This window comes from Lepisosteus oculatus, chromosome 14, assembly GCF_040954835.1.
Source record: "Lepisosteus oculatus isolate fLepOcu1 chromosome 14, fLepOcu1.hap2, whole genome shotgun sequence".
Lineage (NCBI taxonomy): Eukaryota > Metazoa > Chordata > Actinopteri > Semionotiformes > Lepisosteidae > Lepisosteus > Lepisosteus oculatus.
This window is the reverse complement of record NC_090709.1, coordinates 57920004-58063630: the sequence shown is the minus strand read 5'-3', so window position 1 is coordinate 58063630 and position 143627 is coordinate 57920004. Positions and strand designations below refer to the sequence as shown.

The 143627-nt window shown below is 45.4% G+C and overlaps 2 protein-coding genes, 4 long non-coding RNA genes and 11 other non-coding genes across 22 annotated transcripts; 8 read left to right on the top strand and 9 right to left on the bottom strand.

The window, feature by feature from the left end:
* Nucleotides 1-7144: 7144 nt before the first annotated feature.
* Nucleotides 7145-7217, top strand: trnaf-gaa (transfer RNA phenylalanine (anticodon GAA)). The gene has a single exon. It is a non-coding gene; the product is annotated as a tRNA-Phe (tRNA).
* Nucleotides 7218-7959: 742 nt separating this feature from the next.
* trnah-gug (transfer RNA histidin (anticodon GUG)) lies at nucleotides 7960-8031 on the bottom strand. The gene has a single exon. It is a non-coding gene; the product is annotated as a tRNA-His (tRNA).
* Nucleotides 8032-20568: 12537 nt separating this feature from the next.
* Nucleotides 20569-20656, bottom strand: trnay-gua (transfer RNA tyrosine (anticodon GUA)). Its single transcript is given in 2 exon segments — nucleotides 20569-20604; nucleotides 20620-20656. It is a non-coding gene; the product is annotated as a tRNA-Tyr (tRNA).
* A 23070-nt stretch (nucleotides 20657-43726) lies between these two features.
* trnak-uuu (transfer RNA lysine (anticodon UUU)) lies at nucleotides 43727-43799 on the bottom strand. Its single transcript has one exon. It is a non-coding gene; the product is annotated as a tRNA-Lys (tRNA).
* A 1305-nt stretch (nucleotides 43800-45104) lies between these two features.
* trnaa-cgc (transfer RNA alanine (anticodon CGC)) lies at nucleotides 45105-45176 on the bottom strand. The gene has a single exon. It is a non-coding gene; the product is annotated as a tRNA-Ala (tRNA).
* Nucleotides 45177-47494: 2318 nt separating this feature from the next.
* trnak-uuu (transfer RNA lysine (anticodon UUU)) lies at nucleotides 47495-47567 on the top strand. The gene has a single exon. It is a non-coding gene; the product is annotated as a tRNA-Lys (tRNA).
* Nucleotides 47568-65847: 18280 nt separating this feature from the next.
* On the top strand, nucleotides 65848-65929 carry trnal-aag (transfer RNA leucine (anticodon AAG)). The gene has a single exon. It is a non-coding gene; the product is annotated as a tRNA-Leu (tRNA).
* Nucleotides 65930-78298: 12369 nt separating this feature from the next.
* trnaf-gaa (transfer RNA phenylalanine (anticodon GAA)) lies at nucleotides 78299-78371 on the top strand. Its single transcript has one exon. It is a non-coding gene; the product is annotated as a tRNA-Phe (tRNA).
* A 109-nt stretch (nucleotides 78372-78480) lies between these two features.
* trnav-aac (transfer RNA valine (anticodon AAC)) lies at nucleotides 78481-78553 on the top strand. Its single transcript has one exon. It is a non-coding gene; the product is annotated as a tRNA-Val (tRNA).
* A 574-nt stretch (nucleotides 78554-79127) lies between these two features.
* Nucleotides 79128-79199, bottom strand: trnah-gug (transfer RNA histidin (anticodon GUG)). The gene has a single exon. It is a non-coding gene; the product is annotated as a tRNA-His (tRNA).
* Nucleotides 79200-80719: 1520 nt separating this feature from the next.
* On the bottom strand, nucleotides 80720-84723 carry LOC138242737 (uncharacterized). The gene is made up of 2 exons (XR_011191693.1): nucleotides 83588-84723; nucleotides 80720-81624 (listed from the first exon to the last, which is right to left on the bottom strand). It is a non-coding gene; the product is annotated as an uncharacterized lncRNA (long non-coding RNA).
* Nucleotides 84724-92177: 7454 nt separating this feature from the next.
* LOC138243750 (U7 small nuclear RNA) lies at nucleotides 92178-92235 on the top strand. The gene has a single exon (XR_011192368.1). It is a non-coding gene; the product is annotated as a U7 small nuclear RNA (small nuclear RNA).
* A 1063-nt stretch (nucleotides 92236-93298) lies between these two features.
* LOC138243004 (uncharacterized) lies at nucleotides 93299-94203 on the top strand. Its single transcript, XR_011191872.1, has 3 exons — nucleotides 93299-93368; nucleotides 93693-93751; nucleotides 93923-94203. It is a non-coding gene; the product is annotated as an uncharacterized lncRNA (long non-coding RNA).
* A 9446-nt stretch (nucleotides 94204-103649) lies between these two features.
* LOC138243120 (uncharacterized) lies at nucleotides 103650-122173 on the bottom strand. The gene is made up of 9 exons (XM_069198626.1): nucleotides 122107-122173; nucleotides 110280-110349; nucleotides 109032-109100; nucleotides 108486-108578; nucleotides 107758-108147; nucleotides 106591-106638; nucleotides 105952-105999; nucleotides 104447-104607; nucleotides 103650-104318 (listed from the first exon to the last, which is right to left on the bottom strand). The coding sequence occupies exons 2-9, from the start codon at nucleotides 110343-110345 to the stop codon at nucleotides 104291-104293; spliced, it is 903 nt and encodes a 300-aa protein (XP_069054727.1). The 5' UTR covers nucleotides 110346-110349; nucleotides 122107-122173; the 3' UTR covers nucleotides 103650-104290.
* A 284-nt stretch (nucleotides 122174-122457) lies between these two features.
* LOC138243121 (uncharacterized) lies at nucleotides 122458-132071 on the bottom strand. Of its 6 annotated transcripts, none has more exons than XR_011191985.1 (8): nucleotides 132000-132071; nucleotides 129664-129737; nucleotides 128733-128803; nucleotides 124062-124584; nucleotides 123533-123580; nucleotides 123150-123197; nucleotides 122781-122944; nucleotides 122458-122652 (listed from the first exon to the last, which is right to left on the bottom strand). XR_011191985.1 is itself a non-coding variant. In XM_069198627.1 (5 exons), exons 1-5 carry the CDS (start codon nucleotides 124712-124714, stop codon nucleotides 122551-122553), a joined length of 657 nt encoding a protein of 218 aa, XP_069054728.1. In that variant the 5' UTR covers nucleotides 124715-125156; the 3' UTR covers nucleotides 122458-122550. The 6 variants fall into 6 exon arrangements, 1 of the variants encoding a protein (XP_069054728.1); XR_011191983.1 differs by having other exon boundaries at nucleotides 123150-123205; nucleotides 123533-124215; nucleotides 124437-124584; XR_011191981.1 differs by having other exon boundaries at nucleotides 123150-123205; nucleotides 123533-124584.
* On the top strand, nucleotides 123724-125482 carry LOC138243122 (uncharacterized). The gene is made up of 4 exons (XR_011191986.1): nucleotides 123724-123808; nucleotides 124349-124598; nucleotides 124921-124979; nucleotides 125152-125482. It is a non-coding gene; the product is annotated as an uncharacterized lncRNA (long non-coding RNA).
* Nucleotides 132072-135225: 3154 nt separating the features above from the next.
* On the bottom strand, nucleotides 135226-138134 carry LOC138243250 (uncharacterized). Its single transcript, XR_011192070.1, has 4 exons — nucleotides 137213-138134; nucleotides 136766-136813; nucleotides 136210-136373; nucleotides 135226-136081 (listed from the first exon to the last, which is right to left on the bottom strand). It is a non-coding gene; the product is annotated as an uncharacterized lncRNA (long non-coding RNA).
* Between the last annotated feature and the right edge of the window lie 5493 nt (nucleotides 138135-143627).

Sequence of the window (143627 nt, the reverse complement as noted above, 5' to 3'; positions counted from 1 at the left end):
TTTTCCGTATACCATATTTTATGGAACCACTTCAGAGGGGTGTCAGCCAGTCAGATTCCAGGAATCGGTACTTTAAAGGAAAAATACACGCCGGTATTCCATTTCTCCCTAACGATTTTAAGCATCGAAGTATATAACTAGCATGTGAAATAGCGTGTGAAAAAGTGGTAGTTTTAAGCTTTTCTGCTAATATAATATGGAATCGCGTATCTAAAGAATGTAATAACGATATGATTATATTCGTGTACTGCGACAGGGCTGTGTAGGGCTGTTTCGCCTCTCTCTTCACGCAACTTCCCTTGTAACCTACTGGTCTACGTGCCCAACTATCAACTCACGGGTTGTGTGTTCAAATCAAGCTTGTGCAAACATTTCTTCAAAAAAATAGAATAGCGATATTATGGACAATCAATTGACCTTTATATTTCAAAAAATCACAACATGATCGATTCTAAGTCATTTTTGATAACAATGAATAGTCACCTTCTTCCCTTCTGACAATGGTCCCTGTTTCTGCTTCCTGCTTCTAGTGTGTGTGTGTGCAATAGAGTAAATTTTTATAGAGAAATGCAGGTTGGACAGTATGCGTTACAATATAAACATTTATATTGATTTAAATCGTGTTCTGATTTAAATCGCAAACGCGAGTTTAATTATATGTGTTTTTTAATCATAATCAGGCTAATGCAACATAAATTGATACAGTATCTTTGTCTTCTAAGTATCTTAATAAACTTTCAGCATACCTTTCTACCCGTCAAGATTTATATTTCTTGGGATTTTGGGATCAAACGTGGAAGGATTAGATTGTAATCGTTTTTATTTTTCAAATATGAGATTGTATTTCTGAATGTTATGTTACACCTACAGTAGTTCACTGCTTTAAATACATCGAATTAAGAAAGTTATGTGTAGCACTTTAGATATTTTTTTCTGAACCAGGGAAAATCTGATCATGTTTCTCTATAACAATAATAAAAAACTTTATTTTACATATCACCTTTAAAAGTGGCATCTCAAAGCAAAAAAGTAGATGGGAAAAACAGTTAAAAGGGACCAAAGTAAATACCAGACAAACGCAAACGCGTTTTTAATAGAAATGCTTTTATTCATTCAGCAGAGAGTGAGAGGGACATCCAGCAGGGAGAGACACACACACCGGTTTCCATTGACAAAATTGTTTTTTTTCCCAATTCCTCTTGTCTAACAGGAATTTTTTGTTGTGGACAGACTGTTAGACGAGAGGAAAAGAGCAACTCCTTCTACGAAGCATTTCGTTGATCCGATCACGAATTATTTTCCAGTCGCACAAAGTAAGGGTTGAGAAACTCCGATTCACCATGCTACTAATGGTTTCCCGGAGATTGCAAGGCAAGGCACTTTTGCCTCTGGACCCATCGAAATTTACAGACGTGGTCCACCCCCAGTAAATTTCAAAAGTCACAAGATTTCGAAACATGAGGGCGGCGTAGCGGTCGGCTCTTGCTTTCCCGTCTATGCCGATGCACTGCAAGTACAACCCCCCTTCCATCTCCTGAGTGATGGGTAGCAGTTGGACATCTGGGAGAATTATTCGTCCCACTGGCGTCTGTGAATTCCGCTGTGCTTCTTGGGGGGAGATAGACGGCGGGGACAGCATCAACCAATTCCCATGCGGTTGTGAACGGAGAGGCCGGGATGGAGTGTCCTGAGGCGGTGTGTGCTCTGCGGGGGGCAGAGCTTCCGCCAGGCATTGCAACCTGCGCGGCGGGGAGAGGCACTTTTCGGGAGACAGCTGCAACATACTGTCTCCTTCCTCTGCATTTTCAGGAGTGTCTCTAGCCTCCCAGTCCTCCCCAGTAATGCATCGTACTGCTCCCGCTGCTGCCGAAATGTCTCCACACAGATGCTGCTTCTACAGGTTGGCACCCTGGCCAGTGGCCGAGAGCAGAGACCCACGGCCTGTGGCAAAATAACATAATTCATGTAAGAAATAAAGTCACACAGTGCTCGTTTTTGCAATTTACTGCAGCATACCTTGCACATTTTGAATGGTTGGATCTGTAGTTCTACTCAGTTTGGTGAATTCTTGATAAACCAAACTGGTGCCCTCCCTCTAACTCACCATTCCTCCCTTATGGTAGTGTATGCAGAGAAACCCATGTATATAAACCCATAGGGTCAAATGCAATGGACTTCCCGAGTTAAAACACAGCCGCGTACTAAGTTAGTATGGTACATTCTGGACATCATCTCCCGCTCCAAGTTCAATTGCAGCAAAAAACATGTGGAACAAAGTTGGAGCTCAGCTCAACTTGTGCTTAATCCGGTTCCAAGGGCTCGGCATTGTTGTACTAATTAGCCCGAACTGGAGAGGACTGTACATCAGAACACTTCAGATTAGTAGAATAATATGTAGGCCACATTAATATACAATTACTTTTCTGTTTCTCATTTATATTCAAACTAAATTTCCTGACAAATCAGTTAGTTTTTAATTTAAGAATTGCATTTAGTCGACAATTCACCTGATGAGGCTACATAGTTATTAATGAGATACCCAATTATAATTAGTCATGAAACAAATGAGAACAGCAGCTGTGCATTTGAAATTAAACACTACTGTATTATTGCAGAATTAATTTTGTTTAACACTCCAGATGAATAAGCAGACATCATTACAGCTAAATCGTTACAAAAGACACCGACTAATAATCAGTAAAGTTAAGTTTTATTTTTAACAGAACTGGAAATTAAACTTATAAAAATACTTGAGCAAAAAAAAAACAACAACAATTGTTCCTCTGACCTTCTAAGCATTTTTTTAAGGCAATACATTTCTTTAGCAGGGTGTGCCTTGTGCTTACTTTTCAGAACTTTGATTTTCTCTCTCTCTCCTGTGTCAGTTCAGATTAAGCTCTTTAATCAGTTCCAACATCTTCCTTTCAAAGTGGGGAAGTGCTTGCTGGCATGTTGTTTTGCCAAGTCGTGCCTATCCTTTATGACGGTATCTTCTGACACCTGCGCACAATCCAACAACATTACAAGACCAGCACTATAACAGGAGTCATAAAAACACAAGAAGCCACATTGAACGAGCTTTCAGAATTGTAAAACAACGCTTTGCTTGTCTGTCATTTGGTTTGCATACCAGTCCATCAAGAGCTAGCACAACCCTGGCTGTTTCAACACAGTCATTGGATCACAGCCACAGGACAGAAAAGGGACTGTAAACCATCATAAATCACTTAAGATGCCGAGTTTTTTCCTTTAACATGCTTGGGTGCCACCTATTTCCTCCTCATCCCTGCTTTCCTCCGATAACCACAAATACGGAAACCCATCACTAAAATATTTAACAAATCTATCCAGTTGACTCCTCGATTTTATAGAACACATTAAAGCCTCACGCTACATTTATATAAATAATAGTTTAAGTTCTGTTCTCTTCACTCCCTAGCACCTTAAACTTCACAGCTACTACTAATGATTAACATTCAACATAATTAGTAAATGTCACTTTTGTAAATACACATATTAATCAGCTTCATTATGAATAAATGTGGTATGAGTGTTAAGCAATTTTAATTAAGTATTACAATGTTTTCAAGCAGATGCATAAATTCAGTACGTGGTAACTATTATTTCCACTATATTCTGGAGCCTTCTAATGCAATTCATCGTTACACCAAGTATGGTACTAAGTTGCTCAAGCCATATTAAGAGGTGGTTTAAAATAATTCACTAGTTTAGTCACTTCTAGAGGGCAACAACTATTACTCTGTGTTCGTTGCAATTGAGAACAGGTTTAGTACGGTGCTGGACTAAGCACAGCAGCAACGTTCGTTGCAATTGGACTTAAAGTGGAGCACAACTTCAGACCACAGCTGCGTACTAAACACGGGTTGAACGCCTGTTAGTACTTCACTTTCAGTTTGTTGCAATTAACCCCTAGACTTTGCACTACTAAGGTCTAAATCAAGCTCAAGCAGAGACAACCCATTAATGGCTTTCATAACTTCCATTAGTCTCCACCTCTGTCTTCCCCAACTCATTCTTGATCTTCCTAAACTAGGCGTTTAACTGAAATTCAGCCCAATGAGACTGTTTAGTCTGAGAAAAAAAAATATAATAAACGCTAATCCTGACAGCCTGAAAAGAAACAGATTCCTATAGCCTCAACTGAGCAAAAGAGTCAGTTTCTTTACCTCCTGAAGTATTATTTTTTTTAAAAAAAAACTCCAGCACTGGCTGGAGAGGCTGTGTGTCCGGGCTCAGCGGTTATATAGGACAGGACTCAGCGCGCAGCAGGTGTGACTCATTGCTCTGCGCTGCCCGTGCGGAATGCGCGTCTCCTCCCTCCACACGCCACCGCCTCGCTAAACCGCCTTCATACTCCCCAGCGGCAATAACATCTCCATTTATTAAATTTATTCTTCCATCTTAACCTAGAAAACTCCCGGGACGTTTCTGTGAACCGGTAAAGCTCTCTCTGTTGGTGGTCACACGTAGAAACAATGCACGAGCTGAAAGCAGGAAGTCAAGCACTCCTCACTCACTGTATATCTGGGTCCAGACTTCCGAAAACTCATAAAAGTTAATTTCCAGAACGCCATATTAAAGTCTCCCACCCGTTCGTTTCAAATACATCAATTAGATGATTTCGGGTTCTTTTCTGATGTATTTTAATAGTTTGGCACTGTGCCTTGTTAAATATGTTACAAGCAAAGTTTATCAACTTCATGCGAGGTTTTGCGTGGATACAAAAACATTATATGATATCTATAACACACGTGAAGAGTGAATCTGAATTAATCAGAATGCTTTGCTGCACCAGAATTGTTATTTACGTATTTTAAAAATACATCTGGTGCATCTGAAGACAGAATAAAACCCAGAACTGTAAAAGGACGACAGACCATTAAACTGTCTGGTGATATTGCTGCATGTATAATAGAACACGTTATTGTAAAAAATGTTTACATTCGTGAACGAGTATTTTTTTTAATTATACCAAATGTCCGTTAAATAATGAATTACGTTTATCAGACCATAAACACTATTATATGAAAAAAAAACATTTACTATACATGCATTTAACTTGCTTTTTTAAAAAACATGACAATACGGTAGATGAAAATTGTTGTTCAGCGCTTTTGTATTAAATATACTCTACCAGCCTTTTAAGTCATGTGTCAGAAATAAAGTGTATAAAATTCGCTAAATCAAACAAAACACAAGCGCTACGAAAAATAAAAAAATGTGTTTATCCTGCAATTTTATCTTGCTGAAACGTTTTTTTTTTCTGTGGCACTAACGGGCTAACGGTTAGGATTCCTGGTTTCCTGATTACATAGAAATGTGTCTCTCTTGTCTTACGGTGTCCAAATGACCAGTTCAGTGTAGAAAGGAGCAGCGTAAAACACCGGGGTAAAGTTAGCTTGAAGTTCGAAAACGATTTTGCCACGCCTGTAGCATTTACACGAAACCTCTTAGATTCGCGAGAATACTTCCTTTGTGCATAAAATACATTGTGAATGCTTTCTCAGCCTTTACTTTTTCGTTTATATTACAGTTTTTGGACCAAGCACGAATATTCTTTTGTCCATATCTTCGCAACGGAAGCACAGAACGCCTTCAAACCAAATGCATTTTAAAGACCACGACGTGGATATTTCCACAGCCTCTACATCAAAGTATCAGTGAGCTAATTATCTTTTTTTAAACCTCCGGTTTTTCATCGATGCGTAATTACGCACTAAGTGGAACCCGGGGGACCGCTGTATACACAAGTTCACAACGCGAGAAATACTGTTCAATACGGCTTCATGCGAAAAACCCGTATATGACCATAGGCAACAGAATAGCGCAGTCTCCAATTACTCGGACTGTAAGCACGGGAATAAAGCTTTGTCTGAATTCTGAAACCCTTCCTTTACGTCCTGTTTTCATTCAGGTAAGAGTCAACTATATGCACAATACTACTGACAGCAGGAAGATTAAAATATTCTTTACTCAGCAGCTTATTAAAAACAGCTCCCATTATGTTCAAACCGATTTTTTACACAGAACACTGACACAGCTTTGCGTTCTGAATCTCTTTTTCTCGTGTGTTTATTTAATGTGGCACAATGCACTGGGATAGGGGTATTCTGTTCACAAACCAATAGCATTTAAACCACAGCACCCACAATGCTGCAAGTAAGTGTTTTGCACACTAAGCAGAGAGCGATGTCTTCCTTGTTAGTATAGTGGCAAGTATCCCCACCTGTCACGCGGGAGACCAGGGTACATCAGGACATGCATTGAAGTGAAAGCAGGATGCGCTGCGACATCCACTGTGCAGATCCCGCCACACTAAGAGGTGAGTGGGTCTGTTCGATCACAGCGCTAGGCGAATCCCCAAACAGTGTGCGTGGCAACAAACGAAACGGGCCTGTGTCCGCCCGGTTTCGATCCGGAGAAATCGGGCCCAGTAGTGGCGGGATCTGTACAGTGCATGTCGAAGCGCTTCAATGTGCTTCCTGATGTCCTACCCCGAGAACAGAAAAGACAGCATCCACAACAACAACAGCTCAGGTCTCTACACGGGAGCTAAGCTGCCCCCATCTCCTCTGCTCTGCGGCTCCTGCGGAGCGGAGTCCTGCCTGGAGCCGTGTTTGCAGGCGGCGGCTCCCCGCGCCCTGTCTGTGCGTCGTGTCCAAGAGCTCCTGGGAGGAAGAGAGTGCCCTCCCACTCGGGGGCTTTTCCACGGTCTGTGTGAGGAGGGGCGGGTGTGTCCAGTAGCTTATCGAGCGGAAGCCTGGGGCGGCGGAGAGCTGTGATCGTGCAGACCTTGAGGTGTCACCTCTTTGTCTGCTTTCCCGCCCCCCCTCCGCCCAAGCTCTGCTCCAAAGTAGCCCGGCAACCCCTCACACCTGCACGTGTCACAACCTAAGGTGCGGTCATGAGACACCCATGGGGTGTCGTTCTGTTCTTGCTAATTGTTTCCTGCCCGTCGCAGGCAGGAGTCCATGCGAGGAAGATGCGCTGGACAGAGCTCAGAGGGCGCAGCTGGGTGGCTTTCCTTCTGAGTGACGTTCCTGCAACACTCTCCCGCTACTCTTGGTGCGCTCATGCCACAACACAGGAAGGCTGGAGCAGGTGGGTGGGGGCTTTGCGCACCGCCGAAATAGCTCAGTTGGGAGAGCGTTAGACTGAAGATCTAAAGGTCCCTGGTTCGATCCTGGGTTTCGGCATTTTGTTTCATCGCGCCCTTTGTTCCTCTCTCCAGCGCCCCCTGCCTAAAGTGACGCGTCCCTTTCTCAGCCCGAAACGCAAGCGAGACACCAGCAGCGGTCCCTGCAGGTTTCCGTAGTGTAGCGGCTATCACGTTCGCCTAACACGCGAAAGGTCCCCGGTTTGACACCTCGTTTTGCACGCTCCTGTACTTCACATAGGTCTTGAGCGACCGGTCATTTGTTCCCAATGTATTTCCGGTGCCTTCGTGCACTCTTGTACCAAACGCACGTTCCTTCTGTACGCGGAGCCGATCATTTGCAATTGGGCTGTGCCGACAGACCAGGACGAGCTCTGTCGGCTCAAAAGCAGCGCAGGACCTGCAAGAACAACAGAAAGATTAGCATCCAGCGGGGGCCTCTTAGTGAGCCCAAGAGCTCATCAAGAATCGGCTCCAGCAACAGGGCTGGGCGCATTGTTCCATTCTCCGCCCACTCTCGGTGTAAACAAGTCCCTCCTGGTCTCTGCTTGAAATGCACTTTCCTGCGTTTGCTTTGGTGTAACTGGCTTCCCCTGCATGGGTGAATGTGAAGAAGATCCTTAGTAAGTCATTAAAGAAAACCGAGAAGAGGTCGGAGTGGCCTCTGTCGTTCATCAACGATCCAGTCAGGCAGTACTCCTCTGTAAAGCGCCGTTCGTTCACATCGATTGGCTTTTTTTTGCCTTCATTCGTGCGAGTAGTAAAAGCAGACGCCCCTATTCTGCCGTGACCCGGATTCGAACCGGGGTTGTTGCGGCCACAACGCAAAGTACTGACCACTATACGATCACAGCGAGTTACCGAGACACACGCTGCAGGGCGGAAAGGGCTGTGCTCTCTTCGTGTGACATAATTCGGAAAAGTCCTGACGTTGCATTTCAACTGAGCCCCAGTATACATCGACCCTTCGACACTCTGAGTGACAACTCTCTTGCGTGTTTTCTCATATTTATGTAGTTTGCTTGCATGATGCCGGTGAAGTGGAAATCTAATAAGTAAATTGATTCTTAAAAATGTAGAGAGCTTTGAAAAAATATATTGGTGCTTTTAGATAATATATTTCAAGGATGTAACTGCTGTGCTACAGTGCGTGCAGAATTTTAGAAAACAGTTCGTGAACAAAGTACACTGTTTAGGTTAGTTTAGAAGACAATGTACCAAAACAATATATGCTGTCTGGGTCATTAGAATTAGCTGAAAGTAACTGATAAGCTTTGAATAACAAATCTAGTTTTTCTTCTCTCGCTCTATGATGTAATCTGTTTTCTCTTAGAGAAAGGGGAAGTTTTAGAAGGGACCAAGTGCTGAACTTTTTTACAGCGCAACGTCTTATAAAAGCCCTGTACTGCTTGTAACAAATTGAGTCTCTGGTTGCACTTTGCAGGGCTCCCAATATTGCAATATTGAAATAAAGACCTTACTCAGGTGAGAACTCTCTCTTGTGGCTTCCTTGATAGTTATATTTCCATGACAATTTGGGGGCTCGTCCGGGATCACAAACCTGAGCGCGAACGGCTGCTGAAACTCCATCCGGACCCGGACAATTTTAGCAAATTGGACGAACCTCGGAGGATAAACTGTTTATCCTTCCAGAGACGCGTCTGGAGAATTGGCAGCTGTCTGACGTCAGTAAGTGATCCTTTAAAATTAATAGTTATATTTCCATGACAAGAGAAAAACCATCAACACCCCTACCACCTCCACCAATCCTAACCTTGTTTTTACTACACCCTCTGACCTTTCCCTTTCACCCCTTTGTATCCTCAGCTCAACATATTTTAAAATTACAATAGACTGTATAGTATTTATGTTTAAAATTAAGGTAAATATGTCAAAATATCAAAATCCAACTGCACAGTGCTATTGTAAGAATGCTTGTCAAGTTCTCAAACAAACCTGCATTGTATTTTTAAAATATTTCAGCAGAGGATTCAACTGGAGTATAAATGAAGATTCGACGATAATTTGTTTTGAGTGAATATGGTTTTCTGGGGAGTTGCAATGTTGGGCATTATTGGACATTTCCCGGTGACCCTGACACGTGTTAAACACTCGCATTTCCTGCAAATATTAAAATGGTTAAGGTTTCGCTGAGAAATCCAATCGACAGAAGACAATGTTTATATTGCAAAAGAACCCCGTCCCTGGGTGGACTCGAACCACCAACCTTTCGGTTAACAGCCGAACGCGCTAACCGACTGGTAAGGTCATTTCTCGAATCGCAAGTTTTCGGTTAAAAAAAAATCTCTTCCCGTTTATTTTGCCAGCCTGTAATATTTCTTCTGCACTGATAACCAAGAATTGAATTTCATTTTTCGCAAGCTGTGTGAATTTCATCAAAAACAAGTTTTCCAGAAAGGAAATGAACACATGCATTTAACGAAATCAAGCCCTTTGTGATTGCCCGACATGATACGTTCTGTACTACAAGATAGGAAGAAAGACACGGCTGGGATTTGAATCTCGGTTCTTTTGTTTAATAGAGAAGCGCTTTAACCACCTAGGCTACAGTGACAGGGTACCCATCACCTTTTACAGCCGCTTGGACACACCGCTCTGAGACATCTGCGTTCAGTAAGCGCTGAACCTGCGCTCAGAGCAAATTGCCTCTTTTACATAGCAGCCCCGACACTGAGAAACGAAGAGAACTGGCTTTTATCTGCCATTTTCATGTCCAATGCGTTTGACATCTCCCAAGGGCGACAGAGTTCTTTTGCGACACTATTTCTTCTTCTTTTTTATTTCTGTACGCTTTGATAAAAAACGAGAAATCGTGCAACGGAAAAATATCTTTTTTTCATAGAGAAAACGTGCACCAGGAAATGTTGTGTTGAGAAGAAATGATTTAACATGATACGTGACCTAATTTATCGGAGCAATTGCTCGACCAGCAAGATCTGGAGAGGTTGGAGAGTCTGGTGGATGTGATAATTATACGGTGTTGTGGAAGAAAACAGTCTTTCTTTGAATTCTCAGTCAATCGGAATTTCAGTGCGAAACATAAACCCCTTGTCTGATTTAAAGAGATTATATTTTAAAACTCATAAAAAATCAGAAAACACATGTTTCTCACTTTGAAATTTTAGACGGAGCGGTGCATGACTAGTAGCGGCGCTGAGCACACTTTGGGGGAATTCAGGTCATGTGAAATACCAGCAGTTTAATAAATAACGCGTCTGATTTCGGATCATAAGATTGTAGGTTCGACTTCTACCTGGTTCGTGTAAATTTTATTCAAGCTCCTCAGTAATAGATGTATATTATGTAATGAACCGCACCTGAAAGCAAACGTTGGGTCTGTTTCCTTTGTTTTCCAGCATGAAATAGCAAATCGTTACAAAAAGCACCTGCTAATGTCCAATAGCGGGTTTTGTTTTCAAATTACAGTTTCAGGCTTCAGACACTTTTTAATAAAACAAAAGTGTCCGGAAACTCATTAACTTTCAGGTTTGCTTGAACCTGTATTAAAAAAAGTTATCTGAAACTTCCGGGATTCCATTATCTGATGTAGCTGTCTCTAAAGTTGGACGTGATGTTAAGCAGATGTGAACTGTGCCTTTTCTCTTAAAAAAAAAAAAAACAAAGTTATTTTTTCCCCTCCACTCCAATGCTGGAGACTGTAAGCCTGTGTGAGCTCCACACTGCGTGTCCTGTACTGCTCTATTTTGTTTTGATTATCTATGTGGTGTACAGATAGAACTCAACTGCATGGGGTGAATTCCGTGTTCAGGACCAGCAGAACCTGAAAAAGTAACAGCTGACCACGACATGATTTGAACACGCAGCCTTCTGATCTGGAGTCAGGCGCCACGAAGTCACGGTTGTCAGAGCTGTTGAATTTCCCAAAGGAGACAAATCAGCTTCACAAAAAAAATCTCCTGTGAAGAGCGCAGCTCTCCGAAGAGAGTCTCTTCTTCACAGACCACATTTTATTCTTCCTGCGCAGCTCTTGTGCAGGTGTTGTTCTCAATTACAGATCCAGGAACACTGATTTTTTTTCTATTTTTTTTTTTAATTAAGTACCCCATGGTGCAACGGTAGCACGTCTGACTCTAAATCCCCAAGTTCATTTTCAAAGTATATCGGAGTCAACTGATACTGATCAGGTTCTGCTGCTACTGAACCCGCAGTCTTCACCTTAAGGTTCAATTCCTCAAGCCTTTTGACCTTATATGTCCATCCCTTCTCGTCAAAACCCGTATTTTCACAGAGTACCCTTCAGAAATCGCAGTATAGAATGAAAAAACTCCAGTAGATCTCGGCCGCTGTTGGTGATTTTCCTTTAAAAATAAATGAATCTCTGGAAATTTTACGGAGTGTATCACTTTCACTGAGACCGAGAAGTGTTAAGCTGTACATGAGTCTTTGTGGTTCGGTTGTTAACCAAAAGGGTGGTGGTTTGAGCCCTCCCAGGGACACTATGAGCCTTTTAATGTACACACCCGTCTCACTTTATCTCCACGGCCGGTCTTGTGCCGCAATCAAATACAGAGCCCGTAGGAGGCAGCAAGCTCGCATATATAGCTCACTGTGTATATAATGAAGAAGCAGAGGTTAGTTTCTCATCTGCGCGTTACAGAGCCTTACGCAACTCGTACTGTACCAACAGCTAGGGTTTGATCCCTGCATGGGCTATTAGTTGAAAAGCCATTGTAAATGACGTGTAAGAGATTTATAGATACTGTAGATCAGTGGTTCTCAAACTGTGGTACGCGTACCGGCAGTGGTACGTGGAGTGCCACCAGGTGGTACGCCAAATGACCCTGGAACTGTGTAGTGTGCACTGAAAAATCGGGACGGGTTTTCATATTTTGTATTTTAATACGTGTCGAATACGCAGCCTACATACTACGATACAGTGCGTAATTCTATACCACTCTATAGGAATGCGTGCTACGGATGCAAGTGACCAATTGTATTTAAAAAAAGCTATTGTATCTCCAGCAAATAGGGAGAAAGGAGAATGTGCGTGATTTTGGAACAATGCCAACATTGTAAACACAGGAATGCATAGAAATACGTGCTACGAACGCAGGCAATCTTGTGAGCACACGAAAGCGTGATAACAGAAAAATATTTAAGAACTGTTCTAATTGGAGAAAAATACACCAAGCGTTTCTGTGTTTCGCTCCCATGCGCATGAAATAAAAACTTTAAATAAATACGGAAATAAAAACAGAAACGCGGAAAAATGCAAGCTTGCGGATTGCTAAAGCAGGTAAGCTATACTATTTTTGAAGAACCTTATTTACCGTTGGCAAAAGAGCTGACACGTATTATGTGTGGAGAAAAAGCTGCTAAACAGCTCGACCTGCTGCCCCCCTCCCCCTGAAAGACACAGTCATTCAAAGAATTATTGAAATGAAGGATTATATCAAAAGTACACTGATAGAGCGTGTTAAGATGAGCAGATGTTTTTCACTGCAATTAGATGAGTCTGTAGTCGATTTGGCCAATTTGCTCGTTTACGTTAGATACGAGTTTGAGGGCATGTCCCATGAAGACTTTCTGTTCTGTAAACCGCTACCAACAGGAACTACAGGAGAGCACATATTTCAGCTTCTGAATGAATTTTTCGAAGAGAATGGCCTCGACTTGATAAAATGCGTCTGAGTTTGTACAGACAGTGCTAGAGCAATGACAAGCTGACATAACGGTGCAGTTGCACGAATTAGAGAGGTTGCTCCAGAAATTAATGTATGCATTACAACATCCACCGCAAGACCTTTGCCGTCAAGAAAATGCCTGACGATTTAATATCTGTTAGACTCTGTTGTGAATTGTATCAAGGCTCGAAAAATTAATTCACATCTCCTTTGCTCAACTAAATAGGCTCACCCCTCTCAATGAAATGGTGCTTTTTTATTAGTTGTTGTTAATGTTTTTTTTCTGTAAAATACTTTGAGAAGCCACCTTTAAAGGCGCTATATCAAATAAAGTTCATTATTATAATATTTATTTCTGGGGTTCCTATGAGATGATGACTTGTAGGTGGTACTTGGATGCTTTGGTTGGATTAGGGGTGGTACTTGGTCCAAAAAGTTTGAGAACCACTGCTGTAGATACTTTATTGATCCCATGAGGGAAATTAATAAAGCTTACTCACATTAATAAAACTGAGGTCACTCCTTTTTATTTAACCCAGATTGTGAAGACAACTCCACCCTATCAAAGGTAATTGTTGCACAAAAGTTGGAAAGCACACTCTGAATCCATTTGTACTGTATATTTGATTTCCGCGATCCATTCAAGGCTGCTTGGTGCTTCGCAAGCAAGACATTTCAGGGAAGAAACTCAGTTTAGAGAACTACTGGTGCATTTTCACTCATTGAATTTGATCTTTGTACTCTCTTTTCATTCTCACCTATAATATTTCAAAATTACAGTTCGGATTTGTTGGAAAACTTCACAGGCATTATTAAGTTAGGACTGTATAATTGTATTTTAATATCTTGGTATATTTACCTTCATTTTAATATGGATGTAACCATAAATGTTGTACTTTTGTCGTACATTTTAACTGAGGACGCACGACGACTATTATACCTTGTGATACATGCAAGACATCTGTAAACGAAGATGTAATTACAGTCAAATTGGCAATTAACAGAAAACCACAATTGTATAATATTATTTCTCTATGTCGATGATCAGTTGAAGGATTTGAAGAAACTATATATTATTCCTCGATATCGATGATCAGTTGAAGGATTTGAAGAAACAGCAGCGATAGCAGGTGATTTTGGTTTTGAACCCATCTTTACACTTCAATAATCCATTTGTCTTTAAAAAAGAAAAGACAGGCATGTTTTGAGTCTCATAATGATCATCTTCTCGATCCAAAGAAACATATAAATTTGATTCCTTCTGTAGTATTGGGATTTTCTTACGAAGATCTCACGAAGTATTGCCATGATCTATATTTAGCGTTCGGTAGTGATAACACTGCTGATATTGATTGAGTAGAAATCTATGATGTATTGACAACTTTATCTGAAGCGAGAAGTCCTAGAACGCTGCCTATGAAGTGTTAGGATTCATACCAAGATATACTTTTTGTTTTCAACCCAAAATGCTGCTATTGCATTAATCATTATATGAACTATACCAGTTTTGGTAGCTTCTCTGCATGATTTTTCAAAACTGAAACTAATTACAAAATTATTTAAGATCAACCATGACAAAAAATTAAAAATCAGGACTAATATTAATATCAACTGATGTTACTACAGAAAAAAGATTTAACTGAAATATTAATAAGACTATTTGTGATTATGTCACTTCTCTGCTTCGGCAAGGTCAACATAAGACTCTGAAAGTAGTAAAGCAAAACTGAACTCAAAATCATATTAGGAATTCTGAGCGATATCTCCATACAGGTAATCCAACAGAACGTTGAAATATTTGAATATCATCTCTCTGTATATTGCGCTGCTTTTAACCTAGAGTAAAACTATTGGATTGAAGGAATGCTAACCGCTGGGTTAAAATGTAAAGTTGTTATTTGGAGAAATCTGTAAACTCGTGATCTTATATGTTTTAAAAGACAGCACAGGAAAAAACAGTGCTGATTATTTTCCGGAGACGGAGCACTGATGACCTATCTGAGCTAATCGATAAAACCCACCCAGTGGATACTCTAGCAGAACGTCAAAGAACATTCACCTTTGTATCCAAAGAAACCACAGGAACAATATCAGGTAGCACAATCAATTTCCCTTTTAAATCTTTCCTGTAAGGTATGCTATGTGAATTCATGAAGTTAATCCTCTGATCTCTTTTGAGCACGAACAAAGTATTTCTGATGGAGCGCTCTGTTCAAAGGTAAGCTATTACCCCTGCCAACGATTCGGCGTGAAGAATTAAAAGTTTCACAGACAAAAGCAGCTCACCACCACAGCCAATATTGAATGTACTGTACTTGCCGGTACACTATCATGTGCACTGACTCAAAAGTGATCTTGGCAGATGTTGTTCCCTACATAAAGCTGAACATGCCAAAGAGAATTTTTGTTGAGAAAACAAAATATTTTTTCTGCCTTGATGTTAAGCCTGTCTTTTAGAAAGTCTATCTCTAAACACCTCCTGCAGCCTAACAAAAAGCACTTTTACTGATCGTATTGCAGGTCTTAAAACACTAACATTTGGCAGCAGTGGGATTCGAACCCACGCCCCCAGAGAGACTGGAGCCTAAAATCCAGCGCCTTAGACCGCTCGGCCACACTACCTTCCTCCATGCCCATCTTCCTCACATTCCTGGCTTGGACTGGGGGGCTTCAGCTCTTGTCGTCCGATCTAATGATATCATGACATGTGGAAGTGACTGCAACTTCATCTTCCGAGATGCTTTCAATAGCACAAACGCTACTTTCACCGGCACAAACATAGCAATAACGAAAGAGGTGGGTTTCATCCTTTGTGCTGTTTGTAGGGGCGCAACTCTACGTCGATCTACTGACTTGAAGAGCAAAAATCAAAATCCTCTGCTATTACTGTTGCTTTTTTCATAGTTTCTTTAAATCCTTCATTTGAACATAGATTTTGAAGGATATTGCTGATAATACCACATAAATTGTGGTTTTCTTGTGATCGCCATTTTTTTTCAAATACCAGCCTTTTTTACAGTTCCTTGCGTGTTTCACAAGGTATAATAGCCCCCCTCGCATCCTCAGCTAACATATTTTAAAATTACAATAGATTATACAGCATGCATGTTTACATTTATATTAAAATTAAAGTAAATATACCAGAATACATACAGTGCTAACCCAATAATTCTTGTCAGGTTCTCCAACAAATCTGCGTTGTTATTTTAACATGTTTCAGCTGAGGGTGCAACAGGAGTATAAATGAATTTTCCCGCCAGCCGTTCAAAGACCAAATTCCATGAGTGAACATTATTTTCTCAGAAGCTGCCGGTATTGGACTTTGCCGGTGGTAATGAATTATGTCCACAACTGTTGTAGTAGTTCCTTCTTGAAATTCGACACGTGCAAAGCACTTGTAATATCATAGGTGTTAAAGTTCGCTGAGTCTATTCGAGTCATGGTGTGTATCCCTGCCTATCATTGGGAGACGGGTAGCTTTTTTACACTCAGATTCCAATCTTCAATGCTTTGTGTCAGAGCTTACATAACTTTCATTTTCTCACATTTTCTGACGACTGTTCCAAAGGTGCACCCTGTCAATTCTGAATACTTTTAAAAAATCTGCCTGCATGTTTGATTATTGTCATTTCATTTCGAAAAAGTTCAATATTGATCATAACTAAAGAAAATAATGATCACGAACAAAAAAGGGATAAAGATGCAAGTCGATCTTGAATCACAGCTGGGTGACACGGTCTTCTGTTCTGATATGGTTGTACGAGAAACAGGAGGAATCGCCAATCTCCTATAGAACATAAGTTGAATCAGGAGTGAGACATTTCGTATACTCGTGCATATGTCAACACCTGACCTACATCGTAAAACTAACATTAAGTTGTCAGAGACATTCATTTATATACAAACAAGAGACAGACCAAGTAATAATTCTACATTAGTTCAGGTGGGTAAACCTGAACTAACTAACTAATAAACCTATTAATAATTCTACATTAACGTGTCCTACACTGATCAGACTAATTGACATGGTCTGATTCAGAGCCTGTGCAGTTCGTGCTAATTACAACAAGGACAGTTCTGAACCCTCATCACCGAACTGAGCACAAGTTCAGCTGTTCTCCAGTTTTGTTACGCATGGTTTTTCATTGCAATTGAGTTCAGAGCTGGAGCTGAACTCCAGACAGTACAGTGTTTTGGGTAAGTTGTCGAAATTCGCATGAGGCTGCAGACAACTTACCTAAAGTGTGTTCTATAGCTTTCAGGTGGAGTTCATTTATATAAAAGAATGTAAGTGGTATAAACGAAACAAGCCAGACGGCAGTCCAACCTACAGTATAATTTTCTGATGGAAGTCCTGACACGTTATTCATTACGCCACTGACCCTGCTATTGTAGTGCTAAAATAAAACACGTTTTCTACATTTATGTCTGTTTAAAAATTACTATCTAAAAAAGACAAAGGGTTTGTGTGTCGCGCTAAAATTCCGCTTCATTTCGAATGCAAATAAAAACCATTTTGTTCCAAGAAATCATAAATTTGTCACATCCTTCATACTACTGATAAGTATACGAATAAATACTCGGAAGAAGCCGCTCAGGTATTAGAGAGATTTAAAATCGGATCGGAGGATTTAGAGTCCAGACTGCAAACCAACAGCTGACACAGGTCTTTTATAGAACCGTTTTGATTTCCTCTACTTTGTCCCCGTGACGTCACTGTCCTGCTCACAGCCGAGCCCGACACACGTCTGGTTTCTGTCGCTGGGCGCTCACCCTGCAGTCCATGCGGGTCCTGATACCCCAGTACAATGACGGGGACACTAAACTGTAATCAGGTGCCGTCCTTCAGCTGAGACGTAAAACCGAGGTCCTGAATCTCTGTGCTCATTCAGGAGAATGGTGGTGGTGGAGGGGAGTCCCCATTACCTGTAAAGCGCATTGAGTGGAGTATCCAGAACAGCGCTATATAAGTGTAAGCAATAATGATGATGATGATAATTATTATTATTATAATGTAAAATGCAATAAAAAAATCAAACTTTGATTCAAAATAGATTAATGTAAAAACTGATAAAGCTAATGCTTTTTTCAGGGCTATATCTACTTTTTTTTTAAAAAGCGAAGTCTGTCGCGATTGTGAGAGTTAGAGAATGTGTTCCAGCGGGTGCCTTCATATCATGAGCGTCAGTCTCGCCCGTAGCTGCGAGAAGGTTAAAAGCGCACAAGTGATCTGTAGACGATGTTCGGGGAAGAAATAATTCTGTTTTCAGCACAGGGAGTGAGAATGAGCTCAGCCCGGCTCCCAGCAGAATGCATTCTGGTTTGGTTACTGTTAGACTGTGCGTCTGAGGCTCTTTGGATCGCAACGTAAAAAAAACAATTGCTCACATCGTGTGACTTCCACGACAGGAAGGAAAGATATCACTTTAAAAAATCAGAACTGAAGATTTGGATCCTGGGCCTCAACTTCGAACCCCTCCAATCTGGCTTCCGTCAACTTCACAGCACAGAAACCGCCCTAGTCAAAGTCACCAACGATCTCCTAATAGCTTCTGATTCTGGTTCTCTTTCCATACTCATCCTTCTTGATCTCAGTGCTGCCTTTGACACTGTTGACCATAACACCTTGCTTTCTCGTCTTGAGACTGTGTTTGGAGTCTCTGACACTGCCCTCAAATGGTTTAAGTCTTACCTCACTGATCGCTGTCACTTTGTCTCTCTCAATGGGTACAGGTCTGAAATCGGTCTTGTCAAGTCTGGTGTCCCCCAGGGCTCAATACTGGGCCCCTTGCTCTTCAGCATTTACATGTTCCCACTTGGTCAGCTTTTAAGATCACATGGCCTCAGCTTTCATTTTTACGCTGACGATACTCAAATATACATCCATACCAAACCCGACACTGACGTGGCTGTCTCTATTCTATCTAAATTCATCTCTGACATAAAAATTTGGATGACTCAAAACTTCCTTCATCTTAACTGTGACAAGACTGAAGTCATGCTTATTGGTACCCCCCATCAACTTCGTAAAGCCAGTCCTGTAACCCTGTCTGTAGATGGCTCTGTACTAGAGCTTCAATCAAAATTGAAAAACCTTGGGGTTATATTCGATTCTGGCTTAACATTCGACCCACATGTACAGCATACTGTCAAAACATCTTTTTTTCACCTTAGAAATATCGCAAGACTACGGCCTATGCTATCATTAACTGTGGCTGAAAAGCTGATCAACATATTTGTATTCTCCCGAATTGACTACTGCAATGCTCTGCTCCCTGGTGTATCTAAATCTACTCTGAACAAGCTGCAGTATGTCCAAAATTCAGCAGCCAGAATCCTGACCAGGTCTAGTACAAGTGTTCACATTACTCCTATCCTGGAGTCCTTGCACTGGCTTCCGGTCAAATTCCGCGTAGACTTTAAAATCCTCATGCTCACCTACAAGGCTTTACATGGCTTGGCACCTCAATACCTGTCTGAACTTTTATCGCCCTACTCCCCACCTCGCAACCTCCGCTCTTCAAATTCTGCCCTCCTTACTGTCCCCCAAGCCCGTCTACATTGTATGGGCGACAGGGCCTTCTCCTGCTATGCCCCCAAGCTCTGGAACTCTTTGCCCAAGGATATTAGAGAGACACCTTCTCTAAACTCCTTCAAATCCAGACTCAAAACCTTCTTCTTCAGAAAAGCCTTTACTTAACTGGTTCCATTCTTCACCCCTCTGCTCTTCTTAATACCATCTTCCACGGTCTCCTCTATTTTTATTGTTGTATTGTTGTAATTATAATTGTGTCCTGTCTTGTGAAATTTTCTTATTTATTGTTGTAGTCTTCTTATTTATTGTTATTGTCATCCTGTAAAGCGCTTTGAGAAGCCACCTTTAAAGGCGCTATATAAAATAAAGTTTATTATTATTATTATTATTATCAACTTAAAAATAAACAGAGTTTAACGACAGGAAATTGATTCCAGTTGTCAGATCACGTATACGCATACCTTAGCTTTGTGCAACAACCTGAAACTTTCAGGTACCATAAATAATATTATTGCTAAACATATGCCATTCTAATCTGCAATCTGCATTCTAAAAATGCATTAAGTCCTGTTCTACACCTGCATGCTTTGGAAGCGCTGGCCTACCTGTATCAAAATATCAGATTGTGTTTCTGCAACATTTCGTGCATAGTACGCCATCTTATCTAAAACAGTCACAACAAGGGCTTTACATGCAGTCTGGGGTATTTTCCCCTTTTATATTTTTGCCACTTTATATCGAACCTGTTATACTCCCAGAAGTGCACAGTAGCTTGTACTTAATAAAAATGTACAATTCACCGCTGGTATAAACAGATGTGTGCCGTGTTTGCCTTTGTAAGCATTTGTTTAAAAAATAAGTTCACAATACGATAAAAACACAGAAAGCACAAACTTTATAATACAACGATACAAAATCAATACCAAATCATTATGCCAATGAAGTAACTATCCTTTGAAAACAGAGAACACCTTTATATCTACAAAAAACTTGACATTTGTATGTATTTTTGAATTACAAAGCAGACAGTCTAGTCCCTTAATTCAAAGATCAGATCTTGGCCAAAACAAGACAATCAGACGTGGGCTGAATTCGGAACAGGAGCCTTTGCTTAGTCGATTATTGAGCTTTTGATCAATGTCTGAATAAAACGTTTTTAACTCTTTGATTAAATTACACAAAAATCACCTTCCTTCGAGCCAGAATCAAACCAGCGACCTAAGGATTCCTTGTTGACTCCACTACAGTCCTCCGCTCTACCAACTGAGCTATCAAAGGGATGCTGTGGCATTGCTTTCAGGCACATACTGCCCAATGAAGTAAAATGTGAAATGGGTGATTTAAATCCCACTTCGACATCAAGTTTCCAACTCGTTTCCTTAGTCTCATTTACCTTGAATTTAAGCCACGAACCAGAATTCTACTGTATAAACTTCCAGGGATATTACAAAATGTTTGATGGGGCATCAATCATTACAGGCGGAAATTGATTCCTTTTTTTTCTCGAGGGATCATATTAAACATTTCATTAGTCTCGAGAGGAGGATCACCATGAGACACAAAACAAACAGTTTCTTTCTGTCTTTATTAGAAAGTAGCGTTTGTGCTACATTAATAATATTTTCGTGAAAATAAAGAAGTTGTAAATTTTAAAAATTTATATCTGAATCGAAATGTGGTTTTGAGTTAAATATTAGCGTGTTCATGTAATTAGTTTGTGTTTGTCATTACTATATATATATTGCCATGTTACTAGAATTTGTAACTGAAGTTTACTAGTTGTGTTTTTTTATGATGGTTAGACATTTGTTGATTACAATATTGTATATAATGTATAATTTGAACTACATATTTTTCAGGTGTGAATAATTGTATATTTTAAGAATAAATTTCTAAAACAAATCATTGGCTTTATTTACTAGTTTCTACACCTCTAAAAATCTTTCTTTGTTGTATAATAGACCTTTAACTATATATGTATAATAGTCTTCTAAATTTATCCGTATAATAGAACTCCAACCATTTGTGTATAATAAACATATAATCATAGATGTCTAATTGACGTATAACGATATACGTATATTAGAATTTCATTCTAGACCAGTTACGGAGCACATTTACACGTCTAAAGTATGCGTTTAATAGTCGTATATTCTACATCTTTTGCCCACTGGGATGTGCCGATTTTAACTTGGCAAACCACGATACACATTTTCTAATGAAGCCTTAATTAAAAGACAGTTTGTTTCTCGAAAGCGTGTTATGTAAAAAAAGAGAAAAACGAAAATATATGGATGGTAATCTTTCAAAGCTGAAGATTTTACTTTTGAAAAATTGACATTTTATGTATGCAGATGCATTCGCTGGTTTTAGAACATTGCTGTACTTCCTGAATCATTTTCAGTATGATAAAGTGGTTGTAGATTTTTCTTTCAGGTTAGGACGCGAGTGTGTACATGTGTTTGATTTTCGTTTCACTGATTCTCATTGAAGATTTGGGAATTAACGACGAAAGAATCAGTTGCCTCGGAAAGCAGATGGTTTGGTTTTCAACGATATTGAAGACACGCCCATGTAGAGCAGCGGGTGATGATTTGTGCTATAAAAGACCAAGTGCTCAAAGTGACGTCTGCGTTTACCGTTTAGACTTTTCATCTCGGGCGCACTTTTAGAAAGCAAAGATAGAGCAGTTGTGTTGAACCGCTGTAACAGCTGTCAGCAGAGTGGTGCAACGGGAGTGTGCTGGGCCCATAACCCAGAGGTCGATGGCTCAAAACCATCCTCTGCTATATGCGCGATTGATAAGCACACCATCAATTTAATGAAGTGCATCAAAACTGTTTTTCTCTCTCGTGTGTATGAAAGTGTCTTTCATCTTTACCAATAGCAGATGCCCAAATGTATCTTTGTATCTTTGGTTGTTCTGCGATCCTTCATAGTTTCCTCAATTCCTTCAAATGAACATTCATATCAAAGCAATTATGTATATATATATATTACAATTAAGGTACAGTACATATTAAAAATATCAACGCACATTTGTATAATGCTCATTTAATAATGATTGTCAAGGATTGTCAAGTTCTCCAACAAATCTGTGTTCTAATTTTAAAATATTTTTGCTAAGGATACAATGGGTGTATAAATGAATTCTCCCAACAGCCAGTTAAAGAAAAATTCCACATGTGAAGATGGTTTTCTTGGACATTGACTTAGGTACTTATTTGTTTACTTCTTGTAGTTGCACACGAGTAAAACACGAAGATTTCCTGCAACATTCAAGAGGGTTTGCGAAGAAATCCCTTCAATTTTTAGCGGAGATTATGTTTACATCATCACAATCTGAAGCGCGTCCCTGAGTGCGTTTGACCCACCAGCCCTTTGTTTAACAGCTGCACAGGGACACATTCCCATTGCTTTTCACAATTCACTGGCATTTTTTTGCAGCATTTCTTCTGTCCTGAGAAGCAAGATTTGTATTTTATCTTTCAGAATTTGTATGAATTTCTTGAAGTTCAAAAACAACTTGTTCCTGAAAAGAAATGAACACTTGCTTCAAAGTAAATCAAGACGTATGTGTCTCTTGCTGTGTGTGCTCTTATCTGTCCATCTCTCTCTCCTCTTCTCTCTGGCAGTCTGTGTAGAGTATCTGAAGGGGATGTAACACCACTTGGAAAAGAAGAAAAATTCTCAGGAAAAATTCTCAGGAAAATTCTCAGGCAGAATAAAAAATCATTATTCTCTTCTCAGTCAGATTCACAGCTCTCACAGACCGTCTTATAAATTTACAATTAGATGAAGTCATGTAACAGTTTTACAGATAATTTAAATAATCAGACAGCAGTTTTGGCAGTGGATACATCTCCACATGGAAAGAAACTGAAATATATGTGCTCACTGCAAAGTAGGAAGAGGTGGTTAGACAGGCAAAACAACTTTGCAGATAATGTGAAGTGACATTGTTTTGTGTCAATCAGCTCACGGATTTCGCTTCATGTGCCTTAAGCTGTGCAATTTGTATGGTTGTTGAATGAGATTGGTTTCTTCACAAGCCCAGTCAATTGCCAGTGGAGAGCTTGCCGACACACACCTTCATGAAGACTCTCTTTAAGATTTAATTGTCAAGTCGCCTCCTTTGCATACAATAGTAGCACCGACACTAAGAGAAAGGATGAGAAATGGCGTTTATCAAGCGATTGCAGTGTTTGTTTGACTGAGGATCCTTGTGTGCTGAACTGGCCTCTGGAGAAGTGTAGTGCAGTAAAACAGAAGGTTTGTGTCTCTCAAGATTGTAACAGAACAGAACAATACAATTACAATACTTTTAGGAGAGTAAATATTACTGGTGCATCACAGTTCTTATAATGGTGAAAACAGGAGCACCTTCTCGACATTTTTGACTGAAGTATTTAAACGGAAAGAAATACTATCACTATGCAATTCATAAATGCAATTGAGCTCCTCTAAATGTTCTAATCTGATGAAACAATGTATGGAATAAGGTGACAATATCGGAATTCATTCAAATGCACAAGATTAATTTTCAGCAACAAAAAAAGTGCTCGGAAATATTTTACAAGAATGAAACCTTACATTCACCTAAATAAACATTCACCCTCTACATTAGCAGAGAACAGTAGGACAGAAGGTTAGTGTCACTGGACACTACGTCAGAAAAGCCGATCTCTTGTCCCTCATTATGCAGGCTTGCCCACTCATGATGAACTGTCCTCCAGCGATATTCAGCTGCCATCATCGACTCAGACATGACGTTCATGTACATATTATAACTTAATATGACACTGCGTTACAATAATTTGATAAAAAAAACTGGTGAAAAAATAATAATCAAATATTTCTTTCCTTCTTTTAGTAGATAAAGACTTTGTCCAAAAAAGAAGCATTTATTCCTTTCATCTCCTACCAGCCCTTACAAGTCACCCAGTTTTTAATTTAGAGGTGGATTAAAGCTCTAGTCTCTTTGGGGGTGTGAGTTGGAATCCCACTGCTGCCAAATATCTCCAACTATCTCAGTGTTAAGAAGCAAAAAACACACATTTGCTGCAGAAGGAACAGGATAATTTGTGCCATTCAGCCTTATAGCGTGATGTCATTTTCTCATGCTCATTTTTAGATGCTTGTGATCGAATCTATGATTCTTATGAGTGTGCTCACCCTCCATAAAGGTAGAACAGATACAGATGCAGCCATTCAAAATGAGAATCTACCGCGAGTTACCGTAAATTCTCCTATAATACCACAATAAAATAATAGTATCCAGAATTTCCGCAAGGTGGAGCTAATAAAGCTCAACCTCTCATGTTTGAGCTGTCGCCATCAAAGTCTTTAACGAAGATATTACTAATAGTATTAATAATGAATGACCTTGGACAAGCTGTAAACTCAAAGTATTGCCCTGGACCACATTCTTTTTTTCATTGGCCGTCTTTGTAAAAGTAACACCACAGCATTTCGCAATCACGCATTGGTTTCCAATCGTGCAAAGTACAGTAATTTTTGAGAATCGATTCACCATGCCTTTCACATGCTCATAAAAGAGATTGATTTAGGAACATAAACATATTAACGTATGCAAACTGTACTGTATACAGTATGTATATGTATATTTAATGTCTTAACTGTGCCCATTTAAGTATTGAATATGTATATGGAATTTTACCACTGAAGGGAAATCTTAGTACCTGAGCATAAAAAGAATAGGAGCATACTGTAACGTGTGTGAAGGCCATAAACAATATTAATTTTGGAACTTAAACATACAGTATATGGCTGGTCTCGGTACTTTAAAGAAAACATACACACCAGTATTCCATTTCTCCCTAAACATTTTAAGCATCGAAGTCTTTAACTAACGTCATACCGGAGTCAACAAGCATACTTTTAGAATTTGATTAAAAGGGAATATAATATGGAATCGAGTATCTAAAGAAATTAATAACGATATAATTATATTCATGTACCGCAACACAAGAATAGTACATGCTGTACATTGTTGATAATGTTTCTGTAGTGCTTTTTCAGCACTCTCCATGTGACCTTGCAGGTGGTGCAGTGGGTTAGGTTCTTGATTCCTACTGTATATCACATTGTCTGTGATCAAATCCTGCTGGAGCCATGACTTTTTTTTTAACAAATATTTGTTTGAAAAAATGAAACGTTTTCCTGAGTCAGAGATTAAATAAAACCTCACTCGCACCAAACAAATTTATATTTCTAAATATCACAACATGATCGAATTTAAGTCATTTTAATAACAATGAATAGTCACCTAGGTGTTACAATATAAACATTTAGATTGATTTAAATCGCATTTTGATTTAAATCGCAAACGCGGGTTTAAATATGTGTTTTTTGATTCACAATCAGACAAATGCAACATAAATTGATATTTTTGTCTTCTAAGTATCTTAATACATTTTCAGCATAGCTTTCTCCCCGTTTAGATTTATTTTTCTTGGGATCTTGGGATCAAATGTGGAAAGATTAGATTGTAATCGTTTTTATTTTTTAAATACATTTTAGAAAAGTGTAATCTATACTAAAAAGCTGTACACCACCTGCTATAAAGATACATATTGTAATACTTTTGGGTTCAGATAGGACAGACACAAGAACTCAGACTAAAATCAAAGTCTGTTAAAGCTTTGATTTTATATATCACCTTTAAAAGTGGCACAGCCAGCACAGACAAGCATCGCATATCTAAGGAAATAGCAGTATAACCTTGTTCATGCACAAACAGTGGCATGTTACATTATTAATTTGGGTGTCTCCTCTTGCCAGAAAGCTCTAAATTGCATTTTGAGTGCGGTTTTTGACTTTTTTTAAATTGCCACCCGTAAATAAAGCTGATACTGTTTAGACTTCTAATTATTTTAAACTGTATTACAGCAGCACAATGCAACGTAAATTGCATAAATGCACTTGGAATCTGTCCAAGCCCTACTTTGTCAGGCATTTTCTTTTACTGTAACGGACATAAAACCTCCCTTGCTTTTAACAGAGTTTCATACGAAACTACGAAAATTATTTAAACTTATCATTCAACAGAGCTCGAAATATCACAAGTATCCTCAAGAGCACAGACTGTATTAAAAGTATACTAGTGACAAACTAGTATACTTTAGATATTTTTTTCTGAACGGGGGAAAATCTGATCATGTTTCTCTATAACAATAATAAAAAAACATTATTTTACATATCACCTTTATGTGATATCACCTTAAGGACAGCACATACAAGGGTTAATTGCACAATGGACCGCACAAAGAAATTTAAAATAGTCTTCTTTAGGTGTGAGGGCAGGAGTGGATCGCAGCCGGCATAATCAACAAATTAGGAAAACAAAGAACAGGACAGGTGAGACGTGTATCCAGAGAGCGAGTGATCAGAAAAAGGAACAGCTGTTACACCCAGGTTTTACGCTCTCTCTCTCTAATCTAAGTGGTGAGAAAGCTGTGCTCAATTATAACTAAGGGACTTTAAAGTAAAAAGAGATGCTTCATATTGCTTGACTAATTTTAAAAACTAAGTTATAAATGCAGATGCTCTCTCTTAATATCTAATATCTTTAGAGGCTGTACAGTATGCATTACAATATAAACATTTACTGTCAACCTTTAAATCATCAATTGATTTAAAGACAATCTGTCAAAGCGCAATGAAACCTATTACTTGATTCTTATGGACTCCCAGTCCCGCCAGGGATTAAAAAATAACATAGAATCGCGTATCTAAAGAAATAACAGAATACAGTAACTATGTTCATGCACAAACAATAGCATGTTACATTATTAATTTGGGGGTTTCCTCTTGCCAGAAAGCGCTAAATTGCATTTTGCCTCAACACTCCATACTCAACAACGATAATTCACAAACAGCCAGAACATTAACTCCACATTCCCAAATAGACCTCATTTCCATAGCCCCACCCCTTATGCAAACCCAACATCCCTCCTCTGTTCTCTCTCTCTGCTGGCGTTTGTAATCGTTTTTATTTTTAAATAAATTTTAGCAAAGTCATGTATTTTAAAAATCTTAAGATTTCTTTATTTATGTCTTTAGTGGTTTCATTTGTGACAAAGGCCAAACTTTCTTGGAAAAATGTCATTTATGTAAACCATGTTTGCTATTAATTCATTTAGGGCTAGAATATGTTCATTGTCTTCCAACGAAAGAAGGGTTCCTTCAAAACGCGATTTAAATCAATATAAATGTTTATATTGTAACGCCTAGGTGACTATTCATTGTTATTAAAATGACTTAAATTCGATCATGTTGTGATATTTAGAAATATAAATTTGTTTGGTGCGAGTGAGGTTTTATTTAATCTCTGACTCAGGGAAACGTTTCATTTTTTCAAAGAAATGTTCGTTAAAAAAAAAGTCATGGCTCCAGCAGGATTTGATCACAGACAAGGAGTCAGGAACTTAACCCACAGTGCCACCAGCAAGGTCACACGCAAAGTGTTGAAAAAGCACTACAGAAACATTATCAACAGACAATGTACAGCGTATAATATTCTTGTGTTGCGGTACATGAATATATCGTTATTAATTTCTTAAGATACGCGATTCCATATTATATTCCCTTTTAATCAAATTCTAAAAGTATGCTTGTTGATTCCGGTATGACGTTAGTTAAAGACTTCGATGCTTAAAATGTTTAGGGAGAAATGGAACACTGGTGTGTATGTTTTCTTTAAAGTACCGAGACCAGCCATATACTGTATGTTTAAGTTCCAAAATTAATATCGTTTATGGCCTTCACACGCGTTACAGTATGCTCCTATTCTTTTTATGCTCAGGTACTAAGATTTCCCTTCAGTGGTAAAATTCCATATAAATATTCAATACTTAAACGTGCACAGTAAAGACATTTACTGTAAATCTTTCTACAACCGACCAACGGACCACGAGTGCCCCTGTCAGTCAACCAATCACGTACTGCAGTATTTTGCTTCATCGCGCGTCACGATGTGCGACGCCGTAGACAATTTACTCCGGTACGTGTCTGTACAGCGCACTTTGAATGGCTGCATCTGTATAACGTGCCACGTTTTCAGAGAATCGCATTAAATACAGGTCAGAAGAAGGCGACAAAGTGTCCACTAGGCAGTTCAGCGATTTCAACGGTGTTCTCTGTTGTTTAGGTCCAGAATGACACCCGTTACAACCAGGAAACACACAGTGTCAGGCATCAAAAAGACTTCCCAAAACCCTGATCCTCTCCTTGATCCAGTGATGGCATCCAGACATTTCCTGCAACAAAGCCAGGATACGGTCTTCAACAACACGAGTGAAAAGCTAATTCCCAACCTTTGCAATCCTTTGCAAAGAAGGACCGCATGTGCTCAGTGTTAAATGCACTGTTCATTATTAATAATAATAATAATCTTTACATTATATAGCGCCTTTAAAGGTGGCTTTTCAAAGAGCTTTACAGAATGACAACAATAAAGTTAAAAAAATACACAAGATAAGCAGCATGAGAATACACAGTTAGAGGAGACAATAGATGGTGGTATTAAATACAGTAGGAACAGAGGGGTAAAGAATAGTTTATTAAAGGCTCTTCTAAATAAGAGGGTTCTGAGTCTGGATTTGAAGGAGCTTAGAGAAGGTGACTCTCTGATATTCTTGGGGTTAAAGATCCAGAGCTTTGGGGCAAAACAGGAGAAGGCCCTGTCACCCATAGAGTGCAGATGGACTGGGGGACAGATAGGAAATCACAATTAGAAGAGCGAAGGTTATGAGGTGGGGAGTAGGGCGATAACCCAGACAGGTATTGAGGTGCCAAGCCATCGAGAGTCTTATAGGTGAGAATGAGGATTTTGAAGTTGACAGGAAGCCAGTGCAAGGACTCCAGGACAGGAGTAATGTGATCACAGTCCAGTGCTAATTTCTTTCTTGTGGCTGCTGGTTCATTTTCAACTGTGGACTCTTAAGAAATCCCTTATTTGACTTGATCAACACCAATCCCTAGAGGATTTCGAAAGGTTGAATCAAAATGATCCGTGATTTTGGTGGGACTCAAACCCACAACCTTTGAATGACTTCATTCTATCAAGGCCCAAAAGTCCAACGCACTCTCCGTTGTAGCCATAACTCTACAAAACAGCTACAGAAAGCTGTAACTCATGCTTCTCCCATTGTCTTTAAATTAAGCTCCATAAATATTGACAATGAGTGGCCTGTTGTCTACGAATAGATACCGGTGGGATTCGCACCCAGGGTCTCCTGGTTTTTAGTGAGGTGTCTTAACCAGCTAAGCCACGGCGCCAAACCTGCCAAATGTTATCCACCACTTTAAACACCTGTACGTTGCTGGCTCAACAAATAATCCTTTTTGAAGTTTAAGGAGAGGATTTCTTTGTCAATTCAATTAAACGTTTCAGAAATGCTGAACGATTGATGTGTTTCACGCGCAGCGCGGGCTCTCCTTTGCTTACAAATATTTTTTTTTACACCAATTTACTCAACTACGATTTTTGCTGAGCATTTTGTTTGATTGCTTCCTATTTTATACTGCGCTGATTTCTGTATTGTTCAATTTCCCTGTTGATATAAATTTCTTGTTTTGTAAGACAAGAAGACCGGCTGTCCTGACCTTACCTTGCACTGGAGCCGCTCTTTTCTTTCCAAAGGCGCAGAGAGAGATACTACCGCAGGTAACACCCCGTGAGAAACATCATGAGCATCTGTAAAAGCTCTCTACCTGCCCGCTCCCCACACCGACGTGTGTGAGCAGGGATTTATAGGGACATTCTGAAGTGTAGTAACATTTTATCGTTACATACTTTTCTGTGCAGTTAGTTCTCCTTCAACTCTGACCGACAACGGAGGTCGTTTTTAATACAGGAGTAAAGGCACACTGCACATCTGGAAAACATCACATACAGGTATAGGGAGAGCGACATCAGTGATTGGAAGGTAGGAAGTTTCAGGTCACTTTTTTATTATAGATTCAAGCAGCCCTGAATACCTTTTCAAGAAACATTTCAGAATCCCAGTCACATCCAGTATGATTGCTACAGAGGTCTACAGAATACAATCAGAATACTGTTTGTGCGTTACATAAAACACACCGCCCAAAACATTTCTAAAACAGGAATTACATGTTTCTGAATGCGCCCTCCTTTATAAATAAAATAAAAGGTCTGAAGCCTGCTCCAAAGAAGCACTATATTCAGAGCTGACAAAGATGTGATAGGAAACATCTCGGAAAACGAAGATGCAGTCATTTCCACGCGTCGCACAACAAGAGCTGAACCCACCCGACGTTCTCCAAAAGAGTAAGGTGTTGGGAGTGTGGCTGGGTGGTCTAAGTGCTGGGTTTGTGCTCCATTTTCTTCGCTGGGTTAGGTTTGAATCTTGCCGCAGCTAAGTGTTGGTGGGTTAAGACCTTCCTTCTATTGCGAGTTCAATGGGTAAAAGCTTTGCTTGACAGTCTGTCGAGAGACTGAACTAGGTGTTTCAAGATAGATTTTGTCAGCTTAACATCAAGGCATAAAAAAGCCTCATTTTGTGTTCCCAACAGCAATGCTCTTTGGTCCCTTCAGCATTATGCAGGGAACAACATCTGCCGTGATCACTTTTGAGTCAGTGTGAATTGTAGTGTACCGCAATTGTTTTTAAAATTGGTTCTGTAGGCATGGTGCATTTGTCTGTGAAACTTGAATGCTGTGCTTTTTCACGCAGAATCATCGGCAGGAGCAAAGCTTATTCAATCTTTGCGCACAGCGCTCCATCAGAAATACTTTGTCCAAGTTTTGAAGAGATTGTGGGATTCTCTGCACACGTTCACATCGTGTACCTCAGACAACAACACCATTCGATGGGAAATTGATTCTGCTTCTTGCAGTTGTTCCTGTGGTTGTGATAGTTACAAAGTTGCACTTTCCTCCACCTTATGCTATAGTATTCACTGGGTGAGCTTCATCAATTGGCTCAGAAAGGTCAACTGTGCTTCGGAAAAAATCAGCAGCAGTGTGTTTTTAAATCAGGCTAGCGTTAGTCATTTTAATTAACATGAATATACTGTAAGGTCTTGGTACATGGGATTGGATTTCATCCACAATTTAAAAAAGGGCAAATTATATTTACAGGCTTCAGACACTTTTTAATACAAAAGTGGCCTAAAACTCTGTAACTTTCAGGTTAGTTTGAACCTGTAATGAAAAAGGGGCCAAAAACTTCCATTCTGTGATGTAACTGTCTCTAAAGTCGGACGTGATGTTTCACGGATGTGCAGTGTGCCTTTTCTCTTGTCATGTTCAAAATGACTTGCTGTGTAATTTCCTGAATGCGTGTCCTGTACTGCTCTGTTATTTCATTTAGATTATCTATGTGGTGTACAGATAAAACCAAACTGCATGGTCTAATTTCTGGGTTCGGCACCAGCTGAACCTGAACATACATCAGCCAATCTCAACATGATTTGAACACACAACCTTTTGATGTGGTATCAGATGCACTACCATTGCACCATGAGGTCACTCCCCATAAGTGCTTTTAATTCCCCCAAGGAGAAAAATCAGCGTCCCTGAAAAATATATTTTTTTTTCATTCTCTCCTGTGAGAAGCGCCGCTCTTCCAACGAGGGTCTCTTCTTCCCAGACCACAGATTATTTTTCCTGTCTGGCTCTCACACAGAGAGCAGACACACTGTCTCCACTAATGTGTTTACTACATCTATAGATCTGACCCCCTTACAGCCCTGATATTCCTGGACAGGATCCCATATTGAGCAGTATTTCTCGCGTTCTGAACTTACAGTGTGTACACAATGTACTTTATACACAAAGTAAGTGTTTTCGTAACTCTTGAACGTTTTGTGAAAATGTTACTGGCATGCCAAAATCGCCCCCTCAACTGAACAGTCCCACCCCCCTCAGTTTTGGATAAAAGGTTTGGATAAAAAGTTTTTGAACACTTTCACTTACTTAACTTGTGCCATAAAAAAATAGTTGTACTTTGTCAATGGTCAGATAACTACACTAACCCCGAATTCACAGTTGCTACATCAGACTGTTTGATGTGCAGGAGGGCTATCTGTCCAAGAACAGCACGTTACATAGTGTCTATGTTTTGGGGTGTCAACATTATTACGACCTTATTTGCTCAGGTGGACCACTGCCTTGCAGTAGTTTATCCTTATACTTACAATTGTTATATAACTAGGACTGTAGTTATAGATGTTTGTACTTTCTGTTGGTTTTACAATGATTTCTTAATGATTCAGAACCTCGTTACTGTTGATGTTGTTGCAAAAATGAACACATATGGTTGATGCTCCAGGCAAAAATAATCACGTGAGTTCTGATGAACGTGGAACTGTTCTTCATCGCTAAATACCAGATTGCTTGTTGTTATCTTCTGACATGAAATACTAATCAGTGGCATGCTTGCAAGAATTCACTTGGATGGTTGCAACGGCTCCGTTTAAACCAAAATATCACTGCCCCCCTCAGGATTTCAGATGCCCCCCTACAGATCATTCACCTGGCGCCAGTCCTGGGTATAATGATGAACAAAGCTGCCTTGAAAGCAGTGAATCCGGGTGTGATTCCCACCTGATCCATCGACAAACGTTTTCCAATGAATCTTCGATCGATTTAAAAAAGTCTTGAAGCTGGTAGGCTAGGGAAGAAGCACTGTTTCAGTGCACTAAGGAAAATGTGCTACTGTGCTGTGTCGCTCCAGTAGCGCAATTGGTCAGGTTGGGGTGCTTTTAAAGCGGAGTTATGTCGAGGTTGTGAGTTCAATCATCACGTGGAGTAGTTTCTGTTTTCAGCTACAGAAACTTGCTGTTGAATTTAAGTCTGTTCTTGTGTTGCTTTTTCCGCTCGATGGAGCTGTGTTAATGCAGGCACACCTGCTTCCACGTCAAGTTATTTTATTGTTGCTCACAAACCAACACACTGCAGACACCTCTGATATTGTCACTGCTTGTGGGCCACATGTTCCTGCTGTCAGCCTACCATGTTCATGCACATCTAGAAATATTACTGTTACAGTATAGGAGCGAACAAACAAAATGAAAGCACACCAAGTTTAAAAAGGTCAAAATGTGTCAAAGCCCTTCCTCGACGAGGATGGGGTTCAAACCTACTTGTGCAGAGTATCATGTACTAAGAGAAGAGTGCTTTAACCACTAGGCCACCTCCATACACACTTTAGCCCCTTCCGGACATGAGTTGGCCTCTTTCCCCATACTCGAGGGTAATTTTCCACTTCCACCTACAATTTCAACATTTACCTTGTGAGATGTCAAACCACAGAGCCTGTGCTGCGCTTCAGTGTTAGCTGTAGTGGACAGCCCATTGAACATAAAAAGCATATTGAACTCCTTTGACATAAGCCATTTCTTGTCACTTTGCTCAGCGAGCAGGCTCAGCGCACACTGAATGCAGGTGTCTCAGAGCAATTGAGATGTGTCCAAGTGGCTGTAAAAGGGATATCTGATGCCAAGGCTTAGTTCACTGGTTGGAGTATTCTCGGTCGCATTTAATGGCAACGTCATGGCAACGTCAGCTCAAACCACCAAATGGAGACGGGCGTGCTGACAAGCTGACCCTGCTGATGCAGGATTAACACTAGGATGCGAGAATGCTGTGGCTTAGTTGGTTAAAGCACCTGCCTAGTAAACAGGAGATCCTGGGGTTGAGTCCCAGTGGTGCCTGTCTTGCCACACAGTTTATCATTATGGACAGCAACATGCTTCTACATTAAATTTAATGGAAGTGTTCATTTAATTTTTGGAGCAACTTGTTTTTTAAAAAATCCATACAAATTGCAAAAGATAAAATACTCATCTGTTTTGTCATTGCAGAGGAATTAGTGCCAGCTGGCAAGGAAACGAAAAAGATTTTTTTGTCTTTAGCCAAAAACCTGTGAATGTAGAAGAAAGGTGATGTGCGTTAGTTTCTATGGCACAGTCAGTCAGCGTATCCTTCAGTTAAACATAACGTTGGTAAATCAAAAGTCCCCAGAGACGCATTTCAAATTAATCCGACCTCAACACCGTCTCCCCTAAATGTGATGGGGTTTCTTTGGATATCCTTAAGCATCCTGATAGTTGCAGAGATTTCAAACTTTTGGCACAAGTCAAACTACAAGAAGTTAATAGTTGAGCGCCTAAGTCAATATAACGGGAATGTGACTATGTAAACTTAAATAGTATTCAAAATATTGCAATTTTGTTGTAGTTTAAAAAGATATTTTAGCTGGGGATCCTCAAATGATGAGGGTAGAAAAGAGAACTATTCGACACCATCAGGAGTGCTTAACGTGATAAAAGTGTTTTTTAATCACAAAGTGAAAATAGTGAATTTGTCTTTCACTTAGGCGTTCATTAAAAGCTCATTAAACAATGAAGAAGAGGCTCGTGTTCCGAATTCTCTTCGTGTCTCATTGTCTTGCTTTGATTTTTAAAATGTACACTGTTGGCTATTCACTCTTCCTAACACAATTAAAGAGCCGAGTTTAGTTCAGAGGTAAAGCATCTCATGCATCGTTTTCTATCACCAGCATCTCCACTCTGGATTTCTTTTTAAGCGCGATATCTTTTCTGTGATTTTTTTTCGTTTGAATTCCCTCATGTGTGAATTTCAGCGCGACACATAAACTCGTTTGTCTGTTTTAAAGAGATGCAATTTTTAAAACAGACAAAATGAAAGACTAACTAAATACACATAGAAAACGTGCACCTAATTGAGAAAATTTGGACTGGGGCGATTTATTATTGTAGCGGCGCAAGCTCACAGTGGTGCACTTGAGGAATGCGGTACAAGGGCCAGTGGTGAATTGGATAACGCATCTGATTACGGATCAGGAGACTGTAGGATCGTAATGCTCTTAAACCCAGTACCATAACCGTAGTGTGTTCAGTCCTACACAACCTTTCTATCGACTGAATAAGCCTCCTGTTCCATCTCCATCTTCTTCCCACACATTCCGGCTATTTCAGCACCGTTATTGTTGGACCACAGTCACAGATACGTAAGGGACACTATTCTGAAGAACTGTCTTAAATAAATAATGTTGCAAAAGGTAACAATAAGGGTTTCTTAATGTAACCTTACATTTGGCCGTACAATACAATTTTCTGTACCCTCAAAAAACTAAAAAAAAAATATTACTGCTTTCTCCTGAGAAACACAAGTTTAGTGTCAAATCACAATAAATAATACAACAAATATACTAAATTAACACCCAGATATGACAACACACAGCTATGACAGAACACATTGAAGACTTAAAAGCCCTTTAACTTTTTATTTCCTTAATTTCCATTCTCTTCCCTCCCCAGGATAACTGAAAACTAACTATAATAAAGACTGTATATGCATTACTTGTAATACAGCTACTAATAAAGATATACATGGAAGTTAATTATTAATAAATAACACTTTTATTTATTTAACACTTTACGTGTAATGATAACATTCATTGTGAATATTTGTGGTGTCTGGAAAGCAATTTTAGTTAAATATAATAATAATTTTCAAGCAAGTGGTGCATAACCTTGTTACTTAATGAGTACATTATTTCCATTACATTCAAGACAGTTCTAATGTGATCAATTGTTCTGCTTAGTCCGCTACTGAGTTGCTTAAAACCTATGAAGAGGTGGTTTAAGCTAGACTACTAATGCAGTAACATCTAACGGGCAGCAGCTGTTATTTTAGGTTTGTTGCAATTGAGAACAGGTTTAGTACAGAGTTGCTGACAAATTTCAGCGGAGTTTATTGAATATAAGTTTATTGCAATTGACCCATTGTAGCTACCAATCAGCAGCAAGGAAAAACAAACTTCACTTGTGCCTGTCAAAATAAAGGAAACAGAGTAGTAGTTTATGTGGTAATTTCAGGTACTGTACAATGTAAGAACTAATGTTAACTACTCCCATAGTAATGCGAGGGGTCCTATCAATAGAAAAAAACAATTGTTGTAACCCGAAAAAACAACAAACACAAAACAAGAAGTCTTCCAGGAACCTAGGTAAATCCCGGTCGTTGTCTAACAACTACGAAAAAAAAAACCAAACGCAACAATTTCAAAAGAAAAAGAACATTAAAAACAAATCTGGGGAACAACAAAAACACAGAGTCTAATGCGAGAGCTTTTTCAAGTCTTCAGTGCTCCTCTCGTCTCAGTAGACCTCTCTCATATATTTGTGTACAGGTCAGCTGGAGATACACAGCTGATGGTAATTTAAGTAGGGAGCTGCGTCAGCATGCATGGGCTTCAAAGGAAAAACAGTTGCTTTCAGTAGCTAAAGACACTAGGTGAGGCTTGAACTCACAACCTCGGCATGACTCCGCTGTGCACTACTGTATAAGTACCGCGCGCTGACCGATTGCGCCACTGGAGCTGTGCAAGTCGTGCTCCTCATACAGACTGACGCTGCAGAAACACAGGGTGAAAACGGTTTCGGTTGTGGATCCATCTATACATGGGGAACACTAAAATAGCAAGGAAAATACAAGAAAAGAAACTGAAAGAATTGTGCTAACAGCAAAGGGGGACGGAGGGAGGTGGTCGGACAAGTAAATCAGCCTGGCAGATTATTGTATCGACATTTTTTGAGTCAATCAGCAAACAGATTTCTCTTCATGTGCCTTAAACTGTGCAGTTTGTATCTTCGTTGTAGATAGGTTTCTTCAGAAGTCCAGTAAACTGACAATAATGGAGAACTAGCTGACGCACCCCGTCGTGAAGACCCTCTGTAAGGTGATTACACGTTTCATTTTCAAGTCGCCTCCTTGACACGCAATTGCAGCCCGGACACTGAGAGAAAGCAGGAGAAATGGCTTCAATTTCAATGTGAAAGCGCAGTACAGGCTCGATGGCTTCACATCTCCCATCAATCAAATAAAATTGCAGTAAAGCGATCTAAATATGACTCTGAAGTACTGGGAAAGATGATTATTTTGAGCGTGCCTCCCAGGGTCTGCTACGAGGTTGAAGTTACAGTAGCTTCTTATTCACCAGCTTCTTATGCGTGTTTTTCGTTCCACCTTAAATGGTGCTGCTGTGATGTTATGTCACCTTTCGCCTGTAGATGGCTCTCTTCAATCAGTACTAATCCGGCTGGAATACTGTAGACATCTTCACTGAAAGGGAATATCCAAATAGCGACTGTCCAAATTATATTTTTGTATGGAATATATTTCAGAAAATCGCAAACCAATTTTAAAAACTCACCACAACACAGACTTACACTGGGAAAAGGTGATTGCACTTTCTGCTTATTGCTACGGCCTTCCCCCCGATTATGAAAATGTCTCACAGTTCTGACACCGACGTGTGAAAGACAATGTAACAGACTATCAAAATCCTGAAGTACAAGAAATTTTAATGCACCAGTTTTTTAAATATGACCCTCTGATCCTGGCATGTCAGAATACATTTCGAAAAAGTATGGCACGAATTGCACGAATTGCAATGGCACAAATTGTTGAGAATATCACTGACCTTGCCGATACTTGCAGGGGATACGAGTGTTTTGCACATGTTGAACTACGACACGTCAAAATTGAGCTCCTTAGTCAATATCACCGGGAATGTCCAATAATGCCGAACATCAGTAGCTTCAAGAAAACTTAGACTCGCACATGGAGTTTTATCTTCGAATGGAGGTTGGGAGAATTCATTTATACTCTCGTTGCTCATTAGCTAAACTATTTTAAAAATATATGACACAGATTTGTTCGAGAAAATTGTAATTGCCTTAAAGAGAGTCTTCTTGAAGATGTGCACCAGCTAGCTCTCCACTGTCAATTGACAGGACTTGAGAAGAAACTGTTCTCATACAACCAACATACAAATTACACATCTTAAGGAACATGAAGAGAAATCCGTGTACTAAATAACATAAAACTGTCGCTGCAAATTATCACCAAGCTGTTTTATGTGTCTGACCACCTCTTTCCTACTTTGCAGCGAGCACAAATCTTTCTGTTTCTTCATCGCTATTTTACTGTCTCTTTCCCCCATGTGGAGATGGATCCACAGCCGAAACTTTAGGTCAGTTCCTGTTATTCTGTCTGATTGAAAGAGCTTTATTAAAGGCACTCCCATCTCTGCAGGAAAGTTATTGCTGCTCTCAACACAATATACTGCAGCCAAATATAGCGATACTGTCACTGCCTGTGGGCCACGTGTTCCTGCTGTCAGTCTATTATGTCATGTTCATCCACACCCAGAAACATTACTGCTGTAGCACAAGAGTTCTATAGGTGCAGTCCATAGAGCAAAAATCTCTTAATCTCAGAACTGTGGGTTCAGCCCTCTGTGTCAATTTCAGCCCCCCAATCCTCCTAGCATGACCTGATGGCGTAACAGTGATACCCAGTACCCAGCGTAATTCAGCTTTCTTTCCACTTGATTCAGATTTTGATCTGAAATCATCGGCCGAACAAGAGTTTGTCTAAATCGAGGGAGATCTGCTCACAAGCAAGTATTAAACACTTCAGCATTTAATACTTCAGGTTCGAATACCACAGTTTGTCAAAACACTGCCGCTTCTTAAGCTAATAAGTAAGGGTTTTTGAGCACGCATTGTATTGTTAATGCTTATATTAAAAAAGCATAAATTCACATAGTGGAATTTGGACTGAACATAGTAGTCCAGCCCCTTTACAACATTACATACCCTCTGATTAAAGCTTAAAACTACAGCAGCAGGAGTAACAATAATGGCAACAACATGTTTGGAGTTCGGCATTTCATTTATTCTGCGGAAACATCGTATCGGAATGAACTGCCCGAGATAAAAGAATAATTGCGGCTTCAGATCGTTTTTACAGAGCATTGCGTTGTTCTGTTCATGCTGACTACACGCTTTAAATTTGTCGTTTACTGCAAGCGTTGCTTTTCCAGGTTTTTCTGAAATTCCTCGCATTTGAGCCAGCGCTAAAATATTTCATTCCCGTCGCTGAATACATCGTGGAAACGGTATTTGCAACGGAATGCTGTCACACATGAAACCTTTTCGTTATTCGGTTCTGAAGTTTGAAAATGAAAATAAAACGGGGGTCACCTCATAGGCTTGAAAGAAGTCCAAGCAGCATAAAAACCCGCGAATTCTCACAAAGGCTGCACCTTTCTTCTGCTGCTGTTATAAAAAAGCCTTAAACATTTGAATGCATACCTTAGTGCTGCTAACCACATTCACGTGTTTACGAAGCTTTTTTCTGTCTGTTATGTTTTTGCTAAGCAGTTTCTCCGTTCTCCTCGTACTGTGATTGTCAGCGAGCACAACAAGACTGAAACAGTGTAAAGGCAGGTAAAAAAGTCAGGGTAAAACGCCTGATTGTCGGGAGTGGGATTTGAATCCGTGCCTCTATTTGGAGAGCGAAACAAAGCTTAAAAGACACAAATCTGTGAATTTGCTGTTTTAAACCGCTCGACTATCCTGAAAAAATGGGTGCTGATTGCACCAGTCGCATCCGATTTTCCGTAACTTTGGGACGATTGATACGACTGGACGAACACAATTTGTGGCGTTTAGCATGACATGGAAAACGGTAGCGGAGCATTCGCGTCCGGACTACCAGACTCAGAAACAGTTTCTACCCCCGCACTATCAAACTATTAAACTCACAGCCTCTCTCACTCTCACCTAACCTCTCACCTATGATCTGAACCTCACGGTGCCTTCTTTCTTACCAAAAACCCAAACACACATTGAAAATCTACCTCTACCATACATGTCAAAAGCTCACTCCCCATCATTTCTATCCCTTTATTTCATTCTTTTGATGCGTATTTTTGCACATAACCTGTTACCTTTTTGTTGTTTTGCACACTGCCTGTTGTTGTTTTTTGCACATCAGCTGTTGTCTCTGTCTTTCTTTTGTTATACAATTGTATTGTTGTTGTGTTTTTTTCTTTGTACTACTTATGTCCGAGAGCTAGCTAAATAGCATTTCGTTATACCATATACCTGTGTATGAGTATAATGACAATAAACTTGGACTTGAACTTGACATAGTCTTGCAGGCAGTATATTATTTTATCGTTTACTCGTTTAAAAAACATGGTCTTCTTGTTCCTAAGTCAGATTTTTAGTGCTTTCGAACGTTACTTCCAACCTGGACTGACAGCTCACCCGATCTGTTTGTGATCAGACCATGGAGTGGGGGGCTGTACTAAGCGCACGTTCCTCCCCAATGCTGAGGCGATCATTCGGAAGATGTGTGTGAAGAGAGACAAGCTTTGTCGACTAAGAAACAAGGCAGGATATGCAAGAATACTAATCACTGGCGACAGTTATGTTCTCTTACTATTGAGACTCCTACATTGCGAGTTTTTTGAAGACTTTGAAACTAAAGGAAAGCGGAGACAAATGAAACAGCCACTTGGCCACTGCTCCTTTAAATAAACATGGGAATAACGTTGTTCAAATTATTTTTTCTGAATCTGGTTTACATCGCCTGGAGGCAGCAACAACAATAAAAGGGATACTTAACAAGGAGATACGCTGTAGCAGTGCGACTCCAACAGATGCTCCTGAAGAGACTGGAGGTTTAAGCAAGCTCCTTAGAGTCCTCGGCCGCGTTACTCTCAACAGCGGCTCTTCAGCTCTTGTTGTTTGACCTAGTGGTTTTATAACGCGTGGAAACGACCGCAACTTCGTTTTCTGAGATGCTTTCTCTCACGTGGTAAAATCTCGACCTCTTTGGCATCTCTGGCTATAGTTCTTCTGTAGAGCAGGCTTTCACACCTCTGCTTATAGTGCTCTTGAAGTCATTTTATTTTTACAGGAAGACGCATACCCTAACGATCTCTCCTGTTTTAGAAATGCTTCATAAGGACTGTTTGATTCAGGACAAACAGTATACTAATTGTTCAATGCAGATTTATACGGCATTCGTACTGGATTTGAGTGGGATTCTGAAATACTTCTTGCAAAGGTATTCAGACTTTCTTGAACCTATAATAAAAACACAGACCTGAAACTCCCTAGCTTCCAATCTCTGATGTTGCTGTCCTTAAACTCGGACGTGATGTTCTGCAGACGTGTGCATAATGTCCTGTTTTCTTACAGTGTAGACATCTTGCTGTTCACGCTCCGCATTCATCTGCTTTGTGCATTGTTAGTCAGCACCTGTAACATGTAATGTCAGCCGTCCCCTGTTCTTCTATTTCTCTTGCATGACTGCGTCCTGCTGTTGGGCTATTGTTTGTAAAGTTTGAGCGAGCGCCCCGTTCGGTGTCACTTTGTCACTGTGGTCAGAAAGCATTCTTGATTCTGCTTGAGCTGCTTCATGAATTCTAGCGACTGTAAGAGCTCTTTCTAAAGTCAGCCTTTCCTCCTGCAGCAATTTATAGTCTCTTATGTGCACATTTTTCCACAAGTTGATCTCTTAACATGTCAGTTTCCAATACTCCAAAGTCACAAGATTTAGCCAGTTCTCTTAGTGCAGTCACAAAAGCATCAACAGATTCGTCCTGAGACTAAGTTCTCTGCCTAAATTTATGCCGTTCCAAAACCACATTTCTCCGCGGTGTAAAGGAAGCGTCTAAGGCAGCTACAGTCGTTTTCTCCAGGGAGGTTGGCGAAAATCCGCTGCACGGGAGCCCCGATACAGTGCAGTAATGTACAGTAGCACGTCTCACGGCATCCAGAGCTTCTGTAGATCCACTGGCTATTTAAAAAAAATCTGTACGACTCCATCCATATCTTGTATTCCGTATACAAATCCGGGGCTCCGAGGTTCAGTAGAAGCGGTGGAAAAAGCTGGGCATAAGCAAAGCTTCTCGGCGCGGCTGCCATATCTTCCATGGCGCAAGCTAAACGAAAAGTCCGAAAATTCAAAAGTTCGTTTCTACCAGCAAGAGAACTAAAATCAGCAGTGTTCTGCTCGCTTTGAGTCCGTTAACCACTCATCTCTCGTCGCCATAAATGTTGTGTATCTTAATAAAGAGACGTTTTCATATTATTTTAACTATTTTATTAACTACACAGATCACGCCCTTACACCATATATTCCCGCCTTCTACTCTCTCGTTCTGTTGTCTCGCGATGTCTACTCACTATACTACATTTAGCATGACTTCTTGTTGCAGTTGAGCTCAAAGCTGGAGATGATCTCCATATTCTACCGCCGTAACTAGTCCGAAACGTAGTACACAGTACACACTTTTTAAGTGAACTCAGGTTGATAAAAAATTAAACCAGCGCCCTGTCACAGAAACGTACCCCAGTCTCCCGCGCAACAAGCGGGGGTACTCAGCACTATACTAAAGAGGAGCGCTTGTCTGCAGCTGAGCGTCAGCTCTGTTTACTGTCAGCAGTCATTTCCTCATTTCCAAATACTTTTTCACCTGCTTTCAGCTTTTAAAGACGGTCATAAACGCTCAAGAAGTAATGAATGTCAGTTGGAAGTCTGTTTCTGTTGTCTCAGCTCTTGATAAAGAAAAGCCGTGCGTGGGAGACTCCCTCTCTGAAGAAGTTTGCCGTCACCCTGCGAGGGAGAAGAGCCATCAATCACCGAGGCAACTACTGAGACAGTTAACATTAAACACGTGAAATGCGAGATGTTGTGATTTTTTTCCCGCTTAAGGCTTCTATCGTTTCTACTCTAACGAGAAAGACCTCTTTATTAGAAGTGAGATTTTAACAAACGTCTCCAGGGTTAACTGCGACCTGAACGCAACGCCTTAGACCCCCAGCCATCTGGCCTGTGGTACTTAGAGCAGTGCTCAATAAAAATGATCAAAAACCGAAAGCGCTTCTTATGCGGATCAGTATATTCCGATACCACTGGTTCTGCAGAAGAAATAAGAAAAGCCGAACTCAAAGCACTGTGTTGCCATTACGGGTACTCTGCAGCTGCTTTAAGATCTACTCACACCGTGTTGCCATTAAGGCTACCTAGTTAAAAAAAAACTTATCGTCATCTTTTTGAACGTGATTATTAGACACCCGTTAAATCTCAACCGAGGTTTCTTGAGAGATCGTTCAGCGAGCGAGTATTAAAAAACTACGTCGCTTCCAACCTCTGCACTCACTGTAAACTCAGACGTGATGTTCTGCAGATGTACAGTGTGCCTTTCCTCTTGTCGTATTCAAGAGTACTCACTGTGTGAGCTCCTCACTGCGTGTTCTGTACTCTACTGTGATTTAATTTAGATGATTACGTGGAGTAGAGTGACAAGATCTACTTGAACATTTTCGGTTTGTGAAATGAAACACTAAATACACTACTGTAATGACGAGTAATGGACATTTAAAATAACCACAGTAAAGCTAGAAGAGTGAAAGATAAAAGACTATTTAGAATGACATTCACAATAGAATTAAAAACGGCACAGCCGCCCGAACAGGGACTTGAACCCTGGGCCCTCAGATTAAAAGTCTGATGCTCTACCGACTGAGCTATCCGGGCTCTGCAAGAAAGCCAACACTGTCGGGATCCTCGCAAGTCACGTGTCTCTTGTGCCGAAGAGCAGTCATACCTGACCCGTCTGGAATGACCACTGACAGACTTTATCCAGAAGCGACGGCACCACTCCCAGTAGAATGAGTGAGAAATACAGCATGACATGGGTAGTTAAGGGGCTCCCACAATCCATCTTTCCTCACATTACTGATTTTTTTCAATAGCATTTTGACCTTTTTTCACATTCAGATTTTTTTCACATTTAACAAAATCTTTTAATCAACAACATTAAAAAGAAAACAAATGGAACATTTTTTGGAACAATAATTACAAAAAAAACTTTCAATGCCTTGGTTGTATATGTGTGCACACGCTTTATAAAGGGAGTTGCAACAGTGCTGAAATGTAAAGAGCATTTCTGTAGAGAAAACAGCATTTTTTCTCTTGATGTTAAGCTTAGGGAGCCTGTCTTTTAGAAATTCTATTTCTTAACACCTTGCACAGCCTCCCGGCAGACTAACAAATATTTTTTTTGGAGAAATTGGCTCACACACCGGAAGACACTAACGTTTATTTACGTTAGAGTATGTGAATAACAGTTTAACCAAAAAAGTCTGTAATTGTGATTTTGTTAAAATTCAATAAATCGTCTATCATCAGTAAGTAATTATTAAGAAATTGTTTTATTTCATAAACTATAAGACAAATTAGAGAGTTTATAGGTCATAAACGTCGCTTATGTTCTTTTAACTCTAGCGTTCAGGATCCAAACCCAGGTGCGGACGGTTGTGTTTATTGAATCTCTTGTAATCATCAAAAGTCGATGTGTAGTCCTTCAGTACTTTCTCGAGTTGTGCCATGGATATTTTATACGATCAATACTTGTCATGCTCTTTTGCATTTTCATTAACAAACGGAGTTCAAAGTTCAAAGTGTGTTTATGGCTGTGCTTCACATCTACACGAGAGCACTCGTAACAGTACAGGACACGCAGTGAGGAGTTCGTGAAGCTTTCAGTTTAGTGCGGAGTTCAGAAGGAGGATTCGCTCGCTGAATCCTAGAGGTGTTTTCTGCAACAGCCACGGCAAGTGTGAAGTAATCTCTGGATTTCCTGAATTTGAACTAAATGATTAGTTCAAATAATTTAGGATTTAACAGAACTAAATGAGGTACATTTAAAACAGCAGCGCAATTCTGCAGCACGTCGAGTGTGCCTGCATTTAGTTGTGTAAACCTGGCTCTCTCTGAACACAAGCAAAGAGTTCTCACTCAACAGAAGATTGCGATGTGAGTACTGTAATATAAAGCACCTGGAGATGCCAGGGATTGAACCAGGGACCTCATACATGCGAAGCATGCGCTCTACCACTGAGCTACATCCCCGATGAAAAACGCAAGGGAACAGACTTGTCCAGATGCTCACTGATCACAATCCACCACTCACGAAGAATGCCTGCAGTTTCCCACTTTCGCGTTTCCTCTACTACAGAGTAAATGCATGGGAATGAAGAAATAAGAAAGGAAAAATAATCGCATTGAAGCTTCAAGAGACTGGGCACAAATTAATCTATGATTTTTGTATCCAGTCACACGTGCGACGGTGGTTAATTCCCAGACGGGGGAGTGCTTTTTTCTACCTCATTACTCGACTGTCTTTCAATTCTGTTTTATTTGAAAGCTTTTTGCATCTTTTAAGTGCTCTTGATTAAACTATGCATAGAAAAACAGCACTACTGATTATTTTCATGGACCGATGCACACTTGTTCTGTACAACTCGAGTGATAAAGCCCTGTCTGCAAATATTGTAGAAGAAAATAAAAGGGTGAAACAACGCCCCAACCACAGGAATGGTAACAGGAAGGATCGTGTTCTTATTTGATAAGTCCTTTTGAGATGTCTTGTCAATGCACACAGGCGTTAGAGCTGAATAATTTACTTTGAGTGGTGTTTTTAAACAAAGATGGAACATGTTATTTCTATACCAGGAAGAAAGGAGCAGACTTTAACTTTAAGAGGCAAAAACGACACCTTATCAAAGCTAATATTAATTAAAATGACATCACAACAAAAGAGTGGAGCCTTGAGTGAATAAAATTAGATTTCATTGGACGTCTGTGTCTCCATAACTTTATAGGTGAGAGAGAGGATTGTGATAATTTGCAGGTGCTTCTCGGAACTGCGTTGGTGGTACAGGCGCCTTCCAAATAATTGAGTCGGGTTTGAATCCCAGCCTGTACAAACCCAAATCTTTTCAAGATAATTTGTGGTCCGCTAACACATCTTTTGAAACACTACAACAGGTAACACCCCGTGTGAAACATCATGAACATCTGATAAAGCCTGAGTTTTACATACTCGCATGTATGAGGTCCCTGGTTCAATCCCTGGCATCTCCAGGTGCTTTATATTACAGTACTCACATCGCAATCTTCTGTTGAGTGAGAACTCTTTGCTTGTGTTCAGAGAGAGCCAGGTTTACACAACTAAATGCAGGCACACTCGACGTGCTGCAGAATTGCGCTGCTGTTTTAAATGTACCTCATTTAGTTCTGTTAAATCCTAAATTATTTGAACTAATCATTTAGTTCAAATTCAGGAAATCCAGAGATTACTTCACACTTGCCGTGGCTGTTGCAGAAAACACCTCTAGGATTCAGCGAGCGAATCCTCCTTCTGAACTCCGCACTAAACTGAAAGCTTCACGAACTCCTCACTGCGTGTCCTGTACTGTTACGAGTGCTCTCGTGTAGATGTGAAGCACAGCCATAAACACACTTTGAACTTTGAACTCCGTTTGTTAATGAAAATGCAAAAGAGCATGACAAGTATTGATCGTATAAAATATCCATGGCACAACTCGAGAAAGTACTGAAGGACTACACATCGACTTTTGATGATTACAAGAGATTCAATAAACACAACCGTCCGCACCTGGGTTTGGATCCTGAACGCTAGAGTTAAAAGAACATAAGCGACGTTTATGACCTATAAACTCTCTAATTTGTCTTATAGTTTATGAAATAAAACAATTTCTTAATAATTACTTACTGATGATAGACGATTTATTGAATTTTAACAAAATCACAATTACAGACTTTTTTGGTTAAACTGTTATTCACATACTCTAACGTAAATAAACGTTAGTGTCTTCCGGTGTGTGAGCCAATTTCTCCAAAAAAATATTTGTTAGTCTGCCGGGAGGCTGTGCAAGGTGTTAAGAAATAGAATTTCTAAAAGACAGGCTCCCTAAGCTTAACATCAAGAGAAAAAATGCTGTTTTCTCTACAGAAATGCTCTTTACATTTCAGCACTGTTGCAACTCCCTTTATAAAGCGTGTGCACACATATACAACCAAGGCATTGAAAGTTTTTTTTGTAATTATTGTTCCAAAAAATGTTCCATTTGTTTTCTTTTTAATGTTGTTGATTAAAAGATTTTGTTAAATGTGAAAAAAATCTGAATGTGAAAAAAGGTCAAAATGCTATTGAAAAAAATCAGTAATGTGAGGAAAGATGGATTGTGGGAGCCCCTTAACTACCCATGTCGTGCTGTATTTCTCACTCATTCTACTGGGAGTGGTGCCGTCGCTTCTGGATAAAGTCTGTCAGTGGTCATTCCAGACGGGTCAGGTATGACTGCTCTTCGGCACAAGAGACACGTGACTTGCGAGGATCCCGACAGTGTTGGCTTTCTTGCAGAGCCCGGATAGCTCAGTCGGTAGAGCATCAGACTTTTAATCTGAGGGCCCAGGGTTCAAGTCCCTGTTCGGGCGGCTGTGCCGTTTTTAATTCTATTGTGAATGTCATTCTAAATAGTCTTTTATCTTTCACTCTTCTAGCTTTACTGTGGTTATTTTAAATGTCCATTACTCGTCATTACAGTAGTGTATTTAGTGTTTCATTTCACAAACCGAAAATGTTCAAGTAGATCTTGTCACTCTACTCCACGTAATCATCTAAATTAAATCACAGTAGAGTACAGAACACGCAGTGAGGAGCTCACACAGTGAGTACTCTTGAATACGACAAGAGGAAAGGCACACTGCACATCTGCAGAACATCACGTCCGAGTTTACAGTGACAGCAGAGGTTGGAAGCGACGTAGTTTTTTATTACTCGCTCGCTGAACGATCTCTCAAGAAACCTCGGTGGAGATTTAACGGGTGTCCAATAATCACGTTCAAAAAGGTGACGATAAGTTTTTTTTTAACTAGGTAGCCTTAATGGCAACACGGTGTGAGTAGATCTTAAAACAGCTGCAGACAGAGTACCCGTAATGGCAACACAGTGCTTTGAGTTCGGCTTTTCTTATTTCTTCGGTAGAACCAGTGGTATCGGAATATACTGATCCGGATAAGAAGCGCTTTCGGTTTCTGATCATTTTTATTGAGCGCTGCTCTAAATACCACAGGCAAGATGGCTGGTGGTCTTAGGCGTTGCGTTCAGGTCGCAGTTAACCCTGGAGACGTTTGTTAAAATCTCACTTCTAATAAAGAGGTCTTTCTCGTTAGAGTAGAAACGATAGAAGCCTTAAGCGGGAAAAAAATCACAACATCTCGCATTTCACGTGTTTAATGTTAACTGTCTCAGTGGTTGCCTCGGTGATTGATGGCTCTTCTCCCTCGCAGGGTGATGGCACACTTCTTCAGAGAGGGAGTCTCCCACGCACGGCTTTTCTTTATCAAGAGCTGAGACAACAGAAACAGACTTCCAACTGACATGAATTACTTTTTGAGCGTTTATGACCGTCTTTAAAAGCTGAGGGCAGGTGAAAAAGTCTTTGGAAATGAGGAAATGACTGCTGACAGTAAACAGAGCTGACGCTCAGCTGCAGACAAGCGCTCCTCTTTAGTATAGTGCTGAGTACTCTCGCTTGTTGCGCGGGAGACCGGGGTACGTTTCTGTGACAGATCGCTTGTTTAATTTTTTAACAACCTGAGTTCACTTAAAAAGTGTGTACTGTGTCCTACGTTTCGGACTAGTTACTGCGGTAGAATATGGAGATCATATCCAGCTTCGAGCTCAACTGCAACAAGAAGTCCTGCTAAATGTAGTATAGTGAGTAGACATCGCGAGACAACAGAACGAGAGTAGAAGGCAGGTATATATGGTGTAAGGGTGTGATCTATGTAGTTAATATAATAGTTAAAATAATATAAAAACGTCTCTTTATTAAGATACACAACATTTATGGCGAAGAGAGATGAGTGCTTGACGGATTCAAAGCTAGTAGAACACTGCAGATTTTAGTTCTCTTGCTGGTAGAAACGAACTTTTGAATTTTCGGACTTTTCGTTTAGCTTGCGCCATGGAAGATATTGTAACGATGGCTGGGTTGTGATGAAAGGATCCAATGCAGATGCAGGATTCCTGGGGCGGTGAGTAGGCGGACAGAGCTATCCAGGAGCTGGGTCGTAATCCGGAGGCGAAAGGTAGGTCAAGATCAGTAAACAGCACTGGTGGCGAACAATCCAAAACGAGAGACAGATACGTGGTCGGGACAAGAGCAACAGGGTCGATACCAAAAATAATCACAGGTAGTAAACAATCCACGGGGCAAGGCAAGAAACGTAGTCCGAAGGCAAAACGATGAGGTCAGAAAATCCAGAAGGCAAAGTGCAAGAAACGCTAGGTAGAGCCACAAGTAGGGAACTCAATACCGAGCATTGATATGCGAGTAAGAGCGGCTTAAATAATGCAGCCTGCCGCACGGTAAGACGTCTGAAGAGAATTAACACGTGCGGCGGCGTTTGTAATTATCCCCCACCTGCTGGGACTGATTAGACCTCTTCGGAGCTGGTCTGGGCTGGTTAGTGGTTGTTACAGATATGGCAGCCGTGCCGAGAAGCTTTGCTTATGCCCAGCTTTTTCCACCGCTTCTACTGAACCTCGGAGCACCGGATTTGTATACGGAATACAAGATATGGATGGAGCCGTACAGTTTTTTTTTTAAAATAGCCAGTGGATCTACAGAAGCTGAGGATGCCGTGAGACATGCTACATTACTGCACTGTATCGGGGCTCCCGTGCAGCGCATTTTCGCCAACCTCCCTGGAGAAAAAGGTACATATGAACAGACTGTAGCTGCCTTAGACGCTTACACCGCGGAGAAATGTGGTTTTGGAACGGCATAAATTTAGGCAGAGAAGTCTCAGGACGAATCTGTTGATACTTTTGTGACTGCACTAAGAGGACTGGCTAAATCGTGTGACTTTGGAGTATTGGAAACTGACATGTTAAGATATCAACTTGTGGAAAAATGTGCACATAAGAGACTATAAATTGCTGCAGGAGGAAGGGCTGACTTTAGAAAGAGCTCTTACAGTCGCTAGAATTCATGAAGCAGCTCAAGCAGAATCAAGAATGCTTTCTGACCACGGTGACAAAGTGACACTGAACGGGGCGCTCGCTCAAACTTTACAAACAAAAGCCGAACAGCAGGATGCAGTCATGCTAGAGAAATAGAAGAACAGGGGACGGCTGACATTACATGTTACAGGTGCTGACTAACAATGCACAAAGCAGATGAATGCGGAGCGTGAACACCAAGATGTCTACACTGCAAGAAAACAGGACATTATGCACACGTCTGCAGAACATCACGTCCGAGTTTAAGGACAGCAACATCAGAGATTGGAAGCTAGGGTGTTTCAGGTCTGTGTTTTTATTATAGGTTCAAGAAAGTCTGAATACCTTTGCAAGAAGTATTTCAGAATCCCACTCAAATCCAGTACGAATGCCGCATAAATCTGCATTGTCCAATTAGTATACTGTTTGTCCTGAATCAAACACGCCTTATGAAGCATTTCTAAAACAGGAGAGCTCGTTAGGGAATGCGTCTTCCTGTAAAAATAAAATGACTTCAAGGGCACTATAAGCAGAGGTGTGAAAGCCTGCTCTACAGAAGCACTATAGCCAGAGATGCCAAAGAGGTCGAGATTTCACCACGAGAGAGAAAGCATCTCAGAAAACGAAGTTGTGGTCGTTTCCACGCGTTATAAAACCACTAGGTCAAACAACAAGAGCTGAAGTGCCGCTGTTGAGAGTAACGCGGCCGAGGGCTCTAAGGAGCTGGCTTAAACCTCCAGTCTCTTCAAGAGCATCTGTTGGAGTCGCACTGCTACAGCGTATCTCCTTGTTAAGTATCCCTTTTTTTGTTGTTGCTGCCTCTAGGCGGTGTAAACCAGATTCAGAAAAAAATAATTTGAACAACGTTATTCCCATGTTTACTTTAAGGCGCAGTGGCCAAGTTGCTGTTTCATTTGTCTCCGCTTTCCTTTAGTTTCAAAGTCTTCAAAAAACTCGCAATGTAAGAGTCTCAATAGTAAGAGAACATAACTGTCGCCAGTAACTAGTATTCTTGCATATCCTGCCTTGTTTTTTAGTCGACAAACCTTGTCTCTCTTCACACCCATCTTCCGAATGATCGCCTCAGCATTGGGAAGGAACGTGCGCTTGGTACAGCCCCCCCACTCCATTGTCTGATCACAAACAGATCTGGTGAGCTGTCAGTCCAGGTTGGAAGTAACTAAAGCACTAAGAATCTGACTTAGGAACGAGAAGACCGTGTTTTTTTAAACAAGTAAATAAAATAATATAAAATAATATACTGCCTGCAAGACTAAGTCAAGTTCAAGTTCAAGTTTATTGTCATTATACTCATACGCAGGTATATGGTATAACGAAATGCTATTTAGCTAGCTCTCGGACATAAGTAGTACAAAGAAAAAAACACAACAACAATACAATTGTATAACAAAAGAAAGGCAGAGACAACAGCTGATGTGCAAAAAACAACAACAGGCAGTGTGCAAAACAACAAAAAGGTAACAGGTTATGTGCAAAAACATGCATCAAAAGAATGAAATAAAGGGATAGAAATGATGGGGAGTGAGCTTTTGACATGTATGGGAGAGGTAGATTTTCAATGTGTGTTTGGGTTTTTGGTAAGAAAGAAGGCACTGTGAGGTTCAGGTCATAGGTGAGAGGTGAGGAGAGAGTGAGAGAGGCTGGGAGTTTAATAGTTTGATAGTGCGGGGATAAAAACTGTTTCTGAGTCTTGTAGTCCGGACCCGAATGCTCCGGTACCGTTTTCCATGTCATGCTAAACGCCACAAATTGTGTTAGTCCAGTCGTATCTATCGTCCTAAAGTTACGAAAAATCGGATGCGACTGGTGCAATCAGCACCCATTTTTTCAGGATAGTCGAGCGGTTTAAAACAGCAAATTCACAGCTTCGTGTCTTTTAAGCTTTGTGTTCACTCTCCAAATAGAGGCACGGGTTCAAATCCCACTCCCGACAGTCAGGCGTTTTACCCTGTCTTTTTTACCTGCCTTTACACTGTTTCAGTCTTGTTGTCTTGTTGTGCTCACTGACAATCACAGTACGAGGGAAACGGAGAAACTGCTTAGCAAAAACATAACAGACAGAAAAAAGCTTTGTAAACACGTGAATGTGATTAGCAGCAGTAAGGTATGCATTCAAATATTTAAGGCTTATTTATAACAGCAGCAGAAGAAAGGTGCAGCACAATGCAATTTGTGAGAATTCGCGGGTTTTTATGCTGCTTGGACTTCTTTCAAGCCTATGAAGTGACCCCCGTTTTATTTTCATTTTCAAACTTCAGAACCGAATAACAAAGAGGTTTCATGTGTGACAGCATTCCGTTGCAAATACCGTTTCCACGATGTATTCAGCGACGGTTATGAAATATTTTAGTGCTGGCTCAAATGCGAGGAATTTCAGAAAAACCTGGAAAAGCAACGCTTGCAGTAAATGACAAATCTAAAGCGTGTAGTCAGCATGAACAGAACAACGCAATGCTCTGTAAAAACGATCTGAAGCCGCAATTACTCTTTTATCTCGGGCAGTTCATTCCGATACGATGTTTCCGCAGAATAAATTAAATGCCGAACTTGCCAAGCAAGTTTAATACTTGCTTGTGAGCCCTAGATAAATTGGCTGCTGCAATTTCAGCAAGCGGAGTTCTGCTCAGCTGCCTGTAGTACACATTGCTGATTCCTTTTGTGAGGGCACGGGCAATCTTTCAACGATAAGGCTGACGTGCCTGTCGAAATTGTGTTTCCCTTTCACTGTGTTGTATTTGCCCTACTAGTACAACATCAATTGTGATGTCATCATTGCCCATTGGTTTGTCTTGTTGTCATTGTGTATTTTACATTACAGGAACTGAAAGTACTGAACTGAAGGTACTGAAGGTAGGACCTGAAAGTACAGACTGCTTTAATTATAAGAAAGTTTTTTTTCTGCTGTTCTCTTTCCTGATGTATTGGTATTTGAAGGCTATTGGGCAGCAAGGATTTATCTTCCTGAACTCTCTATATAAGATATGGGTCCATGATCATCTTAGTTTAGATGTACCTTTTAAAAGTGGTATTATTCTCCATTGTTCAGCCTTCAGACATACTTGGAAAGTTTTAGGCACAGATATAATCTTTCTTAATCCCCTTTTATCCTGAGGTGACGTCCCAGGTAAGCTTGCCCCCTGGGAATATTCACTGTGCTCTTCAGGCTTTTTTTCTGATTCTACACAGATTTTTTCTCCTTCAAACATGTCACCACTGTCTGTGCTGCCGTGTGAGCCCATGCATCTTCTGTATCTTCTGATGAACTTCTGAGCTCTGTGTTGCCTTCCAAACTATGTCCCTCACTTTGACTTGAAATATTGACTATAGATTGTGTACTGTCATCTGGTTTGGAATCCTTACCAATACTCACCTCCTTCTGCGCCCTAAGCACTTGGATTCTTACTTTTTTTCTATCTTCATGCCAAATCACTAATAACCATTTCCTGTTGCTGGAGTAATCCTCTCCAAGGACTCTGTTTGACAGTGTTGACCACATACTGTATTGTCATGCCACCTAATTTTTTTTTCTATCTTAGAAAACTTCAGAAATTCTTTGATCTCACTCCCTACTCCACCAGCCCTTGACCACAGGTCTGGCATCCTACTCCTCTGTCCTCCTTTAACATGTGGCATTGCCAACAATCTGAAAAATAGGGAACACATCTGAATGAAGTGGAAACATAATTGAAATTCAACTCCCAATGGATGTTAATAGTGTACGAGTGCAACAGATGTACAAGCCATTAAATGTTCTTATTTCTGTATTTAATTTTTGAGGGACCCTATATTTTGATATAGCATCAATCACAAAACAGCATTCTGTCACTGTCACGACCACCAGCCAGGGGAGATCAACTCACAAAAGAACTAACCAGTACCAGCAGTGGGTTAATAATAACATTTGTTAATCCACCAGCAAAGCACTGTTTTAACCATTCAAACCCGCTTCCCGCTACTCGGTATTGAGTCTTCTCTTTGAGAGCTCTACCTCGCGTTTACTCTGAATCTCGCTTACTGGTTACTGAACTCCCTTTTGCCTCTCGACCTTGGACCTTACCTTCTGTTTTGAATTGTTTGCTTCTCTCTGTACTTCCAGTATTTCGATCTACCTTTCACCTAACAATCTCGTTCTGGATTGTTCGCCTGTCTCAATAACTACTTGCTCCTGCATCTGCACAGGATCTGCATACCTTTTCACTGAGGATTTCTGACAGTCACAGCCACATAAAAAACTAGAAAAAATGTGTTTCTTAAAAAAAATACCCCCCAAATTGTTTTTTTTTTAAGTCAACATATCTGGGTTGTGTTTGCAAGATTTTTAAAAATTGCAAAGTTTGTGTGGGTATGATTGTAAAAAATCAAATCATAACTGAAGAAGGCTCCATGGTCAAAACATTGTGTTTTCTTCTTCTCTTTTCAGCATGGAATAAACCTATTACTTGTTCCTTGGATATTACCATGTGCCAATAAGATATGATCACTGTATTGACCATATACAATTTCTTGCATTAGGAATTCCTATTTTGCGTACCCCAGCTTGCTCTCCTTGAATCACACATACAGGGAGAGAAGCTGGGGGTCAGAGCACAGGGTCAGCCATTTATACGGCACCCCTGGAGCAGTTGGGGTTAAGGGCCTTGTTCAGGAGCCCAATGGAGTAGGTGTCACGCCCTCTGCAGCCAGAGGGCGCTCCTTCTCTGTCCCGTCCCTAGTTTCCGGTCTGCTGTCCTTCCGGTCTTTCTCTTTCCCTTGGGCTATATATTTCCGGGTCTTGCACTCTGTCCTCACTCAGCATTGACGTTCGGATGTCCTGAGACCCGCCTAGCACCAGGGCGCCCCACGTCCGCTCCCTGAGGGCATAGGTTTCTATACGGCATTCCTGAACTCTTTGCACTAATGAGCCCGAGCCTTTTTCCCGTCTTGCCGCTACGCATATGGGTCTTTTTCCGCTCTCCTGCTCCCCACAGTGAGTCCCTTTGGACGTCCGTGACAGTAGGATTCCTCTGCTGACCGTGGGATGTAAACCAGCAACCTTCCAGCCACAGGTGCAGATCCTTAGCCACAGAGCCACCGCTCTGCCAAATGTGCCAATTCTTTAAAGGAAGTCCAAAAAAATGCTAATTTATTTTTAAAAATAGTATCTGTAAATAACATCAGTGGCTATTGAAGAGTACATACAAGCACAGAGACAAGTTAATAAACTTGGAATGACTACTTACAGCTCTGGAAAGACCGAAGATATTGTTTCCGGTTGTTTAGGAACAAGTAATAGGTTTATTCCATGCTGAAAAAAAAAGAAGAGAGAAAACAATGTTTCGGCTGTGGAGCCTTCTTCAGGTGTGAGAGAGAGAAGGCAGTAGGCAAAGGTAATGTAGTGGGAGAACAAAGGCTGGGAGGGAGGAGGAGTGAGAGATGGGAGCAGGGGACAGAAAAAGAGGGCAATCAAGAGGTGTGAAGTCAGAATAGGTGTTGAGAGGTGTGAAATACAACTTCCAATGAATGGAGAAAATTTAGTAGAATAGTAGTCTGTTGTTTAGAGAAGGGGGAAGGTGTGATCCTAGCTGCAGGATAAGTTTGGTTTCGGTAGTCTTTCTAATGTATGAGTTCAGAAAACCATCTTTGAGAACACAGACGGAGAGATTAGAGTGGTCATGGCCATCAGAGGTGAAATGAGAAACAATGGTTTTTGGAGAGATCTTTAATCTTCACAGCCCTGACATGTTCTCTGAAGCGGTCTCCAAGTCTCCTTCCTGTTTCTCCAATATAGAGAGAAACTGGGCATTTACTGCAAGAGATACAGTAAATAAGGTTGCTGGAGGTACAAGATGCCATCTGGGTGATCCAGAATTGTCCTGAGGGGCCTAGAATGAGTGTGGTGTTGGATGTGTACTTGCAGGCGATACAGCGAGCTCTGTTGCAGGGGAAAATACCTGGTGTGGATGGTTGCTGAGAGCGGTCAAGGGAGCTGTGAACACGAAGGTTGTGCAGATTAGGTGATTGGTGATATGAGATGATGGGGCAGTCAGAAAAGAGGGCCCCAATGGAGGGATCATCCTGTAGGATGGAAAAGTTGTCATTAACAGTCCTGGGGATAGGAAGTGTGTTAGGGAAGCACCAAAGGAATGCGGTTGTTATGGTGGGAGTTCCTGATTGGGTTGATGGTCCGAGGGGTGTTTTTGGCTCGGGCAAGGGCCCTGTCAATAACACTGCTGGGGTATCCTCTGTTGATGAAAAAGGAGTAGATTTTGAGGGTTTGATTCTGGAAGTCGATGTCGTTGCTGCATATTTGTTGTAGCCGAAGGAACTGTGAAAAAGGGAGAGAATTTTTAGTATGTTTGGGGTGAAAACAAGAGATAGCTGTGTGAATCCATGGGTTTGTAATAAACAGAAGTGGAGAGTCTGGGGTAGTTGATGGAGAAGTTGATGTCCAGAAACGGAAGAGTAGTGGAAGATATGTTAACCATATATTTGAGGGACAGGTGGAAGTTGGTGAAATGATGCAGGAAGCACTTAAGCTGATCATTGGAGCATGTGGAGGCACTGATGCAGTCATCAATATATCGCTTGTAGAGGTCAGGGACATAGCCAGTGTAGAAAGCGAAGCGTTCTTCTACCCAGCCAACAAAGATATTGGCATAGCTGGGTCCCATTCTGGTGCCCATGGCAACTCCACTCACCTGTTGGTAAAAAAGATTATTGAAGGAGAATGCGTTCAGTCTGAGAACCAGTGTTTCTGGTTGTTGTCCTTTAATTGATCTGGCACCAAAACATTAATCCTAAACAGTCAAACAAGTCCATGTGATGAAAACCCTTATGCTCTTTAATGTTTTTTTACGCACTAATTTCCCCCCCTCCCACTCATCAGCTTTTGGATGAGAGATTCTGACCACTGTATAAGATCAGAAGCAGTAGAAGAAACAGGCTTCTTTTCTGCTTATTTAACACACTCCTAATGCAAACAACACATTACGAGTACAACGGAAAGGTTGCACCAAATGGGATCAAGCAATTTAAAACATATGTTCAGGGTACAGGAAAGTTGTTATAGAGATGAATGGTATTCGTGAAACAAATAATGTTGCAAAAAACTTTGCCAAATGTCACAACCCATTTAACATTCATCAGACAGGTTAATCAGTTGGATATCTCTTAGGTTCTAAATGCACTTAACGGCTGTATAATGCAAGCAAAAGAGTAAAAAGAACAGTAGTGAACTACAGTTCTTACAATAATAAACAGCCATTTGATCTTGTGAATGATCTATCATACACCCTTGAAATGATGTTAAAGATTTGGAAGTTTGCACAGCTTGTAGTCTTTCTAACTCCATGAGACACACAGACAGGGAGAGAAGCTGGGGGTCAGAGCGCAGGGTCGGCCACTGTGCTCTTGTGTCAAACAGGTCATACAAAGACTGCCATTCCTTATATCTTTCCCTGAACCTGTGCGTCACTTCCTCACCTTCCAGAAGCAAAATATCGAGCTTCCACACACCCTTCCCCACAGTAACAGCTGTTGGAATAGAAATTGTACATGACAGCAGACAATGGTCAGAGAAAAAAAAACAGGGGTTAGGCCTGTGGTCTTGCAAGTAAAATCACGTATCAAAACAAAATGCGTGAGGCTTGGGTCCCATTAGACTAGTGCCATGTGAAACCTGCCCCCCCCCCGACTATGAAGTTTGAAGCCATCTTTCAGTTTAAAATCTTTACATAATGTTTGCAATAATATTGATGATTTATCAAATTGGACCCGTCTCTCGCCCCTCATTCTGCCTTCTCTTTCTAAAAGAGAATTAAAATCCCATCCCAATCAATATACTCAGTTCCTGAATTAGGACATATCTGTCATGTGAGCAACTCAGACAATATATATTTAAGAGTTTAAATTAGACATTCATGAAACCCAGATACACCACCAGTGCTCTCCCTGGTTTCATTACAAGGTGTTGACGTACCTCTACCATCTTATTTTAAATTAGAACAGCTATACCGTCAGATTTATTTTCTTTGGACCCACTCCAGATTGATGGGCCCAATGTCCACAGTTCATCCATATCCTTATAGCAGTTTTTAAAGGGTAACCCACACTCCTGTAACAACACAATATCAGCATTTACCTTCCTCACAAATGATAGTATATTCCTTGCCCTTAACTTAGAGCGAATGCTTCTCACATTTATTGACACAATATTAAGAGCCATACTTAAGTAGGACCAGGGGAGACTAAAAGCTCTGGCTACAATCATTCAGTAGGTGACACCTACTATACAGCCCCCCCCCTTTTGCTTTAATTGTCTCCATAGGATATTTCTCCACCTGCCCTCCTTGAGTCTTTGGTTCTAAAGCTTGGTCAGTAAGATCACATATATTGGAGACATCTCAACCCATGGGAGAACCTACCTGAGGACTCGGAAAATGATCTTCCCTCACTCTACTGCTTGGAGTTAAATCATTTTCTAAATCCAATGTCTCTTTCAGACTGCACCCTCTGTTCTGTACATTTCATTTGAGCACTTTCAGTCTCCACAGGTGGCAGGCTATTGGAAGAGATGCTACCAATCAATTCAGATTCCACCTCACTTTTTGCAACATCATCATTCTCTTTTACCTCCCCCTCATCCCCTTCACTCCATTCTGAACCCTCGCTCTCTTTTTCACCACTTTCTTCAACATCAACCACATCCAGTTCCTGATCCATAACCACTGCTCCAGCCCTAAATGCCTCTTCAAACTCTTCCCGTTTTTGCATTGGTCTTCCCAGTTTTGTTTTATTTGCAAAGGAATTTGGACAGTCTTTAAACACATGACCTTCACACTCACAGAGATTACATTTCCTCGCGCTTGTACATTCAGTATATGCATGTCCAATTTCCTTGCACTTACCACACACCACCTTTGTACAGGCATCCACAAAGTGACCCAGCTCCCCACATCTCCTGCACGGTTTTGGCTGCCCTTGGTAGAACACAAGGCCTCTATTTTCACCTAATCCAATCAAAGAAGGAATGTGTTTAAATCCACCATAACCATTTTTTGTCTTCATGCAATGAAACAGGTACTCTCCATGCACAGTTCCAGATGCCATTATCATCTAAGACTTTCTGAAGCTCACCTTTCACTAAACAATACTTAGACAACCATGTCAAAACATCTTCCTTCATCACCATCTCATTAAACATGCGAACAATCACAGTCCTATTAATTAATAATAATTGCTTACACTTATATAGCGCTTTTCTGGACACTCCACTCAAAGCGCTTTACAGGTAATGGGGACTCCCCTCCACCACCACCAGTGTGCAGCATCCACCTGGATGATGTGATGGCAGCCATACTGCGCCAGAACGCTCACCACACATCAGCTTTCAGTGGGGAGGAGAGCAGAGTAATGTAGCCAATTCATAGAGGTGGATTATTAGGAGGCCGTGATTGGTAAGGGGTAATGGGAAATTTGGCCAGGACGCCGGGGTTACACCCCTACTCTTTTCGAGAAACGCCCTGGGATTTTTAATGATCACAGCGACTCAGGACCTCGGTTTTAAGTCTCATCCGAAGGACGGCGCCTGTTTACAGTATAGTTTCCCCGTCACTATACTGGGGCATTAGGACCCACACAGACCACAGGGTGAGCACCCCCTGCTGGCCCCACTAACACCTCTTCCAGCAGCAACCTTGGTTTTTCCCAGGAGGTCTCCCATCCAGGTACTGACCAGGCTCACACCACATTAGAAAGATCCATCAGCTTCTGCCATTCAAACATTCTAATCAGGCCCACATATTTTTTTCCTCCTCTATTTTCATCCAGAATTCTTCCAGTAACTTCACCGATTGAAACTAATGTCAAAACCAATTCCCTTCAGCAAAGTGATTAAGCATTTGACATCATTTGACTTTCTGTAACACCTTCCTTGAAAAGTCCAACCATGAAATATCACCCGAGTGAGCCGAAACCTCACCACCCTTATACACCAAACGTGCGCAAAAGTAACAGCACATGCCAACTCTTCAGGCCGCCATGGCCGTTACAAATGTGTCAAAAGCAAACTAAACCTAAACCGAAACCTCATCTGTGCACCAAACCCACCAAAACCCTATTCCCTTAATCTTACACTTATACAAAAACTCCACTCTCGACTTCTGGGTTCAACCCTTTACATCTCGAACACTGGTTAGAGACTCAGTGTGTCCCAGGCTCAGGGGTTATATAGGACAGGACTCGGCGAGCTGCAGGTGAAACTCGTTGTTCTGCGCTCCCCGTGCGGAATGCGTGTCTCCTCCCTTCAGACTCATCAAACCGCCTTCATACTCTACAGCGGGAAAAAAAAAACTCCCTTTACTGTCCTCATACAGTACATCCCTCTTAAATCCCAGAAACACAGAAACTCCGGGGCGTTTCTATGAGTCAGTACTGGGTTTCTCTGTTCGAGGTTACAAGCAAAAACAATAAAAGTGCTGAAAGCAGGAAGTTATTTCTGCTCGTAGGCATAAACATGTAAAAATTAATTTTCTGATTCCTCAAACCTAATAAAATCCATGTAAGTCTCCTTTTCGTCCCCAGTGCATATAACTGAATATAAACCAGTCAAGTTCAGCTACTTTTCTGATGTATATGAATACACCAGTTCTGGCGCAGCTGTTACAACAAAGATACTTAAGAACTTTTTTTTCATACGAGCTCTTGCCGTTTTTAAATTGAATATTTTTTTCATTTCGGTAAATCACACGAAACACCAGCAACACTCATTGTAAGCATCTGACCAATCACATTCCTGAATTTTAAACCCATTTAGTATTTATTTTTAACTTGTTTTATTTATTTTTTTAAAATTTTACACACCTGTTTTAAGCATTCTTGCCATTTTTAGCATATTGTAAGTGGATTTTTTCAAACATTTTATTTTTTAAATCATATCAACCCATTGTAACTTCCCATTGATAATTCCTGAGCTTTATAACTGTGTATTATTTCTTTTTACCTTGTTTTATTTTTTTTATTATTTTACAGAGCTTTTTAATATATTGTGAGCATTTTAGTGTCATTTTAAAATAGCACTATCAATGCTTCTGACTTTTAAACCTGTATTTATTCTGACATTATTCTCTCCACCTGCAGATGAGGGAGGTATTTGATTTTAAATTTGTTGATTTGGGGGGAAAATGTACATTCATTTCCTTGTATGTATCATCAGTGGGAAACTTTTTTTGGATGAATTGCATTTTTGGATGAATTGCAATCTTTACTTCAAGGCCTTCATGCTGATATAGAAATGACGGGAGATTTAAATGACACATTTGATAAATCAGACAGGAACAGCATAACATCTAAAATGGCAGAACCCTCTAAAGTACTGAAAAAATTCCGGCACATTCATAATAAATACAATTTATTTAATTTAAAGCATAAAATTTGCTTTAAAAAGAAAACCACAATTTGTACGATATCATATTTCAATATCGACATTCAGATGGAGGATTTGAATATCATTGAAGAGTATATCGATTTTGGGACAATGTTTGCATCTGAATAATCCTTCCTCCTGGAAAGAAGGAAAAAAAAGTTTTGAGTCTCAGTCTTCAGGATCCCCCCCAAAAAACGTGCAAATTTGTTTCCGATGTATTTTGGATAAAGATATAACTCTCATAGAAGATACATTTTATCAGTTGAATGCAGTCGATACTTTCGACTTTTTATATGATGATAGGACCTACATTTAGGGCTCAGTACTGATAACACTGCTGCTATTGATGGAGTAGAAATATCTGGCAGTTTTTTTTTCTGAGGCAAGAAGTCCTAGAACACCTCCTATAAAAATGTTAAGATTCAGAGCAAGAAATATTTTTCCACCTCACCTAATGCTATTGCATTAACGAGGCTGAAGTTGGCTTCTTATTCGCCAGCTGCTGCTTTGCGTTTTTCGTTTCATATTAAATGCTGCTGCTGTGATGTTATGTCGTCTTTCGCCTGTAGATGGCTCTCTACAGTCATTTTTTAAAATACTTATCCGGATGTATTACTGTATATTTCCTCAGTAAAGGGGAATATGTAAGTAGAGACTGTCCAAATTGCATTTTTGTATGAAACACATTTCAGAAACACAACTCACAATAAAACAAACTGGCATGTTATACCACGAGTAAATAAGACAAAGGCAAAACGTAAATTCACTGGCACTTTCTGCATATTTTCCACGACCTTGCCTTCTGTTCATAAAAAGACTCAAACTCTTGCATTTTACAAGAAATTTTAATATAGCAGTTTTAAATGGGACATTTAGAACATGGTATATGAGACTATATGGTTAACTGAGGATGAGCAGAGGGTGATCGAACCTACCTCCTGGTTATAAAAATGTCTAAAAATTCTGACACAGATGTGTGAGAGACAATGGAAAAGACTATCAAAATCCTGAACTTCAGGACATTGTACTGTACCGTTTTTTAAATACAACCCTCTGAACATGGCATGAGAGAATACATTGTCAAATGGTAAATGCAATGTTTGCTATATTTCTAGGGCCCTCCCTCCTGATTTTAAAATCGTCTCATATTTCTGACATCAAGGTGTGAGACACAATATAACAGACTGTCAAAATCCTGAACTTCAGGACATTTTATGATACCATTTTAAAAATATGACCCTCTGAGCATGGCATGTGAGAAAATGGCATGTAAGAATGCATTGGGAAAAGATGAATGCAATTTCTGCTGAATTGCTATGGCCCTCCCTCCTGATTACAAGCTCGTCTCACAGGTCTGACACTGAGGTGTGAGACACAATGTAACAGACACTATTAAATTGTGAAGTACAAGAGATTATACTGTTACATTTTTTTTTAATATTGACCCTCTGGCATGTGAGGACTAAAAATAGCACACATTCTGCGAATTTGCTTTGTCCCTCCTTCCTCGTTACCAAAACATCTTAGTATACCGACACTAAGGTAAATGTCTCTAAATCCAGAAGTTAAGTTGTCAAAGTATATCGGAGTCAACCGATACTGATCAGGTTCTGCTGATGCTGAGCCCGCAGCCTTCACCATAAGGTCCAATTCCCCAAGCCTGCTGACCTTATATGTCCATCCCTTTGCAGTATAGAATGAAAAAAATTCCAATAGACATCGGCCACTGTTGGCGATTTTCCTTTAAGATGGAGTGTATCACTTTCACTGAGACCGAGAAGTGTTAAGCTGTACATGAGTCTTTGTGGTTCGGTTATTAACCAAAAGAGTGGTGGTTTGAGACCTCCCTGGGACGCTATGAGCCTTTTAATGAACACACCCTCTTCACTTCATTTCTCCATGGCCGGTCTTGTACCGCAATCAAATACAGAGCCCGTAGGAGGCAGTAAGACCGCATATATAGCTCACTGTGTATATAATGAAGAAGCGGAGGTTAGTTTCTCATCTGCACGTTGCAGAGCCTTACGCAACTCATACCAACAGTTGGGGTTTGATCCCTGCACGGGCTATTAGTTGAAAGACCATTGTAAATGACGTGTAACAGATTTATCCAGCTGGCTTTTATGTTTCATACTAAATTGCTATCTTGAAACCAAAATAATTAGAAATATGGAACACAACCGTTGTTCCCCATGAAGGAAAGCTGTTTTACACTGACGTCACTCCTTTTTATTTAATCCAGATTTTAAAAACAACTCCGACCTATCAAAGGAAAATGTTACACAAAAGTTGGAAAGCACACTCTGAATCCATCTGTATATTTGATTTCCGCAATCCGTTCAAGGCTGCCTATGTTAATCGTAAGTGTATAGATGAAACATTTAATATATTGTTCAGTTTAAATCAAAATGCTTTACTACTACAAGAGAGAAGTATAGTATGGAGGATGCGACAAATGTGTGATTTCTTGGAAGAAAACTACTTTTCTTTGCGTTCGAAATTAATTCGAAACAATTGACACACAAACCCTTTGTCTTTTTTAAAGAGATTATATCTTTAAACAGACAAATGTATAAAATGTGTTTTTTTTTACCTAGAGATTTTGGACAGGGGCGATGTATTACTAGTAGAGGCTGCTGACTAACACTGTACTGTCTGGAGATCAGCTCCATTTGCAATAAAAAAACGTGCGTAACAAAGCTGGAGAGCAGCTGAACTTGTGCTCAGTAGTCAGTATGGTGCTGAGGGTTCAATACTGTCGTTGTTGTATTAGCACGAGCTGCACAGGCTCTGAATCAGACCATTTCAATTAGTCTGATCAGTGCAGGACAAGTTAATGTAGAATTATTGTTTTGTCTGTCTCTTGTTTGTATATAAATGGATGTCTCTGATAACTTAATGTTAGTTTTTATTTTAGTTTTACGATGTAGGTCATGCGTTGATATATGACATGTCTCATTCCTGATTCAGCTCATGTTCCATAGGAGAGAAGAGATTCCTCCTGTTTCTCGTACAACCATATCAGAACAGAAGCCCATGTCACCCAGCTCTGATTCAAGATCGAGTTGCATCTTCAACATTTTGTTTTTGTTTCTGATCATAATTTTCTTTAGTTATGATCAATATTGAACTTTTTCTAAGTAAAACAAAACTAATCAAACATGCAGGCAGATTTTTAAAAAGTATTAGGAGTTGATAGGGCGCTCCTTCGGAATAGTCGTCAGAAAATGTGAGAAAAGGAAAGTTACGTAAACTCTCACACACAGCATTAAAGACTGGAATCTGATCATAAAAAAACTAGCTGTCTCCCCGTCGGTAATCAAACCCCGGTTTCCCGCGTGACAGGCTGGGACACAAACAACCTTACTAACTAGGAGCGCTTGCTAGCTATTAGGAGGCATTTACTCTTAAATATGTTACTGTTTTGGGTTTCGACTTTAATTTTCCCGATACCAGTTTTTTACAAAAGTAAAGGCACATGGCACATGTGTGGCACATCACGTCCGAGTTTAGTGACAACTACCTCAGAGATTGTAAGCTGGGTAGTTTCAGATCAGATCACTTTTTTATCAAAGGTTCAAGCAAACCCGAATACTTTTGCAAGAGACATTTCAGAATCCCAGTCAAATCCAGTAAGATTGCTGGATCCTTTGAATTCGACTGAACTATAGCACAGATCTGCAGTCCACCATTAGAATACTGTGGGTGTGTTGTATAAGCCATACCGCCCAAAATAGTTCTAAAACAGGAGAAGCATCCTCGTTTAGGAATGTGGTATAAAGTGAAATGGTCTGGGAAGAGTCCTACGTTTGAACAGTTCAAAATAGACGTAAAGGGGTATTTCCGGACTCTTTCGAAATGTAAGAACGAGCTGTGCGGACCTTATCTTTATTTACCTTGTGTAATCGTTTTTCATAAAGTGTAATTGTATTATAGCATGTGCCCCTGACGATTTTCTTGATACGTTATATGTGCTCTTGTTTGTATTGTATGTAGTTTTGTTGTTCAAATAAAACGTAAAAGACACAACTTTCCGGATGCGGCTGCTGTAAAAATAAAATGACATCAAGGGTGCTGTACGCAGAGGTCTGAAACCTGCTCAACAGAAGATCTTTATCAAGAGGTGTTAAAGAATTCAAGATCTCACCATGAGAGGGGAAGCATCTCAGAAAAAGCAGGTGCAGTCGGTTCCTCGGTCATAACGCCACTAATTCGGGCGACAAGAGCAAAACCCACCCGGCTTCCTCCGGGCAAGTAATGAGACAAAGAGTCAGTGCACAGCGGGTAGCGTGGCCGAGCGGTCTAAGGTGCTGGATTAAGGCTCCAGTCTCTTCGGGGGTGTGGGTTCGAATCCCACCGCTGCCAGGTGCTTCTGTCGAGACCCCCTTTCAGCTGGCTTCAGACGAAGGAAACTGCTTTTTGGCAGTCTCTCGAGAAACTAAGCAAAGTGTTTAAAGATACTTTCTCAGCTTGACATCAAGGCACAAAACAAAAACCTTCTTGCGTCCTCTCAACCCAAAAGCGCTTTGTCACTTTTTGCGTTATGCAGGGAACGATGTCTGCCCAGATCACTTTTGTGTCAATGCAAATCGTAGTGTGCCCTCCGTTTTAATGTTGGCTGTGCTGGCGTGCTGCTTCTGTCTGTGAAACTTGAATGTTCTGCTTCTTCACAACAAATCGTCGGCGGGGGTTGAGCTTGTTAAATCTTTGCGCATAGCGCTTCTTTTGCAACATGAATATAATTATATCGTTATTAATTTCTTGAGATACGCGATTCCATATTATATTCCCTTTTAATCAAATTCTAAAAGTATGCTTGTTGACTCCGGTATCACGTTAGTTAAAGACTTCGAAGCTTATAATGTTTAGGGAGAAATGGAATACTGGTGTGTATTTTTTTCTTTAAAGTACCAAGACCAGCTATATACTGTATGTTTATGTTCCAAAATTAATATCGTTTATGGTCTTCACACGCGTTACAGTATGCTCCTATTCTTTTTATGCTCAGCTACTAAGATTTCCCTTCAGTGGTAAAATTCAATATCTACAACGGGCACAGTAAAGACGTTTACAGTAAGTCTTTCTACGACAGACCAACGGACCACGAGTGCCCCTGTCGGTCAACCAATCACATACCGCGGTATTTTGCGTCATTGCGCGTCACGATGCACGACGCCGTAGCCAATTACCTCCGGTACGTGTCTGTACGTACCTGGCGATACCGCATTATTTTCCGGTACCCTGTACGCAGTGTACCGCAAGCCACCGGTAAATACCGCGAGTTACCGTAAATTCTCCTATAATACAACAAGCAAAATAATAGTATCCGGAATTTCCGCAAGGTGGAGCTAATAAACTCAACCTCTCATGTTTGAGCTGTGGCCATCAAAGTCTTTAACGAAGATATTACTAATAGTATTAATGATGAATGACCTTGGACAAGCTGTAAGTGTATACTCAAAGTATTGCCAAGGTCAACATACTTTTTTTCATTGACCGTCTTTGTAAAAGTAACACCACAGCATTTCGCAATCACGGATTTGTTTCCAATCATGCAAAGTACAGTAATTTTTGAGAATCGAATCACCATGCCTTTTACATGCTCATAAAAGAGATTGATTTAGGAACATAAACATATTACCGTATGAAAACTGTACTGTATACAGTATGTATATTTAATGTCTTAACTGTGCCCGTTTAAGTATTGAATATTCATATCTAATTTTACCACTGAAGGGAAATCTTAGTAGCTGAGCATAAAAAGAATAGGAGCATACTGCAACGCGTGTGGTCCATAAACTATATTAATTTTGGAACATAAACATACAGTATATGGCTGGTCTCGGTACTTTAAAGAAAACATACACGAAACATGGTTTCATTGTGACCAGAATCGGTCTTGGGATATTTTTAACTTGATTTACAGTATTTGAGAGGTATGTCTTAACACTGATACTACAGTGCATAAATACTGCTCACGTATATGTTTCTAGATTTATATTATGCATTTCATACGGTCAAATTACTTTTGAGCAACTAATAAGAAGCGCAAAACGGTATGCGTTTTAGTTTCGTTTTGTGCTGGGACTCTGCTTTTAACAATGTCGCCGTGGATTGATTAGAGATATCAAGTACATACAAGTCATTTTTTAAATGTTGTAGTTCGTCTTGTAAAAATGTTACGAGTACATCATCTATCAACAATTACACAGGTTCTGTTTCCATATTGCGGATTTTGGTTACGTAATATTATTTTCTAGATTTCACGTTGTGAATATATGATTTGGGCAAACAGAGCCGCAAAGAAGTACATTATAGGTTGTTGTTTTTTTTTGCGCAGTTTTATCTAGAACAAGCGATGCTTAAACCTTTGTCTTATTCTTGTGAAACTATCCACACGACAGTTACAGTACCTAGGAGTTGACTTCAGTGATGTCACTGATGGGATGTTTCTAAAAATCCATCCTCTGTAAAACGTCTTCTCTAGTTGTCCTGCATATGTATTCGCTAATGAAACTGTGTGTTCTGAGCCTGGATCTCTACATTTCTGTATGAACCAGCTTTGAGGGCTAAAGACAGCTTGTGTTTAAATTGAGTGTAAGGTAATTTATGGTTCTAAAGTCATGGTCAGCATTTATTATTGTACTGTGTTGTAAACGTGTTCTGTGCCTAGTCACATTATTTTATAGCGTTTTTATAGTGTTGTCAAATCTGGTGGCGCTGTGTGTTAGTTTCCTGACTCCCATGTCACATTTAACAAACATTTCTCTGAAAAAATGAAACGTTTCCCTTGGTCAGAGATTAAATAAAACCTAACTCGCACCAAACAAATTTATATTTCTAAATATCACAACATGATCGAATTTAAGTCTTTATAATAACAATGAATAGTCACCTTTGCGTTACAAAATAAACATTTATATTGATTTGAATCGCGTTTTGATTTAAATCGTAAATGCGTGTTTAAATATATGTGTTTAAAGGCGATATACTGTATAAAAGCGCTGATTCTTATGGAGTGTGTTCCGCCGGGGATTCAAAAAAATTATTTTTTTAATCACGTATCTAAGGAAAATTGCAGTATAACTTTGTTCATGCACAAACAGTGGCATGTTACATTATAATTTGGGTGTCTCCTCTTGCCAGAAAGCTCTAAAGTGCATTTTGAGTGCGGTTTTTGACTTTTTCTAAATTGCAACCCATAAATAAAGCTGATAGAGCTTAGACTAACTGTATTCTAAACTATTAATTCATTTAGGGCTAAAATACATTCATTGTCTTCCATTCGAGTCAAGTTGACATTGGAAGCTTGCCACTCCTGGACTGTTAAACCAACGCATTAGCATGTTAAAGCGATTCCATTGAGGAGCCCAGCTACCAGTTAACACTGTACTTCCTACTTTGAAAATAACTGTGAAACCGGTTTAATTCGTCACAGCCAGCACTCCGGCAGAGAGGGGGTTGTACTCGTAAAGTAGAAGCAGGCGAGATTTCCAGCGAAAGACACCCCCCCCCCCCTCAAAAACCCAGTAAGCAGTAATGCTTTATGTTGATCCCATTCTTTTCTCTTCCTGTTGTGTGAAACTCATCAGCAGGTCTTTTTTTCCCAATCAGAGGCTCTGAAAATAGCGTACCGCCAACTGCGCTTCGTCAGAGAGGGGCGCTGCACTGTGAGAGGGAGGAGGCGCGGAGCTCAGCAGTACAGAACGAACGTTCTGCTGCCTGGAGTGCTTATGGCAGCGATCGCGTCTGCATTTATAACTTAGTTTTTAAAATTAATCAAGCAATATGAAGCATCTCTTTTTACTTTTAAGTCACTTAATTATCATTAAGCACAGCTTTCTCACCACTTAGACTACTTTTTGATACCATCCTTAGTCAAACCAGAAACGTTTTGTTCTGTCTAATGACATTACAAGTGGAAAGATTACAGATTTTAATCGTCTTTAATTTTGTTACGTTATACATTTTAGAAACGTTTCATCCATACAAACACCACAAAACTATTTTCGATTGTATTTCTGACAAGTACAGTATGTTACACTTAGTTCACTGTTTTAAATACATCTAATTAAGAAAGTTAGGTGTTAGCATAAACTATTAGCAATCAATAATATTAAATTTAGCACTGTAATAAGTTGTTGCACTTTCCCCCGCATCTTGTAAAAATATATTTTCATTGTTCAAATATACATTAAGTCTGACTATCATATAATAAGTTAAATACAAAACTAAAGAAAAAATAGGGTTAAATATAATTCAAAATATTTTGCTAACAATGTTAACTGTTTATGAATAATAAAATGTATTAACTAAGGAGTAGGATGGCACAGTTGTTAGTATGTTTTTTTTGTTTTGTTTCTTTTTCATAAATACAACAGTAGTATCTGATGTCTCAGTGGCTTTCAAAATTAAATTATGCATGCAAACCTGTGAACTAGAAAGATAACTAAGATATCCATCCATTTATAATGGTGGCGAAGTGGTTAGCATTGCTATCTTGCAGCACTGGGGTCCTAGATTCAATTCCTGCCATCCTGTGTGTGTGGGGTTTACATGTTCTCTCTGGGTTACATGGTTTTTCTCCATATGTGTGATATGACTCCCTCCAGAACATACTGGTATGTTAATTGGTTTATGGGAAAACTGGCCCTGGTGTGTGTGTGTTTGTGTCTGTCTGTCCTGTGATGGACTGGCGCTATGTCCAGGGTGTATTATGCCTTGTGTCCGTTGCTTGCTGGGATAGGCTCCAAATCCTATGTACTGGATAAAGAGATTAGAAATGGATGGAAGTAAAGGCACTGTGTGGATGGAACTATACACAGTGTTAGAAACCCACTATGAAATGGCAGCATCTCACTGAGAATAAAATATTTTATAGTGCTGGCTTAAGGAAACAGCCTTTCCACCTCTCTTGCACATCAGTATCCATACCTAGTTATTTAAACAAATTGCCTCTAATTATAAACATCTTAATATGCTGGCTCTGTGGATCCGCATCAGCTATGTTTGCCCATTCCTTCAATTCATGTGCATCCAACACACAGTTCAATGCCAGCAACTACACATAATCTAAAATACAATCCTTATTTCAATATCTATGTAAACATATAGTCTGTTAACTTCATCATCTTCATCAAAAGTATGCCTAACCCCATTAGGAAGTGTTCTTGTTATAAGTGTATTCCTCAGCTTTCCCCAAATTATCTTCTTCTTGCCAACATCTCTAGTCTTTTATCTTGCAATAACTCAGCCAACACTTAAATCTCCAAAAGCTGCTTGTGTTAATTTCTTTAAATCACAAATATCATGTGTAAATACTGGCCATGTAATACTCTGCATTGTGGAATAATAGTTTATTTTAAAGGGAACTAGAGAAACTAAGAACTAGAGAAATCAAGAAAGGCTTTTTGTTCTAGAATTAATAAATGCACATCCTGTTCACTGGGGAAATTAAATCCACACTGAGCAATCTTCAATATGTTCAGAATATGACAGCAAGAATCCTATCAGGGATGCATTACACCTGTTTTCAAGTCCTTGCACTGGTTACCTATCAGATTTCGAGTCAACTTCAAAATCCTTATCCTCATTCAGTACCTACAGTATATGGCTTATTATCTGTCTACTCCCCACCTTTGTCCGTCTGACTCTGGTCTTCTAGCTGTCCTCAAGAACATCTACATTCTGTGGGTGACAGGGTCTTCTCTAGATGCACCCCAGAGCTCTCAATTTTTATTCCCAGTGATATCAGTCACGTACCCTGAGTGCATTTAAATCTAACCTCAGAACCTTTCTTTTCAGAAGACTTAGTGTCTGTATCTGCTTCATTTTCTAATTTTGGTAGCACCTCTAACTGCTTGTCTTTCTTATATGTATTTACTTTGTAATCTGTGGTCCTTTTATCTGTTTTTACATCTACTGTATTGCTTTGAGATGCCACTTTTAAAGGTGATATATAAAATAAAGTTTTTTATTATTGTTATAGAGAAACATGATCAGATTTGCCCTGGTTCAGATAAAATATCTAAAGTATACTAGTTTGTCACTCTTCTCATTCCCTTTGCTAAATGACTTTTCATACTAATCTGATCAATCTAACTGCCTGTTTTCTGTGCTTTCTCTATCCTGCTAGATTTGCAATTATTCTGAAAATTTTCTTCTTGAAATAACTCATTTCTAAATAACTTTTTTCACTATTAACATCTTGTAGCAACTCTGTGACAAAATATACACTTAGCTCAACCTGACAGTTCATCCTGCTACCAACATTGAATAAAAAAATCTTAAGATTTCTATATTTATGTCTTTATTTAGTGGTTTCATTAGTGACAAAGGCTAAACTTTCTTGGAAAAATGTCTTTTACGTGTTGCAGAAAAAAATGACTTGCTTTAACAAAATATGTTTACAAATCCTTTCACCTGCCAATCTACATGAATGCCCAACTATCTGAGAAGCTCTCCATGAAACTATGGTTGCTATTAATTCATTTAGGGCTCACTGACAGAATTGCTGTTTTTTATGCATGATAATTTTCTGATTCCTCACTCTGTTTCATGTTTATAGATAAGACTTTATTGATCGCGAAGGGAAATTGATGTACATGTTCATGTACATGATGAACATGTTTGCATGTTCTTTTGTAACATACACCTTTTTGTGATTTTTTTGTATATCTAAGCAAGTGTTCCTGCATCCCTCTTCTGCACTATAGTCATGGCTTTTTTTCTGTTTGTTTATTTCAAAGCAACACCTGCTCCATTTCTAAAACTTTTTGCCCATGTGCATTTTTGTGCACTTTAACGTCCTGAATTTTCATTTGCATTAATTTGTAGAATGAATTTGAGTTTTAGCCTTAAGTTTTCACTATCATTTGTTTCTTGTCCTACAACTGTTATTATTGATCACCGAATTATTGTACTTGACATGACTTCATTCAGCCTTTCCTGAACGTCTATGACAGGCAGAGAGAGTGCTGTTTCTGGTGCGATCTTTTGCAGCTGACATTTCACTGTTTTAAACGAACAAGAAATTAGATTGCTCATAAATCACTTATTCTATATAAACACAGCGTAATTGCCCTCCGAAAATCCTCTTTTTCTTGTTCGTTTTAGAGACCTTGATCGAAACTGATTTTAGATGCCAGAAAAGATTTATTTTCTCTGTATTTCCTACATTGCTTTGTCGAGATTTTAACTTTATATCTAACTTTATATCTAGGCTCAGATTACAACTATAAATCGTACAGTAATTAATAGCAGTAAATACTGATGTTTTGCGCCCTCTTACCACAAAAATATATGTTTTGTAGTTGGGATTAACTTCATTTCGTACGCGTAGCTACTCCGATTCGGACACCGAACAGTTAAAGATGGCGGCAAATCAGACACCCAGAGAGGGGGGGGTGGGGGGCGTCTTCTCGCCTCCATAACTAAAATGCCAAATAGGAGTGGCTTAAGCGACATACACAGTCGTGTAACTGACAGTTTGAGGTAGCCTATCGTGTAAATTTCGCTTTGTTGCTGATAGGTTAAGCTTTCGAAACTCTGCCCCAAAGTCATGTGACTGATTTTTCGCCCTGTTTCGTTGGTTAAACGCAATGATCACAAGCACCACCATGGTAACTGGGATGTGTAGTTTTTAATTCCGTTTGAATTATAACTGTATGTACTGTCTTCATATTTGGCCAGGGCTTTAAAGAGAAGGCGCGCCAAAGAATTTCGGTGCCGTCGTCTCCGCTTTAAAGGTACCCCCGTGCTGGAAGAATTTGACCTATTTTTTCTTTAAACTATCAAGACCAGCCTTACACAGTACAGTTTATGTACATACAGTAATGTTTATGTTCCTAAATTAATATCGTTTATGACCTTCAGATGCGTTATGCTCCTCTTCTTTTTATGCTCAGCTACTAAAATTTCCCTTTAGTGGTAACATTCCATATAAATATTCAATACAAAGCGGATTGAAACGTGCACAGTAAAGACATTAAATGACTAAATCTTTTCACTACCAACCATTGCACCACGAGTGCCCCTATCAGTCATTTTGGCCAGCCAATCACTTACCGCGGTGCCCTACGGTGCCCTGCGGGTTGGTTACTGTACCGCGGGTTTTTAACGCTCATTTTGAATGGCTGCATCTTCAGCATTTCACTCCTGCTTCCTTCCAATGAGGACAGAGCTGCGGGAGAAAGGGTGCTATAGAGGATCGCTGTGGAGAGCTGCTGCTGTGCTTTGACATCTGAGCTCTGTGGGAAATGATCTCAATACAATTCTGAAAAACGCGACTCCCAGAACGCCAGCCGAACAAGTCTTGAAGTGGAAATCTAATAAGTACATTGATTCTTAAAATGTAGAGAGCTTTGCAAAAAATATATTGGTGCTTTAAGATAATATATTTCAAGGATGTAAATGCTGTGCTACAGTACGTGCAGATTTTTAGAAAACAGTGCATCAACAAAGTACACTGTTTAGGTTACTTTAGAAGACAATGTACCAAAACAATATATGCTGTCTGGGTCGTTAGAATTAGCTGAAAGTAACTGATTAGCTTTGAATAACAAATCTAGTGCTTCTTCTCTCGCTTTTTGATGTAATCTGTTTTCTCTTAGGGAAATGGGAACTTTTAGAAGGGACAAAGTGCTGAGCTTTTTTACAGCGCAACATCTTTTAAAAACCCTGTACTGCTTGTAACAAATTGAGTCTCTGGTTGCACTTTGCAAAGTGGCAGCAGGGCTTGCAATATTGAAATAAAGACCTTACTCAGGTGAGAACTCTCTCTTGTGGCTTCCTTGATAGTTCCATGACAATTTGGGGGCTTGTCCGGGATCAGAAACCTGAACGGGAACGGCTGCTAAAACTCCATCCGGACCCTGACAATTTTAGCAAAATTGGACAAACCTCGGAGGATAAATTGTTTATCCTTCCAGAGACGCGTCTGGAGAATTGGCAGCTGTCTGACGTCAGTAAGTGATCCTTAAAAATTAATAGTTTGAGAAGCGAGCCACAGGGGTGTTCTCACGCGGGTTTGATGAGTCTGGGACTCATATAAAGAACTTATCTTAACACAGACGTGTGGTTTTTGCTCTGCGGAGAAGTTGATGTGAGAAGGTTCTAAGTAAGGCACCGATCGGTAAAAATGGGAAATTAAAATTCAAAGATGAAAATGGGACCGAGCAGTCCAGCAAAAGTACATGTACGACAAATTCAGAGAAACAATTATAGCCTGGGTTAGAGTAAAAAAAAATGTTTTATGTTCATGAACTGTAAAGCTAGGGTAATAGGTGTAAGGGAACTTGCACATAATGTATATATGATAATTAGGGGCCCATAACTATGAAGGATCTTTGTAAGTGAATCAGAATGGACAGAGGAAAGTTGATTAGGAAAAAGAAGTTTCCCGAAGAAGGGGAAACTTAGAAGAGAAGGAGAAGAAAGGAAAGAAAGTGAATTGGTAAACTTATCTAATGGGAAGAGGAATCACAGAAATAATGGGAAGCTTAAAAAAAGACTAGTCTTGAAACTAAAGAACAGCAAGCTGCAGTAGTTCCTTTCATGCAGTAGCGAATGTTTACAACGTTGGCTCTTATAATCTGTTTTCCCAGTGGGTTGCTGTCACTGCCTCTGTGTCTACCAAACACTTGATGATGGAGATAAGCCCTTGGTGGGCACTGCCCTACCGCATGTATTATGATCAAGGGACAGGCTGTGGCTGGATTATTCGGGGTGAGATGGACTGAGATCACCCTCAGTCTGCTGGAACAGTGGAATGAAGGAACAGAAAAGATTGACTAGACATCAGACTGAAGGAACACCATGGGATGCGGGCTGGATCAAACAGAACTGTGTAATAGAGCCTGTTTGATATCATCACAGGCCAATCAACGAAACTTCCTGGAGGGATGAATTTGGCTAATGGATTGTTGAATTTGCTAATTCTCTATTGTAGTATTGTAGATTGTTAATTGAAGTGGTGCACGGGGCTGGTGAACAGGTGCTGGACGCTTGGAGACCTCCAGTAGAGGGAAGACACGACCTGATACCTGGCGAGTGGGTGTGGGTGAGGAAGATATACCCTGCCAGATGTTGCAACCCTGCTGGGAAGGACCATATCAAGTGCAACTGACTACCGACTCTGCCATCTGAGTGACAGGATGAGCTTGCTGGATCTACGCATTGCGCTGACACCGAACCACTGCACCAGAGACTAAGTGAACATTATTATATATATACCTGTTAAGTGTAAGGAGTTTTACTTTTATAAATGGGGATATGGAATCAATACTTTATCAGTCAGCCACAAATAATAATCAGAGCTCCTGTTGGGATTGTATTGCTATAAAAGATGCTCATGGGAGTAATCCCCTTTGATAGAGGTGATTATTTAGGTTTATTGGCATGGGTAAATAGCCCTGCTTTTAGTCTGAGTGTAACTCTGCTGGGAGTGGTAGCCGGGGAGAGTCTGAGGGTCAGCACGATGACCAGCGGCTGACCCTACCTGTGTAAATAATGTCCTAGTAGTTCTAGTGCCCTGTGTAGTCTTGTAAAAGTATAGTGTGTTGTTAGGTAATTACCACCCTAACTATGTGTACGTGTTCCGTCAGTCTCCTCATGTGTGTGTATATCCTGTGTTTGAACCTGCAAATGCTACAGTATTTATTTTATAAACACCAGTATTGACACTTTGATCAGTATATTTATTATTAGTAGCCAGTCTTATAAATTTACAATTTAGATTAAGTCTGGTAACAGTTTTACAGTTAAATTAAATCATCAGACCACTAATGGAACTGAGAGCTGGGTGGAAATAAAACCAGGATACACATTTTAACCTCCAGGATCAGGAGTCTGATCCTCCTGGCTTCTTTACTCTGAAGATTCGTGTAAAACTCTTAAAAGCGCTTATTTCAGGGACTCGTGCTTGTCCTCTACTGCTCCACACGGGTACGCTTTGTAACGCAATAATCTGCGATGTAAACTTTTTTTTTCTGTTTAATGAATTTTATTCCTAGGTTTGTCGCTCTCCTTCTCCAACTGTGATGATTCGCTTCTCTTCACAGTCTGGTGTGTTTTTTTTGGGGGGGGGAGATTTTATATCTGTAAGAAAAGCCCCCCGGGCTCCGGACAGGAGTTTCCTCCAGCTCTGCTTTGTCAGAAAGAGCGCTGTGACGTCACAGACACCAGCCAGAGCGCCGGGATCAGAGAGCGAGAACGTGGAAGGCGCGAGGAGCGCACAGAGGAGAATTATTGATCACTTATGTATCGACAACCAATTTATTCAACTGAAGGACCATAGAATAATCGATTAACTTCACTGATTGGCGAGTACTGATTCTTTTCTTGACCCTGTTTAAATATCTAGAAAACAGTCAATAAAGACAGTATCGATCAATTACCATAGTGCGTTTAGTGTTAATAATGTTCAATCTGAAATTAAACAATGATTATTCATATTATTATTTAGGTAACTCTATCCTAGAGCTAGAAAATTATATTCCAAGTTGATAAATGTATGTAAGTAACCGTTTAAATGCATTTTTTCCAGTGTTTATAAATCATAAGTATGGTAACCACGGCAACAGCCGGCACGTCACTGTATGTGTCTAGGTGTCTTGCATTCGTCACAGAGAGTGTATGTGACGTCACGGGCAGCAACTAATACTACTACTAGTGTATTCATTTTAACATTAGTGAGAGTACAACTGGTAGTTTTAATGGTAGTGTTCATAACAAAGTGTAAGTATTAATAACAAAGAGCTTGTTTGTTAATTGCGTCTCCACTCGTCCTTTGTTCTGAAAAGAACCTGTAAATGCTACAATATTCTTTACTCAACAGCTTATTAAAAACAGCTCCCATGATGTTCAAACCGATTTTTTACACAGAACACCGACACAGCTTTGATTTCTGAATCTCTTTTTCTCGTGCGTTTATTTAATGTGGCACAATGCACTGGGATAAGGGTATTCTGTTCAAAAACCAATAGCATTTAAACCACAGCCCAGGTTCGATCTGTCTCCCAGAATCACCAGGGCGCACACACACACACACCCGTGCCGTTGAAGTGCTCTGCTTCATTTCTAAGGGCAACTCAACATTCACTCCTACCCCAAGTGCAGAAAAGACAGCATCCACAGCAACAACAGCTCAGGTCTCTGCACAGGAGCTAAGCTGCCCTCATCTCCTCTGCTCTGCGGCTCCTGCGGAGTGGAGTCCTGCCTGGAGCCGTGTTTGCTGGCGGCAGCTCCCCCCGCCCTGTCTGTGCGTCGTGTCCAAGAGCTCCTGGGAGGAAGAGCGAGCCCTCCCACTCGGGGGCTTTTCCACGGTCTGTGTGAGGAGGGGCGGGTGTGTCCAGTAGCTTATCGAGCGGAAGCCTGGGGCGGCGGAGAGCTGTGATCGTGCAGACCTTGAGGTGTCACCTCTTTGTCTGCTTTCCCGCCCCCCCTCCGCCCAAGCTCTGCTCCAAAGTAGCCCGGCAACCCCTCACACCTGCACGTGTCACAACCTAAGGTGCGGTCATGAGACACCCATGGGGTGTCGTTCTGTTCTTGCTAATTGTTTCCTGCCCGTCGCAGGCAGGAGTCCATGCGAGGAAGATGCGCTGGACAGAGCTCAGAGGGCGCAGCTGGGTGGCTTTCCTTCTGAGTGACGTTCTTGCAACACTCTCCCGCTACTCTTGGTGCGCTCATGCCACAACACAGGAAGGCTGGAGCAGGTGGCTGTGGGCTTTGCGCACCGCCGAAATAGCTCAGTTGGGAGAGCGTTAGACTGAAGATCTAAAGGTCCCTGGTTCGATCCCGGGTTTCGGCATTTTGTTTCATCGCGCCCTTTGTTCCTCTCTCCAGCGCCCCCTTCCTAAAGTGACGCGTCCCTTTCTCAGCCCGAAACGCAAGCAAGACACCAGCAGCGGTCCCTGCAGGTTTCCGTAGTGTAGCGGCTATCACGTTCGCCTAACACGCGAAAGGTCCCCGGTTCGAGACCGGGCGGAAACAGCCTCGTTTTGCACGCTCCTGTACTTCACAGAGGTCTTGAGCGACCGGTCATTTGTTCCCAATGTATTTCCGGTGCCTTCGTGCACTCTTGTACCAAACGCACGTTCCTTCTGTACGCGGAGCCGATCATTTGCAATTGGGCTGTGCCGACAGACCAGGACGAGCTCTGTCGGCTCAAAAGCAGCGCAGGACCTGCAAGAACAACAGAAAGATTAGCATCCAGCGGGGGCCTCTTAGTGAGCCCAAGAGCTCATCAAGAATCGGCTCCAGCAACAGGGCTGGGCGCATTGTTCCATTCTCCGCCCACTCTCGGTGTAAACAAGTCCCTCCTGGTCTCTGCTTGAAATGCACTTTCCTGCGTTTGCTTTGGTGTAACTGGCTTCCCCTGCGTGGGCGAATGTGAAGAAGATCCTTAGTAAGTCATTGAAGAAAACCGAGAAGAGGTCGGAGTGGCCTCTGTCGTTCATCAACGATCCAGTCAGGCAGTACTCCTCTGTAAAGCGCCATTCGTTCAAGTCGATTGGCTTTTTTTTGCCTTCATTCGTGCGAGTAGTAAAAGCAGACGCCCCTATTCTGCCGTGACCCGGATTCGAACCGGGGTTGTTGCGGCCACAACGCAAAGTACTGACCACTATACGATCACAGCGAGTTACCGAGACACACGCGGCAGGGCGGAAAGGGCTGTGCTCTCTTCGTGTGACATAATTCGGAAAAGTCCTGACGTTGCATTTCAACTGAGCCCCAGTATACATCGACCCTTCGACACTCTGAGTGACAACTCTCTTGCGTGTTTTCTCATATTTATGTAGTTTGCTTGCTTGATGCCGGGAACAGCATGGTTGTTCGCTGCCATATAGTCTAGCGGTCAGGGTTCCTGGTTTTCACCCAGGCGGTTCGACTCGGTTTTGCCTCCTGCTTTCCAAAAGATCAGCACCGTGTACGAAAGAGCCGCATTAAAACTACTCGAACGTGCAAAACGTGCGAGAAGTGGGGGCGCTTGTTTCCAACCGAAACTTCTCGCGTGTGAGACGAGCTGATCATCGCTGTGGGAGGGTTACTCTGGTAGACAGGGCTGACCTTCGGCAATAGGATTTATAGTCTCCAAGATGATATATGCACTTTCTGGAGAGGCGATTTTCTCCACTTCAGTAGCCCGATTTCGTCGATTGCGTTGAGAGGGCTGTAGAATGTGGCGCCGCCTTTCCTGCTCCGTCCATGACAGGCGTGCTGGTCTCTGGAGTGAGAGCACGGTCCATCAGCGCACTCCAATAAAGGCACTGGAAGCAGCTGAATCGCATTGGCGAAGCTCAGCGCTGGGCCGCTGGGCACGTCTTACCACCGTTTCCGTAGTGTAGTGGTTATCACGTTCGTCTCACACGCACAAGGTCCCCGGTTCGAAACCGGGCAGATACAGACATCTTTTGTCGCCAGGCACAAAAGGGGATTGGGGATTCGCCTAGCGCTGTGATCGAACAGACCCACTGGACCCACCTCTTAGTGTGGCGGGATCTGCACAGTGCATGTCACAGCGCATCCTGCTTTCACTTCAAGGCGCGTCCTGATGCACCCCAGTCTCCCGCGTGACAGGTGGGGACAGGTGACAGGTCCTATACTAATGAGGAAGACATCGCTCTCTCCGACCCCCGGCATCGTGTCCCGACCCACCGTGCTGGAAGCCGACGCGTGCTGTGATTCCTTTACGGAGCAGAAATGACAACCGAGGAGCCGAGAGATCATTTCAGCATTTCGCGTCTGAACGGAAAACACAAACGACCAACTCGGAATGACTTGCCTTTGACGCTTTTCAAAGTGTTCTTTGTGCACGACGACTGCGCCGCCTAGCAGATACAAATGGGTTGTACAACTTTGAACTAGCAAATGGAAGAGGGCTGAAGTAAGAGACAAGATGTAAAAAGGGTTAACTTAAGTCATTTCTGCCTGAAAATTAGACTTCTAAGCAACAGGGGTTTATGGCAGGAAAGGGGGTTAACTGATAAGGATTCCAGATGCGAGGGGGCATAATCTTAAACTGACCATTTGGCCAGGGTCTCTTAACTGGCCAAATATCATGACCCCCCCTTACCATAACACCGAATGACGTCTGAAGCAGCAAGGAAGGACTATATAACCTAAAAGTTTGTACCGGCACATCGAACAATACTTCGGTTTTGTTGTTTCTTGCGGGAAACAAGACTTCGGCTTTATTGTTCCTTGCATGCAATACACTCATCTGTTTTACTTCATCTCGGGATCCAGAACCTTATTCCTTCTGTTACAACAAATTTGGCGTAGTCGGCGGATGCTCCAGAAGGCGCAGAACTTCCCATCCGCAGGAGAGACGGTCAGCGCTCACATTACTAAGAGGTAAGGACTCCTCTTTTTAAAAAAAAAAAGTCCCGACTCTCTCTGATCGATTGGGAAATCTCTGCTCCCTGCGAGAATCGCCTGAGATGACGGAGTAAACGTGAGTTCCTGAATTCCTCTGGCCCGGGGAAGACACCGGTGTATGTAATGGGTGGTTTGCTGTAAGCCCAGAATTTGGTCTGGCAGGCGGTCCGCGGTATTGTGTACAGGCGTTCGAAGCTGGTGTAGGCGTCCCACACTGACAGATTGAAGAAACTGAGTCTCTTTAGTCTGAAGGGAGTGTCTCACACTGACAGGCCGGAGGAACTGAGTCTCTTTAGTCTGAAGGGAGTGCCTCACACTGACAGATTGAAGAAACTGAGTCTCTTTAGTCTGAAGGGAGTGTCTCACACTGACAGGCCGGAGGAACTGAGTCTCTTTACTCTGAAGGGAGTGTCTCACACTGACAGGCCGGAGGAACTGAGTCTCTTTAGTCTGAAGGGGGTGTCTCACACTGACAGATTGAAGAAACTGAGTCTCTTTAGTCTGAAGGGAGTGAACCCAGGTGCCCTGTGCTGAGCCAGGATCAGGGTGGAGTGGCGATTGCCATGATCCGGCGAGCACAAAGCTTCATCAGCTGCCCTTTGCCACAGGAGGTAAGAGGATGTCCAGTGATGACGTGCTTCCCTGTCCGTCGTGGCAGTGAACAGGTCCTGGTTACAGGATCTCTAAAAAAGGAAATAAAGACCGAAATCAGATCCGACCCACCATGCTGGCACGGCGACGGTGCACTGCCCAGTGAAAGTGGCAGCCTGTCCCTGGACTGTGGGTGGAAACTGGAGCACCTGGAGGAAACCCCCACAGACCAGGGAGAGAACATGCAAACTCCACACAGACAGCACCCACACCCCAGGTCCGGCACTGTGAAGCATGCCCGACGATGCGGAAGGGCTTTTACAAATGAGTGTGTAACTCACACTGGTGCCCAGGATGGCCTGCTACCGGAACGCAACCTAATTTTCTTCATGCAGTTTGTTCGAAGCGGTTCACAGGAGCTGGAGGTGAGGACTGAGCTGGGGTCCAGTGTGCGAGAGTGACTGCTGATGTCACGTGTGTGTGTGTGTGTGTGTGTGTGTGTGTGTCTGGATCATTGTGAGCACCATCAGGTTTGTGTATTTGTTTAAACAAGAGGACGTCTCTGTACGGGTCTGACTCTGTGTGAAGGTGCAGCTCTAACTGTGTCTATCTCTCTAGCTGTGAGCGCCTGTCTATCTCTACAATGCATGAGGGGCTAAATCTGCCTCCGAGAACCCGACTTTTCAGAAGAAAAATCTATGAAAAGGCACGGCCTGGCCCTCTTCTCTTGCTCCCGACGTATAACACACTGGGGGATGAAGCTGGTGTCTTCAGCTGTAACCCTAGCTATTTATGCAAACAGCTCTTTTATGAAAAGCAGCTCTAGGCCTAGACAAGAGGAACAGATAAAACAAATCTTGGACTTATGACTTATTCAAAGCAGACTGAGTGCTGCTATACTGTATGTAGGAGCCAGAGATGAAGAATGAGCTATTTAAGGAAATCAGGAGTGTGAGGGAGGGACTGTGTGCTTTTCCTCCCAAAAGAGAAGGCTTGTGGTTCTTCATGCTTTTCTGCACAGGCTGCCAACGTTTGGGTTCTTGGTTTGAATGCTCGAGTTGTCAGGCTGGCGTTTTTTGTTCCTGTTGGAGCCCATAATTGTGAACAAGGCGCTTGAGGACGTCTCTGTGCGGGTGTGTGTTTGTAATGACGTGTGTGTGCCTCTCTGTTTCAGTATAAAAAATGCATTTAAGACATTCAGCCTTTTCATGTTCCTAATATTCTTTCTTTCTCGACAATAATAACTAAGGTGGCTGCTGGAAGAGGTGTTAATGGGGCCAGCAGGGGGTGCTCACCCTGCGGTCTGTGTGGGTCCTAATGCCCCAGTCTAGTGATGTGGACACTGGACTGTAAACTGGCGCCGTCCTTCGGATGAGACGTAAAACCGAGGTCCTGACTCTCTGTGGTCATTAAAAATCCCAGGGTGTTTCTCGAAAAGAGTAGGGGTGTAACCCCGGTGTCCTGGCCAAATTTCCCATTGGCCCTTACCAATCATGGCCTCCTAATAACCCCCATTTATGAATTGGCTTCATTACTCTCCTCCCCACTGATAGCTGGTGTGTGGGGAGCGTTCTGGTGCACTATGGCTGCTGTCGCATCATCCAGGTGGATGCTGCACATTTGTGGTGGTGGAGGGGAGTCCCCATGTCCTGGAAAGCGCTTTGAGTGGAGTGTCCAGAAAAGCACTATATAAGTGTAAGCAATTATTATTCATTATAATGTAATAAGTCAATTTTTTCTCACCCCTCCATTGCAAGGCATACACAGCACAAACACCAGGAACAATTATCTCAGAAGCCAGTTAACCTCCCAAAAGAAATAAAAGGTGTTAAAAGTAAGTATCTCCTTTAGGTGAGGACAGACTGGATCAAACAAAAACAACATTTGAAGTGAATTGCAAATGTATTGAGTTGTGATGCAACTGTAACTTGAACCTAACATGACTGGGGCGTGCATTTTTGAAATTGCATTTTCACAGCTGAAATACAAAATGAAGCTGATCGCAGTCCAAACTCAAGGTATTGTTGTAAAACTAAATATTCAACATGTTTCTACCTGTCCCTTTTCAGCTCACTCGGAAGTCCATAGCCTGCAGCCTGGTGCCTCTCTCTCTCTCCCTCTCCACACTGCTGGTCCAGTGGAGGTGCTGTTTGATCCTGCAGGATCTGTCCAGTCTCGTATAGTCTTACTGAGCAGCGCAGGGCTCCCTGGCCCCAGGTACGAACAGTGAGTGTCAGTGCAGAACAGCTCTCTGACACTCCGCTCCCTCACTCCAGCTGATCAGGGCAACTACACAGAGAGAGACCTTAAGGGAAGCAGTATCAGCACTGTGATCGTCACTGTGGGTGGTAAGCAGGTCTACAGTAGGGTCACTAGAGGGCTCTATATTCTTGACAGAGTGTGTTCTTATATCATCCTCTGTCCTGATCGTCTTTCAGCTCACAGAGACACTGTCACCCTGCAGCCTGAAGCCTCTCTGTCTGTCCCTCTGTTCACTGGAGAGCCAGTTGAGGTGCAGTTTGATCCTGCAGGAGGTGGAAACTGGACCTCAGTGTGTTCTGTCCAGAGCAGCACAGCCAGCTGTGTCCCCCAGTACAGTTTTTTATTTTTATTTTTGATGATTAGCCATATGTTGATTACAATATTGTACATAATGTATAATTTGAACTCGATATTTTTCAGGAGTGAATGATTGTATATTTTCAGAATAAATTTCGAAACCAAATTATTGTCCCTCGATCTCTGTCTCTCTCTCGCCCTGCTGTCTGTCTGTCCCTGCCTCTCTGTCTCTCTCTTTCAGCCCCGTCTGTCAGTCTGTCTGTCCCTCGATCTGTCTCTCTCTCTCTCCTTCCTCTCTCTCTCTCGGTTTGTTTGTCCCTCAATCTCAATCTTTCTCTTTGCCCGCTGTCTTTCTGTGCCTTCATCTCTGTCTCTCTCTCCTTCCTTTCTGTCTGTCTCTCTGTCTGTCCTGCGTTGTCCCAGCTGGGCCTGTCTCCCTGACTCTCTGCCTTCAGCTCTGTTCGCCGATGTCCCACCAGCCCGTCTCTCTCTCAGCCTGTCTCTTGACTTGCAGGAGGAAGAGGAGGTGGAGACAGCTCCTCCGGCAGGAGAGAGGAAGAAGGTCAGTGCTGGTCCCACCCTGCCTCCTGTCCTGTCTGTGGTGGAGTTTCGCCGTCTTGTCTGTCCCTGGGTCTCAGTGTCTCTCTCTCTTTCAGCCCTGTCTGTCAGTGTCTCTCTCCTCCTCCTCTCTGTCCTGTGGTGTCCAGTCAGTGTGTCTCTCTCCTCCTCCTTTCTGTCCTGTGGTGTCCAGTCAGTATGTCTCTCTCCTCCTCCTCTCTGTCCTGTGGTGTCCAGGCAGTGTGTCTCTCTCCTCCTCCTCTCTGTCCTGTGGTGTCCAGGCAGTGTGTCTCTCTACTCCTCCTCCTCTCTGTCCTGTGGTGTCCAGTGGGTCAGTATTAGTGGGCTACACCCAGGCTCACTCACCGCGAGTGTGATCTCAGCAGAGTCTCTGTGCTCTTGGGACACTTGACTCACCTGTCTCTCTCTTTCTCTCCCTGTGCTGTCCCTCTCCTGCCCCCTCTCTCCCTCCTCGGACTCCAGCTGGAGGAGGTCCAATCAGCACCTCCTGTGAGACAGAAGAATTAGAAGGTGGGTAATGCTCTGATCCTCTCTTTACTCTTGTCCAGTGTCCAGTCAGTGTCCAGTCAGTGTGTCTGTATGAACCCCTCTCTCTCAGTGCAGTGTTCATGTACTGGAGTGTCCAGTCAGTGTGTCTGTATGAACCCCTCTCTCTCTCTCTCAGTGCAGTGTTCATGTACTGGAGTTTCCAGTTGTGTGTCTGTATGAACCCCTCTCTCTCTCTCAGTGCAGTGTTCATGTACTGGAGTGTCCAGTCCGACTCTTAACATGACTCTCCTGTCTCTGCTTCAGAAGCGCTGGTGCGTCTTTTTAAACTCCCTGAGCTGGGTGTCGGTGGAGAGCGATGATCAGGACGAGCTGATGGAGGCGGTGGAGACTATAGGTCAGGAGAGGAAGAGCGAGGGAGAGGAGGAGCAGGCTGCCGGGAAGGACAAGAAGAAGAAGAGGAGGTGCAGGTGAGCAGACAGGGGGGCGCCGCCCAGTCGTGTCTGTGATTCAAGGAAGAGTCAAGCAAGTCTCCTCTTGCTGTTTGATGTCATGGTGACGTCTGTGTCTGTGTCCCTCACACCTGCAATAACAATATTCTTTCTAGGTTCCTTTCCTGGTTCTGTGCCAGCTAAGATCGGAGTCGCCTTCCCCACCAAGGACTGGACTGGACTGGACTGGAGCTGAGGGACACCAGACTGGACTGGACTGGAGCCAAGGGACACCAGACTGGACTGGACTGGAGCTGAGGGACACCAGACTGTGCTGGACCGAAGCTGAGAGACCCCAGACTGCACTGGACCGGAGCTGAGGGACACCAGACTGGACTGGACTGGAGCTGAGGGACACCAGACTGTGCTGGACCGAAGCTGAGGGACCCCAGTCTGGACTGAAGCTGAGGGACCCCAGACTGTGCTGGACCGAAGCTGAGGGACCCCAGTCTGTGCTGGACTGAAGCTGAGGGACACCAGACTGGACTGGACTGTAGCTGAGGGACCCCAGACTGGACTGGACCGGAGCTGAGGGGCCCCAGACTGGACTGGACCGAAGCTGAGGGACCCCAGTCTGTGCTGGACCGAAGCTGAGGGACCCCAGTCTGTGCTGGACTGAAGCTGAGGGGCCCCAGACTGGACTGGACCGAAGCTGAGGGACCCCAGTCTGTGCTGGACCGAAGCTGAGGGACCCCAGTCTGTGCTGGACTGAAGCTGCGGGGCCCCAAACTGGACTGGACTGAAGCTGAGGGACCCCAGACCCCAGTCTGGACTGAAGCTGAGGGACCCCAGTCTGGACTGAAGCTGAGGGACCCCAGACCCCAGTCTGGACTGAAGCTAAGGGACCCCAGACTGGACTGTGGAAAACTTTCACATTATCTCCACCTGAGTCCTCAGATCGTCTGCATGACCTTGTATTATTAAGTATTATTTTAAGGTCCTGTGATGATCGTAAGATGGGGGGGGGGGTCACTAAATAAACCCTTGACATTGATCTGTATTGTAATTTTTGTTCTTTTGTTAAACATCAATAAAAAAATTTAAAAAAAATCTGTTTAGCTTTTGTTTTTTTCCCTCCCCCCCGAAACTAACGAACAAAGTCTGTCCTTCTCTTTAATCCCGGAGAGTTTGTGGTTGATGGATTGAGGCCGAGAGCCCTCATCGTCGGCGTGCCACCAGTTGGCGGGGATATAGCAGGGGGGGCATCGTGTCCAATACTCCTTGAAACGAGACAGATTTCAAGCCACCTCCGTCTGAAGAGCAGGAAGTCGACCACGAAGTCCAGGGTGTCCTAGGAAGCTCTTTAGCCCTCGTTTGCCCAGCAGCCATCTCACCCTGCAGCTCCCAGCTGGCAGCCCCCTCCCCACTGGAGCCCAGCAGGTGGGAGCCTGGTCAGTACCTGGAGGGGAGACTCCTGGGAAAAACTGAGGTTGCTGCTGGGAGAGGTGTTAGTGAGGCCGGCAGGGGGCGCACACCCTGCGGTCTGTGAGGGTCCTGATGCCCCAGTATAGTGACGGGGACACTGGACTGTAAACAGGCGCTGTCCTTCGGATGAGACGTCAAACCGAGGTCCTGACTCTCTGTGGTCATTAACAATCCCGGGGTGTTTCTGGAGGACAGTAGGGGTGTTACCCCAGTGTCCTGGCCTGATTCCCCCCCTGGTCTTGACCCATCATGGCCTCCTTATCACCCCCCTCTCTGAACTGGCTCCATCCCTCTGCTCTCCTCCCCACTGAGAGCTGCTGTGTGCTGAGCGGACTGGAGCGTCATCCAGGTGGGGCTGCACACTGGGGGGTCTGGAGGGGATCCCCCTGACCTGGGAAGAGCTCTGAGTGGAGTGTCCAGAACTGGACCGGGGACACAGACCCCTGGACTGACTGGACCGGGGACACAGACCCCTGGACTGACTGGACCAGAGTCACAGACCCCGTGGACTGACTGGACCAGAGTCACAGACCCCCGGACTGACTGGATCAGAGTCACAGACCCCCGGACTGACTGGACCAGGAACTGCCTGGGATAAATCAGTGAATCGATCTGTCAGATCAGCCAACCCTCTGACAACCCAGCAAGCAATTAGATCAGTCAAAATGTCAATGATCAATTAATCAGTCTGGGCTGTCAAATGATTTTTTAAAAGCTCTCCCTGCAAAACCAAAGTCAGCTCTCCCACTGGTTTCTGGAGTTGGTGCTGAACTAACGTCTTTCATTCATTCCCAGACTAAACAACATCCAGCACCACCACTCCTGCTCCCACAAGTCACATTGAGTATGGCTGAAACACCACTTCAAGGGTGTGCACTGGGAACACTGGGTATCCTCTGAACACTGGGCTGCACTGAGAACACTGAGTATCCTCTGAACACTGGGCGTGCACTGGGAACACTGGGTATCCTCTGAACACTGGGCATGCACTGGGAACACTGGGTATCCTCTGAACACTGGGGGTGCACTGGGAACACTGCGTATCCTCTGAACACTGGGCGTGCACTGGGAACACTGCATATCCTCTGAACAGTGGGGGTGCGCTGGGAACACTGAGTATCCTCTGAACACTGGGAACACTGGATATCCTCTGAACACTGGGCGTGCACTGGGAACACTGGGTATCCACTGAACACTAGGCACTAGGGAACACTGGGCCAGGATGGCTTTTCTGTACCTAATCAAACTCTGTTTCTCTTTCAGACTTTAATAAAAGCAGCGCTAATTGTTCAGGTGAGAAAGTATATAACTTCATTAAGGGTTTCCGACCTCTATATAAATTAAAAATAAATTATATGCTGTTTAAAGGGGACAGCAGGGGCTGAGGTAGCCAGGATGGCTGTGCAGGGCGTCATCAAACTCTGTTTCTCTTTCAGATCGTGATGCATGTTGCACTGATTGTTCAGGTGAGAAAGTATATAACTTCATTAAGGATCTCCAGCCTCTACATAAATGAGGAATAAAAGATAAGTTATTTGCACATTGGTTAAAGGGGACAGAAGGGATGCCTTTGTTGTGCCCTGATGTCGTGGGCAGAGCCCAGACACAATTATCCCTAAGTGATCCTCACAATACTACATCATGCTTGTGTTACATAACGCTCATATTACATTTCATTTGTATTTCCTTCAGAAAAACGCAGGACAGGTTGGTGGAGACCTATTAAGGGTTTCTGAAGTCTACACTGGGCAGGTTAAACTCTTGTTCAAGATGTCCTCTTCGACAGGAAGCAGGGCCTGTGCAAACTGCAATGACCCGAAAGTACGACCTTTATTAAAAATGGCTAATGACGGTAGCTAGCGATTGTTAAACAAGGTAACAGATATAGAAGACAGACAAAAAAAAACACCCTAGATCAGAGAAGGAATGCTTTCCCCTCTGGGTAAGAAAGGCCGACTGCATTTCCGGGGGAGGAAAGCTGCTTTAGAGGAAACACCGGAGAAGCAGAACTCAAACACTGGGAACACTGGGTATCCTCTGAACACTGGGCGTGCACTGGGAACACTGGGTATCCTCTGAACACTAAGCGTGCACTGGGAACACTGGGTATCCTCTGAACACTAGGCGTGCACTGGGAACACTGGGTATCCTCTGAACACTGGGTGTGCACTGGGAACACTGGGTATCCTCTGAACACTAGGTGTGCACTGGGAACACTGGGTATCCTCTGAACACTGGGTGTGCACTGTGAACACTGGGTATCCTCTGAACACTGGGTGTGCACTGGGAACATTGGGTATCCTCTGAACACTGGGAGGGCACTGAGAACACTGGGTATCCTCTGAACACTGGGTATCCACTGAACACTAGGCGTGCACTGGGAACACTGGGTGTGCACTGAGAACACTGGGTATCCTCTGAACACTGGGTGTGCACTGTGAACACTGGGTATCCTCTGAACACTGGGTGTGCACTGGGAACACTGGGTATCCTCTGAACACTGGGTGTGCACTGGGAACACTGGGTATCCTCTGAACACTGGGAGTGCACCGAGAACACTAGGTATCGGTGTACAGATGCAGCCATTCAAAATGTGTGAGGTATTTCGCGGCATACCGCAACACGCCCACCGGGGTATCACGCGGTTCACGTGTGTCACGTGACTAACTATCCGGCGTCGCCTTGTAAAACCGCCAGGGGGAGCTTAACCTCTCATGTACAGCATTTGAGCCTTTAATTTTGAACTGTGTATTACAGCATGTTAATCATCAGTCATTAAAATGTTGGTATATTTTATGAAAGCAAGATTGCTCAGTTGGACAAAAGTACACAACCTACCTTTATCAGAAATATTTATGCATCAAAGCCTTTACTGAAGATATTACTAATAGTATTAATAATGGATGACTTTGGACAAGCTGTATACTCAAAGTATAATTTCTTTAGCACATTTGTACAAGCACTTGGAATCTGTCCAAGCCATACGTCAGGCATTTTGTTTTACTTCAACGGGCATAAAAATTTCCTTGCTTTTAACAGGGCGTTTCATAATTTCTAACTACAAAAATGATTTAAAATGCGACACCTATCATTCAACTAGAGCTTAAAATATCACAAGGATCCTCAAGAGCACAGCAAAGAGTGTATTAAAAGACACTTGTATTTATCAACGCTTTCTTTTCTTATGGAACCACTTCAGAGGGGTGTTCCAGGAATCGGCACTTTAAAGAAAAAAATACACACCAGTATTCCATTTCTCCCTAAACATTGTAAGCTTCGAAGTCTTTAACTAACGTGATACCAGAGTCAACAAGCATACTTTTAGAATTTGATTAAAAGGGAATATAATATGGAATCGCGTATCTCAAGAATTTAATAACGGTATGATTATATCCGTGTACTGCGGCAGAGCTATGTAGGGCTGTTTCGCCTGCCTGTTCATGTGAGCTGTCTTGTAGCCTACTGGTCTAGGTGCGTGACTACCAACTGGCAGGTTGTGTGTTCGAATCCAGCTGGTGCTGGACTTTTCATTTTTATTTATTTATTTTTTAATCGCGTAACATAAACATATTACCGTATGAAAACTGTACTGTATACAGTATGTATATTTAATGTCTTAACTGTGCCCGTTGAAGTATTGAATATTCATATCTAATTTTACCACTGAAGGGAAATCTTAGTAGCTGAGCATAAAAAGAATAGGAGCATACTGCAACGTGTGTGAAGGCCATAAACGATATTAATTTTGGAACATAGGCTGTGGCTCTCCATCCCGATGAGGCACTTGGTCCAGTGGTCAAACACTGGGCCCAAGGCAGAGAGGCGACCAAAGTTCTACACCCACGCTGTCAAGTGGAGCAGGAGGTACGAGGCCACGAGACAGCCAGAGCTCTGCACCAACCACAGAGCTCTGTACAAAGAGGTGAGGGGGCATCTGGTCGCCGACGAAAGGCTGCGAGTTCCCAGACAAGTCTGGGAAAGGACAACGAACTGAAGGACCTCAACTGGATGGCCGTACACAAGAGACTGGCTACCAGAGAGGTCCTCTACAGACACTCGCTTACCAGGAATCCGCATTGCCCCCGGGACACGTGTTTCGTCGAGGAGACTCAGGAGCACGTGTTCTGGAGCTGCCCCTTCGCCAAGGCGTTGTGGGGCAGAATGGACAACATTATGCAACTCCTGGGAACGGATGCGGTGCTCAGTTACCAGTACATTCTGCTGGGGGCTGGCACCCACCGGACTGGACAAGGGGACACAGGACCTGCGGGGGCTGCTGCTGTCCCTCACAAAACAAGGACTGTGGAAGGCGAGGAACACTCTCATCCGGCACAACATAAAGTGGGGGGCGAGGGAGCTGGAGGAGAGGATCCTGGCGGACCTCAGGAGGAGGACGAAGCACCACGTCGCCAAATGGGGTTTCCCCACGGCGAGGGAGCGCTGGAAAGGACTTTGGGATATACAGGGATTAAAGGACAATAGCGAGTGGTAGGTTTGGAGGGACTCTCTTAATTGCGCAAATCCGCCCCCACTTGCAAAGATTGATAACGGACAATCAATCTCTGTTCCGCCGTTGTTTTTTATTACATGGAGTGTTAATATGTGTGAGATGTTCCTTTTGAGATGTTTTTTTTTTGTGGAATAAAGTATATTTTGTAGAACAAAAAAATCTTATGACAAGGTTTACAAGTTATCTGTTGAACTACATTCTAATAGGTGTGGTCACAGTCCAGGTCATTTGTTTACGTTTTTGTTTCTGGAGCAACTGTTAGATGAAATGTGCTAATATGTAACCTAACTCCAGTGTGAATAACTAGAAGAGGGGAGCAGCTCCATTCCAGACCAAGGGAGCTTTGAGATTGGCTGGGCCAGATCTCTCATTTGCATATCTGATTTGGAAATATAACACTACACCCCCTTCTTGCATGGATTTAACTTGCACCCAAGAGTCCCCTACTGTGTATTGCTACTTATTTTTTTATGATAAGTGGTGATTAGCAGTTGACAGGTTTTATTTGTTGAATTATAAATGGTTTTGTATTATCACCCTGAATGGCCTGTACTCAAGGTTTGGTAGGGTATGTGTTTTCATTTCATTTACCAAATGGAATTTTTGCTCTTTTAGTATTTGTCTAGAAGGCTTTCTGAAGTCAGGAAGCCCATTTATTTGGTGAAAAAAGATTCTGTATTAATATTAATATTTCTCATACAACATAAATAGGGTCTTTTAGGAATAAAAAGATCTTGCACTTGGAGATCTTAATAAAGCTGTGTGCTTCCATACACTCGAGCAGTTTTGATTCCTAATATTTGACCTTAGGTGTGGGAACGGGTCTTTTTTGCCATTTGATTTCCAATTGATCAGCACAGTATAGAAAATAGACCCATAAAGCAACCTCAGCAGTGACAAATGTGCAAAAAGTGATCACTTGTTTTCGCCCGCTTTCAAACTGAAACCCTTTGGTGTGTTAAGAGAATGCGATAACCACTAAACTGCGCAAGGTGGGAATGGGTGACTTGCAGAGAGTGTTGAACTTCGAGAAAGGACTTCTCTCAGGAATATATTTCCACATTCTGAAGAGGAGATTTACTCCATTTCTGAAGTCTGACTTCCTCTTTTGCTAGAGAGCTGTAGAATGTGGAGTCACCTATCCAGCTCTGGGAGCAATGTGTAGATAACAGGTTTGTTACTGCCGGATGAGCACAGTAAATTAATACAGCAGAATAAACACACTGAGTATTTGAAGGGAATTAACAATCTTTTACATCTCGTCATGTTCAATGCTGCTGTCATTTCTGTAATATTGTGATTATCATGTTCATAACACATGCGCAAGATCCCCTGTTTGAAATTGGGCAGAAACAGGAGTCTTTTTATCCTCTCACATTTTGCACTCCTGCCAGTGTTTTTGGATCTTGTTTTGTCTTATTGCAAGAATTCGAATTTCCTGTGTCATTCATCACATCACATCAAACAGCCAGCAGATCATGTCACCTTTCAGATAGTCATTCTTCTGCTTCCTAAATTTCCTAGAGACAGGTCTTTTCAGCAGAACTGACAAACGTGGCAAAGCAACCTGATAAGACCAGGTCCTAGAAGTCACTACTCAGTCAGTTACTACTGCCGAAATGCAAGCCCTTCCTCCAGCCTGAAGAAGTTGATCCTACATTACTCATGAAGAAGATGTATCTACCAAACCTCAGAGAGCTGAGCTGGATCACTCCAGTGGAGGGGGAGAGACAGAGAGGCACCAGGCTGCAGGCTGTGGACTTCTGAGTGAGCTGAAAAGGGACAGGTAGAAACATGTTGAATATTTAGTTTTACAACAATACCTTGAGTTTGGACTGCGATCAGCTTCATTTTGTATTTCAGCTGTGAAAATGCAATTTCAAAAATGCACGCCCCAGTCATGTTAGGTTCAAGTTACAGTTGCATCACAACTCAATACATTTGCAATTCACTTCAAATGTTGTTTTTGTTTGATCCAGTCTGTCCTCACCTAAAGGAGATATCGACTCAGTCTTTGGAATTTGTATATATATATATTTCAGTGATCCCTCAGCCATTCCTTCTGTTTTGTAATTCAATTTCTCTTTTAAAATTCCTTCCCCACTTCTAGGACCTGCAGTTGCTGAACTCCACAATGGCTTCTATTGGAAAGTCTGTGACTGAGACCAAGTAAGTGTTCACTTTTTTATGAAACCATTATTTATTTTGGAGCAATGAGCAATTCTTATATAAATACAATAAAATCATTATGCTCAAACTATGAGAGAGAAAATTAAGGATAATTTAAGAAATCAGTCTTAGCTTGTTTCTATACACAGATGGTATTATTTATTTTCAAAGGAAACCCACGAGGATTCCCCTGGTGTGCAAGATGTGCCTGAATACTTTTGATCAGCTTCCTGCTCACTTGAAGAGGGCGTGTATGAAGCACGCCACGGCAGAAGAGATCAGGATGGCCTCTCAACAGGCGAGGAAGGACATGATAAATCACCTGAAGAACATCGTGGATTACAACAGAATAGAGATTGTGTCTGGCGAGGCAAACAGGGCAGTGGTTGTAAGACTGCTGGAGTCCTTGGCATTAGGGACTAAATATACTAAACGTATGATGCTAAAATGATGCTAAAATGTTATTTTCACATATATTAATGTAATAAATGATTGCTTATGCTTTATGCACTACTTCACTGCTTCACTGCTCTATGCTGTCTGGAAATAAATCCTCAGACTGCTTACTGCCCTGGGCATGTACCAATAAATCCGAATGCACATCTGAATCCCAAACAGAATCTCTAGTAAAATACGATCATTTGTGAAACAGGCAAATGACTGTCTCAGGGGCCCATTCCTCATTCTCAAGACACATGTATGTAGTACGTACACCATGCATTGAGCAATAGGGACTGAAGACACCACAGGTAAGGTTATAAGTCATTCTGAGGGATACAGCTAGGCATCTGAAATGCAGGGTTTGAGAGCCTTCAGGAGCACTGCATCCTTTGAGACAGACCCGTGCGTGTTAAACAAATGATAATTTCTTTCAGCATTAGGGACTAAATATACTAAACGTATGATGCTAAAATGTTATTTTCACATATATTAATGTAATAAATCATTGCTTATGCTTTAACAACAAATCTAATTAAAATAAAAGCTTAAATTTTGTATTTATCTTGTACCATAGAACATGATTTTCTTTGTATTTCATGCCCACAAAGTGTCCAAATGTTCTATGATCATTTCTTTCAGCATTAGGGACTAAATATACTAAACATATGATGCTAAAATCCTGAAAAAAGGATGTGCTCCATCTCGTCAGTAGATTGGATTCCAAAACTGATTTGGGTCAATATACATTACCTTTGAAGATAAGGTACAGTCTACTGTAGGGAACCATCAACGTAGAAAGCATTGGCCTTCCCTGGGGGGCAGGTAGGTACAAAAGATAAACCTTTATCCTATCTTTATCCTAAGATAAGTGGCCAAGCTCATCATGTTCCCATAGTAGACAAAGTTCTATAAAATGTTGAATAACTTTTAAAAAAAGCATTTTGGTCTTTCAGTACTGTACAAGGTTAATTAAACTGTCCCTGGTAATGCAAAGTAATTAGAAGCATCCCAGAAACTTTATCTCTAGAAACATTAGCTGTTTTATATCATGTAATTTAGTGTGATGTTGTCAGAATTCAAGGACATTATCACACACAGAAATTGGTTCAGTTAAATCTAAAAAACACAGCTAAACATGGGTTTAAATGTAAAATAGAAGTCTTACCTCTTGTCAAAAGATTTAATTCAAGAAGTGAACCTCAGATCCATTTTTGAAAAAAGTAAGTTCAAATGAAAATGATTGTTAAAAACTGGGCTTTCAATAAATGACAAATTTAATCTAATACTGCTCTGATCATGGTAGCAGGAAGGTGTGAAAATTACTCTGTACCTAGGAGTATTTTGATCCCGAGTTCTGAATCCCAAACAGAATCTCTAGTAAAATAGGAGGCACTGGACTATAAATACCCATCCATGTTATAACACACTCACCAAGGGTTTTTTAGTTTAACTCTGAGCTTTGAGAGATTTAATACCTATGGTACCCATATTCATCCTTTATTTAAGGGAAGTACACATCCTAGACACACAGGAAACCCTCTTGCCCCAAGGGAAGACCGATACTTTGGATGGTAATGATTGAACCTGGCTTACAACAGACATCTTTTGAAATGGTAATTCTTTCAGGTGGCTTGGCAAACTTCCTGCCCCAGCTAAGACAGGTACTTTGGATGTTAATGCTTGAGACTAGACATCTTTGGAAATGGTAATTCTTTGCGAGGGCTTGGGAAACTCTATTTCTTTGAATGCACCTGCACTGTTGAATATACTTTAAACCCATGCTTAGCCATGTTTTTAAAATTAAATTATAACGATTTCTGTGTTTGATAATGGTAGCAAAGGCTTACTGGATATGAGTGTCAAGTGTCGACACGAGTGTGAGCAGCGTCGATTCGAGTGTGAACGGTGTCAACACGAGTCCTGTTGTTCAGTACAGTGTCAATACGAGTGTGAACAGTGAGTCCTGTTGGTCAGTACAGTGTCAATACGAGTGTGAACAGTGTCGAAACGAGGGTGAACAGTGAGTCCCGTTGATCAAAAAAGTATCAATATAAGTGTGAACGGTGAGTCCTGTTGTTCAGTATACTGTCAATACGAGTGTGAACAGTGAGTCCTGTTGTTCAGTACAGTGTCAATACGAGTGTGAACAGTGAGTCCGGTTCTGTACAGTGTCAATACGAGTGTGAACAGTGAGTCCTGTTCTGTGCAGTGTTAACTCATTGAATTCCCTCTTGCTCTGCACAGTGTTACAGGTGAGAACACGTGTTTTATTCTTTGCAGAATTAACACAGATACTGCTGTTGAATACTCCACAGTCAACAAACCCCGAGCCGCACAAAGTGAGGATCTTTTACTTCTATCTATTAAACTAGCAGAAATAAAACATCATGATAACTTCTTGCTGCTCTGTCCAGTTTTAACACAAGTGTGAACATTTGTAATAATAGTAAGTCCTGCTGTTGTGTACAGCGTGAATACAAGCGTGAACAGTGAGTCCTGTCGTCTGAACAGTGTCAATACGCGTGTGAACAGTGAGCCCTGTTGTTCAGTATGGTGTTAATGTAAGTCTTATCCTGTATAGTATAAGTTAACATAAGTATTGACCCGTATCCTGTTCTCTACAGACATCACACTACCCGACAGTGATGTGGAGTACGCCACCGTTAAACCGAGAGCAGCACAAAGTGAGGACTTTTTTAACTCTTTACCACAGTATAAAACCCACAGGAGTAATGAGAATGACACTGAAAACAACAACACTGATAGTGAACAAGAGATTTTGAACAATACACATTCTAGTCAGATTTAAATACCCACAGACCTGATCGTTGGAAGTAGTAAAAAAATGCAAATTATTTTTTTTCTGCGTGCAGGTTTTCTAAGAATTGAAGAAAGGTTAAAAACGAGAGAACGCCATTCGGTTTTTCAAGCCTGTCTGGTAGTTAGTGATTAATTTGACCCATGATTTAATCCACCTGTATCTGGAGAGAAGCCAGGGTATCGGCATCAACAACAAGGCTGGGCAGCTTGTTCCCCATCCACCTCTGTGTAAAGACGCGACACCCATTCTTGGTTTTATTTTCACCTTTCACTATACGTGAAGAATTCCAAAAGGTGCACAAATGCTCAGGAGCTATTCTGTGGTTCAGCGATGTCTCTGGAGCCTTTTTTCACAGTGTGCGACTTCCCTGTGTGTCTCCCCGAATACAGGGTCTGACTGAAGGGGCACTGACCTGCAGGAATGGGAGGAGACCGAGCTGGGACGGTTCTGCCACGTCAGCGAAACTCTGGACCCCGACTTCATCTGCCAAAGAAACAGCAGCGTCAATTAACTCAGCCAGCGAGTTCAGCGAGATGGGACACATCTCTTTATGAAGAGATGTGTCCCATCTCTTCATAACCCGTCTCCTATCAATCCTACTGTGTTTCATTTACTCTTCCTCACTCTGTCTCCTGTCCGGTTGTCTGCACTTAAAACTGAGGTATTTCCTGCGATCTCCTCTCTCTCGCTGTGTCTCCTGTCCTGTGGGTTTGTTACTGAGGGATTCTCTGTGATCTCCTCTCTCTCTCACTGTGTCTCCTGTCCTGTGTGTTAGTATGTTTGTTACTGAGGTATTTCCTGTGATCTCCTCTCTCTCACTGTGTCTCCTGTTCTTCAGTGGTTTAATTCTCTTAAATAATTTAGCTCATTCCTCTCTCACTCACTGCGACTCCTATCCATTCTGTGTTCAGTTCCTCTGACTTGCCTCTTGCATCAGCGCTAGCAATATCATGCATCTATTTAATTTAAAATTATTGATCTGTCACCTTGATAGTTCGATCTCGGCTACAGTTAGCATAGATGGCACAATTAAAAGGACGATGAGCTCAACATCTGTGCGTGTCTAATTAACTGAACCGTACAGAACATCGTGCCTCAGATAGTCTCTCGCTGGCGGGGTCGCCCATCGGCGAGACCACGTCTCCAGGAAATTCTGTGGACTGGACACCGCGGGAGGGTGGGGCTGTGTTTCCGCATGAACGACGGAAATCACTCAGGATCTCCAGAGAGACTCCTGTAGCCTTACAGCATCACAGTCACAGGCCTCAGCATTGCAACTGTATAATATCAAACGCCCAGACACCCTGAGGTGAGGCCGACCAGTCTGAAGTACTACCTGTAAACACCAGGCACACTGGAACCTGACTTCATCGTCCACTTAGCGCAGAGGTGGGGTGGACAGTCAGTTTTCTGGGGAGAAAAAAAACAACACCAGGAATTTAGCATACTGAAAGGATCATGGAGTGATGATCTGGCTGAACCCGCTTGGCTGAGGGCTCCTGGCCAGAGGACGAGGAGGCTGGGACCCCCCCTGCACAGCGAGCAGGAGTGACCAGGGGGGGCAGCTACACAGGTGGAGACGGGGTGGGAGAGGGACGCGAGGGAGAGAGGGGGATCACGTGCAGTATTGACAGTGTTTCAGGAGAGGAGTCAGGAGTGATTGCTAAAATATCGACAGCCGAGTCTGACCGAACTAGGGTGTGGCCATCCCTCTCGAACTTTCATCACAAACTCCTGTCTTCCTGCGGTGTCTCTGAGGAAGCTACCATTTTTCACTGGCTAATAAGAGGTGGAAGAGGTGTTAGTGGGACAGCAGGGGGCGCTCACCCTGCGGTCTGATACCCTAGTATAGTGACAAGGGACACCATACTGTAAACAGGCGCAGTCCTTCGGATGAGACGTAAAACCGAGGTCCTGACTCTCTGTGGTCATTAAAAATCCCAGGGCGTCTCTCGAAAAGAGTAGGGGTGTAACCCAGGCGTCCTGGCCAAATTTCCCATTGGCCCTTACCAATAATGGCCTCCTAATAACCCCCCTCTCTGAACTGGCTTCATCCCTCTGCTCTTCTCCCCACTGAGAGCTGCTGTGTGGGGAGCGTTCTGGCGCACTATGGCTGCTGTCGCATCATCCAGGTTGGGGCTGTACATTGGTGGCGGTAGTGGGATTTCCCATTCCCTGTGCAGCGCTTTGAGTGGAGTGTCCAGAAAAGCGCTATATAAGTGTAAGCAATTATTAATAAGGCCCCTCAGTAGTTGAGATCTCTGTTATACCCATCTAGAAACATGCAATCAGCATGTTATTGATGAAGCAATAGTCACAACATTATTCCACACCTCTAACCCTGCACTAGGGGGCGTGCTTCAGGCTCGGGCCAGGGTGAGAGGCGGGTTATGATGACAGTCATGCTTTCTACACCTTATACTGAGCTCAGAAATGGACCGAGCGGACATCTCACGAGCAGATCCCTCCGCGTAAAAGAAAGGCAACTTGTCTCGGCAAAAATACCACGGATTCACATCCGAAATATGATAAAAAGGCAAAAACCCCACACTTGGAATGCAAACGTACCCTAAAAAGGAAACACGGTTTTAAAACCAACTTGATTTTCCCCTGGAGAAACATTTTTATGGACACACATCGCATCTATTACACATGTATAACTAAATATAAAGATAAAACTTAATATAAGAAGTCATGACATATCACACATGACGAAGTCTGGTCCAGAATAAACAGTTTACACTGACCCACCTTTATTTACCCTGGTCACTCACTTCTATTAACTGTTTTAATAAGGGTAACAAATGAATATTTGTTTCAATTTGGGATCTACATCTGGGAGCCCTGAAATGTTGGCCAGAGGGCAGAAGCTGATATTCAGACGTGAGAATATATTTAAAAAAAGGATCTGGTGTTGTTTTTCACCTGTCTAATCAAAGCTTGTTCAAAAATTATCTGATTATAGGACACACGAGTTTATAATCATACTCATTCCACTTTTTAACCCCGTATATATGCACAATATGAAACGTATATACACTAAATCTCACGTGTGACACCCATAATATACATTTCTTTACGAAAATTAGGAACACTTATTACAATTATCAACCCCCCATGACGAGGCAATATTTCATACCTTTGTTTCTTTGTGGGTTCAAAGTTCTGTCCTGTCGTTTCACACGTAATGTTTTGGTAGTTATCTCAATTTTCCTTTGCAATTATCTCCAAGATCATCATCAACGTTTTGTAAAACGCTATGCACAACTGTTATTTAAAGAAAGTCCTGTACCAAAACGTCTTCGTAGGGAAAGACAACTTTTTTTTCCTTACGTCAGTCGCTACACGGTTACTCTTAAAATCCATTCATCGCCTTTAAAAAAAAAGTTTCGTTTTTTATTGTGGTTCACTGACATTTCTGTCACAATTCTGAGGGACCCCAAATAAAATTCACTTGCAGGTATAAAGACGCCGGCGAGGTTAAGACAGGTATCGAGCCACCTGCGTATCTAACGGACGTTTAAAATAAAAAAAAAATGGCGTGTGATGTTGCGAAGGGCTACTGTTTTTTTATAGTTTGTCGATTGTAAGGGACGTGGGCCGCGACAGAAAAACTGGTCGGGGTGGGAAAAGGTTTATTGATGGTTTATTGTACCGCAACGGTCACAATTGACTCACCAGCAAAGATGGCGCCGAGGCCACATCGACTCCCTCCCGCCCTGCCTCGCACCGAAGCTCGAGCTGCGGAGCGCGACACCGAACCGCCGGTCCGCGGGCGCGGGCGCCGGACATAGACGTCATAACCCCTTCCGAGGAGCAGGAATTATAGATCACTGTAGTTTCTTCAAGACCCGGGTTAGGGACAGTGTGCCCTCAGTGAGAGTCTTCTGAGGAAGACAGTGTCTCATGGGTGTCCAGGCTGGGTACCATCTGTCCATCACAGGACACACAGACACACTCACTCACACACCCTGGACAGGACACCAGTCCATCACAGGACACACACACACCCTGGACAGGACACCAGTCCCTCACAGGACACACACACACAACCTGGATAGGACACTAGTCCCTCACAGGACACACAGACACACACACTCACACACCCTGGACAGGACACCAGTCCATCACAGGACACACACACACAACCTGGATAGGACACTAGTCCCTCACAGGACACACAGACACACACACTCACACACCCTGGACAGGACACCAGTCCATCACAGGACACACACACACTCACTCACACACCCTGGACAGGGCAGCAGTCCATCACAGGACACACACACACTCACTCACACACCCTGGACAGGAGAGCAGTCCATCACAGGACACACACACACACTCACACACCCTGGACAGGACACCAGCCCATCACAGGACACAGACACACTCACACACCCTGGACAGGACACTAGTCCATCACAGGACACACACACACCAGGTCCAGTTTTCCCAGAAGCCAATTAGCCCAAAAGCCTGTGTTTGGACCCGGAGAACACAGGTAGACCATGCAGACTCCACACAGACAGTCCCCCCCCCGGGTCCAGACCCAAGCCCGGAGCCCCCCCGCGCTGAACCCCTCCGTACAGACGGCCGCACACAGCTCCGTTGTTCCCGATTCCCGAGGTGATCTGTTAAAAGAAGCCGGTGTGTTGCCTCCAGGTGAGGCCTGCGGCCCGACGCCGGTGGTGGCGGTGCTGGCGGCGGCAGAGAACGCGGCGCCGGTGCAGACGTCGAGCAGGGCGCCCCCCCCCCCGTGAGCCCCTCGACGTAGGGGGCCGCGGCCCGCCCCGACGACAGCGCCCCCCGATCCGGCAGGCGGCCGGTCTCCCGCAGGGAGAAGACGATGGAGCAGCTGGGGAAAGTGTCTTCCGTCCGAGGTAGGAGCAGCAGGGCTGGGCGTTTTGTTGGAGCGAAGTCCCCCTCCAGATAACCCATGAACCCCATCTCTACTGTCACTCCAGTCAGGACAGGAGGCTCTACTGTACACAGAAGGGGGTGGGGGTGGGGAACAAGCTGCCCAGCCCTGTGGTTGAAGCCGATACCCTGGCTTCTCTCCAGACACAGCTGGCTGAGCTCCTCCAGTCAGGACAGGAGGCTCTACTGTACACAGAGGGTGGTGGAGGTGGGGAACAAGCCCAAGCCGCCCAGCCCTGTGGTTGAAGCCGATACCCCGGCTTCTCTCCAGACACAGCTGGGTGAGCTCCTCCAGTCAGGACAGGGGGCTCTACTGTACACAGAGGGTGGCGGGGGTGTGGAACAACTCCTTTGTTCGGGGCCTTGGGGCATTCTTGTTGTGAAAGGCGCTATATAAAACAAACTCAATTGAAATTGAATCTTACAGGTTTGGGTTTTTCGGAGATCTTGTCAGAGATCTTGTCTGACATGCCCGTTTCAAAAACGTAACGATAGTCCTCACGCCCGAGCGCCGCCGGTCTGTGACGTAACGTATCCTTACACAACCATGACGGTTTCATCATGGACACCACGAAAGCCCGAAATGTGGTCGACGTTTTAATTTGGCAACGCCACGATGGATCCCAGTTTTTTTTTTTATTTTGGAGGCCAAAGAGGACAAAAAAGGAAACGTCCGGAGTGGATCGATGGTCATCTCTGCAGTTGTTCTGATGTTCTGGAAAAAAACTAACAAAAAAAAACGGCTCGCTTGCCCGGTCGTGTAGTGTTTCCACACCCCACGCAAATCAGCTTCTCTTCGCTCCCGGGGGCTCATCGCCCGCCGCACCCCTCTCACGTGATAGGGGCTTCCCCCGGCTGTGACGTACTTACCCTACCCCCTTCGGCTAACGTCATACCGAAGGTCGGCGATGTTGACGGACTGTCTTGTAGCTGATAAGGGTTTAAATTTCGACTTAAGGAGTTGGCCATCGTTATATTTCGCGAGGTATAATACGGGGGGAAAAATAACATTTATATTTATCAACCTACTAGTAATACTGGGTGGATGTCACGTTCCCCAAAGTTCAGTGCCTCTCTCTAATAAAGTAGAAACGCGACATTAAACTCCGTTCGAAACGGGAGAAATCACCAGGACACGATACAACTGACGTCCGGAAAAGAAAGAAAAAAAGAACTCCTATTCCCATTTGGATTAAGGGAGCCTGTACCTTCACGAGTCCGGGTTGTGAAAACTTCTTATATTAATAATTAATAAGTCTGGACCCTCCACTCAGAGCTCTTCCCAGGTCAGGGGGATCCCCTCCAGCCCCCCCAGTGTGCAGCCCCCACCTGGATGATGCTCCAGTCCGCTCAGCACACAGCAGCTCTCAGTGGGGAGGAGAGCAGAGGGATGGAGCCAGTTCAGAGAGGGGGGTGATTAGGAGGCCATGATGGGTCAAGACCAGGGGGGGAATCAGGCCAGGACACTGGGGTAACACCCCTACTCTTCTCCAGAGACACCCCGGGATTGTTAATGAGCACAGAGAGTCAGGACCTCGGTTTGACGGCGCCTGTTTACAGTCCAGTGTCCCCCGTCACTATACTGGGGCATCAGGACCCACACAGACCGCAGGGTGAGAGCGCCCCCTGCTGGCCCCACTCACACCTCTCCCAGCAGCAACCTTGGGGGGGGGGGGGAGGGAAAAAACCAAAAGCTAAACAGATTTTTTTTAATTTTTTTTTTATTGATCCTTAACAAAAGAATAAAAATTACAAGCTTCAGTCCAGTCCAGTCTGGTGTCTCTCAGCTCCAGTCCAGTCTGGTGTCCCTCAGCTCCAGTGCAGTCCAGACTGGGGTCCCTCAGCTTCGGTCCAGACTGGGGTCCCTCAGCTTCGGTCCAGCACAGTCTGGGGCCCCTCAGCTCCAGTCCAGTCCAGTCTGGGGCCCCTCAGCTCCAGTCCAGTCCAGTCTGGTGTCCCTCAGCTCCAGTCCAGTCCAGTCTGGGGTCCCTCAGCTTCGGTCCAGCACAGACTGGGGTCCCTCAGCTTCGGTCCAGCACAGTCTGGTGTCCCTCAGCTTCGGTCCAGACTGGGGTCCCTCAGCTTCGGTCCAGCACAGTCTGGGGTCCCTCAGCTTCGGTCCAGCACAGACTGGGGTCCCTCAGCTTCGGTCCAGCACAGTCTGGTGTCCCTCAGCTTCAGTCCAGACTGGGGTCCCTCAGCTTCGGTCCAGCACAGTCTGGGGTCCCTCAGCTCCAGTCCAGTCCAGTCTGGTGTCTCTCAGCTCCGGTCCAGTCCAGTCTGGTGTCCCTAGGCTCCTGTCCAGTCCCGTCTGGTGTCCCTCAGCTCCAGTCCAGTCCAGTCCAGTCCAGATCTTAGCCGGCACAGAACCAGGAAAGGAACCTGGAAAGAATATTGTTATTGCAGGTGTGAGGGACACAGACACAGACGTCACCATGACATCAAACAGCAAGAGGAGACTCCTCCTTGAATCACAGACACGACCAGGCGGCGCCCCCCTGTCTGCTCACCTGCACCTCCTCTTCCTCCTCTTGTCCTTCCCGGCAGCCAGCTCCTCCTCTCCCTCGCTCTTCCTCTCCTGAGCTACGGTCGCCACCTCCATCGGCTCGTCCTGGTCTTCTGTTCCCACCGACACGCAGCTCAGGGAGTTAAGAAGGGCGCACCAGCGCTTCTGAAGCAGAGACAGGAGAGTCACGTTAAGAGTCGGACTGGACACTCCAGTACATGAACACTGCACTGAGAGAGAGAGGGGTTCATACAGACACACTGACTGGACACTCCAGGACATGAACACTGCACTGAGAGAGAGAGGGGTTCATACAGACACACTGACTGGACACTCCAGTACATTAACACTGCACAGAGAGAGAGAGAGGGGTTCACACAGACACACTGACTGGACACTCCAGTACATGAACACTGCACTGAGAGAGAGAGGGGTTCATACAGACACACTGACTGGACACTCCAGTACATGAACACTGCACTGAGAGAGAGAGAGGGGTTCATACAGACACACTGACTGGACACTCCAGGACATGAACACTGCACTGAGAGAGAGAGAGGGGTTCATACAGACACACTGACTGGACACTCCAGGACATGAACACTGCACTGAGAGAGAGAGAGAGGGGTTCATACAGACACACTGACTGGACACTCCAGTACATGAACACTGCACTGAGAGAGAGAGGGGTTCATACAGACACACTGACTGGACACTCCAGTACATGAACACTGCACTGAGAGAGAGGGGTTCACACAGACACACTGACTGACTGGACACTCCAGTACATGAACACTGCACTGAGAGAGAGAGGGGTTCATACAGACACACTGACTGGACACTCCAGTACATGAACACTGCACTGAGAGAGAGAGGGGTTCATACACACACACTGACTGGACACTCCAGTACATGAACACTGCACTGAGAGAGAGAGAGAGGGGTTCACACAGACACACTGACTGGACACTCCAGGACATGAACACTGCACTGAGAGAGAGAGGGGTTCACACAGACACACTGACTGGACACTCCAGTACATGAACACTGCACTGAGAGAGAGAGAGAGGGGTTCATACACACACACTGACTGGACACTCCAGGACATGAACACTGCACTGAGAGAGAGAGAGGGGTTCATACAGACACACTGACTGGACACTCCAGTACATGAACACTGCACTGAGAGAGAGAGAGAGGGGTTCATACAGACACACTGACTGGACGCTCCAGGACATGAACACTGCACTGAGAGAGAGAGGGGTTCATACAGACACACTGACTGGACACTCCAGGACATGAACACTGCACTGAGAGAGAGAGGGGTTCATACAGACACACTGACTGGACACTCCAGGACATGAACACTGCACTGAGAGAGAGAGGGGTTCATACAGACACACCTACTGGACACTCCAGGACATGAACACTGCACTGAGAGAGAGAGAAGGGTTCATACAGACACTGGACACTGGACAGGAGTAAAGAGAGGATCAGAGCATCACCCACCTTCTTTTTCTTCTGTCTCACAGGAGGTGGTGATTGGACCTCCTCCAGCTGGAGTCCGAGGAGGGAGAGAGGGGGCAGGAGAGGGACAGCACAGGGAGAGAAAGACAGAGACAGGTGAGTCAAGTGTCCCAAGAGTACAGAGACTCTGCTGAGATCACACTCGCAGTGAGTGAGCCTGGGTGTAGCCCACTAATACTGACCCACTGGACACCACAGGACAGAGAGGAGGAGGAGGAGAGAGACACACTGCCTGGACACCACAGGACAGAGAGGAGGAGGAGAGAGACACACTGAGGACAGAGAGGAGGAGGAGAGAGACACTGACAGACAGGGCTGAAAGAGAGAGAGACAGAGAGGCAGGGACAGGCAGACAGCAGGCCGAGAGAGACACTGACAGACAGGGCTGAAAGAGAGAGAGACAGAGAGGCAGGGACAGGCAGACAGCAGGCCGAGAGAGACACTGACAGACAGGGCTGAAAGAGAGAGAGACAGAGAGGCAGGGACAGACAGACAGCAGGCCGAGAGAGAGACACTGACAGACAGGGCTGAAAGAGAGAGAGACACTGAGACCCAGGGACAGACAAGACGGCGAAACTCCACCACAGACAGGACAGGGGGCAGGGTGGGACCAGCACTGACCTCCTTCCTCTCTCCTGCCGGAGGAGCTGTCTCCAACTCCTCTTCCTCCTGCAAGTCAAGAGACAGGCTGAGAGAGAGACGGGCTGGCGGGACATCGGCGAACAGAGCTGAAGGCAGAGAGCCGTGGAGACAGGCCCAGCTGGGACAACGCAGGACAGACAGAGAGCAGGGAGACACAGGGAGGGAGACCCAGCTGGGACAACGCAGGACAGACAGAGAGCAGGGAGACACATGGAGAGACACAGGGAGAAAGACAGGGAGAGAGGGACAAACACAGAGACTCAGACAGAAGGACAGAAAGACAGAAAGAGAGAAGTACAGACGGACAAAAAGACAGAGAAAAGGACAGATGGACTGATGGACAGAAAGAGAGAAAAGGACAGAAAGACAGATGGACTGAAGGACAGATGGACAGAGAAAAGAACAGAAAGTCAGAAGGACAGATGGACAGAGAAAAGAACAGAAAGACAGAAGGACAGTGAAAGGGACAGATGGACAGAAGGAAAGATGGACAGAGAAAAGGACAGAAGGACAGAGGGACAGATGGACAGACAGACAGATGGACGGACAGACAGATGGACAGAGAAAAGAACAGAAAGTCAGAAGGACAGATGGAAAGAGAAAAGAACAGAAAGACAGAAGGACAGTGAAAGGGACAGATGGACAGAAGGAAAGATGGACAGAGAAAAGGACAGAAGGACAGATGGATAGAAAGATAGAAGGATAGACGGACAGACGGACAGAAAGACAGATGGACAGAAGGACAGATGGACAGAGAAAAGAACAGAAAGTCAGAAGGACAGATGGAAAGAGAAAAGAACAGAAAGACAGAAGGACAGTGAAAGGGACAGATGGACAGAAGGAAAGATGGACAGAGAAAAGAACAGAAAGTCAGAAGGACAGATGGACAGAGAAAAGAACAGAAAGACAGAAGGACAGTGAAAGGGACAGATGGACAGAAGGAAAGATGGACAGAGAAAAGGACAGCAGGACAGATGGACAGAAGGACAGACAGACAGACAGACAGACGGATGGACAGACAGACAGACGGACAGACAGACAGACAGACAGACAGACAGACGGACAGACGGACAGATGGACAGATGGACGGACAGACAGACGGACAGGCGGACAGGCGGACAGACGGACAGACTCTGCCCCACTTGCCTCGTCAGACATCTCCGCCTCTCTCCTTGCCCTCCGCACCGGGGAGCCCCAGGCGGGGCCTGGCGGGGCCGGGCGGGCGATGGGGGGCAGGACGGGTGGGGGCAGGGGCAGGGGCACCGCCCCGGGCAGCAGGGGGGGCTCGAGGGGCATGGCGGCGAGGAAGGGGGGGCGGCGGGGCGGGGCGGTCAGGGGCCGGAGGGGGCCGGAGGGGGGGGCCGGGGGCGGGGGGCGGAGGGGGCTCTCGGGCGAGGACGGGGGGGACACCGAGCGGAACGAGCCGGGCGAGCCCGAGCGGGACGAGCAGGGCGACTCTGGGAGCTCCAGATGCAGCTCGGCCGCCCTCTCCAGCTTCTGGACGAGCTCGGGGAGACACGAAGACACCTCGGGATTCTGTCCAGCGGGGAGAGGGGGAGACACAACGCAGGGGGGATGAGACTACGCCTGGACAGGTGAGTGTGGACAGTGAGAGTGTGGACAGGTGAGTGTGGACAGTGTGTCCAGTGAGAGTCTGGACAGGTGAGTGTGGACAGTGTGTCCAGTGAGAGTCTGGACAGGTGAGTGTGTACAGTGTGTCCAGTAAGAGTCTGGACAGGTGGGTGTGTCTCTACAGTGTGTCCAGTAAGGCGAGTGTGTCCAGTGTGTCCATTAAGAGTCTGGACAGGCGAGTGTGTCCAGTGTGTCCAGTAAGAGTGTGGACAGGTGTGTCCAACAGTAAGAAGCTGTCTTACCCTGTAACCCAGCTCAGGGGTGTTAGGGGGTGCTCTGTCTCCTCCCCAGATCTCACCTTCAGGCCTGCTGAAATGCCGGACCACTAGGAGACGCTGGAAACGAGGACACAAGACAGAGGTCAGGTCCACAGAGCTCACTCAATCACTACAGCAAGCAGAGACCTCTCGGCCATCAGGACTGTGGGGGTCAGTGTGGGGAGCTGTAGGGTATCGGGAGTTTAGGGGTCAGAGTGGGGAGCTGTAGGGTATCGGGAGTTTAGGGGTCAGTGTGGGGAGCTGTAGGGTATCGGGAGTTTAGGGGTCAGAGTGGGGAGCTGTAGGGTATCGGGAGTTTAGGGGTCAGTGTGGGGAGCTGTAGGGTATCGGGAGTTTAGGGGTCAGTGTGGGGAGCTGTAGGGTATCGGGAGTTTAGGGGTCAGTGTGGGGAGCTGTGGGGTATCGGGAGTTTAGGGGTCAGTGTGGGGAGCTGTAGGGTAGATGTGGGGCACCGGGCCCACCACAGGGCGGCCGGTCCAGTCTCGCGGAAGGCGACCGGGTCAGACTTACGGAAAAGCACCGGGACTTGGGCCGGGACCTCTCCCGCTGCCAGTCCGGGTTCGGCCTGACCGGTGTGACCTGTGAAGACGCCAGACAGCCCATCTCTGAGACAACTCTAACCACACAGCCCAGCCCAGTCGTGTCGAGACTAGGGGCCTTGGGCAGTCTCTACAGTGTGTCCAGTGAGAGTGTGGACAGGTGAGTGTGTACAGTGTGTCCAGTGAGAGTGTGGACAGGTGAGTGTGTACAGTGTGTCCAGTGAGAGTCTGGACAGATGAGTGTGTCTCTACAGTGTGTCCAGTAAGAGTCTGGACAGGTGAGTGTGTACAGTGTGTCCAGTGAGAGTCTGGACAGGTGAGTCTCTACAGTGTGTCCAGTGAGAGTCTGGACAGGTGAGTGTGTCCAGTGTGTCCAGTGAGAGTCTGGACAGGCGAGTGTGTCCAGTGTGTCCAGTAAAAGTCTGGACAGGCGAGTGTGTCCAGTGTGTCCAGTAAGAGTCTGGACAGGTGAGTCTCTACAGTGTGTCCAGTGAGAGTCTGGACAGGTGAGTGTGTCCAGTGAGAGTCTGGAGAGGTGAGTGTGTCCAGTGAGAGTCTGGACAGGTGAGTGTGTACAGTGTGTCCAGTAAGAGTCTGGACAGGCGAGTGTGTCCAGTGAGAGTCTGGACAGGTGAGTGTGTCCAGTGTGTCCAGTGAGAGTCTGGACAGGTGAGTGTGTACAGTGTGTCCAGTAAGAGTCTGGACAGGCGAGTGTGTCCAGTGTGTCCAGTGAGAGTCTGGACAGGTGAGTGTGTACAGTGTGTCCAGTGAGAGTAATGACAGGTGAGTGTGTACAGTGTGTCCAGTGAAAGTCTGGACAGGTGAGTCTCTACAGTGTGTCCAGGAAGAGTCTGGACAGGTGAGTGTGTCCAGTGTGTCCAGGAAGAGTCTGGGACGTCCAGAGGCAATCTGTGCTCTCAGAAGGCCATAATGGACCTGCAGCTTGGTGTTCCTCGGACCCGCGACCCTGTCTCTTGAGCCGAGGCGTGTCCTCAGTCAAGATCACCACTGGAAGTGTCTCTCCTCGTCTGGAGGTGCTACCGTGAGACCTGGTCTGTCAAGCGCTTTGCGCTGCTATGTGTGTGAAAGGTGCTCTATCAGTGAAGTTTATTATTATTATTATTATTATAATACAGCGAGCGCTGCTGGGGGCGGAGAGGCCAGTCGGAGGAGGGCTGGACACTGGACGCTGGACGGCGGGCGGGAGGGGAGGACTTACGACGCCTCGCCGGGCCCGGGTCCTGCTGCGACCGCGCACGGCCGTGCGGCATCTCTGTCGGTCCATCGTCCTGCCGAGACAAGCAGAGTCACAGAGGGGAGGGGAGGGGGCGGAGCCACACAGCTGGGCGGCTTGTTCCCCACCCCCGCACCCCTCTGTGTACAGAAGAGCCCCCTGTCCTGACTGGAGGAGCTCACCCAGCTGTGTCTGGAGAGAAGCCAGGGTATCGGCTTCAACCACACGGACTGGGCGGCCTGTTCCCCACCCCCACCACCCTCTGTGTAGAGGTGCAGCTCCTCTCAATATCTTTTTACAGCACGATCACACCCATAAGAGTGGAGTAACGGTAAAAAAAAAAACAACTTATTTCTCCACTTATTTTGTTATTTCTTGCCAGCGGCGCTTTTGACTGACTTACCGATTTCACGGGGATACTGAAGAGCGATTCTGTTTATTAAGCGCTATATAGTTCTTTCCTCCTCCTCTCTCTTCACTCCTCTGAGCTCACGGGGCTCCGGCGCCGCCCCCCGCTAGAATCCGCCGCTCTGTGACGTCAGGCGGCTCATTGTGACGCCACCGTGACGTCGCCCCCGACGCGCTCACGGCTCGGCCGCGAAACAAAAATGGCCGCCATTTTTCACGGTTGTTTTTTTTGGGGGGGCGGACATTTTATTTTTCCAACTCTCGGCGGCCAGCCGGGTGTCCCTGTACGACCCCGGTAGTCGCCACCTCGGACAGGCAGGGGAAACGGGTCCAGCTGTTTCCGGCCCAAGGGTGACAAAAGCTCCACTTGAATTTAAAGACAAAATCACGTCGAGGGCGCATTCAGCACCCCCACGTCCAACACGGGTTTCCGTGGGGTGGGGTTCAGTGAAAGTAGCACCCCCCCCGACCCCCAAGTCGAAGAAAGACCGACCTCCACCCCCCTCTAGCGCCCAAGGGCGGACATTTCGGGCCACGCCACGTCCAAAAAACACGGGTCCCCCCCGTCCTGCGGGGAAAAGAGACGCCATTTTCTTTTCCGAGCGCTGGGTGGGACCTCACGACCCCCCCCAAAAAAAAACGGGCTTCGCAGACGAGGAAAACCAGGCACGTCGACCTCTCTACAACACCACCCGGCCGTTTCTGTTTCAGACCGTGGGAAAAAAAATAAATAAATAAAATGTCGCCCCTCACCGACCGCCGCGCAAAAAAACACAACTTTACGCTACAGAAACGGCCTGTGTGAGGGGGGGCACGGGAAAAAAATAAAACCTGCGTGTTTTCGGCAGAGTAAGCTCAGCGGGGAAACTCCCTGAATCTCGGGGTTGCTTCTTGAACCCCGAAAACGACCTTTTTTCTCTCTCTCGTTTTCTTGGTGTCTGGGACGTTCACGAACTCCGCCGCGTCGGTGCGATTCCAAGCGGGAACATAACCCCCCCCCGTGGAGCCACAGCGCCCCCGTGTGGCCGAGAGGACCACCACCCGCAGGGCTGAGCTTTTACTGCCGTGTCCCGCTTTCACTCTGGCGATGAAGGAGGGAATCAAGGAGGAGAATTAATATTGTGATCCACCAGTCCATCACAGGACACACACACACCCTGGACAGGACACCAGTCTTTCACAGGACACCAGTCCATCACAAGACACACACACACCCTGGACAGGACACCAGTCCATCACAGGACACACACACCCTGGACAGAACACCAGTCCATCAAAGGACACACATACAAACCCTGGACAGGACAGCAGTCCATCACAGGACACACACACACTCACACACCCTGGACAGGACACCAGTCCATCACAGGACACACACACACTCACACATCCTGGACAGGACACCAGTCCATCACAGGACACACACACCCTGGATAGAACACCAGTCCATCACAGGACACCAGTCCATCACAGGACACACACACCCTGGACAGGACACCAGTACATCACAGGACACACACACCCTGGATAGAACACCAGTCCATCACAGGACACCAGTCCATCACAGGACACACATACAAACCCTGGACAGGACACCAGTCCATCACAGGACACACACACACTCACACACCCTGGACAGGCCACCAGTCCATCACAGGACACACACACACTCACACAACCTGGACAGGACACCAGTCCATCACAGGATGTTCAGTGCCTCTCTCTAATAAAGTAGAAACGCGACATTGGACTCCGTTCGAAACGGGAGAAATCACCAGGACACGATACACCTTGCTCCGGACGATGGGAGAAGACCTGTACCTTCACGAGTCCGGGTTGTGAAAACTTCTTCTGGCAGTTCAAAACGTTTCGAAGAGACTACAGCGCTACCCTGTTCTCCATTTCTATCGTGTGTTATTATACAGTCATAAGTATCTGTCCTGATCACAGAGTCCCCCTCTCACTGCCAGGACTGAAGCCCAGTGCAGCACGAATAATAATAATAATGAATAAGTCTGGACCCTCCACTCAGAGCTCTTCCCAGGTCAGGGGGATCCCCTCCAGTCCCCCCAGTGTGCAGCCCCCACCTGGATGATGCTCCAGTCCGCTCAGCACACAGCAGCTCTCAGTGGGGAGGAGAGCAGAGGGATGGAGCCAGTTCAGAGAGGGGGGGGTGATTAGGAGGCCATGATGGGTCAAGACCAGGGGGGGAATCAGGCCAGGACACTGGGGTAACACCCCTACTCTTCTCCAGAAACACCCCGGGATTGTTAATGAGCACAGAGAGTCAGGACGTCGGTTTGACGGCGCCTGTTTACAGTCCAGTGTCCCCCGTCACTATACTGGGGCATCAGGACCCCCACAGACCGCAGGGTGAGAGCGCCCCCTGCTGGCCCCACTCACACCTCTCCCAGCAGCAGCCTTGGGGGAGGGGGGAGGGAAAAAACCAAAAGCTAAACAGATTTTTTTTTATTTTTTTTTTATTGATCCTTAACAAAAGAATAAAAATTACAAGCTTCAGTCCAGTCCAGTCTGGTGTCTCTCAGCTGCGGTCCAGTCCAGTCTGGGGCCCCTCAGCTCCAGTCCAGTCTGGTGTCTCTCAGCTCCAGTCCAGTCCAGACTGGGGTCCCTCAGCTCCAGTGCAGTCCAGACTGGGGTCCCTCAGCTTCGGTCCAGCACAGTCTGGGGTCCCTCAGCTTTGGTCCTGTCCAGTCTGGTGTCTCTCAGCTCCAGTCCAGTCTGGTGTCTCTCAGCTCCGGTCCAGTCCAGTCTGGGGCCCCTCAGCTCCAGTCCAGTCTGGTGTCTCTCAGCTCCAGTCCAGTCTGGTGTCCCTCAGCTCCAGTGCAGTCCAGACTGGGGTCCCTCAGCTTCGGTCCAGCACAGACTGGGGTCCCTCAGCTTCGGTCCAGCACAGACTGGGGTCCCTCAGCTTCGGTCCAGACTGGGGTCCCTCAGCTTTGGTCCAGCACAGTCTGGGGTCCCTCAGCTTCGGTCCAGCACAGACTGGGGTCCCTCAGCTTCGGTCCAGCACAGTCTGGTGTCCCTAAGCTTCGGCCCAGCACAGACTGGGGTCCCTCAGCTTCGGTCCAGCACAGTCTGGGGTCCCTCAGCTTCGGTCCAGACTGGGGTCCCTCAGCTTCGGTCCAGCACAGTCTGGGGTCCCTCAGCTCCAGTCCAGTCCAGTCTGGTGTCTCTCAGCACCGGTCCAGTCCAGTCTGGTGTCCCTAGGCTCCTGTCCAGTTCCGTCTGGTGTCCCTCAGCTCCAGTCCAGTCCAGTCCAGTCCAGTCCAGTCCAGTCCAGATCTTAGCCGGCACAGAACCAGGAAAGGAACCTGGAAAGAATATTGTTATTGCAGGTGTGAGGGACACAGACACAGACGTCACCATGACATCAAACAGCAAGAGGAGACTCCTCCTTGAATCACAGACACGACCAGGCGGCGCCCCCCTGTCTGCTCACCTGCACCTCCTCTTCCTCCTCTTGTCCTTCCCGGCAGCCAGCTCCTCCTCTCCCTCGCTCTTCCTCTCCTGAGCTACGGTCTCCATCGGCTCGTCCTGGTCTTCTGGCTCCACCGACACGCAGCTCAGGGAGTTAAGAAGGGCGCACCAGCGCTTCTGAAGCAGAGACAGGAGAGTCACGTTAAGAGTCGGACTGCACACTCCAGTACATGAACACTGCACTGAGAGAGAGAGGGGTTCACACAGACACACTGACTGGACACTCCAGTACATGAACACTGCACTGAGAGAGAGAGGGGTTCACACAGACACACTGACTGGACACTCCAGTACATGAACACTGCACTGAGAGAGAGAGGGGTTCATACAGACACACTGACTGGACACTCCAGGACATGAACACTGCACTGAGAGAGAGAGAGAGGGGTTCATACAGACACACTGACTGGACACTCCAGGACATGAACACTGCACTGAGAGAGAGAGGGGTTCATACAGACACACTGACTGGACACTCCAGGACATGAACACTGCACTGAGAGAGAGAGAGAGGGGTTCATACACACACACTGATTGGACACTGGACAGGAGTAAAGAGAGGATCAGAGCATCACCCACCTTCTTTTTCTTCTGTCTCACAGGAGGTGGTGATTGGACCTCCTCCAGCTGGAGTCCGAGGAGGGAGAGAGGGGGCAGGAGAGGGACAGCACAGGGAGAGAAAGAGAGAGACAGGTGAGTCAAGTGTCCCAAGAGCACAGAGACTCTGCTGAGATCACACTCGCAGGGAGTGAGCCTGGGTGTAGCCCACTAATACTGACCCACTGGACACCACAGGACAGAGAGGAGGAGGAGGAGAGAGACACACTGCCTGGACACCACAGGACAGAGAGGAGGAGGAGGAGAGAGACACACTGCCTGGACACCACAGGACAGAGAGGAGGAGGAGAGAGACACACTGAGGACAGAGAGGAGGAGGAGAGAGACACTGACAGACAGGGCTGAAAGAGAGAGAGACACTGAGACCCAGGGACAGGGAGACAGCAGGCCGAGAGAGAGACACTGACAGACAGGGCTGAAAGAGAGAGAGACAGAGAGGCAGGGACAGACAGACAGCAGGCCGAGAGAGAGACACTGACAGACAGGGCTGAAAGAGAGAGAGACACTGAGACCCAGGGACAGACAAGACGGCGAAACTCCACCACAGACAGGACAGGGGGCAGGGTGGGACCAGCACTGACCTCCTTCCTCTCTCCTGCCGGAAGAGCTGTCTCCACCTCCTCTTCCTCCTGCAAGTCAAGAGACAGGCTGAGAGAGAGACGGGCTGGCGGGACATCGGCGAACAGAGCTGAAGGCAGAGAGCCGGGGAGACAGGCCCAGCTGGGACAACGCAGGACAGACAGAGAGCAGGGAGACACAGGGAGAGAGACCCAGCTGGGACAACGCCGGACAGACAGAGAGCAGGGAGACACAGGGAGAGAGACAGGGAGAGAGGGACAAACAAAGAGACTCAGACAGAAGGACAGAAAGACAGAAAGAGCGAAGTACAGACGGACAAAAAGACAGAGAAAAGGACAGATGGACTGATGGACAGAAAGAGAGAAAAGGACAGAAAGACAGATGGACTGAAGGACAGATGGACAGAGAAAAGAACAGAAAGTCAGAAGGACAGATGGACAGAGAAAAGAACAGAAAGACAGAAGGACAGTGAAAGGGACAGATGGAGAGAAGGAAAGATGGACAGAGAAAAGGACAGAAGGACAGACGGACAGAAAGACAGACGGACAGAAAGAGATGGACAGAAGGACAGATGGACAGAGAAAAGAACAGAAAGTCAGAAGGACAGATGGACAGAGAAAAGAACAGAAAGACAGAAGGACAGTGAAAGGGACAGATGGACAGAAGGAAAGATGGATAGAGAAAAGGACAGAAGGACAGACGGACAGATGGACAGACAGACAGATGGACGGACAGACAGATGGACAGAGAAAAGAACAGAAAGTCAGAAGGACAGATGGAAAGAGAAAAGAACAGAAAGACAGAAGGACAGTGAAAGGGACAGATGGACAGAAGGAAAGATAGACAGAGAAAAGGACAGCAGGACAGATGGACAGACAGACAGACAGATGGACAGACGGACAGACAGACAGACAGACGGATGGACAGACAGACAGACAGACAGACAGACGGACAGATGGACAGACAGACAGACAGACGGACAGACGGACAGATGGACAGACAGACAAACAGACAGACAGACGGATGGACAGACAGACGGACAGAAGGACAGACGGACAGACGGACAGAAGGACAGAAGGACAGATGGACAGAAGAACAGAAGGACAGACGGATGGACAGACAGACAGACAGACAGACAGACAGACAGACGGACGGACAGACAGACGGACAGACTCTGCCCCACTTGCCTCGTCAGACATCTCCGCCTCTCTCCTTGCCCTCCGCACCGGGGAGCCCCAGGAGGGGCCTGGCGGGGCCGGGCGGGCGATGGGGGGCAGGACGGGCGGGGGCAGGGGCAGGGGCACCGCCCCGGGCAGCAGGGGGGGCTCGAGGGGCATGGCGGCGAGGAAGGGGGGGCGGCGGGGCGGGGCGGTCAGGGGCCGGAGGGGGCCGGAGGGGGGGGCCGGGGGCGGGGAGCGGAGGGGGCTCTCGGGCGAGGACGGGGGGGACACCGAGCGGAACGAGCCGGGCGAGCCCGAGCGGGACGAGCCGGGCGACTCTGGGAGCTCCAGATGCAGCTCGGCCGCCCTCTCCAGCTTCTGGACGAGCTCGGGGAGACACGAAGACACCTCGGGATTCTGTCCAGCGGGGAGAGGGGGAGACACAACGCAGGGGGGATGAGACTACGCCTGGACAGGTGAGTGTGGACAGTGAGAGTGTGGACAGGTGAGTGTGGACAGTGTGTCCAGTGAGAGTGTGGACAGGTGAGTGTGTACAGTGTGTCCAGTAAGAGTCTGGACAGGTGAGTGTGTCCAGTGTGTCCACTGAGAGTGTGGACAGGTGAGTGTGTCCAGTAAGAGTCTGGACAGGTGAGTGTGTCCAGTGTGTCCAGTGAGAGTCTGGACAGGTGAGAGTGTACAGTGTGTCCAGTGAGAGTGTGGACAGGTGAGTCTCTACAGTGTGTCCAGTGAGAGTCTGGACAGGTGGGTGTGTCCAGTGTGTCCAGTGAGAGTCTGGACAGGTGAGTGTGTACAGTGTGTCCAGAAAGAGTCTGGACAGGTGAGTGTGTACAGTGTGTCCAGTGAGAGTCTGGACAGGTGAGTGTGTCCAGTGTGTCCAGTGAGAGTCTGGACAGGTGAGTGTGTACAGTGTGTCCAGTGAGAGTGTGGACAGGCGAGTCTGCACAGTGTGTCCAGTGAGAGTGTGGACAGGTGAGTGTGGACAGTAAGAGTCTGGACAGGTGAGTGTGTACAGTGTGTCCAGCAAGAGTCTGGACAGGTGAGTGTGTCCAGTGTGTCCAGTAAGAGTCCGGACAGGCGAGTGTGGACAGTGTGTCCAGTAAGAGTGTGGACAGGTGTGTCCAACAGTAAGAAGCTGTCTTACCCTGTAACCCAGCTCAGGGGTGTTAGGGGGTGCTCTGTCTCCTCCCCAGATCTCACCTTCAGGTCTTGAGAAATGACGGACCACTAGGAGACGCTGGAAACGAGGACACAAGACAGAGGTCAGGTCCACAGAGCTCACTCAATCACTACAGCAAGCAGAGACCTCTCGGCCATCAGGACTGTGGGGGCAGAGTGTGGAGCTGTAGGGTATCGGGAGTTTAGGGGTCAGTGTGGGGAGCTGTAGGGTATCGGGAGTTTAGGGGTCAGTGTGGGGAGCTGTAGGGTATCGGGAGTTTAGGGGTCAGTGTGGGGAGCTGTAGGGTATCGGGAGTTTAGGGGTCAGTGTGGGGAGCTGTAGGGTATCGGGAGTTTAGGGGTCAGAGTGGGGAGCTGTAGGGTATCGGGAGTTTAGGGGTCAGTGTGGGGAGCTGTAGGGTATCGGGAGTTTAGGGGTCAGTGTGGGGAGCTGTAGGGTATCGGGAGTTTAGGGGTCAGTGTGGGGAGCTGTAGGGTAGATGTGGGGCACCGGGCCCACCACAGGGCGGCCGGTCCAGTCTCGCGGAAGGCGACCGGGTCAGACTTACGGAAAAGCACCGGGATTTGGGCCGGGACCTCTCCCGCTGCCAGTCCGGGTTTGGCCTGACCGGTGTGACCTGTGAAGACGCCAAACAGCCCATCTCCGAGACAGCCCAGCCCAGTCGTGTCGAGACTAGAGGCCTTGGGCAGTCTCTACAGTGTGTCCAGTGAGAGTGTGGACAGGTGAGTGTGTACAGTGTGTCCAGTGAGAGTCTGGACAGGTGAGTCTCTACAGTCTGTCCAGTGAGAGTCTGGACAGGTGAGTGTGTACAGTGTGTCCAGTGAGAGTGTGGACAGGTGAGTGTGTACAGTGTGTCCAGTGAGAGTGTGGACAGGTGAGTGTGTACAGTGTGTCCAGTGAGAGTCTGGATAGGTGAGTGTGTCCAGTGTGTCCAGAAAGAGTCTGGACAGGTGAGTCTCTACAGTCTGTCCAGTGAGAGTCTGGACAGGTGAGTGTGTACAGTGTGTCCAGTGAAAGTGTGGACAGGTGAGTGTGTACAGTGTGTCCAGTGAGAGTGTGGACAGGTGAGTGTGTACAGTGTGTCCAGTGAGAGTCTGGACAGGTGAGTCTCTACAGTGTGTCCAGGAAGAGTGTGGGACGTCCAGAGGCAATCTGTGCTCTCAGAAGGCCATAATGGACCTGCAGCTTGGTTTTTCTCGGACCCGCGACCCTGTCTCTTGAGCCGAGACGTGTCCTCAGTCAAGATCACCACTGGAAGTGTCTCTCCTCGTCTAGAGGTGTTACCGTGAGACCTGGTCTGTCAAGCGCTTTGCGCTGCTATGTGTGTGAAAGGTGCTCTATCAGTGAAGTTTATTATTATTATTATTATTATTATAATACAGCGAGCACTGCTGGGGGCGGAGAGGCCAGTCGGAGGAGGGCTGGACGCTGGACGCTGGACGGCGGGCGGGAGGGGTGGACTTACGACGCCTCGCCGGGCCCGGGTCCTGCTGCGACCGCGCACGGCCGTGCGGCATCTCTGTCGGTCCATCATCCTGCCGAGACAAGCAGAGTCACAGAGGGGAGGGGAGGGGGCGGAGCCACACAGCTGGGCGGCTTGTTCCCCACCCCCGCCCCCCTCTGTGTATAGAAGAGCCTCCTGTCCTGACTGGAGGACCTCACCCAGCTGTGGCTGGAGAGAAGCCAGGGTATCGGCTTCAACCACAGGGCTGGGCGGCTTGTTCCCCACCCCCACCACCCTCTGTGTACAGTAGAGCCTCCTGTCCTGACAGGAGGAGCTCACCCAGCTGTGTCTGGAGAGGAGCCAGGTTATCAGCTTTGTTCCACAGCCCCGCCACCCTCTGTGTAGAGAAGAGCCTCCTGTCCTGACTGGAGGAGCTCACCCAGCTCTGTCTGGAGAGGAGCCAGGGTATCAGCTTTGTTCCACACCCCCGCCACCCTCTGTGTACAGAAGAGCCTCCTGTCCTGACTGGAGGAGCTCACCCAGCTGTGTCTGGAGAGAAGCCAGGGTATCGGCTTCAACCACAGGGCTGGGCAGCTTGTTCCCCACCCCCACCACTCTCTGAGTAGAGGTGCACCTCCTCTCAATATCTTTTTACAGCACGATCACACCCATAAGAGTTGAGTAACGGTAAAAAAAACAACGTATTTCTCCACTTATTTTGTTATTTCTCACTTTTGACTGACTTACCGATTTCACTGGGATTCTGAAGAGCGTTTCTGAAGTTGAAACTAACGATCTAAGTCGAAGTAACTTTATTGGAAGAAACACGTGTTTAGAAAGGACTATATAGCGCTTTCCTCCTCCTCTTCTCTCTTCACTCCTCTGAGCTCATGGGGCTCCGGCGCCGCCCCCCCGCTAGAATCCGCCGCTCTGTGACGTCAGGCGGCTCATTGTGACGCCACCGTGACGTCACCCCCGACGCGCTCACGGCTCGGCCGCGAAACAAAAATGGCCGTCATTTTTCACGGTTGTTGTTTTTTTTGGGTGGACATTTTATTTTTCCAACTCTCAGCGGCCAGCCGGGTGTCCCTGTACGACCCCGGTAGTCGCCACCTCGGACAGGCAGGGGAAACGGGTCCAGCTGTTTCTGGCCCAAGGGTGACAAAAGCTGCACTTGAATTTAAAGACAAAATCACGTCGAGGGCGCATTCAGCACCCCCACGTCCAACACGGGTTTCCGTGGGGTGGGGTTCAGTGAAAGTAGCACCCCCCCCGACCCCCAAGTCGAAGAAAGACCGACCTCCACCCCCCTCTAGCGCCCAAGGGCGGACATTTCGGGCCACGCCACGTCCAAAAAACACGGGTCCCCCCCGTCCTGCGGGGAAAAGAGACGCCATTTTCTTTTCCGAGCGCTGCGTGGGACCTCACGACCCCCCCCCCCAAAAAAAAAACGGGCTTCGCAGACGAGGAAACCCAGGCACGTCGACCTCTCTACAACACCACCCGGCCGTTTCTGTTTCAGACCGTGGGAAAAAAATAAATAAATAAAATTTCGCCCCTCACCGACCGCCGCGCAAAAAAACACAACTTCACGCTACAGAAACGGCCTGTGTGGGGGGGGGGCACGGGAAAAAAATAAAACCTGCGTGTTTTCGGCAGAGTAAGCTCAGCGGGGAAACTCTCTGAATCTCGGGGTTGCTTCTTGAACCCCGAAAACGACCTTTTTTCTCTCTCTCATTTTTTTGGTGTCTGGGACGTTCACGAACTCCGCCGCGTCAGTGCGATTCCCAGCGGGACTTGAACATAACCCCCCCCCCGTGGGGCCAAAGCGCCCCCGTGTGGCCGAGAGGACCACCACCCGCAGGGCTGAGCTTTTACTGCCGTGTCCCGCTTTCACTCTGGCGATGAAGGAGGATCAAGGAGGAGAATTAATATTGTGATCCACCAGTCCATCACAGGACACACCCTGGAAAGGACAGCAGACCATCACAGGACAGGTCCATCACAACCCGGACTCACACGCCCTGGACAGGACACCAGCCCATCACAGGACACACACAGACTCATACACCCTGGACAGGACAGCAGTCCATCACAGGACACACACACACTCACACACCCTGGACAGGACAGTAGTCTATCACAGGATGCTCAGTGCCTCTCTCTAATAAAGTAGAAACGTGACATTAAACTCCGTTCAAAACGGGAGAAATCACCAGGACACGATACACCTTGCTCCGGCCGAAGGGAGAAGACCTGTACCTTCATGAGTCCGGGTTGTGAAAACTTCTTCAGGCAGTTCAAAACGTTTCGAAGAGACTACAGCGCTACCCTGTTTCCATTTCTATCGTGTATTATTATACAGTCATAAGTATAATGGGCTTCAGTCCCCCTCTCACTGCCAGGACTGAAGCCCAGTGCAGCACGAATAATAATAATAATTAATAAGTCTGGACCCTCCCCTCAGAGCTCTTCCCAGGTCAGGGGGATCCCCTCCAGTCCCCCCAGTGTGCAGCCCCCACCTGGATGATGCTCCAGTCCGCTCAGCACACAGCAGCTCTCAGTGGGGAGGAGAGCAGAGGGATGGAGCCAGTTCAGAGAGGGGGGGGTGATTAGGAGGCCATGATGGGTCAAGACCAAGGGGGGAATCAGGCCAGGACACTGGGGTAACACCCCTACTCTTCTCCAGAAACACCCCGGGATTGTTAATGACCACAGAGAGTCAGGACCTCGGTTTGACGTCTCATCCGAAGGACAGCGCCTGTTTACAGTCCAGTGTCCCCGTCACTATACTGGGGCATCAGGACCCACACAGACCGCAGGGTGAGCGCCCCCTGCTGGCCCCACTCACACCTCTCCCAGCAGCAACCTCAGTTTTTCCCAGGAGTCTCCCCTCCAGGTACTGACCAGGCTCCCACCTGCTGGGCTCCAGTGGGGAGGGGGCTGCCAGCTGGGAGCTGCAGGGTGAGATGGCTGCTGGGCAAACGAGGGCTAAAGATCTTCCTAGGACACCCTGGACTTCGTGGTCGACTTCCTTCTCTTCAGACGGAGGTGGCTTGAAATCTGTCTCGTTACAAGGAGTATTGGACACGATGCCCCCCCTGCTATATCCCCGCCAACTGGTGGCACGCCGACGACGAGGGCTCTCGGCCTCAATCCGTCAACCACAAACTCTCCGGGATGAAAGAGAAGGACAGACTCTGTTCGTTCGTTTCGGTGGGGGGGGAGGGAAAAAAACAAAAGCTAAACAGATTTTTTTTAAAACCATTTTAATGATGCTTAACAAAAGAACAAAAATTACAATACAGATTAAGTCCAGTCTGGGGACCCTCAGGTTAGGTCCAGTCCAGTCTAGGGCCCCTCAGCTTCGGTCCAGCACAGTCTGGGGCCCCTCAGCTCCGGTCCAGCACAGTCCAGTCCAGATCTTATCAGGCACAAAACCAGGAAAGGAACCTGGAAAGAATATTGTTATTGCAGGTGTGAGGGACACAGACACAGACGTCACCATGACATCAAACAGCAAGAGGAGACTCCTCCTTGAATCACAGACACGACCGGGCGGCGCCCCTCTGTCTGCTCACCTGCACCTCCTCTTCCTCTTCTTGTCCTTCCCAGCAGCCTGCTCCTCCTCTCCCTCGCTCTTCCTCTCCTGAGATACGGTCTCCGCCACTTCCATTGGCTCGTCCTGATCTTCTGTCTCCACCGACATGCAGCTCAGGGACTTCAAAAAGATGCACCAGCGCTTCTGAAGCAGAGACAGGAGAGTCACGTTAAGAGTCGGACTGGACACTCCAGGACATGAACACTGCACTGAGAGAGAGAGGGGTTCATACAGACACATGACTGGACACTCCAGTACATGAACACTGCACTGAGAGAGAGAGGGGTTCATACAGACACACTGACTGGACACTGGACAGGAGTAAAGAGAGGATCAGAGCATTACCCACCTTCTTTTTCTTCTGTCTCACAGGAGGTGGTGATTGGACCTCCTCCAGCTGGAGTCCTTGGAGGGAGAGAGGGGGCAGGAGAGGGACAGCACAGGGAGAGAAAGAGAGAGACAGGTGAGTCAAGTGTCCCAAGAGCACAGAGACTCTGCTGAGATCACACTCGCAGTGAGTGAGCCTGGGTGTAGCCCACTAATACTGACCCACAGGACACCACAGGACAGAGAGGAGGAGGAGGAGAGAGACACACTGAGGACAGAGAGGAGGAGGAGAGAGACACTGACAGACAGGGCTGAAAGAGAGAGAGACACTGAGACCCAGGGACAGACAAGACGGCGAAACTCCACCACAGACAGGACAGGAGGCAGGGTGGGACCAGCACTGACCTCCTTCCTCTCTCCTGCCGGAGGAGCTGTCTCCACCTCCTCTTCCTCCTGCAAGTCAAGAGACAGGCTGAGAGAGAGACGGGCTGGTGGGACATCGGCGAACAGAGCTGAAGGCAGAGAGCCGGGGAGACAGGCCCAGCTGGGACAACGCAGGACAGACAGAGTGACAGACAGAAAGGAAGGAGAGAGAGAGACAAAGATGAAGGCACAGAAAGACAACGGGCAAAGAGAAAGATTGAGATTGAGGGACAAACAAACCGAGAGAGAGAGAGGAAGGTGAGAGAGAGAGACAGAGATCGAGGGACAGACAGACTGACAGATGGGGCTGAAAGAGAGAGACAGAGAGGCAGGGACAGACAGACAGCAGGGTGAGAGAGAGACAGAGATCGAGGGACAATAATTTGGTTTCGAAATTTATTCTGAAAATATACAATCATTCACTCCTGAAAAATATCGAGTTCAAATTATACATTATGTACAATATTATAATCAACATATGGCTAATCATCAAAAATAAAAAAAACTGTACTGGGGGAAACAGCTGGCTGTGCTGTTCTGGACAGAACACACTGAGGTCCAGTTTCCACCTCCTGCAGGATCAAACAGCACCCCCACTGGCTCTCCAGTGAACAGAAGGACAGACAGAGAGGCTTCAGGCTGCAGGGTGACAGTGTCTCTGTGAGCTGAAAGACAATCAGGACAGAGGATGATAGAAGAACACACTCTGTCAAGAATATAGAGCCCTCTAGTGACCCTACTGTAGACCTGCTCACCGCCCACAGTGACGATCACAGTGCTGATACTGCTTCCCTTAAGGTCCCTCACTGTGTAGTTGCCCTGATCAGCTGGAGTGAGGGAGCGGAGTGTCAGAGAGCTGTTCTGCACTGTCACTTACTGTTCGTACCTGGGGCCAGGGAGCCCTGCGCTGCTCAGTAAGACTATACAAGACTGGACAGATCCTGCAGGATCAAACAGCACCTCCACTGGACCAGCAGTGTGGAGGGGGAGAGACAGAGAGGCACCAGGCTGCAGGCTGTGGACTTCTGAGTGAGCTGAAAAGGGACAGGTAGAAACATGTTGAATATTTAGTTTTACAACAATACCTTGAGTTTGGACTGCGATCAGCTTCATTTTGTATTTCAGCTGTGAAAATGCAATTTCAAAAATGCACGCCCCAGTCATGTTAGGTTCAAGTTACAGTTGCATCACAACTCAATACATTTGCAATTCACTTCAAATGTTGTTTTTGTTTGATCCAGTCTGTCCTCACCTAAAGGAGATATGGACTCAGTCTTTGGAATTTGTATATATATATTTCAGTGATCCCTCAGCCATTCCTTCTGTATTGTAATTCAATTTCTCTTTTAAAATTCCTTTCCCACTTCTAGGACCTGCAGTTGCTGAACTCCACAATGGCTTCTATTGGAACGTCTGTGACTGAGACCAAGTAAGTGTTCACTTTTTTTATGAAACCATAATTTATTTTGGAGCAATGAACAATTCTTATATAAATGCAATAAAATCATTATGCTCAAACTATGAGAGAGAAAATTAAGGATAATTTAAGAAATCAGTCTTAGCTTGTTTCTATACACAGATGGTTTTATTTATTTTCAAAGGAAACCCACGAGGATTCCCCTGGTGTGCAAGATATGCCTGAATACTTTTGATCAGCTTCCTGCTCACTTGAAGAGGGCGTGTATGAAGCACGCCACGGCAGAAGAGATCAGGATGGCCTCTCAACAGGCGAGGAAGGACATGATAAATCACCTGAAGAACATCGTGGATTACAACAGAATAGAGATCGTGTCTGGCGAGGCAAACAGGGCAGTGGTTGTAAGACTGCTGGAGTCCTTGGCATTAGGGACTAAATATACTAAACGCATGATGCTAAAATGTTATTTTCACATATATTAATGTAATAAATGATTGCTTATGCTTTATGCACTACTTCACTGCTTCACTGCTCTATGCTGTCTGGAAATAAATCCTCAGACTGCTTACTGCCCTGGGCATGTACCAATAAATCCGAATGCACATCTGAATCCCAAACAGAATCTCTAGTAAAATACGATCATTTGTGAAACAGGCAAATGACTGTCTCAGGGGCCCATTCCTCATTCTCAAGACACATGTATGCAGTACGTACACCATGCATTGAGCAATAGGGACTGAAGACACCACAGGTAAGGTTAGAAGTCATTCTGAGGTGCCACATGTGAGGGATACAGCTAGGCATCTGAAATGCAGGGTTTGAGAGCCTTCAGGAGCACTGCATCCTTTGAGACAGACCCGTGCGTGTTAAACAAATGATCATTTCTTTCAGCATTAGGGACTAAATATACTAAACGTATGATGCTAAAATGTTATTTTCACATATATTAATGTAATAAATCATTGCTTATGTTTTAACAACAAATCTAATTAAAATAAAAGCTTAAGTTTTGTATTTATCTTGTACCATAGAACATGATTTTCTTTGTATTTCATGCCCACAAAGTGTCCAAATGTTCTATGATCATTTCTTTCAGCATTAGGGACTAAATATACTAAACATATGATGCTAAAATCCTGAAAAAAGGATGTGCTCCATCTCGTCAGTAGATTGGATTCCAAAACTGATTTGGGTCAATATACATTACCTTTGAAGATAAGGTACAGTCTACTGTAGGGAACCATCAACATAGAAAGCATTGGCCTTCCCTGGGGGGCAGGTAGGTGCAAAAGATAAACCTTTATCCTATCTTTATCCTAAGATAAGTGGCCAAGCTCATCATGTTGCCATAGTAGACAAAGTTCTATAAAATGTTAAATAACTTTTAAAAAAAGCATTTTGGTCTTTCAGTACTGTACAAGGTGAATTAAACTGTCCCTGGTAATGCAAAGTAATTAGAAGCATCCCAGAAACTTTATCTCTAGAGACATTAGCTGTTTTATATCATGTAATTTAGTGTGATGTTGTCAGAATTCAAGGACATTATCACACACAGAAATTGATTCAGTTAAATCTAAAAAACACAGCTAAACATGGGTTTAAATGTAAAATAGAAGTCTTACCTCTTGTCAAAAGATTTAATTCAAGAAGTGAACCTCAGATCCTTCTTTGAAAAAAGTAAGTTCAAATGAAAATGATTGTTAAAAACTGGGCTTTCAATAAATGACAAATTTAATCTAATACTGCTCTGATCATGGTAGCAGGAAGGTGTGAAAATTACTCTGTACCTAGGAGTATTTTGATCCCGAGTTCTGAATCCCAAACAGAATCTCTAGTAAAATAGGAGGCACTGGACTATAAATACCCATCCATGTTATAACACACTCACCAAGGGTTTTTTAGTTTAACTCTGAGCTTTGGGAGATTTAATACCTATGGTACCCATATTCATCCTTTATTTAAGGGAAGTACACATCCTAGACACACAGGAAACCCTCTTGCCCCAAGGGAAGACCGATACTTTGGATGGTAATGATTGAACTTGGCTTACAACAGACATCTTTTGAAATGGTAATTCTTTCAGGTGGCTTGGCAAACTTCCTGCCCCAGCTAAGACAGGTACTTTGGATGTTAATGCTTGAGACTAGACATCTTTGGAAATGGTCATTCTTTCCGAGGGCTTGGGAAACTCTATTTCTTTGAATGCACCTGCACTGTTGAATATACTTTAAACCCATGCTTAGCCAAGTTTTTAAAATTAAATTATAACGATTTCTGTGTTTGATAATGGTAGCAAAGGCTTACTGGATACGAGTGTCAAGTGTCGACACGAGTGTGAGCAGCGTCGATTCGAGCGTGAACGGTGTCAACACGAGTCCTGTTGTTCAGTACAGTGTCAATACGAGTGTGAACAATGAGTCCTGTTGTTCAGTACAGTGTCAATACGAGTGTGATAAGTGTCGACATGAGTGTGAACACTGAGTCCTGTTGATCAAAAAAGTATTAATAGAAGTGTGAACGGTGAGTCCTGTTGTTCAGTATAGTGTCAATACGAGTGTGAACAGCGAGTCCTGTTGTTCAGTACAGTGTCAATATGAGTGTGAACAGTGAGTCCTGTTGTTCAGTACAGTGTCAATACGAGTGTGAACAGTGAGTCCGGTTCTGTACAGTGTCAATACGAGTGTGAACAGTGAGTCCAATTCTGTACAGTGTTAACTCATTGAATTCCCTCTTGCTCTGCACAGTGTTACAGGTGAGAACACGTGTTTTATTCTTTGCAGAATTAACACAGACAGATACTGCTGTTGAATACTCCACAGTCAACAAACCCCGAGCCGCACAAAGTGAGGATCTTTTACTTCTATCTATTAAACTAGCAGAAATAAAACATCATGATAACTTCTTGCTGCTCTGTCCAGTTTTAACACAAGTGTGAACATTTGTAATAATAGTGAGTCCGGCTGTTGTGTACAGCGTGAATACAAGCGTGAACAGTGAATCCTGTCGTCTGAACAGTGTCAATACACATGTGAACAGTGAGTCCTGTTGTCTGAACAGTGTCAATACGCATGTGAACAGTGAGCCCTGTTGTTCAGTATGGTGTTAATGTAAGTCTTATCCTGTATAGTATAAGTTAACATAAGTATTGACCCGTATCCTGTTCTCTACAGACATCACACTACCCAACAGTGATGTGGAGTATGCCACCGTCAACAAACCGAGAGCAGCACAAAGTGAGAACTTTTTTAACTCTTTACCACAGTATAAAACCCACAGGAGTAATGAGAATGACACTAAAAACAACAACACTGATAGTGAACAAGAGATTTTGAACAATACACATTCTAGTCAGATTTAAATACCCACAGACCTGACCGTTGGAAGTAGTAAAAAAATGCAAATTATTTTTTTTCTGCGTGCAGGTTTTCTAAGAATTGAAGAAAGGTTAAAAACGAGAGAACGCCATTTGGTTTTTCAAGCCTGTCTGGTAGTTAGTGATTAATTGGACCCATGATTTAATCCACCTGTATCTGGAGAGAAGCCAGGGTATCGGCATCAATAACAAGGCTGGGCAGCTTGTTCCCCATCCGCCTCTGTGTAAAGACGCGTCACCCATTCTTGGTTTTATTTTCACCTTTCACTATACGTGAAGAATTCCAAAAGGTGCACAAATGCTCTGGAGCTATTCTGTGGTTCGGCGATGTCTCTAGAGCCTTTTGTCACAGTGTGCGACTTCCCTGTGTGTCTCCCTGAACGGGCACTGACCTGCAGGAATGGGAGGAGACCGAGCTGGGACGGTTCTGCCATGTCAGCGAAACTCTGGACCCCGACTTCATCTGCCAAAGAAACAGCAGCGTCAATTAACTCAGCCAGCGAGTTCAACTGTCGCCTCCCTTCTCTCCATCTCTGTGTGTCCCATCTCTTCATAACCCGTCTCCTATCAATCCTACTGTGTTTCATTTACTCTTCCTCACTCTGTCTCCTGTCCGGTTGTCTGCACTTAAAACTGAGGTATTTCCTGTGATCTCCTCTCTCTCGCTGTGTCTCCTGTCCTGTGTGTTTGTTACTGAGGGATTCTCTGTGATCTCCTCTCTCTCTCTCACTGTGTCTCCTGTCCTGTGTGTTAGTATGTTTGTTACTGAGGTATTTCCTGTGATCTCCTCTCTCTCACTGTGTCTCCTGTTCTTCAGTGTTTTAATTATTTTTAAATTAAAAATAATTTAGCTCATTCCTCTCTCACTCACTGCGACTCCTATCCATTCTGTGTTCAGTTCCTCTGACTTGCCTCTTGCATCAGCGCTAGCAATATCATGCATCTATTTAATTTAAAATTATTGATCTGTCACCTTGATAGTTCGATCTCTGCTACAGTTAACATAGATGGCACAATTAAAAGGACGATGAGCTCAACATCTGTGCGCGTCTAATTAACTGAACCGTACAGAACATTGTGCCTCAGCTAGTCTCTCGCTGGCGGGGTCGCCCATCGGCTAGGCCACGTCTCCAGGAAATTCTGCGGACTGGACACTGCGGGAGGGTGGGGCTGTGTTTCCGCACGAACGCCGGAAATCACTCAGGATCTCCAGAGAGACTCCTGTAGCCTTACAGCATCACAGTCACAGGCCTCAGCATTGCAACTGTATAATATCAAACGCCCAGACACCCTGAGGTGAGGCCGACCAGTCTGAAGTATTACCTGTAAACACCAGGCACACTGGAACCTGACTTCATCGTCCACTTAGCGCAGAGGTGGGGCGGACAGTCAGATTTCTGGGGAGAAAAAAAACAACACCAGGAATTTAGCATACTGAAAGGATCATGGAGTGATGATCTGGCTGAACCCGCTTGGCTGAGGGCTCCTGGCCAGAGGACGAGGAGGCTGGGACCCCCCCTGCACAGCGAGGAGGAGTGACCAGGGGGGGCAGCTACACAGGTGGAGACGGGGTGAGAGAGGTACCCGAGGGTGAGAGGGGGATCACGTGCAGTATTGACAGTGTTTCAGGAGAGGAGTCAGGAGTGATTGCTAAAATATCGACAGCCGAGTCTGACCGAACTAGGGTGTGGCAATCCCCTTGAACTTTCATCACAAACTCCTGTCTTCCTGCGGTGTCTCTGAGGAAGCTACCATTTTTCACTGGCTAATAAGAGGCGGAAGAGGTGTTAGTGGGACAGCAGGGGGGCGCTCACCCTGCGGTCTGATACCCCAGTATAGTGACGGGGGACACTATACTGTAAAGAGGCGCCGTCCTTCAGATGAGACGTAAAACCGAGGTCCTAACTTTCTGTGGTCATTAAAAATCCCAGGCTGTCTCTCGAAAAGAGTAGGGGTGTAATCCAGGCGTCCTGGCCAAATTTCCCATTGGCCCTTACCAATCATGGCCTCCTAATAACCCCCCTCTCTGAACTGGCTTCATCCCCCTGCTCTCCTCCCCACTGAGAGCTGGTGTGTGGGGAGCGTTCTGGCGCACTATAGCTGCCGTCGCATCATCCAGGTGGGGGCTGTACATTGGTGGCGGTAGTGGGATTCCCCATTCCCTGTGCAGCGCTTTGAGTGGAGTGTCCAGAAAAGCGCTATATAAGTGTAAGCAATTATTAGTAAGGCCCCTCAGTAGTTGAGATCTCTGTTATACCCATCTAGAAACATGCAATCAGCATGTTATTGATGAAGCAATAGTCACAACATTATTCCACACCTCTAACCTTGCACTAGGGGGCGTGCTTCAGGCTCGGGCCAGGGTGAGAGGCGGGTTATGATGACAGTCATGCTTTCTACACCTTATACTGAGCTCAGAAATGGACCGAACGGACATCTCACGAGCAGATCCCTCCGCGTATAAGAAAGGCAGCTTGTCTCGGCAAAAATACCACGGATTCACATCCGAAATATGATAAAAAGGCAAAAACCCCACACTTGGAATGCAAACGTACCCTAAAAAGGAAACACGGTTTTAAAACCAACTTGATTTTCCCCTGGGGAAACCTTTTTATGGACACATATCGCATCTATTACACATGTATAACTAAATATAAAGATAAAACTTAATATAAGAAGTCATGACATATCACACATGACGAAGTCTGGTCCAGAAAAAACAGTTTACACTGACCCACCTTTATTTACCCTGGTCACTCACTTCTATTAACTGTTTTAATAAGGGTAACAAATGAATATTTGTTTCAATTTGGGATCTACATCTGGGAGCCCTGAAATGTTGGCCAGAGGGCAGAAGCCGATATTCAGACGTGAGAATATATTAAAAACAAGGATCTGATGTTGTTTTTCACCTGTCTAATCAAAGCTTGTTCAAAAATTATCTGATTATAGGACACACAAGTTTATAATCATACTCATTCCACTTTTTAACCCCGTATATATGCACAATATGAAACGTATATACACTAAATCTCACGTGTGACTCCCATAATATACATTTCTTTACGAAAATTAGGAACACTTATTACAATTATCAACCCCCCATGACGAGGCAATATTTCATACCTTTGTTTCTTTGTGGGTTCAAAGTTCTGTCCTGTCGTTTCACACGTAATGTTTTGGTAGTTATCTCAATTTTCCTTTGCAATTCTCTCCAAGATCATCATCAACTTTTTGTAAAACGCTATACACAACTGATATTTAAAGAAAGTCCTGTACCAAAACGTCTTCGTAGGGAAAGACAACTTTTTTTTCCTTACGTTAGTTGCTACACGCTTACTCATAAAATCCATTCACCGCCTTTAAAAAAAAAGTTTCGTTTTTTATTGTGGTTCACTGACATTTCTGTCACAATTCTGAGGGACCCCAAATAAAATTCACTTGCCGGTATAAAGAAGCCGGCGAGGTTAAGACAGGTATCGAGCCACCTGCGTATCTAACGGACGTTTAAAATAAAATGGCGTGTAATGTTGCGAAGGGCTACTGTTTTTTTATAGTTTGTCGATTGTAGGGGACGTGGGCCGCGACAGAAATACTGGTCGGAGTAGGAAAAGGTTTATTGATGGTTTATTGTACCGCAACGGTCACAATTGACTCACCAGCAAAGATGGCGCCGAGGCCACATCGACTCCCTCCCGCCCTGCCTCGCACCGAAGCTCGAGCTGCGGAGCGCGACGCCGAACCGCCGGTCCGCGGGCGCGGGCGCCGGACATAGACGTCATAACCCCTTCCGAGGCGCAGGAATTATAGATCACTGTAGTTTCTTCTGGACCCGGGTTAGGGACAGTGTGCCCTCCGTGAGAGTCTTCTGAGGAAGCCAGTGTCTCATGGGTGTCCAGGCTGGGTACCATCTGTCCATCACAGGACACACAGACACACACACTCACACACCCTGGACAGGACACCAGTCCATCACAGGACACACCCACACTCACTCACACACCCTGGACAGGACACCAGTCCATCACAGGACACACACACACCCTGGATAGGACACAAGGCCATCACAGGACACACAGACACACACACTCACACACCCTGGACAGGACAGCAGTCCATCACATGACACACACACACTCACTCACACACCCTGGACAGGACAGCAGTCCATCACAGGACATACACACACTCACTCACACACCCTGGACAGGACAGCAGTCCATCACAGGACACACACACACTCACTCACACACCCTGGACAGGACAGCAGTCCATCACAGGACACACACACACCAGGTCCAGTTTTCCCAGAAGCCAATTAGCCCAAAAGCCTGTCTTTGGACCCGGAGAACACAGGGAGAACATGCAGACTCCACACAGACAGTCCCCCCCGGGTCCAGACCCGAGCCCGGAGCCCCCCCGCGCTGAACCCCTCCGTACAGACGGCCGCACACAGCTCCGTTGTTCCCGATTCCCGAGGTGATCTGTTAAAAGAAGCCGGTGTGTTGCCTCCAGGTGAGGCCCGCGGCCCGACGCCGGTGGTGGCGGTGGTGGCGGCGGCAGAGAACGCGGCGCCGGTGCCGACGACGAGCAGGGCGCCCCCCCCCCTGTGAGCCCCTCGACGTCGGGGCCGCGTCCCGCCCCAGCGACAGCGCCCCCCGATCCGGCAGGCGGCCGGTCTCCCGCAGGGAGAAGACGATGGAGCAGCTGGGGAAAGTGTCTTCCGTCCGAGGTAGGAGCAGCAGGGCTGGGCGTTTTGTTGGAGCGAAGTCCCCCTCCAGATAACCCATGAACCCCGTCTCTACTGTCACTCCAGTCAGGACAGGAGGCTCTACTGTACACAGAGGGTGGTGGAGGTGGGGAACAAACCGCCCAGCCCTGTGGTTGAAGCCGATACCCTGGCTTCTCTCCAGACACAGCTGGCTGAGCTCCTCCAGTCAGGACAGGAGGCTCTACTGTACACAGAGGGTGGTGGAGGTGGGGAACAAGCCGCCCAGCCCTGTGGTTGAAGCCGATACCCTGGCTTCTCTCCAGACACAGCTGGCTGAGCTCCTCCAGTCAGGACAGGGGGCTCTACTGTACACAGAGGGTGGCGGGGGTGTCGAACAACTCCTTTGTTCGGGGCCTTGGGGCATTCTTGTTGTGAAAGGCGCTATATAAAAAAAAACTTACAGGTTTGGGTTTTTCGGAGATCTTTTCAGAGATCTTGTCTGACGTGCCCGTTTCAAAAACGTAACGACACTCCTCACGCCCAAGCGCCGCCGGTCTGTGACGTAACGTATCCTTACACAACCATGACGGTTTCATCATGGACACCACGAAAGCCCGAAATGTGGTCGACGTTTTAATTTGGCAACGCCACGATGGATCCCAGTTTTTTTTTTTATTTTGGAGGCCAAAGAGGACAAAAAAGGAAACGTCCGGAGTGGATCGATGGTCATCTCTGCAGTTGTTCTGATGTTCTGGAAAAAAACAAACAAAAAAAAACGGCTCGCTTGCCCGGTCGTGTAGTGTTTCCACACCCCACGCAAATCAGCTTCTCTTCGCTCCCGGGGGCTCGTCGCCCGCCGCACCCCTCTCACGTGATAGGGGCTTCCCCCGGCTGTGACGTACTTACCCTACCCCCTTTGGCCAACGTCATACCGAAGGTCGGCGATGTTGACGGACTGTCTTGTAGCTGATAAGGGTTTAAATTTCGACTTAAGGAGTTGGCCATCGTTATATTTCGCGAGGTATAATACGGGGGGAAAAATAACATTTATATTTATCAACGTACTAGTAATACTGGGTGGATGTCACGTTCCCCAAAGTTCAGTGCCTCTCTGTAATAAAGTAGAAACGCGACATTAAACTCCGTTCGAAACGGGAGAAATCACCAGGACACGATACAACTGACGTCGGGAACAGAAAAAAAGAACTCCTATTCCCATTTGTAATGACCCCGTCGTGTTTTTCCCGGTGTACGCTTCTCTTTCGGAGACCGTTTCTCTCTGGTGTTGTTTTGCTGTTGGAATAAATGCCGAGGTGACCCTTCTGTGTGGAGTCTGCGTGTTCTCTCCAGCGGGTCGTTTCCTCCACCGCAGGGGCTGGTCGAACCGGGGTCTCCCAATCGTCACAGAAGTGTGTGTCGTTTTGGGTGGTGGGGGGTGCATCGGGGATACTGCGCCCTGAGGGTGTGGCCTCTCACCTTACTACGGACGATGGAAGAAGACCTGTACCTTCACGAGTCCGGGTTGTGAAAACTTCTTCTGGCAGTTCAAAACGTTTAGAAGAGACTACAGCGCTACCCTGTTTCCATTTCTATCGCGTATTATTATACAGTCATAAGTATCTGTACTGATCACAGAGTCCCCCTCTCACTGCCAGGACTGAAGCCCAGTGCAGCACGAATAATAATAATAATAATTAATAAGTCTGGACCCTCCACTCATGGCTCTTCCCAGGTCAGGGGGATCCCCTCCAGCCCCCCCAGTGTGCAGCCCCCACCTGGATGATGCTCCAGTCCGCTCAGCACACAGCAGCTCTCAGTGGGGAGGAGAGCAGAGGGATGGAGCCAGTTCAGAGAGGGGGGGTGATTAGGAGGCCATGATGGGTAAAGACCATGGGGGGAATCAGGCCAGGACACTGGGGTAACACCCCTACTCTTCTCCAGAGACACCCCGGGATTGTTAATGAGCACAGAGAGTCAGGACCTCGGTTTGACGTCTCATCCGAAGGACAGCACCTGTTTACAGTCCAGTGTCCCCCGTCACTATACTGGGGCATCAGGACCCACACAGACCGCAGGGTGAGAGCGCCCCCTGCTGGCCCCACTCACACCTCTCCCAGCAGCAATCTTAGGGGGGGGGGGGGGAGGGAAAGAAACAAAAGCTAAACAGATTTTTTTTAAAAAAATTTATTGATGCTTAACAAAAGGTCATCAGTCCAGTCTGGGACCCCTCAGCTTCAGTCCAGTGCAGTCTGGGGTCCCTCAGCTTCAGTCCAGACTGGGGTCCCTCAGCATCGGTCCAGCACAGTCTGGGGTCCCTCAGCTTCGGTCCAGCACAGACTGGGGTCCCTCAGCTTCGGTCCAGTCTGGGGTCCCTCAGCTTCGGTCCAGCACAGACTGGGTTCCCTCAGCTTCGGTCCAGTCTGGGGTCCCTCAGCTTCGGTCCAGCACAGACTGGGGTCCCTCAGCTTCAGTCCAGACTGGGGTCCGTCAGCATCGGTCCAGCACAGTCTGGGGTCCCTCAGCTTCGGTCCAGCACAGACTGGGGTCCCTCAGCTTCGGTCCAGTCTGGGGTCCCTCAGCTTCGGTCCAGCACAGTCTGGGGTCCCTCAGCTTCGGTACAGCATAGCCTGAGGTCCCTCAGCTTTGGTCCAGTCCAGTCTGGGGCCTCTCAGCTCCAGTCTAGTCCAGTCTGGGGCCCCTCAGCTCCAGTCCAGTCCAGTCTGGTGTCCCTCAGCTCCAGTGCAGTCCAGTGTGGGGTCCCTCAGCTTCAGTCCAGCACAGACTGGGGTCCCTCAGCTTCGGCCCAGCAGTCTGGGGTCCCTCAGCTTCAGTCCAGACTGGGGTCCCTCAGCTTCGGTCCAGCACAGTCTGGTGTCCCTCAGCTCCAGTCCAGTCTAGTGCCTCTCAGCTCCGGTCCAGTCCAGTCTGGTGTCCCTAGGCTCCAGTCCAGTCGTCTGGTGTCCCTCAGCTCCAGTCCAGTCCAGTCCAGTCCAGTCCAGATCTTAGCAGGCACAGAACCAGGAAATTAACCTGGAAAGTATATTGTTATTGCAGGTGTGAGGGACATAGACACAGACGTCACCATGACATCAAACAGCAAGAGGAGACTCCTCCTTGAATCACAGACATGACCGGGCGGCACCCCCCTGTCTGCTCACCTGCCCCTCCTCTTCCTCTTCTTGTCCTTCCCGGCAGCCTGCTCCTCTTCTCCCTCGCTCTTCCTCTCCTGAGCAACGGTCTCCGCCACCTCCATCGGCTCGTCCTGATCTTCTGTCTCCACCGACACGCAGCTCAGGGACATCAAAAAGACGCATCGGCGCTTCTGAAGCAGAGACAGGAGAGTCACGTTAAGAGTCGGACTGGACACTCCAGGACATGAACACTGCACTGAGAGAGAGAGGGGTTCATACAGACACACTGACTGGACACTCCAGGACATGAACACTGCACTGAGAGAGAGAGGGGTTCATACACACACACTGACTGGACACTCCAGTACATGAACACTGCACTGAGAGAGAGAGGGGTTCATACAGACACACTGACTGGACACTCCAGGACATGAACACTACACTAAGAGAGAGAGGGGTTCATACACACACACTGACTGGACACTCCAGGACATGAACACTGCACTGAGAGAGAGAGGGGTTCATACAGACACACTGACTGGACACTAGACAGGAGTAAAGAGAGGATCAGAGCATTACCCACCTTCTTTTTCTGCTGTCTCAGAGGAGGTGGTGATTGGACCTCCTCCAGCTGGAGTCCAAAGAGGGAGAGAGGGGGCAGGAGAGGGACAGCACAGGGAGAGAAAGAGAGAGACAGGTGAGTCAAGTGTCCCAAGAGCACAGAGACTCTGCTGAGACCACACTCGCAGTGAGTGAGCCTGGGTGTAGCCCACTAATACTGACCCACTGGACACCACAGGACAGAGAGGAGGAGAGAGACACACTGAGGACAGAGAGGAGGAGGAGAGAGACACTGACAGACAGGGCTGAAAGAGAGAGAGACAGAGAGGCAGGGACAGGCAGACAGCAGGCCGAGAGAGACACTGACAGACAGGGCTGAAAGAGAGAGAGACACTGAGACCCAGGGACAGACAAGACGGCGAAACTCCACCACAGACAGGACAGGGGGTAGGGTGGGACCAGCACTGACCTCCTTCCTCTCTCCTGCCGGAAGAGCTGTCTCCACCTCCTCTTCCTCCTGCAAGTCAAGAGACAGGCTGAGAGAGAGACGGGCTGGCAGGACATCGGCGAACAGAGCTGAAGTCAGAGAGCAGAGGAGACAGGCCCAGCTGGGACAACGCAGGACAGACAGAGAGGACAGACAGGGAGACACACGAAGAGACACAGGGAGAGAGACCCAGCTGGGACAACGCAGGACAGACAGAGAGCAGGGAGACACACGGAGAGAGAGAGGAGGGAGGGAGACCCAGCTGGGACAACGCAGGACAGACAGAGAGCAGGGAGACACACGGAGAGACACAGGGAGAGAGACACAGCTGGGACAACGCAGGACAGACAGAGAGCAGGGAGACACACGGAGAGAGAGAGGCGGGGGGGAGACCTAGCTGGGACAATGCAGGACAGACAGAGAGACAGGCAGGGAGACACACGGAGAGACACAGGGAGAGAGACCCAGCTGGGCCAACGCAGGACAGACAGAGAGCAGGGAGACACACGGAGAGACACAGGGAGACAGACCCAGCAGGGACAACGCAGGACAAACAGAGAGCAGGGAGACATGGAAAGAGACAGGGAGAGAGGGACAGACACAGAGAAAAAGAGAGACTCAGACAGAAGGACAGAAAGACAGAAAGAGAGAAGTACAGATGGACAAAAAGACAGAGAAAAGGACAGAAAGAGAAAAGGACAGAAAGACAGATGGACAGAAGGACAGATGGACAGAGAAAAGGATAGATAGAGTGATGGATAGAAAGACAGAAAAGGACAAAAAGACAGATGGACAGAGAAAAGAACAGAAAGACAGAAGGACAGAGAAAAGGACAGATGGACAGAGGGACAGATGGACTGAAGGATAGATGGACAGATGGACAGACAGACAGACAGACAGACAGACAGACGGACAGACTCTGCCCCACTTGCCTCGTCAGACATCTCAGCCTCTCTCCTTGCCCTCCACACCGGGGAGCCCCAGGCGGGGCCTGGCGGGGCCGGGCGGGCGATGGGGGGCAGGACGGGTGGGGGCAGGGGCAGGGGCACCGCCCCGGGCAGCAGGGGGGGCTCGAGGGGCATGGCGGGGAAGAAGGGGGGGCGGCGGGGCGGGGCGGTTAGGGGCCTGAGGGGGCCGGAGGGGGGGGCCGGGGGCGGGGAGCGGAGGGGGCTCTCGGGCGAGGAGGGGGGGGACACCGAGCGGAACGAGCCGGGCGAGCCCGAGCGGGACGAGCCGGGCGACCCCGGGAGCTCCAGCTGCAGCTCGGCCGCCCTCTCCAGCTTCTGGACGAGCTCGGGGAGACACGAAGACACCACAGGATTCTGTCCAGCGGGGAGAGGGGGAGACACAACGCAGGGGGGATGAGGAGCAGAGATTACGCCTGGACAGGTGAGTGTGTACACTCTGTCCAGTGAGAGTGTGGACAGGTGAGTGTGTACAGTGTGTCCAGTGAGAGTGTGGACAGGTGAGTATGTACAGTGTGTCCAGTGAGAATGTGGACAGGTGAGTGTGTCCAGTGTGTCCAGTAAGTCCGGACAGGCGAGTGTGTCCAGTGTGTCCAGTAAGAGTGTGGACAGGTGTGTCCAACAGTAAGAAGCTGTCTTACCCTGTAACCCAGCTCAGGGGTGTTAGGGGGTGCTCTGTCTCCTCCCCAGATCTCACCTTCAGGTCGTGTGAAATGCCGGACCACTAGGAGACGCTGGAAACGAGGACACAAGACAAAGGTCAGGTCCACAGAGCTCACTCAATCACTACAGCAAGCAGAGACCTCTCGGCCATCAGGACTGTGGGGGTCAGAGTGGGGAGCTGTAGGGTATCGGGAGTTTAGGGGTCAGTGTGGGGAGCTATAGGGTATCGGGAGTTTAGGGTTCAGTGTGGGGAACTGTAGGGTATCGGGAGTTTAGGGGTCAGTGTGGGGAGCTGTATGGTATCGGGAGTTTAGGGGTCAGTGTGGGGAGCTGTAGGGTATCGGGAGTTTAGGGGTCAGTGGGGGGTGCTGTAGGGTATCGGGAGTTTAGGGGTCAGTGGGGGGAGCTGTAGGGTAGATGTGGGGCACCGGGCCCACCACAGGGCGGCCGGTCCAGTCTTGCGGAAGGCGACCGGGTCAGACTTACGGAAAAGCACCGGGACTTGGGCCGGGACCTCTCCCACTGCCAGTCCGGGTTCGGCCTGACCGGTGTGACCTGTGAAGACGCCAAACAGCCCATCTCCGAGACAGCTCTGACCACATAGCCCAGCCCAGTCGTGTCGAGACTAGGGGCCTTGGGCAGTCTCTACAGTGTGTCCAGTGAGAGTGTGGACAGGTGAGTGTTTACAGTGTGTCCAGTGAGAGTGTGGACAGGTGAGTGTGTACAGTGTGTCCAGTGAGAGTCTGGACAGGTGAGTGTGTCCAGTGTGTCCAGTAAGAGTGTGGACAGGTGAGTGTGTACAGTGTGTCCAGTAAGAGTCTGGGACGTTCAGAGGCAATCTGTGCTCTCAGAAGGCTATAATGGACCTGCGACCCTGTCTCTTGAGCCGAGGCGCGTCCTCAGTCAAGATCACCACTGGAAGTGTCTCTCCTCGTCTGGAGGTGTTACCGTGAGACCTGGTCTGTCAAGCGCTTTGCGCTGCTATGTGTGTGAAAGGTGCTCTATCAGTGAAGTTTATTATTATTATTATTATAATACAGCGAGCTCTGCTGGGGGCGGAGAGGCCAGTCGGAGGAGGGCTGGACGCTGGACGGCGGGCGGGAGGGGTGGACTTACGACGCCTCGCCGGGCCCGGGTCCTGCTGCGACCGCGCACGGCCGTGCGGCATCTCTGTCGGTCCATCGTCCTGCCGAGACAACCAGAGTCACAGAGGGGAGGGGAGGGGGCGGAGCCACACAGCTGGGCGGCTTGTTCCCCACCCCCGCCCCCCTCTGTGTACAGAAGAGCCTCCTGTCCTAACTGGAGGACCTCACCCAGCTGTGTCTGGAGAGAAGCCGGGGTATCAGCTTTGTTCCACACCCCCGCCACTCTTTGTGTACAGTAGAGCCTCCTGTCCTGACTGGAGGAGCTCACACAGCTGTGGCTGGAGAGAAGCCAAGGTATCGGCTTCAACCACAGGGCTGGGCAGCTTGTTCCCCACCCCCGCCACCCTCTGTGTACAGAAGAGCCTCCTGTCCTGACTGGAGGAGCTCACCCAGCTGTGTCTGGAGAGAAGCCAGGGTATCGGCTTTGTTCCCCACCCCCACCACCCTCTGTGTACAGTAGAGCCTCCTGTCCTGACTGGAGGAGCTCACCCAGCTGTGTCTGGAGAGGAGCCAGGGTATCGGCTTTGTTCCCCACCCCCACCCCCCTCTGTGTACAGTAGAGCCTCCTGTCCTGACTGGAGAATCTCACCCAGCTGTGTCTGGAGAGAAGCCAGGGTATCGGCTTTGTTCCCCACCCCCACCCCCCTCTGTGTACAGTAGAGCCACCTGTCCTGACTGGAGGAGCTCACCCAGCTGTGTCTGGAGAGGAGCCAGGGTATCGGCTTCAACCACACGGACTGGGCGGCCTGTTCCCCACCCCCACCACCCTCTGTGTAGAGGTGCACCTCCTCTCAATATCTTTTTACAGCACGATCACACCCATAAGAGTGGAGTAACGGTAAAAAAAAAACAACTTATTTCTCCACTTACTTTGTTAGTTCTTGCCAGCGGCGCTTTTGACTGACTTACCGATTTCACGGGGATACTGAAGAGCGATTCTGTTTATTAAGCGCTATATAGTTCTTTCCTCCTCCTCTCTCTTCACTCCTCTGAGCTCACGGGGCTCCGGCGCCGCCCCCCGCTAGAATCCGCCGCTCTGTGACGTCAGGCAGCTCATTGTGACGCCCCCGTGACGTCAGCCCCCGACGCGCTCACGGCTCGGCCGCGAAACAAAAATGGCCGCCATTTTTCGCGGTTGTTTTTTTTGGGGGGGCGGACATTTTATTTTTCCAACTCTCGGCGGCCAGCCGGGTGTCCCTGTACGACCCCGGTAGTCGCCACCTCGGACAGGCAGGGGAAACGGGTCCAGCTGTTTCCGGCCCAAGGGTGACAAAAGCTGCACTTGAATTTAAAGACAAAATCACGTCGAGGGCGCATTCAGCACCCCCACGTCCAACACGGGTTTCCGTGGGGTGGGGTTCAGTGAAACTAGCACCCCCCCCGACCCCCAAGTCGAAGAAAGACCAACCTCCACCCCCCTCTAGCGCCCAAGGGCGGACATTTCGGGCCACGCCACGTCCAAAAAACACGGGTCCCCCCCGTCCTGCGGGGAAAAGAGACGCCATTTTCTTTTCCGAGCGCTGCGTGGGACCTCACGACCCCCCCCCCCCAAAAAAAAACGGGCTTCGGTAGACGAGGAAACCCAGGCACGTCGACCTCTCTACAACACCACCCGGCCGTTTCTGTTTCAGACCGTGGGAAAAAAAATAAATAAAATGTCGCCCCTCACCGACCGCCGCGCAAAAAAACACAACTTCACGCTACAGAAACGGGCTGTGTGTGTGGGGGGGGGGACACGGGAAAAAAATAAAACCTGCGTGTTTTCGGCAGAGTAAGCTCAGCGGGGAAACTCCCTGAATCTCGGGGTTGCTTCTTGAACCCCGAAAACGACCTTTTCTCTCTCTCTCTCGTTTTCTTGGTGTCTGGGACGTTCACGAACTCCGCCGCGTCAGTGCGATTCCCAGCGGGACGTGAACATAACCCCCCCGTGGGGCCACAGCGCCCCCGTGTGGCCGAGAGGACCACCACCCGCAGGGCTGAGCTTTTACTGCCGTGTCCCGCTTTCACTCTGGCGATGAAGGAGGGAATCAAGGAGGAGAATTAATATTGTGATCCACCAGTCCATCACAGGACACACACACACCCTGGACAGGACACCAGTCTTTCACAGGACACCAGTCCATCACAGGATACACACACACCCTGGACAGGACACCAGTCCATCACAGGACACACACACCCTGGACAGAACACCAGTCCATCAAAGGACACACATACAAACCCTGGACAGGACAGCAGTCCATCACAGGACACACACACACTCACACACCCTGGACAGGACACCAGTCCATCACAGGACACACACACACTCACACATCCTGGACAGGACACCAGTCCATCACAGGACACACACACCCTGGATAGAACACCAGTCCATCACAGGACACCAGTCCATCACAGGACACACATACAAACCCTGGACAGGACAGCAGTCCATCACAGGACACACACACACTCACCCACCCTGGACAGGACACCAGTCCATCACAGGACACACACACACACTCACACACCCTGGACAGGGCAGCAGTCCATCACAGGACACACACACACACTCACCCACCCTGGACAGGACACCGGTCCATCACAGGACACACACACACACTCACACACCCTGGACAGGACACCAGTCCATCACAGGACACACACACACTCACACAACCTGGACAGGACACCAGTCCATCACAGGATGTTCAGTGCCTCTCTCTAATAAAGTAGAAACGCGACATTGGACTCCGTTCGAAACGGGAGAAATCACCAGGACACGATACACCTTGCTCCGGACGAAGGGAGAAGACCTGTACCTTCACGAGTCCGGGTTGTGAAAACTTCTTCTGGCAGTTCAAAACGTTTCGAAGAGACTACAGCGCTACCCTGTTTTCCATTTCTATCGTGTGTTATTATACAGTCATAAGTATCTGTCCTGATCAGAGAGTCCCCCTCTCACTGCCAGGACTGAAGCCCAGTGCAGCACGAATAATAATAATAATGAATAAGTCTGGACCCTCCACTCAGAGCTCTTCCCAGGTCAGGGGGATCCCCTCCAGTCCCCCCAGTGTGCAGCCCCCACCTGGATGATGCTCCAGTCCGCTCAGCACACAGCAGCTCTCAGTGGGGAGGAGAGCAGAGGGATGGAGCCAGTTCAGAGAGGGGGGGGTGATTAGAAGGCCATGATGGGTCAAGACCAGGGGGGGAATCAGGCCAGGACACTGGGGTAACACCCCTACTCTTCTCCAGAGACACCACGGGATTGTTAATGAGCACAGAGAGTCAGGACCTCGGTTTGACGGCGCCTGTTTACAGTCCAGTGTCCCCCGTCACTATACTGGGGCATCAGGACCCACACAGACCGCAGGGTGAGAGCGCCCCCTGCTGGCCCCACTCACACCTCTCCCAGCAGCAGCCTTGGGGGGGGGGGGAGGGAAAAAACCAAAAGCTAAACAGATTTTTTTTTATTTTTTTTTTATTGATCCTTAACAAAAGAATAAAAATTACAAGCTTCAGTCCAGTCCAGTCTGGTGTCTCTCAGCTGCGGTCCAGTCCAGTCTGGGGCCCCTCAGCTCCAGTCCAGTCTGGTGTCTCTCAGCTCCAGTCCAGTCCAGACTGGGGTCCCTCAGCTCCAGT

Excerpts from the sequence above, each read along its gene's own strand:
- LOC138243120 (XM_069198626.1), bottom strand. The coding sequence starts at position 110,345 with ATGGACCGACAGAGATGCCGCACGGCCGTGCGCGGTCGCAGCAGGACC. Across the intron at positions 106,639-107,757 it reads AGGCGGAGATGTCTGACGAG|GAGGAAGAGGAGTTGGAGAC; the intron begins GCAAGTGGGGCA and ends CTTGACTTGCAG. Across the intron at positions 104,608-105,951 it reads TGAGACAGAAGAAAAAGAAG|AAGCGCTGGTGCGCCCTTCT; the intron begins GTGGGTGATGCT and ends TCTCTGCTTCAG.
- LOC138243121 (XM_069198627.1), bottom strand. The coding sequence starts at position 124,714 with ATGACTGGGGCGTGCATTTTTGAAATTGCATTTTCACAGCTGAAATAC. Across the intron at positions 123,581-124,427 it reads CCTGGCCCCAGGTACGAACA|GAGGAAGAGGAGGTGGAGAC; the intron begins GTAAGTGACAGT and ends CTTGACTTGCAG. Across the intron at positions 123,206-123,532 it reads CGGCAGGAGAGAGGAAGGAG|GACTCCAGCTGGAGGAGGTC; the intron begins GTCAGTGCTGGT and ends TCTCCCTCCAAG.